This window comes from Camelus dromedarius, chromosome 5 (genome assembly GCF_036321535.1).
Source record: "Camelus dromedarius isolate mCamDro1 chromosome 5, mCamDro1.pat, whole genome shotgun sequence".
Taxonomy (NCBI): domain Eukaryota; kingdom Metazoa; phylum Chordata; class Mammalia; order Artiodactyla; family Camelidae; genus Camelus; species Camelus dromedarius.
Genome location: NC_087440.1, coordinates 45,667,431 through 45,811,609, shown reverse-complemented (window position 1 = coordinate 45,811,609; position 144,179 = coordinate 45,667,431).

Genomic DNA, 144,179 nt, shown 5'->3' with positions numbered 1-144,179 from the left:
TAAGTCCTGCCGTGTCAGGCCCAGATTCCTACCTAGCCTACAGAAGTTGTGAGTTAATAAATGTTTGTTATTTTAAGCTGCAATTCCGGGGGAAGGGGTAGTAAGGGGTTCTGTAGTAACAGATAACTAGAAGTAAAGTGTTGCCTTAACAAATATCTAAAAATGTAGGTAAAGGTAAGGATTCTGAGGAGCACTTAAGAGGGATCCTAAATTAATTTGAACAGACTGTTAGTAGAAATCTGGTTTTGGGGATGCTGTCTAGAAAGGAGGTAATAAAAATGACTAAAAAGGAAATAAGGAAAATGTCCATGGAGACAGGAAAAAAGTAGGGATCCCTTTGTTATGCACTGGCAAAGAGCTTAATGAAACTTGTCTGCAGTTCTGTGGAAGTTTAAATACGTCTAAGGAATTTGATGGTCTAGCTAAGCGGACTTCCAAGCAAAGCACTGGGATTACTGCTGGTTTCTTCCCCTTTGCCTAATGTAACATGCCCTTGAACAGCTACTTTAGAGCTGAATTATTTTACTTCTCCGGAATAGATGTGAAAATCTTTCAAAATCTACCCAACCACGACGTGTGGATGTAAGTATGCAATAAACCAGTTTCCTGATGCACTGCACTTCTCTAGCTTCTGCACCTATTATTTTCAATTGGCTATTAGAGCCTTTTAAAGACAGTATTTTATTTCAACAATCAATGAGCTCTGAGTGGTCATTATTTTTTGGTATGGGATGAAGAAACACAACCTAGGTAACAACAGCTGTGATGAGACAATAAACCTAAGACCAGTTTAGAGTAGAAAATCATATTCAACATATAAAGTAATAAAAAGAAAACAACTAGAACTAAAGTTTTCTTGTTAAATATACTGATTTCCAAGATTTGATTTTGAAGAAAGAGGAAGAAAAGCAATTATTAACCCAATTAAAATAAGTATTGTAAAATCGAAGTGCTAATAACCACTTTTTTCTTCAGCACACCTCCACCTTTCCTGCCTCAGATCAATCTCCATTGTTGTCCTAAGCAATTCACTTAACCTCCGTGAGCTTCTTTGTGTCCTGGGCAGTGATAACTGCTTCACAGCACTGTACTTAATCAACCTATTATTAGTGATCACGCTTTGCACTAAAACTTGGCAAACACTAGGATCTCAGTAAAGGTTAATTGACTCTGAATCTGTGTAACTGCCATGATATTGAGATGTGGCAATCTTACTTCTTCAGATGAGCATCAATTTGCATCGCTTTTCAACTGATCACTGACCTGAATTTCCTTCAGCAAAAAAAAAAAAAAAAAAAAAAAAAGATGCCAAACCTAGTAACTTCATTTTAAAATCCAACCTCTATTCTGAACCACTTTCCCCTTGATTCCCCTTACCTGGCTCTACTTTTTTTTTAATCTATAGATTTCCTTACCTTCTAATTTAAGCTTGCTTGTGTATTATGATTACTTGCTATTATCTAACCTCTTTTAGAAAGTAAATCCATTTGTACAAGTGCAGAATCTTCATTTATTTTGTTCACTAATGCAGTTCAAGGACCTAGAAATATACCTTGCATATAATTGATACTCCATAAGTAACTACCAAATGAATGAATAAAGAATTCTCCAATTATTCCCTAAGAGTTAATAATTGTTCAATATATGTTGCCTATGAACGTAAAGGAATTCAGTACTTCTCAATTGACTGGACCCCTCACCAATTACTGGTGTATATGCTAAATTCTGCTTCACAATTTATCTAGTCTCTAACAGAAATTCTTGGAAACAGTTAAGAAGTAGCCTACCTATACTGCGATTAGAAAAATATGGAATCTAAAAAAAAAGACAAGCTTATTTACAAAACAGACACAGACTCACAGACATAGAAAACAAACTTATAGTTACCAGGAGGGGGAGGAGGTGGGAAGGGATAAATTGGAAGTTTGAGGTTTGCAGACATATAATATATATATATTACACACACACACACACACACAAACACACACACACACACACACACATAAATATATATATAAAATAGATAAACAAGTTCATACTGTATAGCACAGGGAACTATATTCAATATCTTGTAGCAACTTACGGTGAAAAAGAATATGAAAATGAATCTATGTATGTTCGTGTATGACTGAAGCATTACACTGTACACCAGAAACTGACACAACATTGTAAACTGACTCTACTTCGATAAAAAATATATATATTATAGGTGAAATTTTAAAAAAGAATTTGACTCAAGCATTTCTTCAATGACTAATACTGATGCTACACAAGACAGTTAACAGTTTTAAATTCTAATATGGAAACATTCAATCAAAATGGTAACAAACTGCTTTACTTCTATTATGCTGATTGCAAACAAATATTTGTTTTTTGGAAAACCAACATCTTTGGATAACATGGAATCATGAATTCCTTTAACTGCCTAAATTCCCAGGGTGGGCTGATCTCTATAAAACCATTTTTGAAATTAGAAAGTATTTCCTTAGAGGAGAACCACGGCTGCAAGCCCCTCCTGGTTACACCACTGCAAATGCTGGCAGTTCTATTATAGCCAATCAACGTGGCTGGCAGGTGCTGTGTTGGTTGCCTTGGCAAAAAAACAAAAGCTTTGGACTTCTACCATCTAGCCATTCTTTGATAGTCTAACTCACTCAAACACACAGCATTACATTTCTCCTCCATCTGCTGCTCATTTTTTCTGATTACTATCTAGGAACAGATTTGCCCTCAGCATGTAAACTAACACATCGTGGCACTAAACAGCCAACTCTTGGTTTATTGCAAATAGTTCAGAAAAACATTAAGCTCTTTCAGTCTTTCTCCCGAAAATTCCAGAGTATAAATATTCCTTTGCCATGGCTAAATTCCAAAGTCCTTTTACCAGGAGAAAAAAAAATTATCTTTATATCAACTATGTAGTTAAATGTCTACCAAATATTTAGCAGTACTCTAAATATTAAAAGCATAATAATACAATTAGAAAAAATAGATATGGATGGGATGCATATTACATTCTTGTTATTCTTTTAGTTTTAAAATTATATGGGTCATCCTGCAAGAACTAAGTGAACATACAGCATAGTTCAGACCCTTCAGGAACATTTATGTAACTCAGACACTTCTATATAATGCTAAGGAAGTAGCAATGTGCAACTTTTGCTTTATATTCTTATTCAATCATGTTGGTTAAGTTTTTACCACTCAACTGAATGTTTCTTTAGTGACTAAAAATAATGTCTTCCTTTGTAAAAATAAATATTAGTTATTTGACTTAACAGGTATCAACATGGTTTTGAACACATGAATATTTTGCATTGCATTTGTTCAGTTTATATTTATTTAAAAATTATTCATATGTTTCCTATCCTCTTTTTGGTGGTAAATATTGTTAGTTTTTGAGTTTCTTTTCCCACCTAGCAGTCAACCTCCCAGTAGTCAATTAAGACAATCTCTTAATCTACAGGCCAAAATAAGTAACTCTTGGTTCATAAGAGCTCTGGTGTTCTTAAATAAGAATTTGTTATGACATTAATTTGCTATACAAAGGAGTAAGGACCGGTCAGTCTGTTGTGTTTGTATGATGTGTGTCTGTGTTTAACAAAAACTAATTCCTGAATGTTTATTGATTATGAGTCAATTTATATGAAAGTTTATTATCAGAATAACTGAAAATATTTTCAATAACATGCCTAGAGACCAACTGAACAGCTACTGTTTCTTTCAAAACAAGAATAAAATAGCCAAAAATAAATGTTTATATAAAAAACGACTTGTACCACTGCAAAACATGTACCACCAGCAAGTCAGCATTTTTAAGTTTGTGGAAAATATTAATCTTATCGGAAGTGACTGAAGGAAATATCAGCTAGTTCTTACCAAATTTTGATTGAGTCCATGCAGAGGGGGAAAAAAAGTTGGTGGAAAAGTTGTTGGTCCTTTCTAAACACGCAAAGTTCAAGTCAGAGCACGATGGCACTGAGCAAGGGCCACCATGGGACAGCAAGCAGGAAATCATCCAGATTTCAGGAACTGCTGGAGATCCTGCAAATGTAGTTGTGCTTTACTGAGTGATCCACCCTAATTCACACGCAATGAAGAGCAACTTAAGTGAATTGAAGATTTTGACCCAGCTAGAGATTTTACTGGTGAGGGAGCCAAAACAGAAATAAGGACAATTCCCCAACTAACTTCAGGAAAATAAAACATGTAGACTAAACATGAGTCAGCTTAGCACTAGATTTCTGTGATATGCTTGACTTCTCAGAAAACCCTTCCGTAGTTACTAGTGTCAGATGAGTGCCAAAGGGAGCCACGTGGGGCACCAGCAGCACTGCACTATGCTGTTTTCTTAATTTCCTGAATGGGTCTTTATTAATTTATCATGTTGAAAGTCTGAGGGAAGTCTTAATAAAACCACTCTTTTACATGCTCGTTTTGGGCTAATTGAACAGTGAGACTTAAATATACAGATGGAGATAAAAACCTCTTAAAATAGACATTTGTAAGTCAGGCTTAATCATAAGGTCAAGTGAGCTTCTGAGTATCATAATTAAGCAGTGAATATAGAACAGGTATTCATACTAGATCAGTACACACCTCCCTCTTAGGGAAGGCCAAATCTCTAAGCTCACCTCATTACCACGAGTAACTGAAAGAAAGCATGTTGTCCAGACATAACAGCTTCTCAAGAATAAGAGGGGTGGGTGATGCATTCTTGAGTCCTCTTGCAACCTGGTCAATAACATACATCACTCCAGCAAAGGTGAGGAAGATGCCTTTTTTCCCTTCAACATCTCATTTCTACCTTTGATAAAATCTCATTAAAATTCTTTGCAATTATTATTTATTTAATCTCTGTATCCTCAGTGTATAGACAATACACATAACCAAGCAGGTGTTTCAAACTGAGCAGGACCCTGCAAGGCCCTCCCGGGTACAAGTCCCTCCATATCCCCCATATCTTGTTTGCAGAAAAAGCTTTTGTCTCCTAGGCCTCCTCAGTTCCAAAGATCAGACTGATGCAGTGAACAATCAGAGAAGTGGAAAATGCAGAAACAAAGGAAAGCAGTCAACTAAGAAAAGTACTAATAACTTGAATAGCAGTCACAGAACTCCCACTTTTTCCTGAAGGGATACAGGAAACAATCTGAAGCACATCTCTGAGTTGTTCTGTAGAATCTAAGACTTCCACCCCACCCAAAGGAGGAAGCTGACTGCATGCTGACCACAAGCACACAGATTCCAGCCTGGCTAGAACCCAAAGGCTGATGATCAAGACTCCCAAAACATCACTCTGTTACCTCACCACCAACCAATCAGAAGAATGTCCATGAGCAGATTACGCACCTGCAACCCTCACCCCTAATGTTGCCTTTAAAACCCTTGCCTGAAAGCCACTAGGGATTTTGGGTCTTTTGAGCATTAGCTGCCTGTTCTCCTTGCTTGGCACCCTACAAATAAATTCTGCAGTTTCCTGCCTTCAGTTCGGTAACATGGTCAATATATTTATTTCATGTTAATGACTGATTATGAAATTTAATATTACATTAAGTTAAACTTAAGCATTTTATTTTGGTCTCCTAGGCTTGACAGTATTCTCCATAAACTTATTAGTGTGTTTGTTATTATACAACACCAAGTGGTTATTTTTCCTGAACAACAGGAAGCCAGAGCGAGCTGAGTCCATCGTTCATTTAATAAAACAATGATATCATAGCCTTAGGTTACCTTCTCTTTGATATTCCACTTATGTTGCAAAATGTCTGCAACACATCCAAGAATCATTTTCAGTGAATCAAATCACCTAAATGTAGAAATGGAGGGAGGGAGATTCTATTCTTGCATCACTTTTTATTATAAGAGAGCACAGATTTTTCCTAGATACACTAGGAATGACACTAGCACATTCGATTTGTTTACACAGGCCAGGATTTAATTACGTATCTATTATTCTACCTGCAAAGATAGCTTAGACAGTGAGTGCCTGGCATGTTCGCATCTATGCAGGGAAGCAGCCTTTTCCAGAAAGCAGGAAGGGTGGAAGGTGGGCTCTTTGTAAGCAAACGACAATACCTGCTACTGCATTTGCCTATTTTGTCTGTAAAGTAATTACCTACAAAGGTATTCTTGGCTCCTTAAGAAGTACCATAATATATATCTAACAAGCATACACATATATATACATTTGAAATATATCTAGTGATATATAAAACAAGAAAACAGATGATTTAATTCTGTCGTTATGCAGGATATGCTATGTCCTTAGAAGTACTACACAAAGAGAGGTATATTTAACTGAGAGGCAGAGCCAAGAAGAGGTTGTCTGAGAGATGCTTTTGGGAAAAGCCTTTATAAAAGTGGGAAAAACTGGTGGGAAGAAGAAGACAATGTGATAACAGGGAAAATAGCTAAAATTTCTTCTCTTCCATAAAGAAGCCTGGCAGCTTTCTGGTGTTCTGTGAGTGACACAGCCTGTAGGCCCCGGAAGGCAAGCACTGGTCTATTTTTCAGGGAAAAAGAGCCAGCAAAGGAATTACACAGCAAATATCAGATGTCCGAGGAGAGGTGTTAGAGATTTAAAAACATGAACACCAAAAAGATATAAATACCACATACTGAGACATTATGAATAAAATATTTGAGTTAATAATCTATAAGACCTTTCACCAAATATTTGTTTTTGATACTACAATAAATACATCTATTATATTTATTCCTGGGCTTTCTCTTCAGCCTATTGACAAATTAACTGTGCATCTAGCTTATACAGGCTTTGATCTACTCCTTTAGTTTCTAACTGTGTTAAAGTTCTCCCAGGCCACCCTCAGGCTTTCTGATTCACTAGGATGACTCATAGGACTTAGAAAAGCTGTTATACTCATGGTTATAGTTTCTTACAGCAGAAGGATACATGTATGCGCAGTACTGCTCACCAGAGCAGCTCATCTGAGCCTTAGTGCCCATGGTTTTGATTGGGGGGCACTCATATGGGCATGCAGTACCACAATGACTGAGCTCAGTTACTGAGACTGCAAGCCTTTGAACAAAAACAGGCAGTTACCATAAATCACACTGTTAGCACATATTATTTGAGTAAACTGTTAACATGTGGCTCAAGGCATCAAGTACTTTATAAAAACACTGTTATCAGGCAGAATATTCATAGACTGAGCGCTTAACTTTCAGGAGCCAGCCAAGGACCAGTCCTGAAGATAGGCCTTTCTAGGGGAATGTGCAGAATTTAAGCAACCCAGGTCTGCTGAATTAAACGTTTCCTTCACAGTCCACCCCTCTATCTCATGGCCAAGTTCTTTCACAGCAAAATAATCAAATTTTTCTAGGCATTTATACTTAGTGAAGCATCGATATTACAAACACAGCAAGAGTATCAGTAGGAATATGTCTAACATTTGGGGAAGCCAGTGTAGGGTAGGCATGGATTTAAAGAAACCACTAATCCATTCTATAAAGCCATTACATACATCTTTATATTTCTGTACTAATTTGATTATTTTCTTCCCTTCTTGATCTATAGTTACTTGTACCTTGAGATAAACTTGCATGGAAGTAGTAAGTATAGAAATCAATACTGGTTAGCTAAATCCAGTTTTTACTCAGACAAGTCATTTTCCACCAACAGAATATCCTAAGGGTATACTGACCTCCCAATACATTTGATCATTCATATCAGAATTATTATGAAAGTAATTTGCTTAGGTTCCTTGCTTAGGCACTTGAATCTTTCCAACAATGCAGTGTTACACCACACTGCAGTATCCTCATGGTGAATTTCTGAACAAAGCAGTAAGAATTATGAAGGTATTTGTTATGCCTTCCCAACAAAATTGAATTTTCTTCATATATCAGATATTATTATGGAAAGATGTCATTACAACTGGCCATGATTCACTTACTTTTGGGTTTTAGGTTAGCTGAGGACACTAGTCACCATTCCTTAGCTTACAGTTTGTACTAAGACTGGTTTCCTCTGTGTGCTATTGTGTAAACCACCTTTGCATTGCTGTGTCCCCTCTATGTCTTCTCATTTCACGACCCAGGTGGGCACCTCAGGGAAGTGCACGAGAATACCCACTGGGTTGTCCTAGATCTTCAAAATCCAAACAAGTCCATCAGGCACTGTGCTTCTTTCTTAGTGATGGAGGTGGGCAAAGACAGTAATTTATTTTTAGTTGCTTGTGAATGTCATGGATAGCTTCTGCCCAAATTATTCATAAGAATTTCCCTGTTTGAATGGCCCTTGAATCTTTGGTTAATCAACCACCATCTCTTAGTTACATACGTCACCATTGAATTTAAGTTAGTTCTAGCATCCTTTTCAGCTTCTGATATCACCATTACATCATCAATGTAAAATTTTATCCAACTGGGGATCAGCATCAGTCCCTTCTAACCAGATTCTTACTGAAAATTGGTAAATTCAAATATCTTTAGGGGCAATGGAGCAAATGTAAATTTTGATACTTTGCATGTGAAGGCACTCTGCAGTTTTTTCCTTCTCCAAGATTGAGACCATGATAAAGCATTTGCAAGAATAATCACTGAGTACTAGTCTTCTTTGGGTTTTTCTTTTTCTTTCCCCTGTTAAAACCATATCAGAAACTGTTGACAGTAGAGGTGGCAGTACTTTATTCAAGTCTTAATAATCTTCTGTTGGTCTCCATGAGTTATCCACATTTTTCATGGGTCACTTTGGGCTACTGTACAGAGAATTAGCTGGAACTAGCACTCCATATTCTAGTATGTCAGTAATCACAGGAATATCTTCTTATCCATCAGATATTGGATATTGTTATAAATTAAAAACCTGTATGGGCTTGGAAAATTCTATAGGTTCCTATTTAGCATGTCCAACTAATGCTGTGCAAAGAGCAAATTCATGCCTCTGCTTTATTATACACGACTACAGGAAATGTTCCCAAGTCAGACATAATATCTATTCCAATAATCTTGAGTATGAGACACAACTATTTTACATAAAGTCAGTCCAAGTATCCCACTTTTCATCCAAACCTTCACCTTAGTCCCATCAATCACTGCATCCCCATATACTACTAATCTAGTCTCTACTAAGACTTTACCAACAGGTTTTGGAATCACAGTACATTGGGATCTCATGGCAAGAAAACTCCAGAAAGTTTCTTTTTTGACCCCTGGCCATTTTACTCACACATGTACCTATGGCCTTAATTCCCCAGCCAAAGGTCAGGCCAGGAGACTGTGGCCTTTTCACCAATCCCCATTCTGATTAATTTTCCACACTATGACCACTGACATTTTGAGGTCAAATTTCTCATTATCCTCTTTGACTCCCAGCATCTTAAATTTCTTCAAACAAGAGTAAATAGAGTAGATGTGTTTAGAACCCTTCAATATTGGGGGATCAGCAGAGCCTGCCATCAATCCACCCAACAACTGATAGTACAGACTTAAGCCCCCAAGTCAACCCAATCAGTGTCCCCTATGTTCATCACATTCCTTGAAGACTTCCATCCTCCTAGTGTGAGTCTTTCGACAGCCCTATTGTCTCTACACAATGTCTTGTAGGTCACTCTAATTTCTATTAGGTGGATGAACATCCTGATCATTGTAAAGCCAATCCAGTATGGCTTACATACACAGCCGATCAGTCACTTCATCTGTGCAAGTCTACTTCTCATGGTAAATGAACTTCAAAGTGGCTTTTAGCCAGTCTACCAGGTTAGCTGTCCTCTCAGGAATAACCTGCTACGTATTTGGATCATCTACATCCATTTTTAATTGTTTAATAGTAAGCCCCGGGTCCTGCATCAACCCAAAACATGCTTCTACATTCCACAGTATGCCAGAATGAGGAAACCAACCCTAGGTTAGTCATTCTCATGACTCATTTTATTAAATATTAATCAGGAAGATGATGATAGTGTTTTATAGTAGAAATGTAATACATGTTTGCTGGGAAAAAAAAAAGTCTCTAATTCAATATAGCTTGCAAGTGATGGTGGACAAGAAAAATAGTATTTCCCTTTCCTTGCAATGTATGTTACCACATATGAAATCTGAATCATTTTATGGTTCTCTCTGTTCTCTCTCCCTATATCCAGAGATACACAGATGCTTACGACAGATTTAGAGATACAGAGATATAGATAAGAAATAGATATTAATGCCAAAAAAAGATAAGAAACAGATATTAAGAGATTGCAACTTCAGATTATTGGGGGTTTTTTTTATGGTGAAATATCTTTTTTTTTAACATTTTTTATTGATTTATAATCATTTTACAATGTTGTGTCAAATTCCAGAGTTCAGCACAATTTTTCAGTTATTCATGGACATATACAAACTCATTGTCACATTTTTTTCTCTGTGAGTTATCACAACATTTTGTGTATATTTTCCTGTGCTATACAGTGTAGTCTATTCTAATTGGGGTTTTAATGATTTCATTTGGGGGAATTGAAAGCAATTTCTGACCATATTTGAAAAATTGTTTTTTTTTAATGTGAAAGGGACATGTTTGTTTTTCATAATTATTCCATGAAAAGTTCCCCTTTATTTTCCCAGCTATAAATCTGGATTTAAAATGCTAAGTGTCAAAACACTATAGTTTCTCCTCCCATAAAGACATATGCATGAAATACTACTTGACTTGATTACATTGGAAAGCAACACTACAGCAAGAGAAACAGGAAGACTTGACCCTTCATTTATACTCCCCTGGAATTAAGATTAAGAGTCTTAGCCATACATTAGCACAAACCTGTCTAGTACCTTGTACTGTTATGTGCTTAACATGTCTGTTAAATGAATATATTAGTTGGCATCATGCAAGAGATCATCACACACAATGATTTTCACATCATTATATAGATAAATTTTTTGAAATATCATAATTTAAATATTTAATCATTCATTCATATAATATTGACATACTTCTTATAACTGTTCAAAAGAGTAAATAAATATTTTATAGCATAATGTCTTTCTCTAAATCTTTCTAAAAGTAAATCAACTAAAATAAACTGATTCTCTCTTCAATCTGTAAGATTATTAGCATCCAGAATATAAATAAAAATAAATTTGATATTAATTAGGATATAAATAAAGGAACCAGAAGAAATGGTTACATCTTTTAAGTTGCCATTAGTTTAAAAATAAAAATGTATTGAACATTAAGGTAAGGAAATTTTTTTGTTATGTACGTCATTAAAATATGATAAATTAAATATAGCATAAAGGCAAGAAACTAAGTCAATGTTCATCATGTTTAATATTTGTTCATTGTTTTCTTTCACTTATGGTTTTAATTTTTTCTAATGGTTATAGCTGCTACAAGTAAAACAAGGACACTGAAGGATGGTAATCATTTCTATCCTAGGAACATTACTGTAGCATGAGCTACAACTATTTGTTAAAAAAATCTAAGTTTTCCTTCTAAAATAACTGATAATAAACAGATAACAAATGATGCATGATACAGAGTATCAGGATTAAGAAAAAATGAAGGGAAATCTGTTTTCCATTCTTATATAGGGAAACAGAAACGTTGGATTACAACCCAGTGTGGTACCACTAAAATATATTCTGACCCAATTCCATAGAAGTTGGCTTTGTGAGAAAGCAGTGGCTCTGAGGATAAGGACAGTTGTAGAGTTATATTCTATTAAAAAATTAAAAGTATAGAAAAAAAATGGAGCACTATAAAAAACAAAAACAAAACACTTTGTTGTGTTTCAGTAGGAGCAGCAAAAATGGAAAATTAGCAAACAAAAACAGAACAGAGGTTAATCAACATACACAGTACAGGAACTTTGAAGCATGTTCATAGAACATACAACCCATCAGGTTTTCGAAGCAAGAAACTGAAACATTTGGTGGTCTTCAGGTCACAAAATTGTATTATTAAGTATGAGCTGGTAATTAAAGGTTACTTGACTTATTTTTTAAATTTTTACTTTTTTTGTTATATAAAATCCATGATAGTTGACCTCCAGTCTGATGTGGCTCAGGGGAGCCTTGCTTATACAACCAAACTTTTAGAGAGGCTTTTCAAAAATCATCTAGACATGCATGTTTACGAAGTGTAGACAGTAGAGAAACAGGTTAGTGGACTAGTTTAAAATGGAGGAGAAACATGACATGTTATTTGGATAAAAATTAAATTTTTTATTTTATAAATTGTGCCTTCAGAGTCACATGCATCAAATTTTTATCTGCTCAAATTCACAAAATTTTATAGTTTCCTTCCAGGAGTCTTCTAGAAATTTTATGGTCTTAGGATTCAAGTTTAGGTCTATAATGTGTTATTTAGCTTTTTAATACAGTATAAACTATGAATTGAAGATTACTTTTTGGGCATATAGATTCTAAATTATTCTGGTACCATTTATTGAAAAAACTAATCACTAAATTGCCTGTACATAATAATTACAATTAGATGTCCCTATTTATACAGTTCTATATTTGTACACTTTATGCTGAATCATTGAGTAATTTGTCTACTTTCTGGTCAGTTTCATACTATCTTGATTAGTGTAGCTTTATATACTTGAAATCAGTATCTGTTCTCAAAATTAATTTTTCTTTCTCAGAGTTGTTTTGGATCTTGTAGATGCTTTGCATTTTCATATGAACTTTAAGATCAACTTTTCAATTTTTACAAAAAATCTTGGTGGGATTTTGGCTGAGATTTTATTAAAACTATAAATCAATTAGGAAATAATCGTCCTCTTAACAATACTGAATCTTCCAACCCATAATGAAGATGTATCTTTCCATTATTTAGGTCAACTTTATTATCTCTCATTATTTTACAATATATAGCTCCTGCACATCTTTGGTTAGATTAATCCCTAAGTATATCATATTTTGATGTTCTGGTATCTTCAAATTCACTAATCTTCCCTTTTGCAATGTTTAATGTACTGTTAAATTTAACTGGTATATTTTTCATGTAATACATCATTGATTTTGTTTTGATTTGTGTCTTTTTGACATGCAACATTTCTATACATTTTGAACATGTAAAGTGTAATCAGAATAACAGTTTTAATGTCCTTTTACACTAGTTCTACCTCTTTGTCAGTCCTTTATCTTAACTGACTAAATTTGTTTTGTCACTTGTTTTTGCTTGTTTATATGTCTGGTAATGTTTTGTTGGTTGCTAGATACTGTGTATTTTACCTTTTTGGGGTGCTAGAAATTTTTCTATTACTATGAATGATTATTATTATTGTGAATAATGCTACAATGTGAAGTAGATTTTTATTATTATGAATAAAACATTGTGAATAATGCTGCAGTGAACACAAAGGCACAGATGTCTTTCTGAGATTCTGATTTCAATTATTTTGGAGATACATATGTGGGATTTAGTTATGTCAAAACTCTTCAAGACAGTAAGCAGGTACAATTGTTTGACTCACTTCATTTGTTTCCCATATTTCAAGGAACACTGTTCCTCACTGCCTGATGTCAGATGTCTTGTAAACTTTTATCCCAAATATTATGCTTTTTATTTGTCTTCATTTGTATTAAGTGAGGGGATAAATCTGATCTCTGTTGCTTCACACTGATTGGAAATGAAAGTTCTCTTTTTTAAAATTTTGTTTGTTTTTATGGACATGTTTTATTCCTATATTGCTGTTGTAACAAGCTAATACAAAATTATGGCTTGAACAATAAAAATTTATTACATTTCTGTCGGGTAAAAGTACAACACAGGTTTCTAAACTGAAGTGTAGTTAAGTCTGCATTCCCTTGTGGAGGCTGCAGGGAAAATTCCATTCCCCTGCCTTTTCCAGATTCCAGAGGCCACCAGCATCCCTGGGTTCATCGCCTTCTCTCTTCATGTTCAAATCATTCTCACATAGGCTCACTCTGAGGTTTTCATCTTTGTATCAGTTTCTCTGATTCTGACTCTCCTTTTGCCTCCCTCTTTCATGTTTAAGGATTCTTATGATTACATAGTGCCCACCTGGATATTCTAGGATAATCTTTCTATCTTCTGATTAGCAACTTTAATTCTATATGCAATTATGATTTCCCCTTGCTACTTAATATAACAAGATTACAAGTTCCAGGGATTTGGATGTAAACATCTCTGGGTGGTGGTAAGGGGGGCATTATTCTGCCTACCACCACAAGACAGAGTTAGGTTTTGTTCTTTTTAATGTTGAAATCTCCATCTTTAACTGAAGAGTCTGAATACTTGTTTAATGTAATTATTGCTATATGTTACTCTATAATCTTGCCATCTGTTTTCAATTTTCCATTCTGTTATTTTTTTTCACTTTTCTGAATTTTCAAATAAACTGTAATTTATTTAATTTCATCTTATCTCTTCCAGCGTGACACTGTATGTAGCTCTGATGTTGTTTCACTTTATTTATTTACTTACTTACTTTAGTTTTTGTATCTGTTACGTTCCCTAATTTCTCTCATTATCAGATACGTTTGGAATACTCATCTGTTGAATGCCTGGATTTTGTAATGTTTACTTAAAGTGTTTTAATTTCTGTTTAAACAGGAAGATTAGTTGCATATAGACCAGTATGGTATTTTCAAACTTCATCTTCTGACACGACTGGGAAGATTTTGTCCTTGAGCTGGTTTAGCTCAACTACCCAACTGTTTCAGTCACCTCACTCACGATTAGTCTGCTCAGAGCTCTTACTGCTTAATAATTCAGTCTCAGTTAGTTGTATGTTTCTAGGAGTTAACTTATTTATTCATGTTCTTTACTGATTTCATAGTTACTAAACAGGGTCTCTCCACTCTGGTTCGTCATCACTAGACAATCTCCCTGCCCTGCATGATGCAGGGAATTGTTCTGCTTAAAAGCTTTCAGCTGTTGCTCTAAAGTAGCTGTTCTTTGCTTAGCTTCATGCATTCTTACCCTGTGCATGAGCAGCTTAGTTCTCAGCAAAAAAAACAAACAAACAAACAAAAAAACAACAACAACAACAACAAAAACACCTCATGTATTGTCCTATGTATATTTCAGGAACTATATTTCTGTATAGTTTCCTCTCTGTGGGCCTTTGCTCCACAAATTCCAGTTACTTCCGACTCTCCAAACTTCAATCTCCCTCTCCTTAAATCAGCAAGAATGTCACAATCTGATTACTTTTCCATGTCTTGCACCTATGTTGTAGTCTAGAAAGTGCCTGCAGGCAGTAAGTGATATGACTATGAAGTTCACCTTGTTTGTTTCCATTCTTTCAGATTACTGTCTTGTTCTGTGTGTTGTCTAAGGTTAAAATAATGTTTTGTTTTTGTTTTTACAGTTCTTTTGCTGTTTTCTGAGGACAAATCCTGTAGCAGTTATGTCATTATGAACACAATCATCTTACAATCTAGTGTTTTTTGGCATATTAGTCAGTGAAGATTCTGTTTTTCTACTGTATTCCAATTATATTTTCACTAAAATGTAGTGTGTCACAGAATATTTACACATATTCCTTGAAAAATGTGTTGCTTGTGGATCCCAGGAATAAAAGCAGAATCATTCACATGCTTTACATGTCATGTGTTAACAGAATAAATATGAAGTCATTAGTGTTTTATAAATTCAATGTGTAATAGCCTATTTTAAAATTTCTCACTAATGTAAAAACATTGGGCTTTAAAACATGCTTTCATTTTATGCCTAACAGGCACATGATGCAAAAGCCTAAATTGTCATGACATTAATTAAATGTAAAATAGAATAGACAAGATTTTAGAGTGAATATGATAGCTTGGCAAAACAGACAACTACACTGTATTCATTTATTTAATAGTGATTTTTCAAGTGATCTTTTAATAGCACACTTCCAGCCATTACCAAGTCTCAGTTGACACTAATCTAATCTGATTATTCAGAAAGCAAGACTGATCTTACTTTTTAAGGAACAGAAGTAGTTAATCATTCTGCAGCAATGAAGCATAGATTTGGAAAGCATTTCCCATTTGGTTATTTTTCCCAAGAGAGTTTACAAATGCACCCAGATAGCAACAGTAAAATGCCTACTGAAATATTTATTGAAATAAATGTCAAGAATCAAAAATTATATCAGGAGGCAAATGACTGTAATTCAAGTAGTACCACTGATTATCTAATGAAATAGAACAACAGAAGGTCCCCAACTTACGATGGTTCAACTCATGAGTTTTCAACTTTACGCAGGTGCAAAAGCATATGTATTAATTAGAAACCGCTCTGAATTTTGATCTTTCCCAGGGTTAGTGACATGTACTATGATGCTCTCTTGTGATGTGGGGCAGCGATAGCAAGCCACAGCTCCCAGTCAGCCCTGTGATCTCGGGGTAAACAACTGACACACTTACAATCACTCCGTACCCACACAACAATGATGTCATGATGGCATGAGATTTTCAGTACTTTACTATAAAACAGGTTTTGTGTTAGATGATTTGCCCAATTGCAGGCTAATGTGAGTGCTCTGAGAACATTTAAGGTAGGCTAGGTTGAGCTACGATGTTCCACAGGTTAGATATATTAAAGCCATTTTCAATTTAAGGTATTTTCAATTTACCATGGGCTTAGACTTAACCCAATCATAAGTTGAGGAAGACCTGTGTTTAAAGATTTTCAAAACAAAACTATCCGAAGCATAGTCCTCTGATCTGTCAGTAGGGTTTACTCAACATCTTTGGAGAGTTTTTGCTACTATAGCAATACAAGTAAGAAAAAAAACTTTTAATCTCCCCCAAAGTTTCAGAAGTGAAAATGCAAATGAGAGCGCAAGAGTGAAGGCCTAGATGCTCGTTCCTAGCAAGGAAGTAAGTTGTTGGTTTATTAGACAGTTACATGTCATAATAAAAAAGGAAACAAGTATTAGGATTAAATTTCATAATGCCAAAGATAAATGCCAAAGAAATCCTAAAAAGTAATCTAAAATATGAGATACACAACAGGCTTCTTTCAACAATAGAGTAAGATGAACAATAAAAAATGGCAAATGAAAATTTATCGACACCTCTTCTAACACGTTCTTTGATTACTGGACATAGTAAGATTTTCTACTGCTTCTTTAACTTTCTTCACTTTTCTCCCTTTCAAATACATTTTTTAAAACAACACTTTAGATACAGAATTACTAGCTGAACAGAAAGTCGTGCCGGATCATTTCAGAAAGGGCTGTTTCTTTTATTTTTTTAGCTGCTTTACATCAAGTCCAGAGCTTTTGGGGGTTCACTGAAACGGACAGACTTTCCAGCCTTCTTCAGCAGAATGACATCATTCTTTAGAAACAGATGCTTCAGTTTTGTGCTCTTTGCCGTCACCTGCCCACACTGTGCCTTAGCAGAAGCGGCACTGCTGTCTAATAGCTTTTCATATGGAAGGAGGCACTTCTTCCTCTTAGTTAACCCAGATTTTTATTCTAATACAATCTCACAGTGGGCACATTTCTTGATGTCTAAGAACAGCTAACACGGAATACTGGTAGAATGGAGACTGACTCAGCAACTGCACAGTTTGTCTGTAGGAGGTCTCTGGTATCTTCCAGGTTGCAGATTATGCAAAGTTTAAAAAAAAAATATAGTGACAGGTTTGTAAACTGCAAACTGATTTTCTAACCTGTCTTCCAGGATGCATATCTTATCATACAAACTCCAAATGCCTTCTATCATTATTTTCTGTAAGTACGTCCTGCCAAATTACTACTAATCCCTGTGAGAGTTCTTAAAAAATTCTGTTATTGTTCTTTATTTTGGGACAAAAGGGCTTAACCACAAGAAACTGATATAAGCTGGCTGAATTTCAAAACTGGGACAAAGGTCGCTCTACAGCTCATCACCATCTTATTTTAATGCTGACATCTCTGCCTGGTGGTTCCCTGCATTTTCCCTGCTTCTGACCCAAACCCCGAAGGACAAGAAAAGGGCAGAAAAGAGGTGTGGGCCCCGTTTCAGGAAATTTCTACCCATTTCCATGATCTTAAGTGACAATGGTCTCTGCCCCACACCACCCCTTTGGCACTTTTTCCTATAAAAGCTCATCCTTGCCTACACTCGAAGGGAAGGGGCTTTCAGAGCATGAGCTCCCCTTCTCCATTCCTTGGCCAGCAAGTAAAGTTTCTGCTTGCTGCTGTAAAAAGAGGATGTTATTTTACCTTATTGATGGGGACAATAACCAGGTAGGAAAAGAGCCAAAGGAAAGGTTGGGGACACAAACTTCAGACCTTTTTAAAGAGACAGCTGAAACACATACACACACGTGCACACACTGTACCTTGTCTTTTTCTTTCCTTTGGTTTGGTTGCCTGGAACATAAATATACCAAGTCATGAAGCCTAGGCCACCTGTGGGACAATGGAGGACAGGCTGAAAGCTGTCTGGGTCCCTGAGGAAACTGGAAGTAAAGTCCCCATGACTGCTTGTAACATTTATGATATAAAATTATAACGTTAGGCAGTTAGATAAAAATGAGCACTGGGCAGGGGGGGGTGGGGAAGGGGAAAGGAGCACCCAGAAAATAACAGTATGCCTGCACTCAGGATAAGGGGCTCCAAAAACTGTTACTTTCTTTAAATGAGGGCCAGCAAAGAAGCCGTCTAGGATCCAACCCTGAGGCTGCATAGCAGAGAGAAGGACCCGGTGTAACTTTGACCCAATGCTCATTACAATGTAACTAACATTGCAGTTTGAGCCCCTCCTGTATGTAGGTTTCTCTGTGTGCATCATGGGTAAGAACATGCATATAAGAGGTGGGCATGGGTGTGCCTGAGCACAAGGAACCTGAGCTGTCAGGCTGAGCACTCAAAGAACCTGAGCCGTGAATCAACCAATCAATCACTAAAACACCCCCTAAGCCAGGATATAAAAACAGGAAAAACAAAGGAGCGGCGCCATTTTTTCCTCTCTTGGACTGGCCAGCTCCCAATTCTCAGGAGTGTACTATATTTTACTAACTTTTAACTTTACTAATAAAATCTTATTCATATCATGCTTTCTCTTGTTAAAAATTCATTTTGGGGGTGACTGAGGACCGAGGTAACTCTTATCCCCCTCCTTCCTGTAACTATAACATATTACTTTCATGTGAGCAATATGCTCTTGAGTAAATCACTATTATTTTTGGCATTTCTGCTTTTTGTAGCCAGATTTTTAAAAGCTTAGAAACAATTATTTTTGTTGGAATCACTCCAGTGTCTGTAAACAGGGCTGATTTCTACTGAAAGGTACAGAAAAATCTTTAAATAAATGTGAAAAATTCATACCTTTCCCCAAAGAAAAAAACAGTTGAATTCTTAGATCATTTTCATCATACATTAAAAAAACAAAGCCTCTGTTGAGTTTAATAATCATATGTTAACTATGGAAGTATTTTAGGATACATAACTAGTATAAACCTTTGGATTGGGGTTTTGCTTGTGGACAAATTTGCCTACTGATCAAACATGCCCATGAATACTGATGGGACAGAGGCACACTGGGACACCCACAAGAGAAGACAGCATAGGGCTGGCAAGCATTTAATTTGTTCAAAGTTAAAGTTCTGTACAACTTCTCCCTCCTATTTAAGAATATTTGGAATTGAAATCTCCAGATGTGGATAAAATTGTCCCCCAGAAAAAAAACACTAATCAATTTTCTTTCTGGAATATAATTCATCTTTGAATTACTTCTCAAGAAATTTTAAATTGCTGCATTTTACATTCCTATGGGATTTTGTTAAATTGAGGCTCTTACAAACTGTTCTTAATGCTTCAATATGTAGTTTGAGGCTTTTGAAGGGAAATTGAGCTTAGTGTTTACTAGAGATTTTTCTAAGTTTCTGAATAGCTGTGCCATTCATATTATTTTTATTATTCCTGTGGATCCTAAATAGTTATATCAGAAATATATAGGTAGCTAGTGTAAAATTCTAAGGAAATAAAGTATAGAAAGCTGTAAAATAATGGAACAGTGAAAAGCATACAGCGAAAGGCTTCTGGCTCTTTTTATACTTTTAAAGAGCCAACTTCAAGTGACAATGGCTCCAAGTTTATTTGTCCTAAGTCATTTATTTTCTCTCTTCAGAAACAGCTATTGAACCAAGACGGCAAACTAATCTGCAAGTTCTGGAGCTACAATTGTCCACAGCTATGATCAGAGAGATGGACTGCTTGTCTGTCTGTATATGGTATTTCATACCCATTGGCAAGTAAATAAAAACTTCTGCTTTGTGATATAAATGATGATGTACATAAACTAAATGAAATTTGTGATACTTCTAGGTAGGTAATTACTAACTTTAAAAAACTTCTTTAAAAGTATTTGAAATGTGTGAAATAAGTGGAAGGTGAACCTAATGTATAGACAAAAGCAGCTTAGAAAAGGTACATAAGATATGGATAAAACTGGAATTCAGAAAGATACATGCAGCCCAATGTTCACAGCAGACATGGAAGCAACCTAAACTCCCACTGACAGATGTGACAGAGATGAATGGATAAAGATGCATATGTGTTGTGTGTGTATATATATATGTGTATATATATACACACACACATATATATATATTTGTATATACAACTGAATATTACTCAGCCATAAAACCAATGAAAAAAATGCCATTTGCAGCAACATAGATGGACCTAGAGATCATCATACTTAGTGAAGTCAGACAGAGAAAGACAAGCATCATATATCATTTACATGTGGAATCTTAAGAAAATGAGACAAATGAACTTATTTACAAACCAGAAATAGACTCTCAGACATAGAAACCAAACTATGGTTATCAAAGGTGAAAGTGGTGAGGGGAAGCCATAAATTAGGAGTTTGGGAGTTTGGAATTAGTATAATACACAACTATATACAAAATGGACAAAGAACAAGGACCTACTGTATAGCACAGGGAACTATATTCAATATCTTATAATAACCTATAATGGAAAAGAATCTTAAACATATATATGTATGTATATACATATACATATGTATATAACTGAATCACTTTGGTGTACAACTGAAACGAACACAAAATTGTGAATCAACTTTACTTCAATTAAAAAAAACAGTAAAGTTTACATTTGGTACCCTTACTAATAAATCCCTTTGTTCTATGTATAGAAACAGTAAGAATGTAAGCACAAAGGCAATCAAAAATAACGTAATATAAATACTTAAATCACATTTGTGTAGAGTCAAGGAAATATGGATACAATCAGGATTTTTTATTTTTAATATTTATTAAATCTATGACAATCTTAATCAAATGCTCAGTGATTTGAAGTCTGTTCATTCACACACTTATGATAAATTACATAGTTTAATTTAATAAATGAACTTACGTATGTAGGAAAAAAACTGAGGTATATTCTAAAGAAAAATGAAATATACTCATTAAAAGGGATACAACCTTTGCAAATGCTACAATGCTAGGGGATGTGAAGTATTCCTGCCTAAACCCTTCAGTCCTTCTCATCAAATATAGCACTATAAAGAAATGCTGAGTCTACAACATCTGTCCCCAGTCATGAAGTTCACAGGAAAAAACTCTTCTATTCAGGAAATTATATTCTAACCCAAGTTCCAGAAATTGAAAGATGTTAGGTCGAGTTCATAATTCTTTAAGGGTCCCTAAATGTTGTATATAGAAAAGTGAAGACTATATTTATTTCCATACCAATTTCCAGGAGAGTTCATAACTCTTACTGTCACTTGGTATGCCTGCCTTCATTTTCTCTTGTGAAAAATAGAAAAAAAATTCTATTAACACACCTACTAAACCATTTCATAGATTTTAATATAAATCTAGATTTCAGCAATAGGAGTATTACATAAATTATTCAAATAAAGAGCATAAACTTGTAGTTTATTACTGTTGAAAAGTAATAAATCTGCTGCGCTATACAGGTTCACATGCTGAGCATAGCATTATTATTGTGGAGAAAGACGGCCATATATAATGTTATTTAAAATGCAGCTTCTTCTCCTGCTAAGCCTAGGGTATCTGCACCAGGATTGATAATGTATTAGGTGACTGAAAGAATAAAAATAGGAGATCGAAACTCAAAATTAACATGTAGAAAGAAGCTTTTCTAAGTTTCAGTTTCCTCATCTGTAATTGTGGAGATTGGACTAGATCTTCTCTATGGACATTTCTGCCTATTAATTATTATGATATATTTCAGTGTGTGGGAGAAAGACGTAGAAGGAGTCACTCAATTCTGTCATGAAGAAAGAATGGCTTTATTTAAACTAGATGGATGCTCTAATTATCATTACAAGTTTTCAGTGTAAGAAAAAGAAGCTTGTTCTACATGGAAACATAGTTTCATATCAACTGTAAAAATTATGTAGTTATGTACTTAAAACACAATCTTCCTTGCTGGTGAATCACTAAGGGACTATAAGGATAGATGTCCCTGTGACTCTTTGTTGTCAGATGTTAAGAAAAGGATATTCTGCTCAGACAGCTGTGTTTAGATGATATATTCTACATTTTTAAATTTTATTCTAGGTGTAACCCACACCAATATTTGGGCTTAGAAGACATAATATTAAAAGGAAAAAGAACTAAGAAAGGAAAAGCAACATTCTTGTCACCTCTGAATTTAATATCTGATTTAATTGCATGAATCCCCCTCTTTTCCCTCCTATCCATTTTGTAGTGCTTAACTTTCTAAAACACAGAAGAAAAAAAAATACTATTTTCCTTCTCAAACAATAGCAAGATGTCAAAAGCCAAACTCTTTCACATAAATGTAAGTTTCTATCTAATCTGGTCCTGATGCAACCTACCTATAATAATTTATTTCCATTTCCAGTCCATTCTCAGCCTCCGGAGATTAGCTTTCTCTTAGATTCAGTTCAAATGAATCACCCTTCAAGAAAGATTTCCCTAGTTTCCTCGGTTGCAAATAGTTGGTCTCTTTGTTCTTTTTCCCCAGTATACTACACCTATTTTTCTAATGATATTCACTTAAATTTTTCTTTCCTTATACCAGTGGATTTATACATCTGTTCCCCTTCCCTACCCTGCCAACTAGGTATTAAGTGCATTAAGGTTCTCACTGGTTATGTTTATGTTTGTTTGCTAGTCTCTGGAAACAAAGTACTCAATAATAGATGCACTGTTGAATAACTTGATCATCAAAAAAGTATATTTGGCTAAGTTGGGGGAAAAGGAGGCTGTATAAACATAGTTTCTGAATGGTAACTATATTAAAAAGAGCATCTGCTAAATTGTACATATATTCTGACTCAACTTGTGATTACATAAGAAAAAAAGGCACAAGCATGTGTTTTAAGATGGTAATAAGCATATTCAAAACCTTGATTACAACAAAAGCAATAATTCAGTCTAAATGAAGCAGTCACAGCTCCAGTAAGTTTCTTTATTGTGGCACTTACAAAATCCATAAATCTTGAGGATGAGCCAAGTAAAGACATCATGCAACAACTAGGTTTCCAAAGTTAAAATCCACACTGTTAATCAAAATGAAATTTTACAAGCTGGTCACACTCATACTGCTTATGCTCTAAACTGTGTTTTAAGAGTCTCCACTTGTGGCTGGGGGTGGAGTGGAATAGCAGAGAATCCTTTAAGGTGCGGGTCTGCATGGGTTTGCCTGAAGCACTATTAAAATCCAGCAGAAAAAGGTCTCTTAATTTAGGGAAGCCCTGGGGGAGAACGAATCCTGATGTAAGAGAGAACCAAGCTTAATGGAATTACTCACTTAACATACTCAATATAAAAGGAGAGGTAGTTTGGATTACAGAATCAAGACTCAATCAAATACCTATCTGGTCAAAATTCCTACATGGACGTCTGAAGTCTTCAGGGAAAAGGGCTGTAAGTAAATCTTAAAATCTCTTTTCTCCGAACTCTAAAAATTTTTAAAGCACACTTGCAGGATTGAATAGGAAAGAGAAATGATGTAACCTTCCTCTACAGAACTCTGTGCTTAAGTGACCAAAGCATTAGTAGTAGTCTTCCTGGAGCAGTAGCAGGTAAGACAGGACGGAAGGGGGCAGGGCACAGCCATTCAAGGAATGCTACAGCAATTAACATCAAAATCGTGAAAGAATCAACCCCCAGTAGGCCTTGAGGCTCAAGATGATGAGAGATTTAACTTCTAGCAGATCTTGAACTTCATTATACCTCCATTGTAATATATTAACATGGTGAATAACACACCCACAGGCACCATGGCAGTCCCAAGGCTAGCCACAAAAGGTCAAAAAGTGGGAAATGGCCAACTTTCTGGGAATCCCAGCCCCTTCCCTAGGCTACTTAGACTGGTCCTTCCACTTACTAGCATATGAAGCCACCAAGTCCATAAAAAAACAGCAACATGGTGCCTCAGGGCCACCCCTCTCTCTCCCTCTTCGGAGACAGCCTGCACTCTGTCTATGAAATGTGTACCTACTTTTAATCTGAGCACCGAACCCCCACAACTCATGGCCTTTCTCTTGCCTTTCAATATATCTCTCTGAATAAATCTGTGAAGGAGAGGCTGGGCTGGGCTAACAAGACAACTCACAAATCTAAGTATTGGAATACTGATCTGAGTTCTGCTAGACTAACTTGTAAATCTAAGTTAATTACGGTTGGTTTGCTGTTTATGTTTTTTGCTAGCCAGCTGGATTTTCAAAGATACATATCTGGCTTTGGAATGTTTTTTTGCTGCCTCCCCACCTCCACTTTTGTGATGATAATGCTGCTAAAGCTGTTCCATGCCTATTGGCCAATACCCCAAGCTTGTACTTTACCCTATAAAACCTCATGCGCACGTCTTGGAGGTGCTCAGAGCTTCGGAGCAGAAGCCCCTCTGAGCCCGCCGGCGTAATACATCTGAGTACTCCAACCCTCCGAGTGGTGCTTGTTTCTTGACTGGCCTGTCGTTTCCGTAACAAATCTACCTTCACTCAACTGTGGCTCGCTCTTGAATTCTTTCCTGCACGAAGCCAAGGACCCACACTTGATGGGGCACGTCTCAGGGGCTCAACCGAGACCTGGGACCTGGCCCTCCTCATGCCCCACATCTGTATTCCTGCATCACAGGCACCAGAGAGAAGGCTGACCCACGGGAAAGCTTCACTGCCTGGCTCCTTGATTAGGAAATGGTAAAGTAGCAGCTTTACCCAGAGAGATTCAGAGACAGGGAAGAATTTAATTCTTAACATGGATGGAGATCTTTTGAGTAGGGAAGGACAAGTATTAGGGGGGAAACGCTGATTCTATAAAATTCCCCACAGGTTTATTCAAAAGAATGACATTCATTTCAATATTCCATTTACATTAGAATCCTAGAAAGGCTAAAGGTGTAATATTGCAGAATTTAACATGAACACATACCCTTCCCACTTTTAGAACAATGAAATATTTCAGATTTACAAAAAATTATATAGAATATAATGAACCATATACTCACATTTATTAAAAGTGAATCAAGACAAATTAGGTGCTACAAACAGCCAAAGTCCAAATGCACTATCCACAAAGCTAACAAGGGCACAGGACCAAACCCAGTGGCAGTAACAACACTTTCCATCATTTCACACTTATTTTAACCCCTACATTTTACTTTTCACTATTTTTCAAGAATTCTGGCCAAAACATGTTCATTTGGGCTTCAGATTTATTCTCCTAAAATTAGGCACCCTTAATATAAGACTGCTCACAACATGAACATGACAGCTGTTTTTCATAGCATGGGGAGTCATTGGGGACAGAGAGACAGAGACAGTGAAGGGACGGTACAAATGAAAGCTTTAATGCTTGGTATACCTTAATAATCTTGAAAGTAACTTACTATCACCTCTGCACATTCAGTTGACCCGTCCCACAGATAAATCATGCAATATGTCAGGACAATATACAATGGTGTTAGTATCACATGACAGGGATCACTGCTCACCATTTTGAGGGTATCTACTGACAAAGATTTTTTGCTTGACCAAACTTTAGTCAAACTTCTGAATCTTCTCTAGGCTCATCTGTGCACTTCCTTATAAAATCTAGTTTTAGGGAGAAGCCTGTTAGGTCTGATTAACCTGAAGCCCCGACCCTCTATATCTGATCACCCTCAGTATCTGATCAGGTCTTTTCATCCTTCACCATCCCCTAGGTCATGTCTGATCACCGTAGTCTGTCTTCGGCAAGAATCATATTAGGTTAGCTTAGTCAGAATCCCTATTATCCTTGATGTTTCCTTTTAGTAATTTTTTATCCACTGACCCTTGTGAACGAAAAACTGCAAGCCATATCAGTAAATGAAGAATGTTGAAACCATCAAGTCATCAGCGGCTGCCGCCACCCCCCAGGGAAGACCAGCCTGCAGCCCAGCCTCTGCAGCTGCTCACAATGGTGCACCCTGAGGGGACTCAGAATAAGAAATGAATTCAATGAGCCCAAATGTTTGCTTCCTCCCATACATAGAAAAGCGCTAAATTCTTTAACTTGAGATGCCTGGTTTTCCTTAGTTAACAAGTAATCTTTTAATGTTCCAACTACTTGGTCTTTGTTGTAAAACTCCTATATATCCTAGCTCCTCCCTTACCTCTTTGGAGCAGTCCCTCAGAGCCATCTGAGAGGCTGTCACCCCGGGCTCAAAGGGGCTCAAGTCCTCAGAAATGTTCGCCAAATAAAGCATAACTCTCAACTTTTAGGCTGTGCATTTATTTCAGTCGACACCCTCCACCCTATTCCTTGGCTATTAATACATTCCCACATGCTGATGCTGTATTTGGGGTCGAACCCAATCTCCCTCATCTACTGTAAAAGTATATCCTACTTGCCCCTATACCTATGACAATAGTCCTGAATAATGTCTTGCCATCTTTTACAAGTGACACAATTTTTTCTGTAACACTACCTGTATCGCAGCAGACACTAACCACCCAGAGTGAGCACAGATGTTACAGGTTAAGGGCACAGAACCTACAAGACTACCATCACTTCAGACTATAGCTGCAAGCTCCCGGGTTCTGAGACCACCTGTTCTCTCTCTGGCCAACTGTGTGCAAATTTGGGAGTTCTCATTACCTCTTCAAGTTTGGTAATTTGTTTGAAGGATTTACAGAACTTAGGAAAGTACTATATTCATGATTACATTTTTATTCTAAAAGACACAAATCAGGACCAGTCAAATGAAAAGACATGTAGATCAAAGTCTGGAAGGACTGGTACTTATCACCCTCCCAGCACATCCATGTATGATTACCAATGAGCAAAAGCTCACTGATCTTAAGGTATGCAGTTATTTTACTGGAATCTCATCTTGTAGGCATGGCTGACTGAATCACTGGCCACTGAGTTGAACTCTATTTCCAGTCCCTCTCCCTTCTCCAGAGGTCTATCTGATATCACTCAAAGGCCTAACTACCTAATCATCACATAGTCTTTCTTTCATGACCAGCTCCCATCCTGGAACTATCTAGGTACCCAGCATGAGTAACTTCCTTAGCATAAACACAGGTGTGGTCTGAAGGTCCCACCATTAATAACAAAGATACCCATGTGGGAAAGTTCCAAGGATTTAGAGATTCTCTCCCAGGAGCTCAGAACAAAGGCCAGAAGAATTCTTATGCAATATTACCCAACCCTGCTTCTTTGTTTTCCTAAAGGAAATAAACTGCCAAAGAGTGAACATGCCATTATAGCACATGGAACTCTTTCAATATGAAAAAGATTAATAGTAGAGCAGAAAAAGTGTTCTTCCCAATTCAAATTGATCAGTTATCATAACTCAGAATGCATTTACACATAGTATGTTGAAATAATATCTTATTGCAATTTCTCTAAAGAAAATAATGCAGGTCACGATTTTTATTTTCATCTTAAGATGAAAAAATATTGTTTGAGATGCCAAGCAGCTACATAGTAGTAAGGACTCATAACTATTAAAATGGAGTATTGTAACATATGTTCAAATTAATCTCTAACCTAGAACTATTTAATTATTAATGTCTGGACTTAATCCAGCCCTTTTCTTCATCTGTGGTATACTATTATCAAAAGAGTATTTAAAGAAAGTAAAAAATTGGTCTAATAGTCTAAACCTAAATTGGCAAATCTTTTATTCATTCAAAAGAGCCAATGTGATTATCATTTTTCATTTTGTTGTTATATAAAGGTAAGTATGTCAATTGATTTGTATACCTACTCAGCTTTTATTCATACATATTTTATATAACTTATGGTTACTTGTTTGATTTGGGTTTCTCTAAAGCGAGTGGTATATATTTAATTCTCTTGATCATGTTTCAAGAAGAACTATATTCAGATTAAAAAAATTATTGTAAATGACATTACATGCTAAAAGCATTTTAAACTTACTAACTAGTTTATGTTTTTCCATTTTGAAGCATTAAATTCTACCATGTAAATATTATCTGTAAAATTCAAATGTTTTCAAAACAATCAGATGAGGTACAAAATTAGAGGTTTTAGTGACCAACAGAACTACGGTGTTTTGTCTTTTTTTTTTTTTTTAATCTCACACTTTTATCTTCCAGTGAACACTGTGGTATATCCTGAAGATTTCTGTTAATTTCCAAGAACTGAACTTTAATATATATGTAATATAAATTAAGCCCAAAGTTATTATATCTTTTTTTTTTCAAATTTTGAAATAGAACCTATTTGAGAAGGTTTGAATAACTGCAGTGACTTCCAATATAGTTAAGCAACTAGTTGGTTACCAGGTCATTGCTTTAGATGTACTATACTACTGAATAAAATTATAAAAGACAGTACATTATTATTTATCTGAAGGTAGTAACATGACGTTCTTATCTATACCATGATCCCTTTCAAGGGGAAGACTTCTTCAAATGTATAGTACAGACAATTGACATTTTTCTAGTTATTTCTGAATAACAAACAACAACTGTGTACTCTTCTAAGAGCCAGTTCTATTAATGAGCATTCCTATATACTGAGACATAGATACAAGAGATATTGACAAGTACTATTTAAAATATAGTTATTATTAAATGAAGGGTAAAAGAGCTATGACAGGAAACACTTGAAAAAATAGAGGTAAAATATGAGGGAATCATTATAGAAAAAATAGTAATTGATTAGATTTTTAAAAGGTAGGTGGACTTCTACTTCCAGGACATTGAGTAGAAGTACTTTTCCCTATTCCACCTGCTAACTACAACTAAAAACTATAGACATTACATACAAAATAAAAATAATACTCTGAAGAGTGTGTAGAAGAAAGCAAACTCAGTGGATTACTTCAGGACACAGATAAGGACATAATAGGGAGTTACTTGGGTTTTCTTTTTTTTTTTTTTTTTTTTTTCATATATCCCAGGCCGGGTATTAAAGAGACTGGTATTACAGAAATACCAAATAGACAAAAATAACTACAACCTAAGCCTATTCTCTCTAGCCAGAGTAGCAAGAAAGCTTTCTAAAAAGACAAAACAAACAAACACCTTTAGATAATAACTGCTCTACTCTATCTAAACATCACACACACACACACACACACACAGAGAAATATAATCCTCCATCTACATCCATGTAAGCAAAGGCAACGTAAGAAGCCTAGACTACCACCATAGTGAGGCTCCGTGAGGTAACTCTAACAGGTAATATTAGAAAAGACTAAATGGGGAGCTAGAATTCTCACCTCCACTGGAAGCAGATGGACCCTCTCTATTGTTGTTTCAGTAGACACCTCTTGGGCAGCCTGGATTTCCATCCCACATGCAGTAATGAGGTGCTCCTCCCTTTCTCTGCTAAAGAGATGTCAAAAAAGGCCTAGAGAAGAGCCATGCCTTTCACCATCTCCCTAGCAATAATGAGGCCACTGATGTTAATGGAGATCACTTGGGAACTCAATTCCCATCCCCATCCAGCAGTAATAAGAAGCACTCCCTCACCTTACTGGCTAATGGAGGCTCAGTGGGAAATCTGATGTTCTACCTCCATCTGGCAGTAACAAGGTGGTACCCTAACCATGCCAAAGGTTTTTTTTTTTTTTCTTTAATCAGAAAAAGCCAGCTAAAACAGAAGGTTTAATTAAGATCCAATATCATAACATAAAATTGAAAATGTCTAGGTTTCAATTTTAAAAAATAACTCATCATGCCAAGAACCAAGAATATCTCAAATTGAATGTAAAAAGGCAATGTATAAATGCTAACACTGAAAAAGGAGACATATTAGAATTATCTGACAAAGATTTTGGAACAGCCATGGTAAAAATGCCTCTATGAGCTATTACATACATGCTTGAAACAAATCCAAATAAACAAAGCTTCAGCAAAGAATTATAAAGTTTTAAGCAAAGAAATGAAAGACATAAGAACCAAATGGAAAAATACAGTAACTAAATGAAAAGCTCAGTAGAAGGGCTCAAGAGAAAAATGGAGAGGACAGAGGAAACAATCAGTAAACTTGGAGATCAAAACAAATTACCCAATATAAACAAAGGAGAGAAAATAGACTAGAAAAAAAAATCAAGAGAGCCTCAGGGACTTGTGGGACTATTCATAACAAATCTAATATTTGTGTCATTAGACTTTCGGAAGGAGAGGAAAGAGAGGGCAAGTCTGAAAAAATACTTAAGAAATAATGGCTGAAAATTTCCTCAAAGTGACAATGAACATAATCCTACAGTTTCAAAAAGCTGAACAAACTCTAAATAGAATAAATTTAAAGATCTCCAATCCAAGACATATCTTAGTCAAACTTTTAGAAGTTAAAGAAAACAAAAACAAAACCAAAAAACCTTTGAAGCAGCAAGAGAGAAATGAAACCTTATCTATAGAGAAAAAAACTTAAATGACAGTAGATTTCTCATCAGAAACTTTGTAAGCCATAAAGAGGTATCACAGTATTTTTCAAATATTTCAAAAAAACCTTCCAACTCAGAGTCATCTACCCACTGGAATGTCTTTTAGGAATGACAGGGAAACAAAGACATTCTTCAGGAAGGAAAAGCAAGAAAATTTGTCACTAGCAGGCCTAATATAAAGAATATAAGAATATATTAAAGGAAGTTTTCTAAACAGAGAGAAACCATGAAAGAAGAAATCTTGGAACATCAGGAACAAGAATAGAACATGATGAACACAAGTATACATAAATAAACAGACTCTTCTTCTCATGCACATTCTAAATTTTATTTGGTAGTTTAAACAGTAATTAGACCACTACCTGATTAGATTATAAATGTGTATACAGAAATTATGTAAGAAGATTGTACTACAAATACATATTATAGATACATATACAAACAGAGGAGGGTAAAGGGACTTAAAAAGAGAGTGAAGCAAACACTGATAGAATTCTAAGGAAAAGTAGATAAATCCACAATTATAATTTGAATCATAAATACCCTCTACCATCAATTAATTGAAAAGCTAGACAGAAAATAATGAAGGACGTGGAAAAACTCAACACCACTACCAACCAACAGTATATAATCAACTTAAAAAAATATATGACCCAATAACATCACAACATACCTTCTATTTAAGTGATCATAAAAATGTAGCAAGAAAGACTATATTCTGGACCACAAAGCACACACATAACACAAATTTAAAGCACACACATACACAAATTTAAAAGAATTGAAATCATACAAATTACCAATCTTAGCAAAGAGACAGAGGATGTTAGAACAGAAGGTGTGCAGACATCAAAAGCATAATAGGGGAATACTATGAATAAATATACACATATACATTTAACAATAGGTCAAATGATCCACTTCTTGAAAAATATGAACTACTACAACACATACAATGTGAAATCAAGAATTTGAACAGCTGTATAACAAGCAGGAAATTGAATTTGTGAATAAAAATATCCCCACAAAATTATTCAAAATTTCAGTAAATTACTCTAATTTTTAAGAAGAATTTACATCATTACTACACAACAAATAGAATTAGAATAGCAGGGGTCACTTTCCAATTCATTTTTTGAAGTTAGTATTATCCAGATACAAAAAATGAAATGCAAGGAAAAATACAGAAAATATCCTTCAGGAATATAGATGTAAAAATGCTAAACAAAATATTAATAACTAAAATTCTGTAATATTTTTAAAAAATACAAGCCATACCCTGGGATAAAAATGTGTGTAAACCACTATTTGATAGAGAACCAGTACCTAGAATATATAAGCAACACTCAAAATTCAACAGTATTTTGTCAAATGCTTTTTTTGCATCTAATCAGGTGGTAAGATTTTTATTTTTATTCTATTAATGTGGTGCATCATATTTCTTAATTTGCATATGTTGAACCATCCTTGCATCCCAGAGGCAAATCCCATTTGGTCATAGTGCATGATCCTTTTAATGTATTGTTGAATTTAGTTTGCTAATATTTTGTTGAGACTTGTATATCTACAGTTATACCTCATTTTATCATGTTTTGTTTTACTATGGTTTGCAGATGTTGCATTTTTTACAAATCAAATGTGTGTGGCAACTCTGCATTGTCAGATAATAGCATCTTTTATCAATAAAGTATTTTTAAACTAAATATGTACTTTATTCAGACATAATGGTATTGCACACTTCATAGACTACAGTATAGTGTAAACATAAGTTTCATATGCATTGGGAAATCAAAAAATATGTGTTACTCATTTTTTTGCCATATTTACTCTATTGTGGTGGTCTGAAATCAAACCAAGAATATCTCCAAGGCAGGCCATGTATATTCATTAGGGATATTTACCTATAGTTGTGTTGTGTGTGTGTTTTTTTCTTTTCTTTTTTTTTTCTTTTTGTCACTATTTGGCTTTGGTATCAAGGTAATGCTGGCCTCACAGACTGAATTTGAAACTGTTACATCATCTTCATTTTTTTAATAGCTTGAAGAGAACTGGCATTAATTCTTTAAATATTTAGTAGGATTCACCATCGAAGCCATCTGGTTCTGGGCTTTGATGCGTTGGGAGAGTTTTGATTATTGATCTGATACCCTTACTCATTACTGGTCTGTTCAGATGTTCTATTTCTTCCTGGATTCAGTCTTGGTAGCTGTATGTTTCTAGAAATTTATCCATTTTGTCTAGATTATCCAATTTGTTAGCATATAATTGTTCATAGTAGTCTTCTATGATCCTATGTATTTCTGTAGTATCAGTCATCACAACTCCTTTGTTTCTGATTTTATTTGTCTTCTTTCATTGTTCTCTTTTAATCTAACTTAAGATTTGTCAGTTTTATCTTTACAAAAATAACTTTAGTTTTGTTGATCTTTCCTATTGTTTTTCTAGTCTCTATTTCTACTCTACTCTTTGTTATTTCTTTCCTTCTGTTAACTTTGGGTTTAGTTTATTTTTTCTCCTTCTAGTTGTTTGAGATGAGTTAGGCTGTTTATTTGAGATCTATTTTCTTAAAATATTCATTCATCACTCTAAACTTCCCTCTCAAAAGTGCTTTTGCAGCATCTCATAGATTTGGTGTTATATTTTCATTTTCATTTGTTTATAGTTTCTGATTTCTCTTTTGATACTTTTTAAACTGTTTGCTTGTTAAAGAATGTGCTGTTTAATTTCCACATTGCTTGTAAAATTTCCAGATTTTCTCCTGTTACTGTTCTCTAGTTTTCATACCACTGTGGTTGGAAAAGACACTTGATATGATTTCAGTCTTCTTAAATTTTCTAAGACTTGTTTTGTGGTCTACCATATGATATACTATACAGAATGTTCTATGTGCACTTGAGAACATATCTGCTACTATTGGCAAATACAACACCCTTTCATGAAAAAACTCAACAAATTGGGTATAAAAGGAAAACACCTCAACATAATAAAGGCCATATACAAGAAACCCAATCTGCAGAATGAAAACCAGAAGACTTTGATGAAAGAAACTGAAGAAGACATTAACAAGTGGAAAGACACCCCATGCTCATAGGTCAGAAGAATTAACATTGTTAAAATGTCCATAGTATTCAAAGCCATCCATAGAGTCAGTGCAATCCCTATCAAAATTTCAATGTCATTTTTCACAGTAATAGAAAAAATAATCTGAAAACTTGTATGGAACCTCAGAAGAATTTGAATATGCAAATAAATCTTGAGAGAGCACAACAAAGCTGGAGGCATCACATTTCCTAATTTCAAACTATAGTATATAAATATAAACTATATTATGAAGTATAGTATTCAAAACAATATGCCATTAACATGTAAACACAGATTAGTGGAACAGTATAAAGAGCCCAGAAATAGTACCACTCACATATGTTCAATTCATTCTTGATAAAGGATCCAAAAGTATATACAATGGGGAAAGGACAATCTCTTCAGTAAATGGTGATAGGAAATTTGATAGCCCCCTACAAAAGAATGAAACTGGAGCTCGTACAGTATACACAAAATCAGCTCAAAATTTATTAAGTAATCAAATGTAACATCTAAAATTATAAAATTTCTAGAATAAAACATGGAGGTAATCACCTTGATATTGGTCTTGTCAATGAGTTCTTAGAATTTTACACTAAAATTAAAGGCAACAAAAGCAAAATTAAAATAAATGGTACCACATCAAACTAAAAAAAAAAATTGCACAGTAAAGGAAACAAGCAACAAAAAGCAAACGCAATATTTGGAATGAGAAAAATTATTTGCAAACCACATACCTGATAAGAGGCTGCTATCTAATATGTATAAATAACATACAATATTCTTTAAAAATCTAATTAAAAATGGGCAAAGAAAGTGAATAGACATTTTTTTTTTCCAAAAAGGAAAAACAAATGTCCAACAAGCAGGTGTTCAACATCACTAATCATCTGGGAAGTGTAAATCAAAACCACAATGAAATATCACCTCACATCTGTTAAAATGCTATCATCAAAAAGGCAAAGGATAAGAAGTACTATTAAACTGGTGCAGCCATCAGGGAAAACAATGTGGAGGTTTGTCAAAAAATTAAAAATAGGACCACCAAATAATCTAGCAATTTTTCTACTTGATATATATCCAAAGGAAATGAAAAAAGGATATTGAAATGATATCAGCACTCATATTTATTGCAGCATTAATCACAATAACCAAAATGTGGAAATACCTTTAATGTTCATCAACAGGTAAATGGATAGAGAAGATGCGGGGGAAAAATATACACATATACACACACACACACACACACACACACACACACACACACACAATGGAATATTATTCAGCAGTGAGAAATGACATTCTGCTGCTTGACACAACTTGGATGGACCTTCAGGGTGTTACGTTAAGTGGAATAAATCAGACAGAGAAAGTACTGCATACTCTCACTTATATGTGGAATTGAAAAAAAAGGTGAACTCACAAAAATAGAGACTAAAATGTTGGTTTTCAGGAGCAGGGGAATAGGGATTGGGGAGGCGAAATGGTGACCAAAGAGTACAAATTTCCAATTACAAGATAACTTCTGAGGATCTAATGTAGAGCATAGTGATTATAGTTAACAATATCTTATTATATACTTGAAATTTGCCAAGAAAGTGACTGTTAAATGTTTTCACCACAAAAAGAGAAATGATAATTATATGATGCGATGCAGATCTTAACTAATATGGTGGCAATAACTGTGCAATATATACGTGTATTAAATCAACACATTTCTACACTTTAAACTTACACAATGTTATATAACAATTATATCTCAATAAAGCTGGGAACAAATGAAAAAATGGAAGATAAAATCAATAATCTAAGCTTCTACCTTAGGAAACTAGAAATAGAAGAGCAAATTAAGTCCAAAATACACAGAAAAAAGGAAAAAATATACAGCAGAAATCAATAAAATCCAAGCAGAAAGTCTATAGGTAAAATCAACTAAATTAAGTTTGTTCTTTGAAAAGCTTCATAAAATTAAGAAGCCTCTAGCCATAAAGTTAAAAGAAGACCAAAAACATAACTTACTAATATCAGAAATGAAAAAGTAGACATCACAGACACCATGAACATTAAAGAATAATACAAGAATACTATGAGAAAAACTATGCTCACAAATTCGATAAGTAAAGTGTACCAATCCCTTAAAAGACAAAATTTCCTAAACTCACACAAGAAGAAACAGACAATCTGAATCGGCCTTTATCTATTTAAAAAATTAAATCACTAATTAATATCAGTTTATCTACAACCCCTTTAGAAAATAAAGCAGAGAAAGTATTTCCTAACTTATTCTGTGTTAGGGCAGGCATTGCCCTAATACCAAACCAGACAATGACATTACAAAAAAATTACAGACCAACATCTCTCATGATCAAAGATGCATAGTTCAAATTGTAAGAATCTGGATTAAGCATTTCTAACAATAAATGCAGAGCTTAAACCTGTACATATACTGTTAGTTATATAACAGGGATAGACATGGGGATTTCATTCATGCTATTTCTACTTCTCATAATACCTTAAAATTTTCATGCTAGTATATTTAAAAACTAACTTTCAATGTAAGTGTCTGATATACTCATAATGCTTTCCTAGTCACCCTAATCCTTAGGTTTGAATCCTAACTGTTATGTGTACCATATTCTCTTGAATAAAGTAATAAATAAATTAAATAAATAAAGAAATTAATAAAATTGCCAAAAAAGAAAATAGACATAAATTACAGCCTGAGAAGAACTGAACACAGGGAAAAAAACTCTTCTCCATTTATTTTGTGTTGGCTGTTTATTTTTATGATGAAAGCGTTAGTATCATAAAAATGGAAAATACCCCCATTCAATGGGAAAGAGGGTTTTTTGTTTGTTTGTTTGTTTGTTTGTTTGTTTTTTAAGATTTACCCCTGTGAAACCACCTCACCTGGGCCAGGCACAACTCATCAAAGTCCATACCCATTAAACATGAAATGGCAGGGCGGGCAATACATTCAGACATAAAATCCATCCTTTGCTCCTCCCTACCAACTTCCACTGGTCCTCATTCATTCCTGAAACTGGAGTGGAAGTCAGTTTAGGAACCCTTAGACCAGCTTGATTTCTCGTACTGCCTCTGTTTGTACATCTTGAAGGTGAATTTCATTCACACTAGCCTGAATCATTATCTTAGTCTTTCTAAATAGCTGAATTCATCAATGCCCAAACCTCATTTATGAGGAGATATACAATTTCTACCTGCTTGTGGTGAATTACTGATACTAATTGAATAAACACCCACGCACATATTTCCCAGCAGAAGACCTTCACATTTTTTCTCCATGAAGAATTTCATTATTTTAATAAGGTAAAATATCTTAGGTGGATAAATATTTTTAAAAGCTTAAGACAGGGTTTTGTAATTATGCATGGCCACCTGCTCTGAGTCATATATTTAGTTTAGAATGCTAAGCCTCCAGATTTACAATTTTTTCCATTTGGACTCTGAATCCTGGCCTGAATCTGTCACATAATTTCTAAGCAGTTTTATACACAGAACAGCCTGAACCACAGTCCAAATCACTAAAAGCAAGTCACCAGTTGCGATGAAGGCTGATGTGTGCAAGTCAGAGTGCTGTTACCTGCTATTTATATCAAAGCATGCGCAGTGGCTGAGTCAATATACTAGTGCACTTAAAGTGAAGTAGATAAATGTTTTACTTGTTAGTTAATGGTTTTCATATGTATACATTTATTTTCAACAACTGAATGAGGTGTCGTTATTCTGTTTCCCTTGCAAAATACAGAAATGAAGCTTGAGAAAAATGGGAACAGAGAAATCAATTACAGCTATACTGCTCTGTCTTTAGCCACTAATCAATCCTGAAATGCATTTATTTTCAAAATGAGTTATTAACTAGGAAATAAAATTTCAAACATATTGCATGCAGAAAATATGAGTGCAGAAAGGATAGTAAACATGTGAATACTTCTAGTTTTACAAGTTTGTGGTTATATGTGGAAATAGAAATGTTACCTTCTTTTAACAGTGAATAAACTCTTAAATTGCTATAATTAAAATAGTTCCCTTTCTTTGCAACATTTTACCCAGATCATTGGAGCTGGAATTCAAGAACACATCACCAGATTCAACCTGTTGAAGGTTGACGTTAATATTTCACTTTATCTTAAATGCTGGTTGAATGAAAAGATATTTTTAACTGAACATACAGGGAAGGTGAAGTGATGTGCTGATTTCTTTTTAGTTATGTGACAGAAAATAATAAAAGTATATACGATTCTCAATTCTTATGTAAACTGAGCCTCCCTTTTGTGGTCAAATACACTGATCTGATCTCCAAAAGTAGCAATAACAAGCCAGTTTCTAACTTAATACCACAAGAATAACCATAATCTTTTTATTTCAATGCACTCCGTGTTAAATCGTAATGCCATCTGTAACTTTTTTAAAAGTAAAAATGTCATTGTTATTTGTTCTCATTCAGCTCCCACCTGAAATGCAGCATTACCTGTAAGTGATGTTAATACGTGGTGTCCAGGATATTGTAGTTCGATGTGAACCCTGTAGCAAAGAGGTAATCATATTGATTTTTCACTACTGCTGCAAGTACTCTTATGTCCAACTGCTAAGCACTGGCAAAAAATAAATAAAACCACAACTATCAGATCTGCTGCTGAAGCAAGATTTCAAGTGCCTCCAAATCATCTGCTGCAAGGTCATTTCAGACAGTATTGTCCTCATAAGTGGGATGCACTGGATAATACTTGCCGCTCTCCAAGATCTCTGCTGACTGGTTATTTTGGGCTATTTTCTTCCTGACTATTTTTTATAAGTGTCAACACAAAACGTTAAGGAACAACTTTGTTTTATAAATCAAGACATAAGCAATATGTGGACTACTCTGAGTACTAGGGAAATAATTAGAGTTAATAAAGAAATGTGTTTCAGTTTCTTAAAATAACTAACAGTGTTTTTTGCAACATTAATAAAATATAACTTGGAAGGAAGGAAGAATTTTTTTCATGTTTTATGAAAGGCTTGTTTTAAGTGCAGTGAAGAAGTTTTTTATTTGTTGATTCTAAATGTTTATTTTGTTCTGTTCTATATTGTATTACTGGTATTTCTGTTCAAAAATATAGTAGATAAAATTATCTGATCTCTCTCTAACTGGGAATTATAAAGCATTTTAGCACTTACTGTATTTTTTGAATTAGTATATCTCCATTTGAGAAGAAACAGTTCTTTTAAATGGTATTAGTCTTTGTTCAGGCCAAAAATAGCGATATAAAATTACTAAAATTCTATTTTAAGGCCCTTGAAGTTATTATTAATTAATTCATTTCTTCATTCAATCATTGCCCTGTCCAAAATGTCCACATTGAGTACACAGGATTCTCCCCGCACTCAAGGAGCATCAGGTGTGGCAGAAACACAGATATGTAAAAGAATTAATGCAATACGTCAGCTGCAGAATAGAGACATGTCATGAGATGAAAGACTGTGTTGCTTCCCTGTTTAACACCTTCTAATGGCGTTCTGGTGCACTTACAGTCCACTGTTCATATTAGGGTCTATGTGGGTCTCCCTGATCTGGGCCCTTTTCTGTTACTGCTGCTATCACTATAATCCCACCACACTGACACTTCTTCTCTGTCTCCTCCTTGTCCTCATCCTGGATCGCTTCCTCTTCCTACCCTGCCCCCTTCTTCCTCTCCTCCTCCTCCTCCTCTGTCTCCTCCTTCTGCTGCTTTAATCAAAAATACATCTTTCACTTCTCAGTGATGAGTATCACATTCATCTTTACCTAGATGGATGGCGCCATCTCTGCATCTTCTTATGGTTAGTAATCAACCCAAATGTCACCTCCCAAAGAGGTTCTCTTAAGGACAGTCTTCTGTTCTCCATTCATTATCATATTACCCCTTTTTAATTTTGCCCATAACAGTTAAAAATCCTATGAGAGAATTCTCTCCCCTGCCTCCCTGCTCTCTCTCAAACTGTCAAGTATTATCTGTTCATCCATTGAAATGTACCCTATCTAGAATATGCACAACTACATTGCTTGATTCAGAGTAGGTCATCAATAAATCTTTGTTAAATGAAAAAATAGGCAACATTTAAAAACAATGCTTTGTGTTCCCAGTGCCAATTATAGCACTCTTTAATTATAGGTACCCAATAAACGTTTAGCAGACTACTGAACTCTACTTTTACAGTATACATGAAAAATAAGCCAGCATTTCAGGTTAGACAGGTATATGACAGGCAGATAAAAGGTAACCAAACATGACAGGACGATGAAACAACACACATAGAAATACAGAGACATAAATAATTTATGTCACTTGAAGCCATAATTAACTTTACATAGCTGGGACGAATAGTCCAATTTCAGGGTAAAACAGTGCTGGATAGGAACTATAATGTTAAAGAGTTAGAAAACATGAATATGGAGGTTCTAGTACACAAATGAAAGTAGATTTGGATTTTTTTTCTATTAAATGACAAGGATTCATAAATCAGTAAAGAACAGAGGAGAGTGATCAGAAGTTGTTATTTGTATGACTCTTGACTTTTTTTTTTTTTCTGATTAAGAGGATAAAAGGATCATCCTACTGGCAGTGCAGAGGGGAATGAGCCTAGGGGAAGTGAGGACAATTAGGAATCTACTACAGTAAAAAATGAAAAAAGACGGTCAAGGTCTGAAATAAGGTGTTGTCAGAGATGAGAACCTAAATTTGAGAGATGCTTCTAAGGTAATACTAATAGGATACAGAGGGACTATTGTGAAGTAACAGAGAAAAGAATTAAACATAGAGCCCACAAATTTAGGCTAAGTTACTGGGTATATAAGTTAGCAATGAAAGGAAAGTATGAATGAAAGATAATGTGTTCGATCTTGCCAACTTTGAGTCTGAGTATCTGTTGTTACTCCAAAATGAGAATGTCTAGGTAACCAGCAGGTACTGGACACATTAGGAAATAGATTCCACGTGAAGAAGAACGGTGTCTTCTTTGACTCAACATTATTGTCCCAGTGGCATGCATAGCTTCTGGAATCTGAGTTCAATAAGTATTTTTTAGGTGTAGTTAGTTAATAAATTTTGAAGTGGTAAATAAGTTCACTTCATCAGATCATATAGAGTGAAAAAGGAAGAAGCATGTAAACCTTGAAAATGTCTACAGCTATATTTAGGTTCACCACTGTCTCCTACCATTGATAATTGTTGATCACCATATCTGTCAAACATGAATCAAAGAATAATTCTATCAAGTTACTATATGAACGTACTTTCCTAGTAAAACACTTAAAATATTTTTTCTGGCTAAATTAAATATGTAAAATTTACTCATAGTAGTGAGTTCGCCCAATACCACCATTCAATACATAATTCATCATTTGGTTTTACATAGAAACACAAAAACACAGTTAATTAGATGCCCCTTAAAGCTGAATGTGTCTAGGTGTCTAGATTTGATATGGACAAAAGTGCATTCTAGTGAGAGAAAAGACACACCAACGCATAACCAAAATTGTTAGCAAAGAGGTGACTTTTTTAACTTTTTGTTTATATTTTTGAAGGGAATTATTGGCCAAAAGATGAGGCCAATGTGTGAGCTAGCCTTTTTTTGTTCCAATTATTTTCAACTGGCTCAAAACAGAAGCAGAATAAGCTATCACGTAAGTCTCTGAAGGAACACAAAAAATAAAAATACATGGAAATAATGCAAATGTGATATCAATACCATGCAAATTTGATGCTGTGAAAAGTAAAATATTTCCCTAAGAAGCTTTTGGTTAACTTCTGTGCCCCATGTCTACCAATCTAATACTGAAAGGCAGTTTTACTCATGCAAGTCTCCTGAAGAAATGTCAATGAAAAAAATAGGAGCTTTGTAATCCTTAGTCAGAAAAGAACTTTACAAACAGAAAACTACAAGGTAAATTTCAACTGATGACCCTGGGCTGTGTTCTTCTTCTGTTACACAAAATCAAGTAAAGTGTTGCTAAAAGTGCATCTAGTGTAAGAAAAAAATGACAAAAGGCTCAAGACAGTCTTGTTCACTGCAAAATCTAACTCCAAATACTAGTCTGTACAGTGAACAGTTGTTGGAAACTTATGATTGATTCAATTTCTATTATTTTAGCAGCAGTAATAGGTAAAGGATATTACACAGTGTCTTATTTTATTTCATACTCACCAACTTCAAATTTGCTTTCCATTCTATGCAGATGGAATGCAAGAGAACTATTACAGAGTTTTTAAAAATAAAAATACCAGAAAACTATACCAACTAGCTAAAAAGCAAAAACAGAGCATCATATTGTAGTGCAATTTAGTCATGTGTCCCATAATTGAATTTCAATGAGTTAAAGCACTCAGTCTACTCTCTTCTTGTGCTTTGTTGTATTTCAGCAGGATGGGAAGTAGCTTTGACAACATGGGCAGATAGAAACATTTGGTCTCAAAACTTTTGGAAGAAGGTATAGAAGGAGCCATTGCTGATTAAAATTATACCAGTATCAAATGCAAGGGTAGATTGTTAGACGCATTTATTTTGTACAAATAAAGAGTGAGCATACCCTATTGTGAACCATTTCACTCCGAAATACACCTTACAGAAATGAGTGTTAATGTGTACCAGAAAACATATACAAGAAAGAGCATAGGGTAAACTGTTCACTGACAGTAGACTGGGTAAGTAATGTGTGTTACAGCCACCAGTGGCATACTATGCAGCAATGATCATGAGTTAAACAGCTACACACAATGATTTTGATCATTTTTAGAGCATAAAGCTTAAAAAATAAGGCAGATATACAAAATGACATACACTATATGATTCTATTTATATAAAATTTACAAACTGAGACTACTTAGGAAAATTTAGGAATCAATAATTGGCTAGTACCTGCTACAGACTGAATGTTTATGTCTCCTCCAAATTATGAATGTTGAAACCTTAATGCCCAGTGTAACAGTATCAGGAGATAGGGTCTTCTGGAAGGTAATTAAATCATGGGAGTGGAGCCCTCATGATGGGATTGGTGACCTTGCAAGAAGAGACGGGAGAGTGCTTGCTTGCTCTCAATGCTCTCTTCCATGTAAGGATGCACTGAGCAGACAACTGTATGTAAACCAAGAAATGGGCCCTTACTAAGAACCAAATCTGGGGCACCTTGATTGTGGAACTCCCAGCCTCCAGAACTGTGAGAAACAAAAGTTTGTTGCTGAAGCCACTCAGTCTACGTTAATTTGTTATAGCAGCCTGAGCAAACTAATACAGTACCCTAAAATGAAAAACAAGAGGAATTTCAATCAAGTCAGTTAAGGGAGTTAATTTTAGAGGAGGGACTAATTATTAGGAAGAGGCACACTGGGGGAGAGATTTTTGGGTTGCTGACAATATTTTATTCCTTGATCTTATTTGGTTGAATACTTTTGGATAATTGGTTAAGTGATACACTTACGGTTTTACGTATTCTTCATTGTGTGTGTTGTACTTCACAATAAATTTGGTTAAAAACAGATCACAAAGGCAACAAGAAAATAAATAATTTTAAGATAATATTTAAAGGGAGAAAGCAAATTCAGAGACAGTTAGGCTAAAACATGATAAAGTAAAACTGAAAATGATCTGTATGTGTTTTTCCCTCTGTGGGGAGGTTTGTCTCGCCAGGTTGAACTCAGTCTATTGCTTTGCACATGAGCTAGTTAGCAGAAATATAATGCTTGCTACAACTACCAGGAAGCTAAATGCAGAGTCCTTGTAAAATACATAGCTGGCAAATGTAAAACAAATTAGTTACTTATATTAAATTAGTGAGAAAAAATTTAAAAAAACTAAAATAGGATGGTAAAGGAAATTAATCAGAAGAGAAAATGCCTGTTTAAAAAAAAAACAATAAAGTTGAGTCAAAACAAACTAATGCAGCTTACCTTTAAAATTAAGATAGTAAGTATAATTCCCTTAATTTACAATGTTTAAATATTTATGAGAACTTTCTAAGGATCTAATTATGTTTAAATACCATAATACATGTTTTTGCCAATATAGATTCTTAATACTACAGATATCACATGGGCAGCACTTCTCGTGTATCCAAATAGAGATGGAAAAATGTTGCCGGTTGATGTTTTACTAGTATGTTTTTTATTCCTTGTTATGACAGAAGTAATTTCTGGGTTTCTTAGTGTTCAGATTTACTTTTATTGTATGAGAGAATTTACCAAAATAATTCCTACAATGACTCTGAATAATGTGGCCTTGTAAACAATCTGCCTCCTTCTTTTATTATTTGTGCATTATTCAACTTACTGGTTAAATAATTGGAGCTTCTAAATAGTATGTATACATGAAACTGCTTAGTGACTTGCAACAGAAAATGTATGATTACGGAGAAAGCCAATGAGGTGTTTGCCTCCATAGCTGAAGTGAAGAGTTTAGGCAATCACTTGCTTAATTCAAGCATTAAAACTGTTTTTGCTTCAGTTGCCTAGATAATCAAAATCAAGCTGCTGGGAATTTTGCCTAAATTTCGTAAGCACTTCGTTTCATTTTTAAGTGGATTTGGCCATAGAAATGTAACTTCTGAATTTTGTAGTGTTATTATTTATTGGGAAGGTAGTGTAACTTGCTACTCTCATCACTCAAATACTGGGGTAACTCTGGATTAAATGCAAAAATGAAGGGTTTTCAAACTTTGTTTTGAATTACTCAAGTTAGCTTCTGTTCTTTGCCTCTACCACTTGCTCCTCCTTTGTTCTTTGTTTCTCGTCTCCTTTATTTCTAATACGCACATACACACACACGCATTTGCACACTACCTCTTTCAAAAAAAGTTAGGTTATTACTGTATGCATTATTTCATATTTGGAGGTATGCATAGCTTAGTGAAAAAGTGCAAGTTTAGTGAAAAATTCCCTGAAGAATCAAGAAATATTAGAATTAAGAGCTGGAGTTATTCAGGTTGGAGGAGGAAAAGCAACTTTCAGACAATGGATAGCGTATGTTCACGGGTGTCACGTAGGACTTTCACTGGAGACAGAATATAGTGATGACCGTAGCACAGGGGTTGACAGAATACACAGCAGAATGTCAAGAGATGACCACAGATCAAAGTAGAGGCTTGTGGATGAACTGTGTGGACCTTCCTGGTCTGTTCAGTTCATTACCACTGAAGTTCTTTATCTGGGAAAGAGACATAACCAGAGCTTTGAGAGGATCACAAAGGCATCAAGGCAAATGGACTAAAGCAGAGAGAAAAGAGTGACAGGGAAACCAATTAGAAGATGGTCCAAAAAAAGCCAAGGCTTGAAATGAAGCAATAACAATAGGTACAGAGCACAAAGTAAAGATTTTTAGCAAGAAGAGAAGAAGAGCAAGATAAAAATTCTTGGAACCAGAAAATTATAATGAGGCAACAATGATGGAAATACTAATGAAGTAAATAGAGAAGAAAATAAATAGAGAAGAGAACCATAGGGAAATTATATAGCTTTTGTCCCTGAATCTTTTCTTCAAAAGGTAGGCACAGTTTGAAGTATACTGTTCAGTAATAATTATTCCATTTTTTTTTAGCTTGCTTCAACTCAAACAGAACTATCAAATGAATGGGTCAAATATCTAAAGGTGCAATAAAACATAAAAAGGCAAAATTATCATCAGTTTTTAATATATGAAATAGATGGGAACATTTATTTCCTGTTCATGTTTACTGGAATTCCCTGGAAAAATAACCACAATTATTTTCTTTGAATTATAGAAAAGTTTTCGCAGTTTTTTGATTTGTTGTAATTTGATTAGATATTTACCCATTCTTTTGTACTTACATGCTTCCATTTTTATTTCTCTACTATTCTGCTCATTACATGGTAGTTATTATTCAACACATCATGGAATCCTTTGAAATTGGCAGTGTCTGGTGCTTATTTAATATATTGAATAGCTAAAATATTTTTTAAAAAATGTATTAAGAGTTTTGTCAGACTACTGATGAGTCTTAGATAGTATACTATCAAAAACTACCCAAGTTAAAAAAATAGTGCTATCACTACCCTTCCTAATAGTTTTTTAATATTATTTTGAATTTATGTCTTCAAATAATTTTTGAATATGTTTAATAATCAGAGTGAGAGTGGCAAGCCTGCCTAGTAACTCAGTAGTAACTAGGTCCTTAGAGGTCTTCACTATCCAAGTGACTCCTAGACTTAATATAGCTATTACCTCATAAACAGGAAGCACTCCCCTCTCTCCGCCATTATTATTTAATTCTTATGGTACCTGTACTGAAAGGGTTTCAATTATAAATAAAAGTTACTGCTGATCAGAGCACAAACAACTTTGCTGAGAAGAATTCAACAACAAATGAATGACCCAATTGCTAGCATAATTTCCCTATGGAGCAATCCTTTCCATGAAGCTGTCCAAAGAGCTCATGTCTTTTTCATGTTGCACCTATATTTCATAGAATACTGATTTTTACATTAACTCTCAGAGAGCCTGACCTCCTTATCACAGTGCATGTGTGTTTCCATCTGAAGTGCCACTGAGAGAGGCTGTGCACTTGAATCATTTTCTCTACTACCCCAGGCTCTCCTTTAGAACAAACACACATAAATATTTATGATGTGATTTCATTTATTTAGGAGTCAAAAATAGCTACGTAATAAAAGCAATGATGTGTTTTCAAATGAATAGCAAATCTCATGGTCCTTAGTATAGAAGCATGCTTGTAAACCTCAATCCCTAAACTTTTATGGAGGCAGCCTCTTCTTACCATCCTCAGCGGGTACGATGTATAACTTTATGCCTACTGACCTGGATTTAGGCACACAGGATATAAGAAGAAATGTTATATTGAGATTGTTCTATGATATATTCAGCTCTGAATTCTGCCATTTTTGTCTCTGACAGTTGTACATAGTTGCATAGTTTCAGGAAAGTATGGGAACTGAATCCACCATTTGCCAGAAATACGAACCTAATCATCTTTGTATTTAGGTCCCTTTCCTCCGTACTATGGCTCCTTGATTCTATATGACTACCTCTTCCTCCAGCAAGTATGCAATGACAACAAGCTCTCTCTCTGAATTCCCTTATCTCATTTAAGAGTTGTATAAATTTAATTTAGTTTGAAAATGAAGGGAAAGTCTTACACGATTTCCTCCACAAAGTTATTTCATCTTAATACAAGCAAACATTTACTATCAAAATAAACATGAATGGTTGAATCTCAGGCTTTGGGAGCATTTTTTTTTTCCTTATGGTGAGCTATTCTCATACAATTATACATATGTGGACATATACCCTAATTGCCCCACTTGATCCCATTATCTCTCAGAATATCCCTGACCTCAGAGAGGGCTCAGTGCTTCTTCTGAAGGCTTTTATCTGACTAGGTCAGGGCCAATAAACTTTTTTTTTCCCTTAACACAAAATTAACTGATTTAAGACTTTAATTGTATCTGCAAAACACCCCATCTTTGCCATAGTTTATTGGCTAGAAGCAAATTAACAGTCTTATCCACAATCAAGAGGAGGGCATTACACAGAGCATGGGCACCAGGAGATGGGGATCATGGGGGGTGATCTTAGATTAATGCCTACCACAGAGGCAGAGTCAACAGAAATTCCCAAAAGGTTAGATAAATGTACCAAGTAAAGTAGACAGTGAAGGACAACTAGGTTTTTGTCAGAACAAAAGGAGGGATAATGAGTGATGTCATTTACTGAGATGTGGTGACTAGAAGGAGATGCATCCAGAGGACAGGAGAAATAAAGTAAGTTGTTTTAGATATTAAGTTTAAAACATCAATTAGACATCAAATTGGGATACTGAGCAAATTATTCACTATGCAAATCTGGAACTCAGAGGAGCGTTCAAAAGAAGAGCTCTAAAATTAGGGGTTTTACAGTAAAGACAATAGTTAAAGCTAAGTATCTGGATGAGCTCCCTGAAGGAAGAAGAGAGAAAAGAAGTGAAGCCTGGGGACTGAGGCACTCCAAGGTAGAGAGGTGTGAAAGGGGGACGGATATGGCCAGTTAAGAAAAATGGGCCTGGGGCCTCCAGGGAGCTCTGAGGAAGATAATCACAATTTGATTTGAAGCCAAACATATGTGTTTTCCAGTGCAGAATGAGTGATCAATTGCTTCAACTGCCAAGTGATCACAAACAATGGGAATTTAATATTGCTATTGGATTTGGCAAACTCATGAATGACTGGTTATTGGAATTTGTGAAATGTAAGTGTGGTTGGACAGGATAAAACAGGGAATGTCTTAGCCACAGCCACCCTTTCTTTACTATGGATACATTTGTCTACAAGGAAAGCCTAGAGTTAATGATAAACTTTGGTGGAGATTTCAATTTATATTGTTTTATTTAAAAATAATTACTATAAAGCATTACAATGTAAGACCAAACCTAAAAATATGTCAAAATGATAGATTAAGCATACACAGAGTGAAATATATGTGCTTATTGCATTTTCATAATCCTTTTTCAAATATTACATCCCAGAGTAACTGTAACTCTAAATGTGTTAATAACTTTATCCTTTACTTAGAACTTAGTAAAAAATGTTGTCAGCTTCATTATAAACCATATGGACAGTAACTTTCATATTTACTATTTCATATGTATTTCTTTCCATACGTTATTGTTCTTTTATCTTGTTTATTTCATTTGATTTTAAGACTTAAAATAATATGTTTAGATGCATATTTAAACACTAAGATTATGAAATCACTGTATTTGATTTGGATGATTTATTATTCTAGCTGAATAAATTCTTCCTTTTTAATTATTTCCTGAGAACCAATAACATGATAGATGAAAATGAGAGGAAAAAAAGTTATGTTTGCCTTTTCAGAGAAATAATTTCTGTAACCAAGCTTTCTCTACATTTTATGTAATTAAAATGTTCATGCTTAGAGAGCAAATTGAATCTTATTATTAAATTAAGCATTCTGATGATGTAGAATTGAAAGAGAAGTGTGTACTGCCAGTGGGCATTTCAAATTGCTAAGCTTTGATGACATTCCAGATAATAAAAAATCCAAAGTTAGAGCTATGTGGAAACAACATATTTTTGGCAAGTGAGATCCAAATTAATGTGTTCATTTGCAAATGCTAAATAAACATATTTTATCATAATTTTATTTTTTGTGCACAACTGATGTTGTATTCAAACAGCAGTCTAGTCAAAACCCAATGAAGAGCCTACTCTGAAATTTCCAGTGAATTGAATGGCTTAGAAAGTCAATCTCTGAACAGATATGGAAGCCATGTGGCAATCACATAAGGAAGCGTCAATGTTAAAGGATAAGCATGACTCTACTAAAATTGCCCAGGATATTCGGCTCTGTGTGTACGTGACTATCTGAAACTACCCTAATCTTTTCTAAAGATTTTCATATTTCAGTCAGTAGATTGGCCCGAGACAGAAATCGACAAAGTAATGTCTCTACCTTTTCTGAGCTTCAAAGGAGCAGGAGAGAAGGGAAAACTTTAGTGATTTTTAAATACATTCTTTAACCTCAAATTGAGAGTCTTTGGGAGTGCAATCATATTCCTAGCTCCTTTCTACCCACACAGATTATAATGCATTTTATGTGTGCCATAACTCACAAATTATACTTTTCTTCATCTCTTTTACCTCCCAAAATAAAATTTCCAAACTATTCATTTTTCCATATAACTGTGGCTAATACAAAGTATAGAATCTTTTTCTCTTTTATTACTAAACATTCTGTATGGTAAAAGAAATTTAATATTTTTTCTAACGCCTTCTTATACCAAATATTTCTTAGTGCCAGCGTTTTGAGAAGTGTGTAATTAAATACTGCTAAGTTCATCAGCCTGGAAGAAAAAAAAAAATCAAGTATGCTGTTGTCACTTAATTTAGAATTATTTATATATTTTTTTCTTTGTAAACAGCCACAATAGTTTAATGCATTTTACTTATTTGTTTAGGTCAGTAGTTTGCTGCTTGCCTATGATAAGTATCTAATCTCTTCAGCTTCCCACATGTAGTTAAAAACATCAGTGTTGTTAAGATTAGCGTGAAATTGAGATATAAATAAATAGAGATGAAATCCCCTGAAGAGTGATAGCACTGCAACAATGGGGCTCTAATCGTCTAAATAGTGTAGCTTTATGCTTTCTAGAATCTATGTAACATACTGATGTCCATATGGCTTCATCACTAAAGGGCAGCCACTTTTCTGATAAAAAAGAATCATTTTTTAAAAGTCCTTATTGCAAAATTTTAAAGTATAGCAATATCAGTTTCTGTGGACAAAATCATTATGGAATGAAACTTCTTCCTGTCATTACTGCCCTAGTGACTGAGGAAAACCTAAAATGCCACTTACTATTTTAATGCTCATAAAAAATTCCATGCGTGCTTTAAAAAATTAAATAGTTCCTCTTACATTTAAACTTTCCACACAAATCTATACATCATGACTATCTGGGGCCATTATAATTAAGACAGTGTGTTAATTTTGAAATTCTATATGGGCTAATGATGAATGGCCCCTTTCCATAATATTCTTTTTGTGAAAATACTAAACTGTCTTCACTCAATCATGTTGTTTTACTTTCAAACATGCCCTGGTGACAAGGCCACGTCTGCATCCATCAGTACATTCCTTGTCTCCACTATTTTTTAATCACACACCAGTGAATTTTTCTTCCTATCTTCCCACTGATACTTTGGACAGATCTCATAGCTTTCCAGATGCTTTCTGCAAAACAAACTCTCCTATCTTTAGCTCTTAAAAACCGAAGACAAGCCTGAGTTCACATTCGAATTTTGCATATACTAATTTAAATGTCTGCAGTCTGCCTAATTCAACTCTGACCCACATGTCTAGAGGCTACAAGGGGAGGAGAAATAAAAGGAGGGAAATAGAGTCTTTTTTTTTTTTTTAATTTACCGTGGTGATTTAAATTTTATCAGATTACACTTTCTGCATCTCCCAGCCCTCTGCCTTAACTCCTTTCCCTTATTTCCTTCTTGTTCCAGGCAAGTCCTACATCCCTTGTCATAGTTAAAAACATTTTCATTGCCCTTTCTCCAGTTTCTACTGGCTCTCTTGACAAGAGATGAGTACAAGCAGAAGGGGAAGGTTTCTTCGCCACAGATGAGAGTGTTGGTGGGTTTGGGTACGGTCAGGTGCTTTTCTCCAGCATTTGTCTGTTTAACCAACAAATATCTAAAATTTAATATACTCTTCTTATTAAGTATGAATTTATTTTATAAAATCATTTTTCTATAATAGTTTTTATTTTAGCTACTAATAATATTGAAACAATTTTTTCACAATGTGATGATAAGCAAGCATTTTACCTCTTCCTTCCCTGAATTATATTGCAAAGTATCCAAGTAACTGAGAAGTAATGGTTCAGTGTTCCAACTACTTCTAATTCTCGGCTCTCCCTAACCAGAGAGAAGTTTGTATCTCCCCGTTATATTTGTGAATCAGGCAGCCAAAATAGTTTCAGGGACCCTATAGGAAACAATAATTTTTTTTCAGCAAACAATGCTAGAATAATTGGATAAAGCCACTGCAGCTTTCTTGCACTGCTTGTAGAAACATAAAATAGTACAATTACATTTTACCTCTGCACAAAGAAATGAAAGTATATGTCTGTACTAAGACTTACACATAAATGTTTATAGCAAGTTTGGGGATTAAATAACAGAAAACTAAAAAAAAAAAAATACTGAAAGTTCATCAAAAGATGAATAGATTAACAATGAAATAACAGCTTAAAAGAACAAATAATGAAAAACTGTCATAAATGAATCTTACACCTATGTCAGATGAATGATGCCTGTCAAAAAAAACCCCGGAACCCTACATATTATTTGATTCCATTTATACAAAACCCTAGAAATTATAAGCTAATCTACTGTGACACAAAGAGACTAGTGGTCATCCAGGATGGGGGAAGTGTATGGATTACAAAAGGGCATAAAGAAACTCTTGGGGATAATGATTGTATTTATTATCTTCATTGTGGTGATCATTTCCCAGGTTTATACACATATCAAACTCCTCAAAATACATACCTCGTACAGTTTATTTTATATCAGTTATTCCTGTAAAAAGTGGAAAAAATAAAACTTACACCAAAATCACTCTCTTCTAAACAATCAGTACAAGGGAGATTGTAGCTTTAAAATGAAAGGGAAAATCATTCAGCTTCTCAAAGAGAGTATCTTTATAACCTCTGTGTAGAAAAATATTTCTTAAACAGGACACAAAAATGGCTTACCATAAATGAAAATACTAATAAACTGACCAGCATGTCCAAAGACACCATTAAGACAATGAAGTCAATTCAGAGCATAGGGAAAGACATCTGCTTAATATTTGACCAACAAAAAGCTATTACCAAGTTTAATAGACCCCAAAGTATCAATAAGAAAAAGACAGATAACCCAACAGTACATAATAGGGGAAAATTTTGAACAAGCACTTACTTCAAAGAACAGAATATTTAAACAACTAATCAAGTTATGAGAAGACACTCAAACCAGTAAAATCATGCTATGAAACTACTCTTTACGTACCACTAAACATGCAGCAAATGGTCCAAGAAAATGTCTGAAGGTCAAGATTTTGGTCAAGGCAACAAAAACTCAAACACTCCTGATCAGAGTGTAAACTGCTGCAAGTATCATGGAAAATTATTTGGCATTTTCCACTGAATTAAAAACTATGCATATCTTGTTACCTAATAATTGTATTCCTGGAGATACATTCAACAGAATTGCAGACACATACATATCAAAGGACATATATAGTCTTCATAATGACAATCCTCATAATAATTAAGAACTGATAAAAACCCAAATATCCATCAATAGTAGGAGAGAGACATATATATATACACACACACACATATATATATAAAAAGATATTATCATACAATTGAATATCATGTATCTATAGTAAGGACTACTATCTATGCAAAACATATGTAGATCTAATCAACACATTTTTGTGCAAACGAAGTCAGACACAAAGAATACAAACTATATACGATTCTATGCATATAGAGACAATCCTGACAAAACTAATCCACAGTAACAGACGCTAAGATTATTAATGTTATGGTTATATACATATATATTCACATATGTATATAAGAATTTCTATATAGTATATGTGTGTGTATATATACATGCTATAATGCTTTATTATATTTATTATAATTTATTTTTATATTTATTTGTATTTATTTATATTTATAGAAGAACGGTTAATGATGGAGAGGGGCCATATCAGGAGACTGGCATTTCATTTCTTGTCTTAGTTTCTAGTTAGCTTTGTGATGAGTCATTGTGCTGTACATTTACGTTTTGTGCATTTTTCTGTATGTGCATTATATTCAACAAGTTAAACAAACAAACCCAAAACAAAAAACTACAAAAGAGGGATATAACATTTTCAAGAGGTATGCTAATTTGGGAGAGATCAGGACTAGAACACACTACAAAGCTGTACCTGTTTTATTTTACTTCATTTTATTTTTTGAGAACATAGAAAGAAATCAGGGCAACAAGAGATGAAAGTGGTTCCCACAGTGAGAGCAGCCGATCTCCTGAGTCAGTAAGACATAAAACAATCCGTAGGGAAATAAACTTGAGAATATTATGAGCCAAAGTACCCCGTGGACCTGAGATGAGTTGCTTAGTCTTCTGTGGGAACATTTCTCACTCCCATTTGCAAGGAGAAGAACAGAAATTTCAGTATCAAAAGTATTTGCACTCTGAGCACAAGGGCAAGATACCTGAAACTTTAGTATTTATTTTCTCTTTCCTCCTCTCCCAAATATTTCCCAACTCCCTCCCTACACTTTTTAAAAACTAGTTATACTGAATTATGTCCTTCATGAGGACATATAGCATGTCCTTAATGCTATACATTGAGCCCTTTGCTTAAATTGTTATGGATTGAGTTGTACCATTACACCAGGCTCAATTTATTCTTTATTCCAGATACGCTTACTTGCCAACCTGGGAAGCTTTCACCAATTGCCTTATTTCTCGCCCAAAATAATCCCTCCACTGGTTCATGCCACCCCAGTAATTGAAACACCACAGCTGCTTTCTGTGTTGCTGCAGCCACCACAGAACTAGAAGCCCTCGCACGTGGTGCCGGCTGACAAAAGGGACAGCTGTGCTTTCTCTCTGATCAGACTGGCTGCTCTGCAGCTCTGGCTTCCCCGACGTGTGCCTGGAAAGGCTGTGCCACAGCACACAGAAGTGCCAGGGAAGTAACGCCTCTCGGGATGACTCTGAGCAAGTGGAAGGCAATCTAGTGCCATCCAGAAACTCAATGGTTCCATAACCCATCTCTGGAGACCTGGTACTCGACTGAGAAAGCAGATGTATTGATGGGGAAGCTGTAGCCAGCTGGTTAACACACCACATTATCTTTGCTCTCTCCTTTTCTTTTCAATTTTTCAGTCCATTTTCCTTGAGATTTGCATCCCTCCAATAAAGCATTATCAGCTAAGCTTTGGCTTCAGAGCCTGTGTTTTCTTCCGGGAGCCCATTTTAAGTCAGTCATGCATGCCATTTTCCTGTAGCCTCTCTTCCAAGCAATGACAACAGGGTTAATAGGTAGTGGTTGTTATATTAAAATGGAGATTTCCTGTTTTAGAGGTTAATCTGTATAGTGATAGAAATGTGACCCTTTTGTTCATAATCACACTAATCATTTGTGTTAGGTGAGTAAGCTAAATGATTCAGCCAGTTATGAATAAAATGATAAAAAATAAGGTAATGGGAAGGAAAAAAATTCCTAGTGCTTGGTAAACAACTATGGAAAGAAATGCATGAATAATGAATGCTGTATCTTTGTTTCCTGCTTGTTACATGTTTCCTGTAGTGTAACATTATTGTTAACCCTAGATTATCGTACAAACATAATGCATTACATAATATGAGCACATTTTGCTGGACAAACTTGGGTTAAGGTCTTAAGTGCATGATCTTCATTATACTGTCTTTCAAGTTTCTTAGAGCATTAAGAAAATGTGCTGACTCAGGCAGGGGCAGATGACATAGGATCAGTGGCAGCAAACTGGCATTAAGTCATTTATCAAATGCTGACAAATTATTGATAATCTGTATTGATTCAGTAGCCGGGCTTAGCGAACTGAAAAGCCTAAACCAAATAAACACTGAACTGGAATCGGAAACTTGACTGCTTTCATCAAATCAAAGTCAAGTTAAGCTGAAACTTTGCCTTATTTCTGTATATTCAACTCTGCATTTTCTACTAAATTGAACAGAACACTTGGCACAATTGCTGCAGATACAAGTAAGTTTCTGTTCTTAGGAATCAAAACTTTAAGCATTTTATGAAGTTGCAGAGGCTCCAAGTTTGCATTTTGAAATGGAATCTTTCTACCATGGTCAAAGTTTAATTGCTTGACACTAGCAAAATTTCACTTGCTTAAGCATAATTTCAGAATACATTTCTTAAATTTCTTGTTGCTTTTTAATGCAAGCTATGAAGTGATATATTACACAATACACAAAAAAAGCTCACATTTTACCAGTAATCTATTATTTCCATATGTATGCCATAAGAATATACCTTTATTTTATATACTGGATCATGTGTTATAAATACATATTCTTGAATTCAGTAGCTACAACACAAACCTACAGGGATTCTCTTCACATTTTAGGGGAGAGCTAAGTTCATAAATCAGTTTTATTTCTTAAACAAAAATAAAACAAAAAATTTATTTCTAGATTTCCACCAAAACTTGCCCTTTTCATCTTTACTAATAAAAAAAATTAAGTATATACTATAATGCATATTACAATATTTGTATTTATTCACTATGTATGGACTTTTCTGGAGATATATCTGAAAACATACTTTATGTCTGACATGCATTAATTTTTTTTAGTATGAATTACTTTTTATGACAATGAAATAACACGTGTAATTTGACTTTCTATTTTCTAATAAATAAATACATTGCCACAGCATTCTTCATCTAGGTTCTCAAGCACACTGACAAAAATCCAGAAATAGAAAACTCAGTAATTTAGTATACAGTGAGGATTTATCATGCACCTAAGAACAGCTCAAGAACTGTTGAAGCCCAACAGCATGATGTTACAGGATGGCATATAAACTGGAAATGAGCTAGCTGCTTAACTTTTACCTTGACTGGTTATTAGAATGGGGGTTTCCAGACAGCAGGGGATTGGTTAAAAGTGATGATCTCATTCCATTTTAGGAAGATGACTTCAGATTCTTTTCTGATTATTAGAAGCATTTACAAGAAACAACCACTTACATTCATGAAATAGCTAGATGTGGTTTTGCTCACATGCCTTAAATGGTTTTGTCTGCTTGCAGGGTTCTCAAGCTTGATTTCTACTTTGTTTTATTTTAATAATATGAAAATGGTGCTTGTTAAAACATTAGTTTTGAATAAGTGAAAATTATTCAAAATTATTAACTGAAGAAACACAATGTCTTCTATTTATTAATCACTCTTTAAAGGTATTAAACATCATCAATTCAGAATAGAAATTCTTTAAAAAGTCACAATATGCTAATTTTGGCATGTTGAAAGAGTCACAAAATACTCCAGCTGGCCTTAATCTTTCTAAAATTGCATGTAAAGATGTGATGTTGTTGTTTGCTTTATTGGCCCAAAGTGTCTAAAATATAAGGTAGTGTTTCCTTTAAAAATATGCACATAGACATAGGTCAGATAGAACTCAGTGTCATTTGACTCCCTTAGGTAGGGTTTACGCTCTCGATAGCCACACTTGGTCAGGTTTTAACATTGGCATCACTTGCATGGACTCTTAGTTCTGCTACGAGTATTGTTTAATTTTAAGGGTAATTTGTGAGGTGTGTCTAGTACTATCTTTTTACAAATGGTAAAAATGGCTGCTATCCTCTCAAGTTATTTGTGTACTTGAAATATTTATGGAAATATGTCTAGAAAATGCCCTCTTAAGAAGTGAAATTTCAACAACAGAGATCTTCTCTTTCTGTGGTTTTAGCTTCATAAAAAATTTAGATTATATATTACTAAATTTGTCCACATTTTAAAATTCTTATTTACCTTGGAAACAGAAACTTTCTTTAAAAAGGGTAATGTTTATAAAATTAAGAAAAAATATGTATTTTCATGGATAGGTAGGTCTCTTTAGGGCTACTATCTGTCACACAGGATTTTGGCTTGGGCTAAGGAACAAGCTTTTTTGGAAAAAGGATAAAAACACAAGATGAGTTTAACAGCATGAAGATATCTTCTATTTCCTCTACCAATTTATGCAGAGGGAAGCCAGGGTCATGTTGCCCATCAGAAATGGTATGGGTTTCATCAAGTGGGGAAGACCCTTTCCTACTGTGAACTCCCTCTTAATATGGTAATCGAGGGAATGCTTCTTTACTATTTAGAGTATACACTGGCAGTACTGATCTGGGTGGCAGCTGTTTATAGGGACTGCTATGAAAGCCAGCTGATCTCTACCTGGGACTGTGGAGCAGTCAGACTACTGGAGCCTGTCTGTGGTTACAAATATTCCTGCAGAGTTAAAGCAGCAAAGAGTGCTGAGGGAAACTGAGCTTGGGCACCAACCCTGCTGTCGGGAGAAGTGGAGTCCTCCTGTTAGCTTATGGTCTCAGCCATCTAGGGTCCTCACTTAAGGTCATTTTTCAGGAAATTATGTTCCTTGCAAAACATATTTTATCTTATTTAATAAATACACAGGCATTTAAAAAAAGCTAAACATACAAAACCAAGCTCTGGGGAGATTTATTAAGTACATTTTAATTAATTTTGTCTTGACCTTTACGAAATAGCTGATGACTCAAAACAAGATTAAAAAAGAGAGAGAGAGTACATCTTGAGGTGTAGTAAGCTTAGCTAGTTGCTTTAGAAATAATTCGGAAAAATAAGGGAAAAACAATACTTATTATGGAATTATTCACTAATTTTATTGATTTTGTGATAAATGATACTATTTTGCAAAAAAAATTTTAAAAGAAGATTGTTACACAAACATGTAGGAAATTTTGAACTTTTAGAAAAAAATTTCGGTGACTTTTGCATTTAGCTTAAAATATCCCAAAGGCATTAATATTTTCACTTATTACTGGGATGTAAGATATAAAGAAGAAATAGCTGTGGCATTATCAGATTAAAATACCACTCATCAAATCAGGATTTATGTCTTTACCACATACCCCCTTAAAATAAAATATGTAAATCCATACAGTTATCTGTTTCCCTGGTATATGGTGCTCAAGGTCATTAAGGTCATTGTACTCCTAAGTTTACAGAATTATCATTCAGAACCATGGCAAAATGCTGAATTATCTTCATATTCCAATTCTTTACATTTTCAACAGTTCTCTTTGAATTCCAGAGTTCAAATATTTATCTTTGAAATCAAAGGGTATAAAAGATGTTCTATACCTTAGCAATTTAGTAGCTTATGGTTTGATTTTGCAACTAACTCTTGCTTTGATTTATAGGCAGGTTTGCAATAAACAATCCAAGTGGCATTAAAACAAAGACAGAGAGAATAAACTATTGCAATGTAATCTCCTAGTCCACTTCATAGGGAATTGCTACTTATGTACTTTAATCTGATGAACCAAACACTTGAATTATAAATTCATCTATTGATAAAAGAGATATTCTCTTTGAAATAGGTTTTGTTTTGTTCTGTTTGTCTTTCTAACATGCCATGCCTCAAGCTGCATCCATCCCCTGCAAAACAACAGCTGTTTTACTCATGGGCTTCTATACAAAATCCATGAGAAATGGAAGAGGCCTGGCATTTGGGCAGAGTTCACTCCAAATATATTTACATGACAAGGACTCTTACTTTCTGTTTCTGTTGACACCAAGCATGCAGAAGCACAATTCGGTCACACTCCCTTAAATAGAGCATTCCTGTTCATAGAATATCACAGTCGGAGCATTTCCATGAACTGAGGCCACATGTCCTACAACCTGCTGCTTATGTAACTGCCAGTATTTTGCAATGAGCAGAATGTTCCAGGTACAAACTGGTTCATGTTTATGTTACACTGCTAATTCTGTATCAACCAGATGGAAAAGAATCCAAAATTCTAAAACCCATCAAAGAGTGAAAAAAATCTTGAAACATCTAACTTCTGGAAACCTCATGACTACAGCCTGAAAATCAGACATCCAAAATAGTCCAGGTAATGGATTTTAAGCACAGTCCTAGAGCAAACGACCCACACAATTCTGTTTGTGATGAGTATTATAAAACTTGCAAAGCACTTTCTCATTATCTAATAAAATTACTGTGGTAATACTATGATATAGGTATAATTAATTAATAGATTCAAAAAAAAATGTTCAGAGAGGCTAAATTTCTAAGGTCACAAAGCCAGTTAGTAATAAAAAGGATACTAAACCTCAAATTTTAACTCAGAGCCCTTTTCTCTGCTTCTTTTTCTTTTCTTTTTTCACTTTCAGCCCTTACTTCTGAGTACTTCCCAGGCAAGATCCACAAGTTAATTTCTTTAATTTATTTAAAGATACATTATCTCTACTTGAATTCAAATACAATAATTCTATTTTTTTCTAACTTTTTTTTTCTTGAATTCAGATGCTGGAAACTTTGGTCTACTCCCATTTCACGCCTTTTAAAGTCACAGATTTCTAAACTCTATGCTGTCGATGTCTAAGGAGCTGGTTTGTGAAGAATATCTAGATAAGGATGATGCAATTGGCTTTTCCCGTCTGGCCCTCTCAGGGCACTACTTCTTTGACCCATATTGCTATTTCTGTCTTTGATATCGTTACTCAGTTACATTACAAATGTCTTTCAGAAAGCCATAAAATACTATTTCCAGAGACTCGTGATAAACTAAACAGGAAGAATGTTAGTGTTCTCCTTTATAACCATTTAACTGTCAGTAATACTTGTTAATTAATTGTTTGGGAAGACACTAAAAATAATTATAGAAAGATGGGAAAGCCGAGTTTGGTTGAAAAGATTGTCAGTTACTTAAACAAATCGCTATGAACTGCTTCCATGTTCCCAAGCTACGTACAGAAGACCGATTATCGTACAGATAAGATTTCAGAAAACTCTAAGGCTCTTGGGCTTATTTGCCTTATTGATGTCAGAGCACCTGTGTTCTGACTCGAGTCAGCTCTTCCCGTAGAAGACTTTAAAAGTGGAGTCCCTTCTTGTTCCCTAGAGCATTGGACTTCAAATACACCTCGTTGTCTCAAAGTCCTGTATGACCTTCTCATATACTTTATTCTTTCTTTCTTTCACGTGACTCTATATCATGATGTATTTCTAACATTTTAAAGTAGTTTATTTTTCGGTGTGTGATTGAAATGTGATCTTTTTCTTCTTTTTCCCGTAAAGACTATGCTAGAAACACATACAGCTTTTAGTGATGTCAAAGACCATTAACTTTATTTTGGCTCTGCCTTGATTTTAAAATGTTTACTGTTATCTTTCTCAACCTCTCCATCTATTCCTGACTCCCTCCCTCCCTGCATTCCTCTCTTCTTCACACTCTCGCTGTTCTCCAATGTGTCTAAATCTGCTGTAGGAAAATAGCCTAATAAGAAATAGACTCTAATTCTGATTCTGCCATAGGTTCTTACTTGGCCTTTAACAAATCACTTCACCGCTGGATATCACATTTCTTCACATCTCTATTAAGAAAGTATTATCACTTTATTTTAAAGAGGTTTTTCAAAGAATGACTATAAATTATGCCTACAAAGCAGAAGGAAAGTTGTATATAATAATTACATTTGTGAGCTACAGATCTGAAATATACAGGTTATATTTTCAAAATCAAAGCATGACCATTCTATACAACTATTTCACTATACTGATGAATAAAATTAATCATAAGAATCTCATATTAAAACAAGCAAAATCTCAATATTTTCTTAAGTAATATGTTGTCTATTGGCTTGCGGGGCTCTACAGTGAAGTGAAAGAAAACGAAGGCTTTGGAATTAAAATTATTTTCCAATTCCAGTGGCCATTTTCTGTTTGACCTTAGAGACATGACTTTACTTCTAAGTTACAGATTCTTCACCTTTAAAACAAGAGTACTGCTTAATATAAAAGAAAATATGTAAATCATTTCTGATCACTTCTAACAATGTATGCCCATAATATCATGTCATAAAGTTTGCAGGAAAAATAAACACCTCTGATTTCTTAAAAATAAATGCTCCTTATATTGGACTACAACTATTCATCTTGAAATATATTATTTTTTATAGATAACACTACTTGATTCTTGGAACTCTTGGTAAAAATTAAGAAGGTATATGTGTATAGTCCATAAAATTTAGATTGTTTTAGTCCTTATTATTCAAAAGCTACATTTTTAAGGGAGAATCACAAGAGATTTTGCTTTCATACAGTTATATGCCAGAGTGGTAAATGAAGCCTGGCAGGTTTATAAATAGCCTCATCTGTCTAGTCAAGGGTTAGTCCTACTTTTTTTAAATACCTATGTTGGCAGCTTAACAACCGCCACAGCTTGACGGAGTATATGCAGCAAATATAAATACTTCACAATTTAAACTGTCTCTTATTTAAAAACACAGTTAAAAAGTAATCTATGGAAGAGATGAAATGGGAAGTTAACAGAATAAATTTGGAGAGCTGAAGCTACTTTTAGTAACCATTCAAATGTAAGATAAGTTCAAAAATAAAAAAACTGTAACATTGAACTAAATATAAAAGGATATTATATTACTAACATACCATATCCAAAGCATCTAATGTGAATTTTTTAAAATGCCTTTTTTAAAAAAGTCAATTTTCTTAGAACATTCTTTATGTGCTAGAATGATTCTAAGTCATGTGTCTGCATTGCTCACTGAATCTTCATGTAGCTTATTTTTAGATCAGAAAACTTAGGTAGAAGTAAGTAAAGTGACCCAGGCTACTATCCTGTGTTACAGAGCTGGTCAGGGGAAGGGCCAGGATTTCAACTCAGGTCCATCTGAATCCATTACCTGTGTTACATGCATCCTCTGTGGATCAAGGTAATTGCAGAATTTGCTTTCAACGACCTCCCTATTGCACCTCTGCCTATTCTAGGCTAACAAGATTTCTGTGGTGTTACAATTTCTGTAGTTTTTATAGTGTGAATAATATCTTTGTATAATTTATATTTTAGAAGATTATTGTAAGATTCAAAAACCTTTTCCAAATTACATCTTCTTCCTTCACAGCACGCCCTTTTGAAAAGCACTGTGTGCCAATTTGAGTGGTGAGAATTATCACAGACTGTTTCATTTAATCCTTAAGTTGAATTTAACTACGATTAAACTAAGAATTTTGGATTCAATTTCCTCCTTATTTTATAAAGAAATTTTAAACCATACCCATTGTGCGCCGTATCTCTAAAATTTTTACAATTGTAAAGACAATCATTAAAGTAATCTTTATTGAAAAAATAAACTAGAATATTATCTGTAAACATTTGAAGCATGCATTTAGCACAACTCTTACTAACTTCTGAATAAAGTATTCATTAGCTAAAAGTCATATGGAAAAGTCAAAGTATCATTGACTTTATTTTTTCTTATTATAAAACGTAACTCTATAGACACACAATAGCAATATTTATCATATTCATCTCACTGTAATATTGTCATTTTTTTCAGGAAAGAAAGGATTATAATACACAACTTTGAACTCAGTGGCCCTTTGAGTAAGTAGTTTAATAAACAGTTTGATATACTTAGTCAAAAAACATAGAGGGTCACCTATCAACAGATAGTAATAGTTCAAATTGACAATGAGACAAGCAAATACTGTCATTTGTGTCATAATCCCAATTTTTTTCTTTTTTTGCTGTTCCGCTGGGGATGAAGAGTACAGAGTGTATACAACTGACATTGTTCCACTAATCCAGCTGCAAGTCTTGTGAAGAATTACAAACAGGCTCTACTCCTTGAATTTCCATGACAACAAACAAATTTTGCATGAAGTTAACATTTGAATTCTTCTGTCAAAGCTGCATATATGTGTTCCTTGGCCCTAACATTATTATTATGTTTAGGAATAAAACATTATGACTCGTGATATAGATTTTCTGAATCCAGATGCCTCTCTGCCTTCATAAATTAATAAAAATTACCATGAGGAAGTACGTGGAACTGTGTTAACATCTTATTTGTTTCATGTTCGACTATAATTAGAAAAATTTCCATTTGTCTATTTATAAATAATTGTCTAGTGCCATAAATAAGCCATTTTTGCTCATATTCTGCTTTTTAAGAGCATCCCTGCTTAAAGCACTCAAGAAAACAATCTAATGAAACTGTCTCAAGTCTAAAAGCTGTGAAAACTTTTAAAATTTAAAGGGATCAAAAAGTTACCTTTTGAAAATTGAGAGTGTAAAGGCACGCTATATTACCTTTTTCACTAGAAGATTGCTATATAGGAGAATTATTTCCTCATATTGATTTTACTTGTGCATAAAGAAGCTATATTTGCTTTCAAATACATACAAGAGATTCATATTTGTATCTCATGCCCTGTACAGGAAACACAAAATAATCTAGAATACTGAGCACGATAATTTAAAAAGATTATACATACTGACAATTAGGTAAAAACATACCTTTGTATTGTCTTCCTAAGGATCACTGTCTTTGATAGGTGTTTTTAGATGCATTTAGAAACCTGAGCTAAGAAAATGGTGACTGATGGTCACAGGTAAATGTCAGATGATCTCCTCTTTTGGCTTCACTTGCTCCATTTCTAACAGAACCTTCCCAATAGCATTATCATACTATTTTTCTCTATATTTAAAAATGAGAAATTCCAACTTGATTCCAGCCTTACCCCCGAGAACTCTGCTACCTTCGCCTAACCTTTCTGTACCTTTCCATTCCACTGAGCCTGCTTTCTTTGAGTACAATATGGAGAAGGAAGAAAAGGAGAAATTATGGATGTTATTGCTGTTTCCTGCTTCTAGTAGATGTGTAATGTATGTATGCATATACATGAATATATACATTTGTTATCTATATCAATTATTTAAATTAATTGCATTCAAAGTCTCTAAAGTCCATTTTTCTTGGCTTTTCGTTTTTTCCAAGGTTTTAAGCACTAGTTGGAAATATCAGGGTTGTAACCTTTTGTTTCAAACTCTTTTTCTAATTTCTTGTATCAAGAGGAAGAGAAAAATCATTATTCATAGTAATTTGGCACTGTCTGAACAATTGTTCCTTCTTCTCTCTCTTCCTTAAACATTTATTGAATGCCCTCTGTGAACTACATGTTGAGAATGCAGAGCAAAATCTTTCATGTTTCTTGCTGTCAAGAAGTTTTATTAACTGTTTAAGAAAACCATTTAAAGTTTCAAGCTAGAGAATCACTTATTATTTTAGAAAGATTCTTCTGACAACGTTGTAGAGGATAGAGGGAGCCCTGGATTCAGGGTGGCCAGTTTATTGACTACTGAAATAATTTAGGAGAATTTAATGCAGGAGGGATAGGGACTATAATAAAAAAAAATGTTACAATGGAAAGAAAAAGAAAAGAGGAAAGTGGACAGGACTAACACAGACAGCTAAAAGTGGGCAGAGAGGGAAACAACTTCTGATAGACTTACATGTAATGCTTAGAGACGTAGGAAGGGGAACATGATCCAGAGGTATCCTAGAAGCCAACAGAGAGGTGTCAAGAGAAGCTGGACCTACAGTGTTAATTTAAGGTTGGGTGAGTAAGGTGAGACAAGCACCAAAATACTCAGTTCAGTTTTTAAATTAGGGCTTATTGTTGACTTTTGCAGAAGGACTCGTGGTCGTTGATGTTTTAAGCCTGGTGACAGTATTTTGAAGAGTCAGCAGACAGTGAGAAAGTGAAGGCAATGTAGCATGTGTGGAGGATAAGTCAGTAGAGAAGTTAAAATAGCACCCCTTTCTTGAAGGAGATGAGAAAAGCGAACTGTTTATAAAACTAATTTTAAACATCAGCAAATGTTAATAACTATCCTATAAAGAGAGTATTAAATGAGCTGTCATTCATTCACCATCTCTTTATTTAGGTCCTATGCTGGGTCCCGGTCTGTTCTACTTGCTGGGAGTAACTTTCATAGAGCCATGAACAAGAGGAGAAGGTTATTGTTTTCATTAGGGTAATGAGGAATGAGAGTTAACGCACTGGATAATTTCAGAAACTGGTTAAGTGCTGTGAGAAAAATGTGGCAGAGCTTGATCGGGGAGTAGGAGGGTAGTTCAGTGGGCGATCTATGTTGGGCTTAATGAGGAGATGAAATGTGAGCTGATGCCTAAACGAGTAGGAGGCAGTCACGCGAAGGTCCCTTGTGGGGCATTCTGGACAGCAGCAACAGCCAATGCAGGAGCAAGCTTGGCACATTTGAGGAACATATGAAAGTCAGTTTTAAAGTAATAAGACCTAAGTTTTGAGAGATGCACAGAAATCCCTCATTTTCATAGTTTTTAGTATAACTTTACAAAACTTATTCACCAAGGTCTTTCTACCTGTCAATCTGGAACTCCGCACACATCGACAAACAGAGTGATAGTTTCTGCTATTTGCTCAGCTATTTACTGGCTTAATGACAAAAAAATGTGTTAACACTTTCCAGTGAAAACACTTTCTGTTTCACTAAAAGGCCTTTCACCATTGAAGAGTCACTGTGGTAGAAACCATCATTCAATACAAAGGATATTCAATCCCCTAATTCAGTGAAAGAATTTCTGACCCCCAAAATGATGTAACTCTTAGGAGGAAATGTAGTTTCCCCATTGTTTACAGTCTAGATCTAGTGTCCTTGTCTGACAAAACCCACTAGCTCTTCATTCCTGATTTTCTTCCAAAGATAATGAAACCCAAGAACTATTTACTGATTCATCTGTTTCTTTAGATGAAGTGGGGAGATTTGCTGCAACCAAATTATCTTTCTTCTGAAAGACACTTTTTTTTTCTATTAATTTAAGTTGCTTGTGAAATTTTTCAGATGTTCTGGAACATTTCTATGCTTCCAATGGCTCTACCATCACCTAATTTCTCAGTTTCAATACATGAAACTCAGTTTGAATAAACTTCCTTTTAATACTTCAAAGAAGCATATAAGCTTGAAGTCTCCATTCCCTACCTCATACTTTTTTTCTCAGATCAGGTTGAAAATCACTTATGAAGGCTGCGAAAGACTTACATCTCATTACTCTGGATAGTTAATTACCTGTTTTTAATCTCATACGATTACAGACCATAATTTATCATAGTTGGTCACTCTTACTTCATGGAAACTGGCAGCTTCAGAGATGTGCCACTCTGACACCCTTGCAAGAAAGGAATGATTACCCAGCAATAAGGAAGGAAAGGGGCTGAATTTAGCTCCTTTAGTTCATGCTCTTCTTAAAGGACCCCTGGCCAATAACCGAGAAAGACAAAGGTACAGAGCTAAGCCATTTCTTCCCAAGACAAGACTCTGTTAATAGGCCATCTTTGCTCCAGAGCTCACCAATGAATGGGCTGGCTGTGACTGTGTCAGCACCATTTCACAGCCTGACAATTCTGTTTCCTCCACTTTTTCTTCCAATAAATATTACACCCCCACTCCAAAGCCTCCTGTATTCCTGACTTTATCTCAATGTCTGTTTCCTAGAGAATTCAACCTGTCTCAGTTATTCACTTGCCTTCTGCCCACTAGTGTGCTAGTTGGCTTGAAATGGCTCATCAGAGCTGATTTTGAAATTTCCCTGTATTTTGTGAGCCTTACATCAAACACAGCCACTATTATAAGAACTAAATTATATAAACTCAGAATAAATATTAAAAATGGTAATAAAAATAATATGAAAAGGAATAGACATACCTATATGGGTGACTGAAACATTATGCTGTATACCAGAAATTGACACATGTAAACTGACTATCCTTCAATAAAAAGATATTAAAAACTAAAGTAATGAATACTCAAAAGTTATTAGTCCTAACCTCATTATTTTACCACGTCTTACTATTACTATGTTCCCGAGGTTATTTAGATCTATTGCAGACGCATGGAGGTCATGCTTTGTAATATCGTACCGCACATCTCTTCCCAACTCTGTTTTCAGCGTCCGCACTTGGGTCGGTTGAAAGAGGAGATAACAGGAGTGCTGACACCACAGGAATTGACACACACTACAAAGTTGCTCCCCCTGCCCTTCTGCAAGTCACTGGAAAAACATTCACCAGCACATCACTGCTCCTGTCTCTCTAATTACTCCTCGTTTTTTAAGCTTATCTCTTCTATCAGACTTCTTAATGTAGTCATAAAACTCTGGCTTCTGTCCTCCTCCCTATCTTTGCTACCTTGTGAGAGCTTTGATCTAGCTTTATGATTGATAGAGAGATATAGATACAGAGATATAATTGACTTTCTCAAGAAAATCTCTCAGCAATCCCCAGCAGCTAGGGGAATGCTTTTGTCCTGGGAGGGGAGACCCTCAGAGACCCGTCACAGCAACCACTTGAAAGTTCCTTGAATGTGCCACGTGTCTTACCATATCAGGGCCTTTACATTTACTTTTCTTTCTTTAGGAAAGCTTTTCTCTAGATGTTTATGTGGCTACTTCCTTCCCATATTTCATGTCCCATCTCAAATATCCCTCATAAAAGATGTCATACATCTATAGAACTTCCTAGCTAAATTAGCACCAGCTGTTCTTCATCCTATTTTCATTTCATTTCACTTGTATACAGTGTCAAATCATAGAAATCAGTGGGGATGCTTATTTGCTGGTGCATTTCTTCCTACAGAATACAAAAACTTTAATAGGACCCATAACTTGTTTACTGTATTTCCTGAGTGCCTCGGTGAATTCCTGGCAAAATGTTAAGAATGTCCAAACAATGTATTATATAACTAATATATCAGAATGTAATAGAAGTATCTGCCTAATAATTCTATCGATAGAATAGATATCAGCCTACAGTTTTTGGAAAAGAAAATTAAGTACATTGTCACTATCCTAAGAACCAAAGTAGATGTTGTAACATTATCAAATTCTTAATATTTTTATAATAATAGTAGTATCACTGCTCTAGATTTTTTCAATACATATATGCAAACCCAACAATTATGCTTACACAAGATTATGCATTGGGATTTTACAGAAATGAAAAAAAGCTCATAGTTAAGAAATTCTTTATCTTTAAAGATTATTTGCTGCCATTCTCTTTGATTTTCTGATGAAATTAATGTGTTTAGGCAGTTGAACTGGATTCCTGAGACAACCCACAAGAATTCATCTGGTTAAATTTAGAGAACAATTTCTCAGTATTTCATAGCTTTTCTTTGCCAGTTAGCTACACATGTCACATGAAGTAATGGGAACTGTTTCATAGTATTGGAGATTACTTTAATCATGTAATGGTTATAGATTTGCACTAACAGAAATACAGTTAATGTTTGAATAGTCGGATATGTTCTAACTGCTATAATTGCCTTGAAACTAGCATAGCTTGAAATGGTTATCAGCCCGTCAAATTGTTTCATTTGTTGTTTGTCATGCTCCATTAGGTATCCTACTACAAGGGTACATATTGTCAACTTGTAAATATGCCATTTACGTGTTCAAGGAAGGAAATGACCTTCTATGAAGGTTATCTCTAGGGAGAGAAAAGTAGTTAGAGCACCATAAATCAATAAACATGGAGTCTCTATAATAAAATACTGATTACATATGCAACTATTTTGACCATGTGATTTTTTTCATTGTAACAGAGGGTCATTTATTTGCTTATAAAAACAAGGTAAATACCTTGGCATGCCATATTGATATATATATAAAACACCTTAATATGTATTTTAAAGACAGAATACAATTAAAAGACAAAATGTAGAATGGAGAGATGTTTACTAGTGTTCAATTCCTCATACAGCCTGTTCAGTGTAGGGCAGTCCTATCAACAATGTATTGGATTTTGCTCTAAGATTTTTGAATAATTTTAAATATCATTCTGTACATCATACATACTATCACCTTGTTTATGGCATTGTGAACAATGGAAAGCTCACTACAAATTCATAATTCTACAGGCCAGAAGTCATGTTAATGTGGATACATTTTAGAATACATTAAAATAATGAATTACTGAAAATAAAAAAATTACTCATAATTAGCAAAATCTTATGGACTTGCAGCTTTTTTCTAAGGCTGCAATGTAAGAAAAAAAATCCTTCATAAGATTCTTTAATATTCATAAACATTTACTATTTATGTTCTAAATACTTAAAGAATCCTAGTCTCATTTAAAGATGTAAGAATGTAAGTATGTCCATATAGCTAACCAATAAATAAACTCCAGAGATATTCAATCTTTATATTACTGTGAGAATTAATTCTGCACATTTATCTGGGGAAATTTTTTTGCTTATGGCTTCTTTTATTTGGATTTAGGAATGCTTTTGTTCTCCAGTAGCCCTAACGGTCTGCATCAATACCTGGAGATGTGAAACAGCACTGTGAGGACTGACCTTTGAAGCTACCACCATTTTCCTTCAGCAAATACTACCTCTGTCATTTTTCCATGCTCCATCAAAATGAGGCTATTTAAAAGAAACACAGTTATATCAGGTCTTCCCCCTGAGTTTTCAGTTCATGAGCTATAAAGACATAACTTTTCACTTTTCTGAGTGTTACAAAACAGCAGTGTGTATCTGTTTTTGTTTTTGCTTTTTTTTTTTTACAGGAGAAGAAAAAGTCTTTTTTTTTTTCTCACTAGAATACTTTCTTAATGGTTATTACTAGAATATAAGAAAGCCACTCATTTTTGTGTCAATGTATAAAGGATATTTTCTTAAAATTTTTGTGTGGTTCTCTAACCTTTGAAGTGATCGAATGTAAAACAGGTATTGGCCTCCGTAGCAGGCTTTTATAACTCCGGAAAACAGCATTTATACTTTCTAAACTATTAAAAAATAGAAGCAAAGGCCACATTGGTCTGTCCTAAAAGTGAAAAGTCATTATTTTCAATCCATAATGGAATTGAGATAATTGGTACTGGTCTCCTCATTCTGACTAAAGCCATGTTTTTATTTCTCTTGCCAAATATTATCTCCCTAAATAATATAAAATAGTTGGGCCAATGTAGGATTAATTCCAGTTGAGACCACCCACACACACATAAACACTAACAATTTCTCTAATATCTGAGCCTTCCAGGATAGGGTTAACTGAAGAGCTGCTTCTGCAATATTAAATTAGATAAGGAAATGTAAGAGCCGTTCTATTCAACTCTTTGTTATTTTTAATCTAGTCTTTTTAAAAAAATAACCTTATACACATTCTCTCTCTCCCTCTTCCAGCCATTACTTTCCACCCTTCCCTATTTCTTTCCCTCTCTCTCTTCCACTCTCTCTCTCTCTCACACACACGCACACACTATATAAGATTTCAACATACTTCTCAGAATGTTACCTATTGAGTGAACAAAAAGAAGTATCTAAAAGACAGACTATCCTAATGTACATAATAATCAAATGCACCTTTTTCTTTTCATTTTTTCCCTCTCTTTCCTTTTTTTTTTTTTTTTTTTTAACTCTCTGCTACCAACACACTATTGCTTGGCTTATTCTCTCTTTCTGCTCCCAATTCCATTCACATTTCTCAGTTTTCCAAACACTCAACCATTGGTAATAAGCTTGTATTTACTCCACAGCATTTTTTTCTCCTGGACTTACATGATTTTATTCAGAGAAAGGGTTTTCATAAGCTGTCTTTTTGTAAACAAAACAAGATTTGTCTTTTTATAATCCACATTATTACTCAGAAACTCCACAAAGAGATTTGCCAGTTATTTAATTTTGTCATAATACACTGTGCTGTAGATGCAACACAGCACAGCCAGCCCTTTGATGGGCATGTATTTTGCTTTAAATTTTTCTTGGGCATATTTAATAAATATTATTGCATACATGTCTATACAGCTTGATGCCTTTATTTTTCATTGAGAGACTCCAAGACTTGGCATAAACTCGCTCACAGACCATCTATATTTTTTATTTTGATTATAGTTTTCATAAATGTTGCCTGATTGATTTTACAACAATGAGTGTACCTGATACATCTGAGAATACGCCTCTACTCGTGTCTCTGGAAGCCATAAATAATTTTTAATTGTTTCATTTTCCTGTTCTAATATATTGAAAGAGCTATCAGTTTACAGTAATTTACTTATCTCATACTACTAAGAATTTGCACATCTTTCCACAAGTTATTATAGTACACTTTTGCTACCATCCATATCAAAAATCTGTATTTTCCCATATCTGCCATTTCTCTGCTGAATTTTTATGGAATCTTTGCCATTCATAAGTGATTTTATAGATACAGATGTAGGTGTAGGCATAGATACAGGGATAGACATATGGCACACTCATTTTTTTAAGGATTTTTTACTGGACTGAAGCCTTTGGCTTACATAACATACTAAAGATCCTTTGTGAGTAAATCAAGCTACTAAATCCCACCTAAGAGCTCATCAGTATTAAATGAGTAATTAAGGGGTAATGGAAAATTTGCTTTTAAGAAACACAATTACTAGAATTGTATCTTAGTTTTAAAAATACATGAAAAATTAGCTCAAAATCCTAAAAACATCAAAATTAATAACTATCTGTGCAGAGGTAACCAACTATATTTTAGATTCTCATCTTCAATGCTATTACAAGAAATTAAGTGATGACAAAAATTCCCAATATTCCATTATTCAATAATATTGACCAAATAAGTGAATACAACCACTTTCAAAATTATATCTATTCAGTAGGTTTGCAGCCTGATACATAATTCCCCAGTTTCAGTAACAAAATATCTACAATGAATACACTGCTTTGGAGTAACACTTAACTAGAAATAAATTACTTAGATGAATTTTATACTATATGCTCCTACTATAACAGTTGGTAAATGTAAAACAAATCCCCAAGGAAACTGATATTTACACTTTTTTCTACAGAAAAAGAAGTCTTGAGTGAAAAGGACTTTAATATTCCTGAAACACATTTTAGTTGACAAGACTGGAAGACAGTGAGGTTGATTTTTTAAATGAAATATATTAAAACAGTTGTCAATTTCATAAAAATAAGCCACTGTAGTTAGGAAAATTCATAATTAAAGCTACAGATTAATTTTGATTATAATAGATTATTTGGAATTTCTTTTATCCAAGTGATTTAGATTCTGCTAATATCAGGACTTGTCATAAGTAACATTTATTCATATTACAACCAGCTATAATCAATTCTAATTCCTGCCTCTGTAGGCATATTAAAAAATTATTCTATCACAATCATTCTCTATGCCTACATCAAAAAATTAATACATAAGAATAATGATGGACAATTATATTTTCAGACATCACAATATTCTATAGTGTTGTTATAAATAAATTATTGTGTTTTATAGTACATGAGATAAATAGGTCAAAGTAGCAATAGAAATCCATATTTATTCTCATATATATGGTTATATTTCACATATGGGGAGAAGGTTGTGGAACAATTTTCTTGCCCATTTCCTGGTTATTATGTATACTCTCTTAAAGTTACTTTCCTTTATTTTCTCAACTATGATTTAATATGATTTTATTAGGACTGTTTATTTGAAGGTTACAAAAAAATCAACTGAAAATGGGAAGGAAGGAATGACGGAATGGAAGAAGGGAGGAAGGAAGGGAGAGAAAGAGAGGGAAAAAGAAAAAAGGAAGAAAAGGAGGGAAGGTAGGGAAGGAAGGATGGGGTGATTGGCTCTTAACACCTGTAAATCTCTGGAATATGGTTTTTAGGTACCTCTTAGAACACACATTTATGGCATCTATTACCCAGACTTGAGTAATGTCTGGTTCATAGTAGGTGTATTTGTTCCTTAGGATATTTTTTCCTGTATACATGGTGCTTGCAATCATTAAGCAGCATCACTTTTGAATATATTGTCACAAATCCTCCAAACAACCATTTGAGGGACCCTTTTGACAAATGAAGCAACAAAGGCAATGGGTGCTCTTGAGAATTGAAACAAATTTCAAAAGTTCACACAGGTAGAAGTTAGTGGAACTTAGATTTGAATGCGTGGCTTTCTCACACAAAACTTGTTATTAAAACTAAACAGCTATATTGCTTGTTCAGTTAAGGAGAGTGGTATAAAAATTCTTGTGTCTGTGTGAAGTGGCTGGTTAGCGTGACAAATAAGAAATGCGACTATAACAAAGAGGCATATAAAGCTCCAAGACAAATTAAGTCCTTCCTCATTTACCAGTTGATGACATTAGTGTAAGGAGGTACCTTTGAATGAAATGTTTCTGGGAAAGAAAGTACTCTTACTATTATTAGACTATCAATCCTGAGAGTAAAAGAACAACTTAAGGGTGATAGATGGGGCCAAGAAAGATGGTTTGAGACAGGTGGACAAATCAGACATGCTCAAGGCAGAATAAAAGAAGAAATCAAAGGGGCATGGGTTTAAATTTCAAAACTGTCCATATTCTGGTCACTTACAGATTTTATAATTTATAAAGAGTAGATACATTTATGAGTATCCCAAGTCTCTAAATTGAAAATCCAAATTGAGGAAAAAAGTGACCTCAAGGAGTCTTTAGTTGATTACAAGAGTTTTTATAAGCAGGGTTGCAGGTATGAAGTAGTTCACCGAAAATCAGTTTTAATCCTTCATCCAACTATCCACTTACTCCAATTTCTCCAAAGGGTAGTAGTACTCCCTTACTTATCAAGCCCCCTTTGGAAGCTGTACCCAACAGGTGGCAATTACCAAATGTTATTAAGCCATTAACTCATAATATTAAAGTTGTAGGGTGATGGCTATAAAACATAGAGCCATATTTTAACACTGTAACTTTGATGTTTCCAGAGCAATATACTTGTCATTAGTGACACTCTACTTAAAAATGTACTTTATATGTAAATCCTCATCTTTTTTTGTTGATAGCCAAAGGCATTTTGATTTATAAAATGTTTTAATTATTTTCATAGGCATTGTTTTCATTAACTCAGCCATGGAAACAAACAGTATACCCTCTATTGCTTCTTTCTGTCAAATGCATTATCAACATTTCATAGGGAAAAATCTAAAGAGGAGTGCACTGATTTTTAAGTGATAAATGACAGAACATATATTTCTATTATGTACCAACAACACAAGGTGAAGTCTGATAATTTACCTAAGATGCTTTTCTGGTTTTAAACGCAACAATATACAGAATAATTTAAAGAATAAAAATGAAAATAAATTTGGGCTTATTAGTCAGTAACCTAATATAACAATACCAGAAGCAAATAGTGAGTATCGTTAAATTCAGGTCTAAGAATACTTGACTCTGTCTGAAAGCAAAAAACTATAAGAAAAATGTCTGTCTCCAATGAACACAATGTTTAGAGTTTTAAAAATTATACCAATTTACACTTCTTTTGCTGCATTTTATTAGAATGTTGGCAAGTTACATGCAGTAGTGACTAAGAAGCTATAATAATCATCTCAACTTTGAAGAGATTATCATAAAATAAATGATTCTTCTAAAATACATACTTATACTTATTAAAATTTTACAGAAAAAAGGATAAATTATTAAAGCACTTAACACTAAGGTCTAGAAGACCAGAGAAAATGAATTGCTAGTTTAGGTAGAATATCCCTTGTTATACAATATATTTTGCCAGTTTGAAGTTGAAGGAGATATAAAAAATGTATTTGAAAATATTCCCTGTGCTCTCTGAAAAAGATGAGGCATAAAATTGTATAGGAACATCAAAAGTGAGATGAGAAGAAACTTGGGGATGCCAGTGGCATGCTCAGAAATGGAAAGAGAGCAAAAAGCTTATTGAAGTGTTTAAGGATATAGGAATAAAATGAGATCTAACAGGGAAGGGCAAAGAATTGTACTGAAAGATGTTCCCAGCTGGAAAAAATCATTTTCAGGTGATTTTTATTTTCATCAAATCAAGTCAGGACATGAAACTGGAGTTAGCATTCCGTTAAAAAAAAAAAAAAAAAAAAAAAAAAAAAAGGTTTCCACAAGTTAAGAGGTTTGGTTTATGGATGCTGACAAGCAGTTAAGGGTTATTTGTTACCTGGTGATAAAAAGTGAGAAGTAAATTTGATTCATTGGTTTTGGAAGTAAATGGAATAAATCTACTATTCTAAATATTGTTCTTAAAATATATTGTTAGTTTATAATGTGCATCTTTAAATATGTACTATAAGTCATGCTATACTTAATTTCTTAATTTGATTAAAATTATAACCCTTTCGGCTGTTCTCACTGTATTTTTAAGTAAACATATCCACTATTGTAATATAGTAAGGTTTTTCTTTTTCACTTTCAATTTGAATAAGTAAATGTTATTGAACCCTAAGCTATAAAATAAGCATCTGATTATGATTCATAATCTTTTTACTATGCTCCATTTATTGAGCAGTATTGAACACCTGCTTGCTATTCATAACACTGGATGGCACTTGATAATATCTTGATAACACTTGATAATATCTTGAGGATATTGCAGCAAAAAAAAAAAAAAAAAAAAAAAACCATGATAGCTTGCTCTCATAAAATTTACCATCTAACAAGGAAGACAGATCATCAGAGCTAAGGGCTGCCCACATTTAGTACCACAAATACCTATTTTCCTGAGTTTAAGGGTCAATCCCCGTAAGCACCTATCCTTCACCTTGAAACACTGAGACAGGATTGATCATGTCCAATTGCAAGCTTCAATGCCACTTGAAAATATTTAACATAGATTTCTTTACAGCACTTACAATTCTATAACATTGTACTCATTTACATATTTTTCTTTATGATTGACCTCACGTTATTTAGACTAGGCCCCATATTTGAATTACTTGTGTATTTCTAGCATAGTGTAGTACCCAAAACATAACAGTTACCAACACATATGTGTTATTTAGGCCTGAGTAAAGCTGGTATAGAGGAGCACTAAAGTTACTCTGTGTAATGATAATAAATATGTTTAGTATACCATAGTTTACAACAGAACCGTTCTTCCTAAGAATCATAATGTTTTTGAAATGTGACAGAACAGATTCAAATGTAACATATCAGAGAAATTCAATGTATGGTCCAAAAGTAATGAGTCAAATTTAGAAACAAGATGCCCCAGCTCCAAATTATGTGTTTTACACATTTCATCTGTTAAGAAAAATAATATCCAGATTTAAAGATAGGTCAATGGAATTGTCCATTGTTCTTTCAATTCTGTGCTGGGTGCCATGTAGCAAGTCCAACTGAGGATCATCTCAGTCTATAGGGGTGTGTACCTTAGTCTATTTTTCTATCCCTTGATATTATTTGTGGCAAAGCAACTGATTTATGCCCAATAGTAATAAATGTATTATTTTCTAGTAGAAAAAGTAACAGTAAAGGTTATGGTTTATAATACTATGCTACATCAACTGTAAATTTCTTTATAAAAACCCCACATTATTTCTGCATGCCATTTTAATGTACTTATCTGGATCTCAGCTCTTCAAATGATATCTGAGCCAGTTTTACCATGTTACTAGTGTCCTCATTAATGAGTTTACTTACTAAATGGTTGACATGTTCAGTTTTTGTCCATATCATGCATACTTCTTACTTTCTGCAGTTTATAGTTCAGTATCACATTTAGAGTTGATTTTGCTGTACAGGAACTCATCCCTCCCTTCTTTCAGTAACTGTTCCTTCCCACCCAATCATGTGAATGGGGTGGGGCTGCTTTCCTAGTATACTTCTTTCCCGGCCATGAGTTTGAGAACATGTTGCAGGACATTCCAGTTACAGAACCACGTTTTACTGCCTAACAAAGCATTTGTTAAATTAAGACAGATCTTTATTCTTCCCCAGATATATATTTCTTTTATCTTAGGAGTTTAAGGGAAGGCAGATTTGGATAACAGAGCTAGCTGAATGATAATCAGGGGTTATCAACCACGTTTTTCTCACCACTTTGAGAAGCAGAGGAGAAAAAGGAAAAAAATTGAGAATGGATTTTGATGATGTCCCAAAGTACCTGCATCAAATTTTGCTTGAAGCCACATTATTTCTAGTTCTCCCTAGTGAGACAGAAAAAAATCATGTTTTTGCTTAAGGGAGTTTGATTTGTTTCTGTTTCTTATAACCAAAGAATCCTAACTACAGGGTTAAGCAATGGAAATACTGAAATATGGATTTAGGAAACAAACATAGTAAATATGGACATATTTTACATGAAATAATGAAGGCCTAAATTAAAGTAAATATTCAAAATTCATATATTTTAAACATCATTGATTTTTAACTGGAATCTCTTCAGTCGAAAAATAAAACCACAGATGATGAGAAAGCAATATTATTAACAATTCAGACGTACTACTAGAAAATTTTACTGAGAATGATAAAACATAATTGCAATAACAAATCAAAACAACAGGTGCTGTAATAATCAACAGCTCAGGAATTTTTATGTTTGCTGAATATCTTAATATAACATTGAAAGTTAAATAGATAAATTGACATTTTGGATGAAATTATATCCAGTCATGAAGAACATCATTTTTAACCACATTCTAAAAATTGGGTATGTAGGGAACTTTTTGAAGCTATGGTAATACAGATTTATTTTAAAAATATTTGCTAGTAGATTGTCAAAAGTTTTAAATATAACTGTTTAAAATCATCATGAAGGCGCATTTTGTGCTTTTAAGGGACCATTTTCCTTTTATTACAAATCATAGGAGGGAATAACTGATGCTTGTATAAAATTATTTATAGTACACTTTCTTTTATCTGAAAAAAAGAAATGGCAAATTTTACCTGAGAAAGGGATCCAGTAAGTAAGCTTTGTCTTTAAAATACATTGAAAATACTAGAACCTTCAAAACTGCCTTCTACACTCTCTTACTTGGGGCACAGATGACTCACCTTTCACTAGTTACATCAATTCGGACATTCTGGAAATGTCATCTTTGCCTTCAATTTGTGCCTAACTTTTATCACATGCAATCTCATGTAGACTTTCCTACCAAAAAGTAGAGAAGGAAGTGGAGGGTGAAGGGAAAATTTCAATCACTGAAATCTTTATCTATGTTCGTTGCTCTTTTTCTCATTATCCTGAATCATCTGCAGACAGTCAATTTGAGTGCACTCTTCGAGGACCTCGGCATAAGTACCTATTAAAACACTGTATTATTACAGTGATTGCTTCGTATGGATAGCTTTCATTACCTGATTTCTGGAAAACAGAGACAAGATATTCATCACTTTTATCCATAGGACCAAGCCCTGTGTTATTAAAAAGTGAGATCCATTATCTATTTATATTTAATTAATTAATATGACAGTTCCTAAATTCACTTTTCTAAGAGATGGTGAGTTCTAAATACATACATTTGATCCCATATAATACTCCCTGTCATGTTTAACTCTTCCTCAGTTATCCTGTTCTGTTGACAGACTGTATAGATGGTATTGCATAATTTAAAAGAAGAGGTAATTTTACTACCTGTTAGGAATTTATACATATTTAATTCATTGCCACTCTGATAGACTTTCGAGAGGGTTTTCACAGTGATGAGAAGGTGGGTATATTCATCATTTGGCCTTGGAGACACTCTAAAAGCTCATGATTATTAAACTTGTTTAATGGGGGCATTAAGTTTTCTTAAGTTTCTGACAATGTTTAACATCTTCTATTATCCACAAAAGATATGCATCCTAAGAATTTTACCTATTTTAATAATTTTATCTTTTATCTATTTTAAAAAATTTTGCCTGTTTTTTTCTTTCTCAGAGGTTAAAATTTTAGCTTTCTATTGGATGTTAGTGTATATTGTTTACTTAAAAATACTCATTATAGAATGAAATACATTATCAAATGAGAAAAATATATGGCTAATCACTATAAAAATGTAAGTATTTTATCATTATATATTACATGTATCTATTTTATGGCAGCACCTATATTTTCACAAATGCAAAGCATTATATATCTTTTATAATTCATACACTTCTACATGTTATTATGCAAAACATATTGCAACCAATCATACACATTAGCTACTTTCTGGATTTGTAAGTAGTTTTCTTTCTTGCTGCATTCATTGTGTCAGCAGTGACAATATTTAATGAATAACGCATGGGTAGGCTCTTCTCCTATGCAATGATGGAAGTTACTTATATAAATGTACTTTTTTTCCAACAATAACCACAGCAGATGTTAGAGTTCCACTCCTGTCATATTTTCAAACTGGCCACACTTTTACACTTCAGAAAAAAAAAAGTACGGAAATCAAATATTTCATATAAGATTGCATTTCAAAAAATAAGCAGTTATTCCTTCTGAGTGCAGGTACATTGGAGAATTTAAAGACAGTGAGTGAGATCTTGCTTTAAACACAGTGCCTCCAGCACACAGGACTTTATATAGGTGCCGAGGGACTGAGGTCCATGACGATTCCACATATCCACCTGCTCTTTATTGCAAATAAAACAACAGTTAAACATTGAGTAGATCTGGCATTACATATAGGCAAGCCAGGTATCTCCTTCAAGTGAAAGTAATTTACTTAGGTTTGTCTAGGGCTTTATTAAAAGCTGTCACTCAAAAAAAAAAAAATTAGACCATTTTAGAAGCCTTAGAGCAACGAACATATTGCTGTAGAGTAAGCAGTTGGAGTCAGACGTGTTCTGCCACTAGGTGTCACTTAACCTCCTGGAACAGTTTTCTTCTTCTAAATTAAACACCTATATTTGATCTCTGTGATTCTCTTCAGCACCAATATTTATGATTATGTGTAGAGATAAGAAACAGAAAATGTGTCTGAATGTTCATTTTATTGGATGGATAAGTAACCTTCTCCAGGAATCTTACTCTTCTCAAGGGACCTGCTCCGCACAAACTGTTCTGCTTGTTCTTTCTGCCTGGATGTCCTCCCCTCAGAGTAGCCTCCTGGCTAGCTTTCTCACTTTTATTAAGTCTTTGCTTATTCATCACCACCTAAATGAGGTATTCCTGATGATTCCACATAAAATAGTAACCTTCCCTCCATCTCTCTACACCAATATTCTCTATGCCCTCTTATCCTTACTCTACCTTTTCTTTTATTCATTGCACTTTTCTCCTTCTCCCACATTAATGAAGCATCCATATTCTTCCAGCTGGAATATGATGTCTCTGAGGGCAGGAGGCTTTGTTTCAATCACTGGAGTGTGTACAACACCCAGAACAGTGCCTGCACTTAGTGATCATTAAAAAAAAAATTTGTGCAATGAATGAAGTACTCAGAGACCCATGCTGACATATTAAACATGTAACATTTTAAAATAATCTGAAGACAAAATATGCCTCTTCAAAGTAACAAATCCTCACTTCCTCAAACTAAAAGAGACTGAGAATGTATATATGTTGGTTTGAATAATTAAAAAAGGAGAAATGTACCTAATGCATACTTTCAATCGAAATGTTGAAAATAGAATCTTCTTTTTCACTCAAAGGAATCCCAGAGTAAAAACTAAGGGCAGGAAAGGAAAAGACAACAAAATAAGGGGAGTTTGAAAAAAGAAAAAAGATGCTATCTCTTTAGGTGGTGTGAGGGGAAGGCAAATCTCACCCCTTCATCACCTCTCCTCCATCGTATCCTACAATTCAACGGAGCCCTCATCATTCCTGGGGGAAAAAAAAAACAAACCTAGGATGCTAAGAAACTTTGAAAAACATCATCTTAAGGAGGGAATACTTACTAAGGCTAGAACCAAACTTGTCTAAAATATAATGATGAAATATTTATCCTAAGTCAGATTTTGATGGGTCTTGCGGGCCTGGTTCAGTGGATTATGTCTTTATCTTATAAGAAGAGGGAATCAAAGGAGTGATTTAATCAAATACAGCAATCCAAGTGTTTGCGTATTCTAGAAACATACAAAGCATTTTAAAAGGTTGACTAAATTAATGAGATGTTCATATAATTTAGGTAACTTAGTTTACAAAGAGATCATGTATTGTGTCCTTCTAATTTGCTAAGACGAGGCATACAGGGAGGGAACCACTTTTCCTCACTTAGACTGCCACTAACCACGTCCATTGCATGGCTCTCTATCAGGGCACAATAAGAAAACAGAAGCAACAGACTTAAAACTTGACTTTAATTCTTGAGTCCCAGTGTTATCAAATAAGCCTTTGTACCCTCCAAATCACTTCCAACTAAACTGACATACAGATGAGTCCTATACACTTGCAGTGATCATTTTAGTCCCTGACATTTCTACTAGTGGTTGCTTAGCATAAACACACACAAATGAGCTATAACTCTGCTAATCTACTCCATTTAGCTATCTTAGTGATCTATCTGGACCACCAAGTGATAATGTTTCAAAACATTTGTACAGATTGAGTGGAGTGACCAACATGAGCCTAACTACCTACTGTGGCATCCAACTGAAATGGCTCTGATGGTTCAATGCCAGGTTAGGCAAATTGTGTCACGATGGTATATTTTCATAGAAATATCGAACCATTATTCTTACAGATAGCCCTGTTAATACAGTGTGGTGCCAATTGTGTCTATGTTCATTCAACTCATAAAATTCAGTGTGAAGAAGCACCTGACTTTATGCTGAAACAAAAAATGTTAATCATTAACAGTCGCATCAGATTCTCCTCTAATCTATGTTCAAGTGACTGCAAAATGGAATACTGATGAGCGGAATTCCCTTGTTCAAAAAGTCTATCGACTTCACACTCACACTCCCTCAGTGGTTTATAGAAAACTCAAAACTCTGTTTCTTGTGTAGCTCAAGGGCATACTACTGACACATACAGCATTTCAATTAAACTTGAATATATATAATAAATATATTCTACTTGGAGCATCCTTATTTATTAATGTTAGTTGATAGTACAATATGTTTGCATATTGCTAATAGTAAAATTATTTTTATGTACATGTTGCTTAAATTCATAATGGCCAAAACCTGAACAGAAATAACCCTACAATGTTTAGAAGAGGAATCGATAAGCAAATTGTGGTGTGAGCACAGAATGGAGATATACTTTACATTTAAAAGTTAATAAGCTACTAATAACGTATGACAACCTGGATGAATCTCAATACCTGGGCAAAAGAAGCCAGACAAAAAGAACACGTACAGCATAGCTGCAGTGAAATGAAATTGACAAAAAGCAAACTTAACCTACAGGAAGTAGATTACATTTTGTTTTGGTTGATGTGTGTCTTGGAAGCCAGGGCTATGGGGACTATCAGGACTATAGGATTTACTGTAAAGTTAGTTGAAAATCGTTTTGAGTGATCAGTGGAAACACTCTATGTCTTGATTTTGGTTGTCTATTCCTGGGTTTATAAATTTGTCACAACTATGCTTTTAAACTCTTTATAAATGTTAGTAGGTATCAATGAAACCTGAAAAAATGATAAATATAAAAATAAACTTTGGTAACATTGCACTGAAGGTCTCCTCTGGATTCTGAGGAATATACAGAGAATAAGGAACAGCAAATATTGCCAAAAAGCCTTTTTATTTGTCCCCAAAGTTCCACTCTTTCTCATAGTTCCCCAAATCACTCATCTGTTCTAAATTTTCTTTAAAAAAAACAAACGAATTGATCAATAGATGTGTGTCTCTTTATTCCTCCAACCCCAGCATCAACCTGTCTCAGGAGCTCAACTTTTCATTATCTAAAGTAAATTAGTGCTTCCCGGTTTTATTCCAGTTGTCAAGAGGCAGGAAAAAAAAATGAAGATTAAAAAAGGGAGGGAAGAGGGAGAGGGAAGGAAAGACCAGAAGAGAAAGGAGCTTACAGCTTGGTTGTTTTAAAATAAATATCATTGCGTTATTTTTTTTACTGATACTCTTAACTAAAATGTAGGATGTATTCATTCTCTATTAGTGAAATATAAACTGATGAGATAAGAAACATGGCAAGGGAATCATTCATGGTCACAACTCTGCTATATTTTTTCTTTCCCTTTGTTCTGCAAACCTGGGATTTTCTTAAGGGGGGAGAGTCATTCTGTTTATCTTTTTTCTCACCAAACCTTATTACCAATAAATAAATACTAAGTATTTGTTGCCCTGAGAATTCTTTCAAGAAACTGTCATTATCCTCTCCTCACCCTCCTGCCTCTAACACACTGCTAGAATAATTCCACTTAATATATAATGTATATTACAACTCTACTATGCCACTAATCAGAGGCTGTCTGATTAAGGTGACCACCTTCTCAATGGATACACTGGAGTAGTTGAAATCAACGTATCATGTTTCCTAGTTTCGCTGAAGGTAAGACTTAATTATTGGCACAAATCTGGTCACACACTCTGATTTGCATGGGCAAAAGGAAAGAGTCTTACTCTACTTTTGTTGATGACTCAAATATATACAATTGAGACAGCTGAATGCAATGGAAACTGACGTCTTCAAGGGAAAGAGGATTGCAAGGAGAGATAATAGGATTCATTAAAGAAAAAAAAATCACTCAACTCGGGAACTCTGGTATGGCTCAGAAGACTTAGCGGAAGTACATTAGAGAAGAGACTGTTACAGATTTCTGTCAGCATACGTCCTAGTGCACCCTCATATCCTTTCTCCTAGCACACACTTTTTACACGTATGCTATAAATCCCACATGGTTATTTTTGCCTTAAATAGATAATTATCCTTCAAGGGGATTAAAATATGAAGATGTATTTTATATTTACTCACGTATTTCCACCTCTGGGGCTCTGTTTCTTTGCACAGATCCATGATTCCATTTAATATTATTTTTCTTTGAGCTAAATAACTTCTTTTGACATTTCTAATAGTTCGGATCTAGTGATCATAGTGGATCCTGTCAACTTATGTTAATTTGATATTTCATTATTTTATTTTGAAACGCACTTTTTCATATAAAAATCTATATTGACTTTTTTGTCCTTTATTTCTGTGTGCCTCACTTTTAAAAAACCCTTTATTATAATAACTAATAATTACAGATTCAAAGGAAGTAATGAATAAATAGAGAGGCTACATGCACCCTTCATTCAGGTTCTTCTGATGTTAACATCTTGTGTATCTATAGTACATCAAAGGCACAACTGGGGGAATCCGCAGAGTATATTCAGATTTCACCAGTTATATAGTCATTCATTTGTATGTGTTCCTCTGTGTGTGTTTGTAAATCTGCAACTTTACTACATGTGTGGCATCGTGTAATTACCACCACAATTAAGATATGAAACTATCATCATCAAAAGCTCCCTACTAAAATTCCTTTCTTCCTATTCTTTTTCCTATTTCTTATAGGGATCCCCCCATCTCTAACCACTATCAACCACAAATATGTTTTCCTTCTATATAATAATGCTATATTATGAATATTAGATAAATAGAATCATACAGTATGTATTCATTTGAAATTCTTTTTTTATTCACCATAATTTCCTTAAAGTTCATCTAAGTTGTTCCATCTATTAATAGTTAGTTTCTTTTAATTGCTGAGTAGTATTTCATATTATGATTGTACCATTGTTTTTCAAACCATAGAATTCAGTAAAAGTTTTACTTTCTCTTTAATCTTTGAGCACCTCAAATATATCATTCTTTTGTCTTCTGGGTACAGTAGCATTGATTCTGATAAGAATATCTTGTTTTCTTAACCTGTGATTTTCTGTATATTATGTGTCTTTAAATTTTCTCTTTGACCTTGTTACAAAAATATTCTCTTTATCAACAGTTTTCTGGAAATAATTTATGATTTGAGGTGGGGTGTGTATGTTTATTTTTTTAAATTTTATTCAGCTTGAAATTCACAGACTAAATTAGAACTCTGGGCTTATAGTTTTCATCCAATTTGGAAACTTTTTGGCTATTATTTTTGCAAATATGTTTTCATCCTCCTACCCATCCTTTCCCTCTGGATTCCAGTAATACATGTATTACAACATTTAATATTGTCTTACAAGTCACTAATGCCATTAATTATGTTTTCAGCATAATTACAGGGCAAGCAATCAGTAGTTTTTTCTCTATGATTAATATAGATAATTTCTATTGATGTATCTTCAAATTCACTAATATTTAACTCCACTGTGTCCACTCTGCTAATAAAACATCCAGGAAAGTTTTATTGTAGACATTTGAGTTTTTTAATATCTTTCTCTCCTTGTTATAGTCATTGTTTTCTTTATATCATTGAGCACATTCACAGTCTTTATGAATTTATGATCACAATACTATTGGCTATTTTTCTCATTTTATAAGTAATATTTTCTTGCTTATTTTTCTGATTAGTAATTTTCATGTTTGGATAGTATTTCTAATTTTGTTTTCAAAAACCAAATTAAAAAAAATTAAAGTGTTATTTTCATTCTGGCAGGCAGTTATCTACAGATCAACTGAACATTTTGAAACTTATTTATACACTTTTTTTTAGGACACTACTGGAATAAAGCCTACAGCCTACTACTAAGCAGTACCTTTCCGATGTCTAGAGAATACTCCATATATTCATAAAGTTGTTCTGCAATGGCTGGTGTGAACTTGAATGATTCACAAGCCTCTGAGTTCTAGGAATTGTTTGGTTCATGGTTTTCCTGCAATTATTCTTTCCTGGAATTTTTTCTTTGCTTGAATTCATGACATTTTACTCTGTGGATATACAGCTTGATATGCAGTCAGCGTCTCAAGAGGATGCTTTACTGGTTTCTATGCCTCTTTCTCTAAATATCTCTCCTTCCCAGCACTGGCCCTGAGAATTCTTGTTGAGTCTGCCTGCTTGAACTCTGTTCTTTGTCTCTTCAACTCAACAAGACAGCTGGGCTCTGTTTACTTTCCCTTCCCAGCTTTACAGTCTGGAGAGTGTCTCCAGGCAGAAAGACCAGTTTTCCTAGGTCTCCCCTCATTTGCCTTTCTTCCCTCAGTGATAGAGCAGTTCTTTGCTGATTGCTGTCCAGTGTTTGAAAACGGTCATCTAACAGTTGCCCAGTTTTCCAGATTTTTATAATATGAGGTTGGACATTATTTTTACCCATACTTTAAAAATCAGATTTGTGTTTCATTTGAGGGGATTTCTTTACTGCAATGGTTGCAAACCTAAAGGTAATTAAATGTATCTAGCTTATAATTAGTAGTAACAGACTAATAATTAGTAACATAATAATTACTAAATAATAATATATATTAGTACATAATAATAACAATAATAATTAGTGACAAAATAATAATCAGTAATAACTGCTACCAATGTAACCACCAGTCACTCTACATTAAATCCTTGGGGAATTATACTTAATCTTCTCAACAATATTATGATTATTTTAATACTACAGTCTTTTCAAGGATGAAGATTTTGAGGCTCAAACTACTGAGAAAAATGTGATGTCACATGTCTAAAAATTAGCAGCACTGCGATTCATTCATTCTTTCATTCAACAATTATTCTTGAGTGCCTAGTGTGCTAGGCGTGGGGAATAAAGCGATAAAAAGCAAAAGCTCATGCAGCTTACACTGCAGTGGCAATATACTGAAAGTATCAATATTATTAAGTATGATATATAATAGTATAGATGCTGATAAGCCCTAAAAATATAAAGCAGGGAAACAGCACAGGGACTATTTGAGGGTAATTACAATTTAGATAGTGTACCTAGGGGATGCTCTGGGAAATAGTGTCCTTTGAGTTAAGATCTGAAGTAGGTGAGGGGCCTGAGGGAGACTTAGGAAAAAGTAGTAAGGGATGAGATCAAAAAGTTAGGAGTTTGGGGTGGAGAGATACAGTTTGTAGAATCTTATAAACCATTCTAGGAATTTTGACATTTATGTGAGTGAGAAGGATTCCCCACTGCACTGTTTTCTTCAAAGGAGAAAAAAAGATCTACTTTGTTTTAAAGAATCATTCTGGATGCAGTGTTTAAAATGAACCTAGGGGACAGGTGCTAAAGTAGGAAGAGCTGTAAGAGGCTATTGTAATAATCCAGGGTTGAGATGACTGGGCTTTGTATCATAGCAATAAATGGGCAGGCAGTGAAAAGCACTCAAACTATGTATCTATAAACCTTATATTCAAACCTGGGCCTGCCTTGCTCCGAACTCTATGTGCCTTTCAATTTTCTCCTTTACGTTAAAATCTCCTTTTCATTATTTAACATAGTTAGCATACAAGTACTTATTAATGTATAACAAATTATACATAATTTGTTGAATTAGTTAATAATGAATGGTGAATTTCAAAATTCTCCATATAGAAACAACAAGCTTTGTCAGCACCTCCCCACACACCTGTGTGTACGTATACTTGTCAATAATTAAAGTCAAAGGGCAGAATCAAGATGGCAGAGTAGAATGATCCTAAGCCCACCTCCTTCCACACACACACCAAAAATAAACCCACATATAGAACAACGCTCTCAGAATGCCCTAAAGACTAGCAGAACACCTCTTTTACAATTAAGGGTATAAAGAAAAAAACACACTGAGATGAGGAGGGACAGAGATGCCACCTAGTCAGAACCCACAATTTCAGCTGGCAACCCACAAGCAAAAGCTGTACTGCAAACTCAGAAATCCTTTATAAGGAGAAAGGTATTTGAGCCCCACAATTTATTTGGCACCCCAGCCTTGGGGAACAGCATTGAGGACAAACCTCCTAAACTGATTTGTTAATATTTTTTTGAGGATTTTTTCATCTATATTCATCAGGGATATCAGTCTGTAATTTTCTTTTGTTTTGTAGTGTCTTTGTCTGGTTTTGGTATCAGGGCAATGCTAGCTTCACAGAATGAGTTTGGTTTCCTAGTCACAGCAATCAGGCAAAAAAAGAATAAAAGGCACCCAGATTGAAGAAGAGGAAGTAAAGCTGTCACTATTTGCAGATGACATGATAGTATATAAAAAACCCTATAGACTCCTCAAGAAAATACCAGAACCACTAAATGAATTCAGTGAAGTTGCAGGAGACAATACACAGAAAACTATTGCATTTCTATACCTAACAATGAACTATCAGAAAGAGAAATCAAGAAAACAAGCCCACTTACAATCACATCAAATGAATAAAATATCTAGCAATAAATTTAACCAGGAGGTAAAGGAGCTGTGCTCTGAAAACTATAAGAAATTGTATGAAAGAAATTGAAGGTGACACAAATAAATGGAAAGATCTACCCTGCTCGTGGATCAGAAGAAATAATGCAGTTGACCCTTGTGCTACATCGGAGTTAGTGGCACCAACCACACATGCAGTCAACATAACTTTATAGTTGTCTTTGGGCCCACGGTTCCATATCCACAGATTCAACCAATTGCTGATTGTGTAGTACTGCAGTATTTACTATTGAGACAATTCTGTGTGTAAGTAGACCCTCACAGTTCAAACCCATGTTGTTCAAGGATAAACCATATTGTTAAATGTCCATACTACCCAAAGCCATCTACAGATTTAGCACAATCTCTATCAAAATACCCATAGCATTTTTCATAGAACCAGAACAAATGATCCTAAAATTTACATGGAACCACAATGGACTCCAAATAGCTAAAGCAACTTGAGAAAAAAGAACAAAGCTGGAGGCAGTATACTCCCTGACTTCAAACTATAGTATGAAGTTATAGTAGTCAAACAAGTATGATACTGGCACATAAACAGACATATAGATTAATGGAACAAACAGAGAGGCCAGAAATAAACCCACACTGATATGGCCAATTAATCTGCCAGAAAAGAGGCAATATAATACAATAAGGAAAAGACAGTTTTCAGTAAGTGGTGATGAGAAAACTGGACAGCTACATGTGAAAGAATGAAACTAGACTATTTTCTCACACCATGTACAAAAATAAACTCAAAATGGATTAAAGACATAAATGTGAGACCTGACACCATAACACTCCTAGAAGGAAACACAGGCATTAAACTCCTTGATATTATCAATATATATCTGGATATGTCTCCTCAGATGTGGGCAACAAAGCAAAAATTAACAAATAGAAACTAAAGTTTTTGCATGGCAAAGAAAACCATCAACAATCAAAAGGCAACCTACTGAAAGATGAAAAATATTTGAAAATTACATTTCCAATAAAGGTTTTATATCGAAATATATAAAGAACACATATAACTCAGTATCAATAAAATAAACAATCCAATTAAACAATAGGCAGAGGACCTGAATAGGCACTTTCCAAACAAGATATACAGATGGTCAACAGGCACATGAAAACATGCTTAACATCGCTAATCAGCAGGGAATGCAAATCAAAACCACAATGAGATAATCACCTCGCACCTGTCAGGATGGCTATCACCAAAAATGACAATAAACCATAAGTGTTGGTGAGTATGTAGAGAAAAGGAAAATCTTGTGAATTATTGATAGGAATGCAAATTGATGCAGCCACTATGGCAAACATTATGGAGATTACTCAAAAAAAACTAAAAATAGGACTACCGTATGATCCAGCGATTTCACTTCTGCGTATTTTATCTGAAGTAAACAAAAACATTAATTCAAAAAGGTATGTGCACCCAGTGTTCATCACAGCATTATTTACAAAGGCCAGGATATAGAAGCAGCCTAAGTGTCCCTTGATATATATAGACGACCACTCAGTCATTTAAAAAAATAATTTTCACTGTTTATGATAACATGAATGGACTCAGAGTTCATTAGGCTAAGTAAAATAAGTCAGACAAGAAAAGACAAATACCACATGTTTCCCCTTACATGTAGAAACTAAAAAACAAAACAAATGCACAAACAAAAAAGAAACATGACTCAGTGTACTTGTAATTGCCAGAGCAGAGGCAGGTGGAGGGATGAGCAACATAGGTGAAAGGGGGTTAAGAAGAACAGCTACCAGTCGTTAAGTAAGTAAGTCACAGGAATGTAATGCACAGCTCAGGGAATACAGTCAATAATACTGTAATAGCATTTTACGGTGCATAGTGCATACAAATATTGAATCACTATGTTGTACACCTGAAACTAATATTTGAGTCAACTATACTGCAATAAATCACAAAATCAAAGGTCATCATGCTTTAAAAATTGTAGTGCAAACAATGCTAGGCAAATGAGAAAGCAGACTACTTGGAGACAACCAGTGGAAGTGGGTTAGGGAAGCAGAGCTGGGCTGACAGAGTGCATAACTATTAAAATATTGAAGAAGAAGTTAAGTGTTGAGAACCTAGAGACAAAGAATAATAAATATATATGGCAGAACGCCATAACAGGTGACATAATAAAGTGTTAAAGTGGTTGCCGAAAAGAAGAAGATGCCATTCTGTTTATGTTTGGTTTACTTTCTACAGCCTATCTGCCATTATTTGTAACATAGTCAATAAAGACTTGACCCAGATGATGAACAGGGGAATTGTGTTGTTTCTCTTCTTCCTCTGGAAAAAGAGGAAAAGACTGGTTAAGTTTTAAGAGTAAGCTAGTTTTTAATAATAAAAAGACTCATTCACCATGATCACTGAGATCCTGAAATTATATGTGCAGAGCAGAGGTATACACAAAAACTGAGACACAGAAATTATTATGTGACTGGTTTATTTCTCCTGTCTGTTATCTTCCTTTTCTGGCAACAAGATTTCCGTCCAAATGGCTTCCAATTAATTAGATTAATTATTAATTACTTTTTTTCTAATTATCTTCATTGGTGCATCAAAATCCTCTACAAAAACTCAGCCAATATTTTATGGAGTCACTCTTCCTGTTCTCTCACAGAAGATGAGGTGATAGATCATGCTGTTAGCACGGTCAGAACTAAAATATATGAAAAGTATGATTTGTTCTCATCAAGTCAGGTCTTGCAAATTTGATACATAATTCTGTGATTATCTAATATAAAATAACATATATTACATATTTACATGAGAAAACAGTATTTCACTAGTAAAGCGTTCAGTGGTAGAGTTATTCAGTCCATTATTTGGGATATTCTTTGTATTACATAACTGTAAATTTGCATTTGTAAAATTCATACTTCTTATTCCTAGACTGCATCTACTACTGTGATTCCAGCAAAATTGTTGCTAGCAGGATAATGTAACTCAGTAATCATCAACCCTATTTTTCAGTAAGTATATGTAAATAATTAAAGGGAGTCTTCATGTCAAATCACATTAGTGAAGTAATATATCAAACATCTCTTACAGCAAATCCACAAAACTCATGGATTAACTGTTTATGATCCCAACTTGAGAAATCTGGCAGCATGTAGTGTCGATAAGTTATATTAACTATTGCTTATTTTGTGGCAATCAATATATATTTTATGCAGCAACCCATTTAATTCACTTAATTCACCTGTGATGGTTAATTTAATGTGTCAACTTGATTGGGCCAAGGGATGCCCAGATAGCTGAAAAACGTTATTTCTGAATGTGTCTGTGAGAGTGTTTGAATCTGTACACTGAGTAAAGATCACCCTCACCAATGTGACTGGGCAGCATTCAATCCACTGAAGGTCTTAAAAGAATGAAAAAGTGGAGGAAGAGTGAATTTACTTTCTTTGCTTGAGCTGGGACACACATATCCTGCCCTTTGACATCAGTGCTCCTGATTCTGGGTCTCCAAACATAGACAGGATTACATCACTGGCTTTCCTGGTTCCCTAGCTTGCAGACGTCAGAGTATGGAATTTCTTGGTCTCTATATATTGGTTCTTATAATAAATCTCTTCTTACATCTATCTGTTTATCTACCTATCTACCTATCCATCCATCTATCCATTCATCCTTCCATCCACCTACCCACCCACCCATCTACCCACTCTATTGGTTCTGTTTCTCTGGATAATCTTAATATACTTCCCCACAATCCCATAATAAATGTACTTTTATTTATTTTGTTTTTAATAAAACTGGAAAAAAACATTTGAATAAATTATCTTATATTACCTGGCTGTTAAGTAGTCAAGCTAAGTAAACCTCTGTCAAAGCATAGGTTTTGATAGATACAGACATGGTCTTCTACAAATGAATCTTTTACATGAGTCTACACTTATAAAATAGATTAACGCTTTATTTTATAAAAAATTAGCTTTCACATTTTAATAGCAATTTTCATATGAATTATATGCTTACTTGTATTACATTTCTCAGGGATATACCATACTATTACTATGTATAATTTTTCAAGTTCTTTTTTATGTGCATATTTGGAAAATCTATTGTAATAGATGGTACTGTACAATGCTTTGTAATTTGGGCTTGGAATCAAAATATCCAAAATTATATCAGAGCTCATAAATTTATTAATGGTGTAAATTTGGCAAATGTCATACCCATTTAAGCCTGGAAAATAGAGATAATAATACTTAACACAAAACTTTGCTGATGAAATTAAATATAACATCTCAACTACATAAGATAATTATTGGCTCAGGATAAATGCATAGTAAATTATAATAATTTTCTTTTATTTCTATAGATAGCTTTATGTTTAAAAACATAAACTGTCATACATTCTATGTAGAGATGGTTCTAAATTTAACCAAGGAAATTTGAGTCTTGAATTTAGTGTTCTCATAGCTTATAATGTCCCTATTTAACCAAAATGCAGTAATGCCTTTTACCACACACATGAATAAATGTTTCATGCTACATGCAAATGTGAAATGTAAGGATTCTACTGATCACTTCGTGAAGTGATCAGTTTTATTATTTCAATTTAGAAATTCAGCTGCAAAATATAAGCCTCTGTGCTACTGTGGTAGCACATTACACCACTCCAATTATGCAGTATATGCTTAGTTCCTGGAGAAATGTAAATTAGCAGCTTTTCCATATTTATAATCAGTATATTCAATAAGGGATTTAAAATGTACTTTAAACTTTAATTTCTTGTAACTACTCTTTTGCTTGAATTCCAGAAAGACCTCTGAAAGACTTTTACTTTAATTTATAAATTCCATTAATTTTTACACATTGGAAGAATGAACATTTATATATGAGCTGATTATCTTTCTTAGAATTACTGGGAATTACTGGTGACTAAACCATGCTTTAGAGCCCAAATTAAATCTTAGTTTTTTTCATAATCCAACAGGAACATTATTTTTCTTCATCACTTTAAAGGCATCAATTGCAAGCAAAAATGTGACAGAATGGAGAGTTTCCCTCTCAAAGTATGTATCATTAGTATATTTTCTATTAATTAAAATCATTAAGGACAATAAAGACCACTATGCTCTACACAATCTCCACAAAGTTGACATCTTAGATAAAATCAACCAATTCTGTGAAAGACTCATGCTACCAAAAATCATGCAAGGAAAAATATACAATCTTAATAGGCCTATATCTATTGAATAAATGTATTTAATAACTAATAAGCCCTCCAAAAAGAAATAATCAGGTTCAGATTGTTTTATAGATGATTTACAGAACATTTAAGAAAAAAATGAGACCAATTCTCTATAATTTTTTCTAGACTATAGAAACAAGGGGAGCACTTCCTAACTCATAATACAAGGTAAGCAAGAATCCAATTATACAACAAATGTATGGATCAATTTAACAGAACTGGGGAGGAAAAAAAAAAAAGCTACTGATCTAAGTTTGGAAATGAGTGGAGTTTGTAAAATTAAAAATAATTTGTTTTTAATTTTACTGTATGTAAGCAATATACTCTAGTTGATAAAGTTAAACCCTGAGGGTATAGGTTAACAGTTCTGATACTGTTAGAGCAGGCAGATAGCTAGATATGAACAAAGGAAGGGGACACAGACCAAATGGCAGGAATTGGGCAGAAAGGAGGGGCACAAGCCAAATGCAGGAAACCATACATCATGTAAGCACCAGGGGTCCCTGGGCAGAGAAAGAAAAGCAGGAACCTTCGGCTGACAAAGGGTCACACCTTTTGGGCTGATGAGTGGTCTGGAGATGGACAAAGAAAGATGAAAAAGGCAGGAATTTCCAGTGTTCAACTGTAACCTTTTGCTTATTATGCCTTCATTTCAATAAAATTAGCCTTGCAGATTAGAAGTGCCCATCATGCACCAACACCATGACACTTCCAATCCAGACTAAATAAGGACAAAAATCCCTCCTCCCTTTGGGAACATGGAGTTGGGATGATAATTAGGGAATATGACCTCAAACCCTTCCCTCCGCAACTAATATTCTGCCCATTAATGTTTACACCCTATGTAACTAACTTGCCAAAGAAACACAGGGCAGGCACTCACCTGAGCCTGACCTCTCTCCTCTTGAAAGTGTACTATCCATCCTTCAATAAATTCTCACTTTACTTTTTTTCACCACTATGTCTTGCCTCTGAATTCTTTCTGGGATGGGACAAGAACCTGGAACATTGGTTGCATCCACCGGCAATAATACTACTATAAATACACACTGGAACTGAACAATTAGGTAAATAGATGGCAGGCAACTGAAGATTTCTAACATCATTTCTGAATTAAAAAAAAAAACAAAACCCATGATCCTCAGAGAAATGACTGATTATAGGAAATATACAACATAAGACTGGAGAACTAGTAATATCAGAAAGTAAGGAAGCACGCAAAATGAAAAAAAAAAAAAAAAAACACCCACAATGATTGTAGTATGCTAAAGGACACAGGAGACAACTGAAAAACCTCCCAATGGCTAAAGCTAGTCAGTAATTTGAAAAGCAAAATAAAGTTACATTTAATTATAACCCAAAATGTAAAATAAGGACACATGTGTTTATACCAATATGAATAAATAACTTGAATAAAAATGAGGGCAAATCTACAAATCTACAAATTTCTACAAATCTATGTAGAAAAATTCACATAGATGCACTGTCTTCAAGGAGGCAGAACATAATTCCCTACTCCTTACCTGTAGGCTGAGCATAGTAACTTCCTTCCAAGGAGCACAGCATGAGAAGGTATAGAGAAGAGTCTCTTTACAATAAAAAAGCTTAATCAACACCATGTCACTGAAATGTTCAAGGTCATCATCAGCTGCGAAAAGTCATGTTGATAGTATGTGCCTTTGATATCATGTGATGAAAATGGCACTTTACCTCTATATTCTTCCTCCCAGAAGCTATATCCTTAGATTCACAGTAACAAAAACATCAGATAAATCTCAGTAAAAGGGAATTCTATGAAATACCTGGCCAATGCTCTTCAAAGATGTCAAGGTCATCAAAAACAAGGAACATCTACGAAACTTTCACAGTCAAGAGTATCTGAAAGAGAAATGATAAATGAATTTGAATGATGAAATAGTGAATGATTAAAAAATGATGAATAATGTGGTATTCTGGATGGGATCCTGGAAGTAAAAATTGACAGGTAAAATAGAAATCTGAACAAAGTATGTTTATTTAATAATAATGTATCAATATCCATCCATTATTTGTAACAAATGTACCATATAAATGTAATGATGTTAATAATAGCTAAAATTGTGTATGGGTATGTGAGAACTCTCTTTACTATTTTTACAATCTTTTATAAAATTAAAACTCTTCTAAGGAGTAAAGTTTATTTAAAATAAAACAAAAATACTCTACATAATTATTTATACAGTAGCAAAGTATATAATGAATGGATTTCCCATAATTTATGTAAACACTCTGCTGATATGAAACATATAGGTCTATTTCAAGTATTACAATCCATGCATCCATTCAACAAATATGTGTTACAATTTTTATGTCAGATGCTATAGTAAAATTTGAGATTCAACACAGAAAACAACAGAAATAGCCCTCTAATGGCATGCTAATAACCAGTGAGGGAGACAGGAATAAGACAAGCAAGATAAAACTGAAGAAAAGGCAATCAAATTAAAAAAAAAAAAGCTGTTATATAGTTGAGGGTGCGCTTTTTTTAAAAAATAGTTCCACAGCTCCATCATTTGTAGCCTCTCCCTCAGATTGCTGTGTGGACAAAAGAATATAGGAGTAAGAGAAGGAAGATTCCTTAGATTATTATTGCATTGGCCAGGGAAAGAAAGTTAGGTGGCTATGAGCATAGATTAGGGTGGTAGCAGGAGATACAGTAATGAAGGACTGTTATCTCAATGTAATTCAAGGTAAAGCCAGAAGAATTCTCTCATGATTTGAATGTGAGTATGAGGGAAACAGATAAATCAAGATTATTCTTTTTTATTAATAAAGGCATTATTGCTATAAATGTCCCTCTAAGAACAGCTTTTGCTGCATCCCATACATTTTGGAATGTTATGTTTCTATTTTCATTTGTTTCAAGATATTTTGGGATTTCTCTTTTGATTTTTTGACTCACTAGTTTTTCAGGAGCATGTTGTTTAATCTTCACATTTTTGAGTATTTTCCAATTTTCTTCTCATAATTGGTCTACTTTCATATCACTGTGATAAGAAAGTATGCTTGATATAATTTCAACATTCTTAAACTTAAGATTTGTTTTGTGGCCTAACATATGATCTATCTTGGAGAATGTTCCACATGCATTTGGGAAGAATATGTATTCAGCTGCTGTTGAATGAAATGTTCTGTAAATGTCTGTTAAATCCATCTGGTAATAATGTGTATAACGGTCCTGCTAAAAAATGGGCAGAGGTACTGAACCAATGTTTTTCCAAAGATATACAAATCAAAAAGTATATGAAAAAGTGCTCAACATCACTACTCACTAGGGAACTGTGAATCAAAACCACAATGAGATATTACCTCATACCTGTGAGAACAGATAACACCAAGAAGGCAAGAGATACCAATATTGGTGAGAAAAGGGAACCCTGTTGCACTGTTGGTAGAAATGTAAATTTTTGCAGCCACTATGGAAAACAGTATGGAAGTTCCTCAAAAAATTAAAAAGAAAACTACCATATGATCCAACAATTCCACTTTTGTGTATATATAAAAAAATGAAAACAGGATATTGAAGAGATATCTGCATTCCCATGTTTATTGCTGCATTATTTCCAATACCTAAGACATGGAAACAACCTAAGTGCCAGTCAATGGATAAATGGTTGAAGAAGATGTGGTATATACATATATATATATATATATATATATATATATGTATATACTTAGCCATGTGAAAGAAGGACATCCTTTCATTTGCAACTACATCAGGGGACCCTGACTTGAGGTCACCATGCTAAGTGAAATAAGTGAGACAGAGAAAGCCAAATTCTGTATAATATCACTTATTTATGAAATCTAAAAGGTCAACCTTATAGAAACAGACTAGAATGGTGGTTGCCAGGGGTTAAGAATGGGTGAATAGTGGAGATGCTGGTCAAAGCATACAAACTTTCAGCTAAAAGATGAGTAAGTTCTGGGGATCTAATGTACAGCACAATGATTATATTTAAGTAGGTAAAAGAGTAGATCTTAAATATTCTGACCACAAAAAAGGAAATGGTAATTATATGTTGTGATGCAGGTATTAACAAACACTATAATGGTAATCATTTTGCAATAAATAAGTATCAAATCAACATGTACACCTGAAAGAATGAACAATGTTATAGGTAACCTTAATAAACCTGGAGAAAAATGTCCATAGGCTAAGAAGTGAAAGAGAAAAGAGCCCTTGTATTTTGCAGAAAGGTACTTAAAATGCACAACTTTTAAGTATTTTAATACATTTGAGTAGTTGTCCCTAAATGCAGAAATAAAAATCCCCACCATTCATATTGTTTAATCTATTTCCTCAGAATCAGTGCACGCATTTGAATTAGGCAGCTGCATAAAACAAAAATCCTAAAATAAAAGTGAAATTAATACAATAAATGTTTATTTTATATACAAAATAAGTCCAGAAGTAGGTAGTACAAGGCTTCCTTAGCCCCTACATAATTATCAGAGATTCAGGCTCTTTCTATCTTATTGCAGCAGCATTTTAGGATTAATTGACTTAAAACCTCAAGTATAAGAAGGCTGTGCTCAGGACATATACGGGCCCCAATTTGCAGGAAAAAACAAGGAAGAAAAGAAGGGTAAAAAGAGAGGACCTTCTAGGGAATTTTGCTAGTACATTATCTTCAACAGCTTTACCTGAAATATCATCACCACAATCACCCTCATATATCATTTGCTAGAACTATATCACATGACCAAAACTAGATGCAACCTACTTTACAACACAGTTATGTAGTTAACAATATAGTATTGTGCACTTTAAGACAAACTTACATTAAGTGTTCTTACCATACACATACACACAACAGAAGGAAGTTTTTGGAGGTGATGGTTATGTTTAGTATCTTAATTGTGGTGATGGTATCACCAGTGTGTGCATATGTCCAAACTTGGCAAGATGTATACATTAAATGCATGCAATTTTTTATGTCAATTATACATCACTGAGGTTAAAATATATATAAAGGTTTCCTATTTAGATGCATTGTTTTCCATAAAAAATTCAGAAAAAAATTTTACCAAGGAGGAACAGAAGTATCTTCAGTAGACATTTTTCAGTATATACACCGTTAAGTAACAATGCAAATACAGTTGAACCTTGAGCAATATAAGGGTTAAGGGTGCCAACCCTCCAGACAAGTATAACTTACAGTTGGCCCTCTGTATTCAAGGTTCATCCATATACATGGTTCCTCCTTCCCTGAGGTTCTGCATCCTCAGATTCAACCAATCAGGGTATAGTGTAGTGCTACAGCATTTATTAAATATTTTAAATGTCCTATATCTGCTATTGTTTTATTTCCTAATTAGTATGAAGTTTAATACTTAGTTGCATGTTTAACGGTCATTTGTGTTTTTGCATGTCTGTACTTACAAGAAGGTATAACTTATGAGAAAATCTTGAGGGACAAACCAAGGTCTAAGAAAGACAAAACAACTGCTATTCAACTCACAATATTTGAATGGTAAGAGGAAATTTGCTAAGTGGTTAGAAAAGAGCCAACTGTAAACACAGAATAATTGTTCATTATGGGACACATTTTTTGAAGAACAAAAATATTTCATGACCCACTGAAAAGTAGGAACCGTAAATTCCCCGTCACTGTCATTCTTGGATGTGAACCACTATATCTCCAGAACGGCTCTGTTCAAAAGTAATTATATTATCAGAGAAAGAAAATTAGTAACAAATTTGCATAAATTATTGTTTAAATAGCTGTTATGGAAAATGATGGGACTCTCAGGGTTTGTACAAAGATAAATCATGACAGAGGAAAAGGGAACAAAGCATGGGAAACTGCTTCAAAAGTAATTTATATCAGGGTCTTTCTCTGTTATCTATACTAGGCTAAATTTCATCAGAGATTTATGTGCTTAAAGAGAGTGGGGTCCCAAGGATACAGAGATTCTGAAGATTAACCTTCAAACTTTATTAAGATCATCCTTGAACAGAATATATGATAAATTCTTATCACTTTAACTTTTGATATGTTGACTTAAAAACACTTAAGCATACATGTACTGGTAAAGTAAAGCTTTACAGAAAAAAAAAAGCCATTCAGCTTTTTCTGTAAGAACTAGGAAACACAAAAAAATGATGCTGAGTATGTCTTCTTATTCTTTTTCATCAAAATACAATTCTGATTAAGCACACAGGGGACATGCAAATATCAAGATAAAAAAAATACTCTAACAAGTTTGGTTTTATTCATAATACTAATGTCCTTAAAACCACTTTCTCTCTTCCCTCATGGTTGTAGGCCCAATCATTTCCTGGGACAATAAAGTTTATTCCCTTCTCCCACCTCTTAGTCATACTAGTTAAGGTGGGAAAATCAACTAAAGAGGGTCAAACAGCTGTGAGGATTTTTTTTTTTTTCACTAACTTACTAAAAAATTTAAAAAATGGTTTTTGAGCACTGTTCTATCTCCATGACAGGATGAATTTAAACAGATATAAATCAGGACACCATAGCCAAGAAATAATGACAATCAAATGTTGTTACGAGTTCATGTCTAGTTAAGAATCATGCAATGTGATCCAGAACTAAGTCAACAAACAAACAAAAGTAAGTGAAACAAAAGCAACCAGCCTACAAGAAATCAGGTCTGAAAACAAATACTGGAAATGAGTACACACACACAAAAAGCCTAGTCCAAATAGAAATAGGTCTAAAATATTTGAGAGAGAGAAAGCAAGGCCATGCTAACGCCAAAGTTAGGAAATGACCAATGATCATTTCATTTAATCAAATTTAATACTGAGGTCAAAAGAAGGAGATGGATGTTTTGGGAATTTAACACACTAATGTATCCACCTTGTAACCAGCTGTATGCTCTGTATGCTAAAATACAAATATCTAAATGGCTGTTGGTTCCACCATTGGTAGGGCTCAGAAGTATCCTCAAATTCTATTTTTGTACTTTTTAGAGGATCACTTCCCTTCAAAGAAAAAAGCAAAAATATCAAAAACAAGAGCAACAATAAAAACCTTAATAATTTCTCTTTTCTTTAATTTGGTAGAAGTCCATTAATTTAGTAATTTGTATAAAGTTCCTCATTATCATTTATTTTTATTATTCAATATAGTCTTTAAGGAAAGTTTCAAATACAGAAGGAATTTATAAGACTGATTTTTCCCATGGGAAATAGGAGAGCCTAAAATAATACATTTTCAAAATAGGTCTACTTAATGTTCCAGTTTCTATCCCGATGACTAGCAAACAACCAAAAAAGATTATTTCTTCCCATAGGCAGCTGCATTCAGCAACCAGATTTTCTTACTAAAGTGTATGGACCACAAAGAAGTGAAGGAGGTAGATTAAGAAGCCTTTTTGTCAGTTTTGGAGGAAGTTATTCCAAAGTGCAAAAATTAAATATACCAGTAGATGACAGGGAGTGTAGAAGGTTCACCGAATATCTTAATTATCAGCTTATTATTAAATTGCTTTTTGTGAATAAAAAATACCATCATTAGACTGTAAATTACTAACAAAAGTTTAAAAAATCATACAGATTAGTTTTTAGGGGCACCACATTGTAGCTTGGGTCAGCTGGTCAGACTGGAACAGTAATAACCTCAAAAAGTATCAATAGTGATGAGACACAATGTATAGCCTTGAGCTGAGGTCAAAGGCCTGATATAGTCAGTCTGCAGATGTGGAACACACAGGGGAAACACCTAATGCAATGAGATCTCCTCCACTGGGAGACAACCCGGTAAATTTTTGGCAGGAGTCACAAGTCTATCATACAATGGTAGCTCAGTTTATAGCAGTGGATGTGTTGCCATGTCCAGTGCAAGGACTCATCTAGGCAGTCATGGTAGCCAGCTGAGGAGTGCAGGCTTGATCAGCAGCTTGATCCTAGTCGGTTGCATTGGAGAATGATCTTTTACTGTGGACATCCAACATGAGTTACTCAGGTATTTTTGTAAGTAGCCATTATTTGTTTCTACGTCTCATAGTCATATACAACAAACCAACAGCTAACATACACTCAATGGAGAAAAACTGAAAGCTTTTCTCTAAGATCAAGAGCAAGGCAAGGAGGCCCACTCTCACCACTCTTCTTCAATACAGTACCGGAAGTCCTAGCTGGAGCAATTAGGCCAGACAAAGAAACAAAAGGCACCTGAAAGAGTGAAAGTGAAATGGAAAGAAAAAAGTAAAACTGTCACTATTTGCTGATACAATTTTATATATAGAAAATCCCAAAGAGCCCATAAAAATTTGGTTGTATTAATCAATGATGTCAGTAAAGTTGCAGGATAGAAGATCATTCAGAAATCATTTATATTTCTATACACTGAAAAATAAAGAAAACTATCTCATTCACAATGGCATCAAAACAATAAAATACTTAGGGATAAATTCAATTAAGAATTCAAAGAACCATACAATGAAAACTATAAGGCTTTACTGAAAGAAATCAAAAATGATACAAATGAAAAGACATCCCATGTTTATGCACTAGAAAAATTAATATTGTTAAAAAGTCCATATTAATCAATGCCACATACAAATTCAATATAATCCCCATCAAAATACCAGAGGCATTCTCCACATAAATAGAAGAAACAATCCTAAAATTTGTGTGAAACCAGAAAAGACCTTGACTAGCTTAAGAAATTATGAGAAGAGAAAAAAAAAAAAAGCAGGAGGTATCACACTTTTGGATTTCAAACTGTACTACAAAGCCACAGTAATGAAAACAGCATACTAGTGGCACAAAAATAGACGTATATATCAATGGAATAGAATTAAAAGCCCAGAATTAAATCCCAGCATATATGGTCAACTAATATCCAATAAGGGAGTCAAGATCATCCAATAAGAAATATATATTCTCTTCAACAAATGGTGCTGGGAAAACTGGAGAAACACATGCCTAACTATGAAATTAGGCCCCCCATATCACAATGCTCGCAAAAATTAACTCGAAGTAGAGAAAAGACTTAAACATAAGTCTTTGCCAGATAACATAAAACTCCCAGAAGAAAACAAGGAAAAAGCTAATTAATATTGGTCTTGGTAAACATTTTTTGAGCATGATGCCAAAAGCACAAACAAAACCAAAAATCAATAAATGGGTCTACAGCAAACATCAAACTGAAAAGTTTCTGCACAACAACAGAAACAATCAAATGAAAAGACAATATAAAGAATGGGGGAAAATTTTTGCAAACCACATGTTGAATGAGGAGTCAATATATATAACAAGATTATACATACATTTCATATTACACTACACCACATAAAACAAGAAAATATATAAAGAACTTATAGTTTATAAAACTATATATAAAATACAGTAAAATATATAGAGAACTTATAGAACTCACTAACAACAACAACAAAAGCCCCAAACAATCCAATTAAAAAATGGGCAGAATAACTAAACAGTATTTTTCCAAAGAGAGTATCAGGATGGCTAAAAGGCATATGAAAATCTGCCCAACATCACTGATCATCAGGGAAATGAAAATCAAAACCACTATGAATTATCACCTCACACCAGCTGGAATGGTTTTCATCAAGAAAAGAGATAATGGGTGCTGGCAAGGATGCTGTGAAAAGGGAACTCTTAAACACTATTAGTGGGAAAGCAAATTGGCCCAACCACTATGGAAAACAGTAATGAAGTTCCTCAAAAAATTAAAAATAATCTACCATATGTGATCCAGCAATTCCAATTCTGAGTATTTACCCAAAGAAAATGAAAACAGAATTTCAGGTAGAGGGGTGTGTGTGTGTGTGTGTGTATGTGTGTGTGTGTGTGTTCCCATGTTTATTGTAGCATTATTCACAACAGCCAATAAAGGCCTGAAGATGTGGCCTATATACACAAAGGAATGTTATTCACAAACAAGAAAGGAGGATAATCCTGCTATTTGTGACAACATGGATTGGATGTGAGCACATCATGGCTAAATTAGATAAGCCAGAGAAAAATGAGTGTTATACGATATCAGTACTATGTGGAACCTAATTAAGTCAAACATTAAAAAAAAGAGAGTAAAAAATGGTGGTTATCAGTGAATGGGGCGTGCTGGTTAAAGAATGGTGTTGTTCAAGGGTACAAATTTGTAAGAAGTAGTAAATAAGTCATCAAGATCTAATGCAGAGTATGATGAGTATAAACAACAATATTTTACTATAATTATGTAATGTGATAAATATTGCTACAATTACAATCATATTACAAAATGTAAATGTAGCAAAGTAACATGTTGTATGCCTTAAATTTACATGATGTTATGTCAAATTTATTCAATTTAAAAAAAAAGTAGGATTGACCCTTGAATAAGGGTTTGAACCGTGCAGGTCCACTTATATGCAGATTTTTCAGTAGTAAATACTACAATACTATACAATCTGTGGTTGGTTGAATCCACGAACGTGGAACCTCGGATACAGAGGAACAAAGGGTATGGAAAGAATGCACATATGGAGGGCTGGCTATAAGTTACATGTGGATTTTCAACTTCATGGAGGATCCTTACCCCAACTCCTGCAATGTTCAAGGGTCAATGATATTTGAATCCTTCTTCTTTTTATTCTCTAAAAATACCTGCATAATTTGACATGATTTCTTCCTCAAATATTTGCCAAAATAATGGGTAATATTATTTTGTCATTGTGTTTTATTTGTAGAAAGATTTTTAAGTATAGATTTAATGTCTCACGGTATCAAGCTATTCAAGATTTCTATTTTCTCTTGTGTGAGTTTTGGATGTTGCATAATTCAAGGAATATGATAAACTCTAAAATTTTCAAACTTGTTGACATTAAGTTTTCTCTTTTTAATATCTGTAGCATTTATAATACTCTCCCCTATTATCTTATGTTGGGTATTTTTTGTCTTCTCTCTTGTCTTTCTTGAGTTGTCTTAGAAAACGGATACACATTTTATTAATCTTTCCAAAGAACACTTTGTTTTGTTGATTCTCTATATTGTATTATTTATTTCATTAATTTCTACTTCATCTTTATTATTCCTGTTGTTCTAATTTCTTCATGTTTAGTTTGCATATCATTTTCTTGAATGCATATTGATATAAAGTCATTAGACTTTAATTTTTAGCATATGGATTTAAGCTATTCATTGCCCTTTAAAATTGCTCTAGTTGGATCTATAAATTTTGTTTAATAATTTTTTTAGGTAAATATATTTTCAAATATCCATCGTAACTTTTTAAAACAATATTTAAGAGTACATTGAGCAACTGCCAGATATGTGAAATTTTCTATCTGAATCAAAGATAATATGCCTTAAGATTTTAGTCCTCTGAAATGTATTTCTGTGGCTGACCATATGGTCAATTTTAAAAACTGTTCCATGTATTCTAAAAAACAATTATAGTGCAAGTGTTAGCACAGTTTTTTAGATGTGACTACCAGATTTTGTTTACTCATTGAATTGGTTAAACTTTCATGTTTGCTGTTTTGTATGATTCATATACCAGTTACTGAGAGTGGTATATTAAAATCTTGCATTATAGATTACTTTATTTCTCTTTGTAGTTACATCTTTCTGATGAGTGTACCATTAATCATTATCAAATTGCCCTCTACTTAGTAATGCTTTTCTGTTACTGTCTCTTTTGTCTGGTATTATTCTGGCTTGAAATTTTGCCAGGATCTTTGACTATATACTTAGTGTTTTTCTTTAGCCTTTCTTTACAACTGTAATTTTTTGAGATAATATATGCACTATTTACACTGCAAGAGTAATTTTAATGAATGTGACAATCTAAAATATTACACAAATATAATGTAAATATCTTTCCCAAATATATAATATTACCTATTTATATTTAGTTATGTTTATATGCCAATGTCTTCCAAAGATTAACCTTTCCTGCACTGAACTATCTACAAGTTAATTGGTAAAATACACTCCATAAATTTATAAAATATTAATACTTATTGCTATTTTGCATTGATTGACAGCTGTGTAGAAAAGAGAAACTGAGTTAACAACTGAATTTTTGAAGGTCATGTTAATAGAATCTTGACTAGATGAGGAAACAAACAAAGGTAGATGGAGTCCATTGTCAGTGAGTTGGTGAGAGAGATGATGTTATAATGTGGTTAAGAAGAGCTAATTGAGGCAAAGTAATCCTAATACTTGGAGGGTAAGATAATCAAGAGAGGAATTTCACCAAAATCTTGGGTAGGCTAAAATACTAAGCATTGATGATACTTCCATTGTTGCCTTCCTACAAGGAAATAAAATGGAACTGAAAGTTACAAAAATTAAAGGTTTCAAGGAACTGAGCACCAGATGTTAAGAGAAAAAAGCAGATGTTGAATTTTCCAAGAATAATATCCTGACAAATTAAAAGCAAAGTAATGTGGCCTAAAATCATTACTGAAGACGTGTATCTTAGAGCACAGCAGGTAAGAGCATGGCAAGAGTAAAAAGAGAGATGGCTCACTTGCATTTTAAGAGGGAAGAGCCTTTTAAAAAGGCAGAAGAAAAACGCTGAAGTACAATGCTTCCTTGTTTAATACAAGACGCAGGCTGTATTATTCACAAAATTATGTATGTAATTTCCCTTCAGTTTTGTGGAGGTGCAAATAGGAAGAGTCTTTGAAAGAACTGCCATGTGATTTGTTCTGAGAAAAACTGCATTCCATTTGGAGAGAAGACAAGAAATACTACTGGAAGTTAAGAACAAGGAGATATTTTTTTTTTCTCCCAAAATAGTTACATGGCCCACAAACACAACTAAAGAGTTTAGGAGACAAATGACAGCACTGTGAAGAAAAGACAGAATGAATTGTACTGAAATAAATTCATAGGGTGGTGTTATGAAAGAATGAAATGGACATGAATATGGCTGGAGTTAGGAATAACCAAGTGGGAAAAGTAAAGGAATGTGCTTAGTTGGCTGAAATAACTGGCTCTTAACTTTTAATCACATCTTATACTTCAGTTACTGGACCAGGAACAAAAATTAGTTCCTGGTGGTAGAGAAGACAATATTTATTACATTTCAAAATGTCCGTAAAGAAGGCAAACGCAAAATACAATGTTAAATTTATTTCTGGGACAAAAAGTATTTCTCTGCATATAAATGTCCATACTCCTTTTGTCATCAATGATTACTATTTAGACCAGAATATTTCCTCTTTTAACTTAGTCAGCAGGAAATAGAGTGTGAAAATATATATCCATTTGTAAAGAAGCTTTGGCTCATATTCCCAGAAATACTTATTGCTTCTAAGACTTTCAAAGCATATCTTTATTTTGCTTTTATTCTTTGCTATCCAATTTACCTTATGTTATTTTCTGTTGCATAAAAATCCCTCTTGAAACGCAGAGTATAGATTCAACAAATGGCTTTCCAACAAGCTATTTAATAGTTTGATAGTTTTTTCCTTCTTCCCTCTCTTCTCAACTTCTACAATATACACATACTTTTAAAAATCAATACTTTTTATGTCTATTCCTTTACCATACAGTTTATGCAGTTTCTTCTTGTTCAGTAAAATTAAATGTTTATGTATACATACCTGCTAAAAGTCCCAGTCTGCCAACTGATTCTGAGGACAGCAGAACAGACACAGACAGGATATAATTCAGTGCTGGCAAAGCTATAAGCAGAAGGCAGAGTTGCACAGACATTTCTGAGCTTTAGTTTCAACCCTCTAGCAACTGAAGAGACCTCAAAGTGGGCTCAAGAAATGAACTGGGCAAATGAGACAGTGGAAATCTGTTTCGTCTGCCAAGGTTTAGCTTTCAGATTCACAGATCATGTATAAATTACTTACAAAAAGAATAATGCTGCACCAACATCTTAACTCACTAAAGTGAAGAAACAGTATTGTCAATCCCAGCCACATTCTTGGTCTAGTCACCTACTCAGCTATTCCCCTGTTTGAACTCAAATTTACAAACTATTGATGAATAAAAATAATCTAGAAAATATTTTTAGGAAAGGTATCCAGAACTTATCCATATTAGGAATCCTAGTAGAAATATTGTTCAATAGAGGAAGAAAAGGAGAATTTTCTGAAATTACTCCATGATTACTAAAAGCTTCAGAATCCATTATCCTATAGACAATCTGTGGGTATGAAGTAATCCAACAGTGCCTATTTTAGGGAGAATGCTGAACATTTTGCAAAACATGTTGACTTTTCCATAAAGGGCATCAAACATAACAAAAGCCATTAAATGAGGATTAAAAAAGTAAATCAAAGAGAAATTAATAATTATGATTTTTATAAATCCTATGTTTAATCAATCCTACATTCTTTCCACAAATTCTAAGCAATTTCCATATATATTTTATTTTTTTCATATCCTTGTAATTGCTTCAATATATACAATTTTCACATTAAAAGTGAGAAAAAAGTTTACACGGAAATCTTTAATAGTTTCCATTGATATACACAAAGAAATCACTCTGTAACTAGATCTACATTTTTCTGTACAAATTTCTCATGAACTTCCCAGCATTGAATATATTTTTAAGAATCTTACATTGGACATGAAAATGTATCTATGTTTATATTTGAATATTTCTGCACACACACACACTTCTCTTTAGAAACAGAAATATATTTTAAGCTCTTTCTTCTTTTTTTTTTTTTAATGAGGCTGTGGTAATTGGGTTTATTCATTTATTTCTATTTGGAGGAGGTGCTGGGGATTGAACCTGGGACCTCGCGCATGTCAAGCATGCGCTCTGCCTCTTGAGCTATACCTTCCTCCTCTTTATATTTTAAAGAGAATAAAACTTTTAGCATCTGTTTCTGATAAGATTTACCTTTTTATTTTTATAGGTATTCTGGGATATAGAAGAGAAGACAGTGCACACTGTTCAGACACATAAAGTTCTTATCATTTATCAGCTTTGTATACTTTTATAAAGGTATTTATTACATTGACCAACATAGTGAAGTTATTTTTTTCTCATTGTATTAAGCAAGATATGACATCTCCTTATCTGTGGCTTAAAAAATATTATTTTTCAGCCTTCCAGTGAAGAAAGATATTCCTGCTTTGTTGCTTATCAGGCCATTATCCAATGTAAGCTTTACAAACATGGCCAGAAACAAGTCCTTATAATACAGTGTAAAATAGTATACATTTCCTTAAGTGTTTTTAACAGGTGCTTTAGGAAGGAATATTCAATGTTTAGTTAACATGTTATAGAAAAAAAATAGAAAATTATTTGTGGTAACAAAACAAAAGAAATTAAATCAATGCTTATACACAGGAGAATGGCTGAATAAATTATAGGACATTCACATAATGGAATAATAATAATTAAAATTAATTAGCTGTAACTGTACCATGAGTCTTGGGGGAGTATTTCAAAAGAAAAATAAATAAGGCATATTTCTTCCTTTTGAAATAGGTCTTCAAGTCATATAGGAGAGCTATAACTAATTACTTTTAACAGTTATTATTCCATACTGTGAATATACCATTATTTATAAACATACACATTTATGTACGTTTTGTATGTTGATATATTATCTATATAGTTATAGAAGCATGTAAGTACAGAGAATATTATATGACACATATTAGTACCTATTAGGTGGTTGATATTTATTGCATTGAATGAGGAGTTATTATATAGAGGGAAATAACTGTAATAAGAATAGGTATATAAAAGATTAATGCATTTATGCATTTACATAAATATATCTATGTATGTACATGTATAAAGTTAAATAAAGTTATTTGAAAAGAAATAAGAGAAAAGTATTCTTTTTTTTATTATAGTATTCTTGAATGCTTTCTGATTCTTACCCAAAATGCCTCTTTTGTGTAAAACTGAGTTATAGAAAGAATGGTGGGAAATTGTTGTTCTTGTTGATGTTCTTGTGTTATTATTATTGTTTCACAAAGGTTTTTATAAATAAGATTCCATATTATTTGAGATTTTTTTGAAACTGGGAAAAAACAAATCGATGCATTATTTTTCTCAAATAACAAATCTACAATCTGTACGGTGTTTGCTTTAATTTATTCAGCATTTCAATCTCTTATGCAAATAAGACTAAAATTTAATTCAGCCAGGTATTCACATCTTCAGAATCTAAAGGAGCTGTACATCTGCCTGGTCTCTTCAGCTACTGGACCCTCAGATCATCAAAACATAAGCAACATTTGGCTATATTCTTCCCTCATTTTTTTCTCCACTTTAGAACAACATCTTTCCAGGTTTCTGCTTATTTAAACAATACGTAACTTGTTTCTTTTTAATTCACCCAAGGCGATCTACAGGTTTAATGCAATGCCTATCAAATTACCCAGGACATTTTTCACATAATTAGAACAAATAATCTTAAAATTTATACAGAATCGCAAAAGACCCAGAATTGCCAAAGCAATACTGAAGAAAAAGAACAAATCTGGAGGAATAACCCTCCTAGACTTCAGATATTACCAAGAGGTACGGTAATCAAAACAGGATGGTATTGGCACAAAAACAGACATATGGATCAATGGAACAGAATAGAGAGTTCAGAAATAAACCCATAGATCTATGGTCAATCTTCGACAAAGGATGCAAGAATATATAATGTAGAAAAGACAGTCTCTTCAACAAGTGGTGTTAGGAAAACTGGACAGCAGCATGCAAATCAATAAAGTAAGAGCACTCCCTCACACCACACACAAAAATAAAATGGCTTAAAGACTTAAGTATCAGACAAGACATTATAAACTTTCTAGAAGAAAACATAGGTGAAACATTATCTGACATAAATCTTAGCAATGTTCTCCTAGGACAGTCTACCCAGACAATAGAAATGAAAGCAAAAATAAACAAATGGGACCTAATTAAACTTACAAGCTTTTGCACAGCAAAGGACGCCATAAGCAAAACAAAATGACAACCTATAGAATGGGAGAAAATATTTACAAATGGCACAACTGACAAAGGTTTAATCTCCAAAATATATAAACAGATCATACAACTCAATAAGAAAAAAAACAAAAAACCCAATCCAAAAATGGGCAGAAGTCTTAAACAAGCAGTTCTCCAATGAAGACATATAAATGGCCAACAGGCACATGAAAAAATGCTCAATATCACTAATTATCAGAGAAATGCAAATCAAAACTACTATGAGGTATCACCTTACACCAGTCAGAATGGCCATCATTCAGAAGTCCACAAATGATAAATGCTAGAGAGAGTGTAAAGAAAAGGGAACCCTCCTACACTGCTGATGGGAATGTAGTTTGGTGCAGCCATTATGGAAAATAGTATGGAGATTTCTCAAAAAACTAAAAATAGACTTACAATATGATCCACTAATCCCACACCTGGGCTTATATCTGGAGGGAACTCTAATTTGAAAAGATACATGTATCTCAATGTTCATAGCAGTACTATATACAATAGCCAAGACACGGAAGCAACTTAAATGTCCATCAATAGAAGACTGGATGAAGAAGTTGTAATATTTATACAATGGAATACTACTTCGCCATAAAAAAGAATAAAGTAATACCATCTGTAGCAATATGAATGTACCTGGAGATTGTCATCCTAAGTGAAGTAAGTCAGAAAGGGAAAGAAAAATATCATATGCTATCATGTGTATGTGGAACAAAGAAAAGAAAAGAAAAGAAAAGAAAAGGAAAGAAAAAAGAAAAGAAAAGAAAGGAAGAAAAAGGATGACACTAATGAACTTATCTACAAAACAGAAACAGACTCACAGACACAGTAAACAATCTTATGGTTACCGGGGGAAAAGGGGTGGGAAGGAATAAATTTGGGAATTTGAGATTTGCAAATGATAAGCACTATATATAAAAATCAATTAAATAAACAGATTTCTTTTGTATAGCACAGGGAATTATATTTAATATCTTTTAGTAACCTTTAATGAAAAAGAATACAGAAACAAACATATGTGTATTTATGCATGACTGGGACATTATGCTGTACACCAGAAACTGACACATTGTAATTGACTATAATTCAATTTAAAAGAGGAGTAAATGTGATGGCAGGCTTTAAGGAGAATATGCATTGCAGAGTAGAATATTGTTAATTATACCTTAGGAACAACTACAGAGTTGGGGACAGAACAGTTCTGTACTTTGTAAATTGATTTTTATTTCCTCTTTTTCCTTCTAATTTTATTTTGAAGAGTATTGGTGATAGTTACATTTTAACTTAAGTTTCATATGGGAATATGACTGAATAGAATAATACTTTAACAAATGGGAAGTTAAGAGATTTTATATTTCCTCTGATTTATTTTTTTCACACACACACACACACACACACACACACAGATAAGTAGGTAGACATGATAGATTTAATGGCCAAGGCAAAGAATCATATTGATTATTTTTTATCCCTGGCATTGCCAGAATTCCTTCTTTGCCCTGGAGGCTAATCCCTAAGGGCTCCTTTGTTATCAGGTGTCTTCAGGTTGGGTAAGGCCCAAAGAAGACACTGCCATGACACCTGAGAGCAGCCTTACTGAAACGTCAGGTGTGTCTTGTACACCCTCCCAGCCTCACTGAGGTTCTGGCAGTGGCTGTCTCTTTCATTGTTGCCACCTTCACTCTGGGCTCTGAACTCATTGTCCTCTCCCACTGGCCATTCAATTCTGAATAATAAAACTTGTAGCTGTTACTCATGTTTGAGTGGTTTACTGTTGCTGTTACTTTCCTACTCTGTTCACTCTTGAATAAACTGTCTCTTCATTAAACTCTTCTCAGTTTTAGCCCATTAGGAGAAACACCATAAATATGTTAGGTTAAAAATATCTGTATCCAAGAACTCTCTCAAAGCTAAGAGGAAAAGAAGAGCTAGATGAATATATTTGGGAATTAGCTTATTATTTGATTTTACAGTTCCAGAAGACCTCACTAGGGACACTGTACAACACAGATAATAGTGAACAAGACAGAGATAGAAAGATGGAAAGACTGATGATGTTAGGCAACTGGGAAGCTAAGGGCCAGGAAAATAGGTTAAAGGCATGGGTAGAATACAGTTTTGAACACTTCTTTATTATTTTTGTAATTCATTCTAATTCCTTAAATGGTTAATCAGCTTCTTTCAACACTGAAGAAATTTTCAGCGACTATCCTTTCAAATATTACTTCTTCCCATTTCTATTATTTCCTTTATGAATTCTGATTAGACGATATTACACTTCCCCTGAATGCCATGTCTCTTAATCATCCAGCTTCCTTAGGTTTAAATAGTATCTAGAGACACCCTTCCAGTTCCTTAATTCTCTCTTCAGTTATGGATAATCTCTGTGCACACACACACACATATATTCCAGTTACTCTTAGTTTTTTATCACACTACACATTAATTTTATTTTCTGTATCTGATAACTCATGGATTTGAATTACTTGTAGGTTTATTTCTGCTGTTTCTGTTTGCTATTGGTTCTCACATATATCTGCCTGTGGAAGAATTACCACTTTACTTTTAATTCCTCTTTTGACATTTTTCAAGTAGAATTCTGGAACTGCATAAGGGCTGGCTTGTAGCAGTGAATTCAAGTTTTTTCCCTCCACCTAACACTAAGGCTGACAAGTTACCTTCTTATCCATTTCCATGAAGTGGAGTTTATTTCTCATTCATCCATGCATATAAAATATAGCTTTTAAAGTCCCCAATTTATGCAGAGATTTCTAATTACAATTTTACTGACCTTGAATTTATATCTTATAATGTAACTCATTTCATTATTACAAAAAAGAAAAACAAAAACAAAAAACTCAAGTCTTCCAGGTTTCAGCAAAAACCCATGGTTAAAATCAGCTTTCATGTTTAATTCCAGGGATCCTGTTTTGACATTTTGGACATTACGACTTCCATACCTTTGTGTTGCCCCCCGTAACATGAAAAAAGACAGATGAGAGATACAATTCTTATAGTATCCTCCTCCTCCCCCTCCCCCTCCTCCTCCTCCTCCTACTCCTACTACTACTACTTTATTATTAATTGGGCAGTTATAAGTAACTCTGGGAGACCAAAGTTATTAAGCAAAAGAGAATGCTTTAGGATTGGAAAGAAAATGTTGAATTTGAAGTAAGTTCTTCCAGGTGTACTAGTTGAAAACTCCATTATTTTATGAATGGTTAAAAGTGGATTCTTGCTGGTATTACCGATGAAAATGTTGGGTGGACTTTCAGGAGCTACTGTTCACCTGGAATTATTGTCTCTATCCTGCTAGTACTTTATTTACATTTTAGGAAAAAGCTGCAGGAGAGGTGACCATGGAAGTCAGCCTCCCTGGAGTTCTCACATGTGGAACAGACTGAGGTTATTTGAAGATCTCATTCCAATAGTGAGGTACAGTATTTGACTCAGTCTGGAATTTATCTTTTAAACTTTTAATTGCTTTAAATTTTTAAGATTGTATAACACTTTTTCTTGGTAATTTCTGCCACAAGAATCCTTGTTGATTTCTTCCTTCACATAGCAGCACAATGTTTACAATACGAACAGAACTCATTTTTCTATCTTTAAAATTCTCTTGTTTTTAGTAAAAATATATATTTGTATTTAAATTTTTACTATTTGTAAAAGATTTTAGCCTCCACCTGTCTATCGAAAATATATTTTTATTTATTTAAGGTTAACCATTCAGCTAATGTCTTACTGTGGTAAACTTTTCAAAGCAATATGTTACTATGTTTAAATATATCTTGGTTTTCCTAAGTATGTATAAGCTAAAGGCACATCTAGGGCACGTTGTTGAAAGCATCTTTTACACTCATGCCACTTGAAACCACTGTTTACTATTCTGTCCAAGTTGCTTACTTCCTTTTCCTTTAATACAGTAGGACAAAAGGTCCTGTGAAGTTCTTATTTGTCTGTATTAGAGCAGCATAATTTAACAATTGTGAAACGCAGCAATAATTCAGAAACACTGATGACATGTTTCTTGTTCACCATCTAGAAATTGGCTATTTTATGTGTAATTTAACATATACTGCACGTCAATACATACCATTAACACAAAGACGTGATGAGGGAAATGTCTTTAAAAGTAAAAAATAAACATTAGAAATGACCAGCCCATATTTTATTACTTTACAGTAATTACTTTTTATAAACAAGAATTCCCTGGAAAATGATGGTACTTTAAAAAATCCTGTAATTGCAACAGACTACAACTGTAAAGAGCATATTTTAGAGAAGACAAGTAGTGAATGTCTGTACTTCAAGCTTATAGGTAAATCATCTCATAAGCTTTTCCTTAAAATTATGTTTAAATTTTTTGAATGGATAAAGACACTGGAGTTTCATTCAAAGTTATGTATTTTCACAAAACGTTGTCTCCATTACACATGATAAAAACTAAGTATCATTGATGCAAATGTCAAAATAACATACTCTGTTTCTGTAAATTTGGCTAAATTACACTACTAGTTCAAGCCAAACTGCCTGCCTTTATCCAAAACAACAACAACAACAACAAACCCCGAAAAACCAAAAAATAAAACCCAGTACTTTAAAATCAATTTTTGGTGTTTGAGGGTGGAAGGTTTCTTATAAAATAACTTGAAGGTAGTAAGTGAGAACAGTTATATTATAAAAGATGAAGGGAAGAAGGCAAAGCTATCTTTTTCCCCCCATTTTTAAACTGAAGTGTATATATATATATATGTGTGTGTGTGTGTGTATACACACACACACACACACACACACATAACATACACATACATACATATATACATACACACAAAGTACACACACACATATATATACTTCAGTTTAAAAAGTACACACACACACGTATGTGTGTATGTATATCCTGTTCTGTACGTATTCTGTATATAGTAGTTTGTATTTGCCAATCCCAAACTCCCAACTTCTTCCTCCCCCCCTTTTCCCTCTGGTAACCATAAGTATGTTTTCTATGCCTGTGAGTCTCTTTCTGTTTTGTAAATAAGTTCATGTGTGTCATTTTTTAAGATACCACATATAAGTGATATTATATGATATTTGTCTTTCTCTGACTGCATTTCACTTAGTGCTATAACCTCTAGGTCCATCCATGTTGCTGTCAGTGACATTATTTCATTCCTTTTTATTGCTGAATAGTATTCCATTGCATATACATATACCACATTTTCTTTATCCATTCATCTGTCGATAGACATCCAGGTTGCTTCCACATCTTGGCTATTGTAAAAAGTGCTGCTGTGAGCATTGGGGTAAACAATGAAACCAACAGGGGATTAATTTCCAACATATACAAGTAGCTCATGCAGCTCACTATCAAAAACACAAACAACCCAATCAAAAAATGGGCAGAACTAAACAGACATATCTCCAAAGAAGACATCCTGATGGCCAAAAGGCATAAGAAAAGATGCTCAACATAACTAATTATTCAATAAATGCAAATCAAAACTACACTGAGGTATCACCTCACACCAATCAGAGTGGCCATCATCAAAAAGTCTACATATAATAAATACTGGAGAGGGTGTGGAGAAAAGGGGACCCTCCTACACTGCTGGTGGGAATGTAAACTGGTGCAGCCAATATGAAGAGCAAACAGTATGTAGGTTCCTTAAAAAACTAAAAATAGAGTTATCATACAATCTAGAAATCCTACTGCTGGGCATATATCCAGAGAAAACTCTAATGCAAATGTCTTAAATTCAAAACATAATAATGTGGCCACATAGATCACATGTTTTTGACTATGTTTTGGAATAAAATATTTCAGGAGGCATGATTTGCTTACCCTCCCTTCAGGACTAAGAAGCATTTCTAGATCTTAACACTCAGGTTTACTGAATGAAGGTGTCTTCAGAGGCTCTCTCCAGATTACTATTCCACTGTATTAGAATCCCTACCTCATAATCTTGTTATCCAGGAAAACTTCTTGAAGTTCTCCAAATCATATACATTCTAATCTATTGGTGGAGACAAAACATGCATTTCTGCAGTCTTAGCTATTTTCATCGGAGATGGTATTGAAAATTAAAGAGCAAATAAACTAATCTGTATCTGTTCAATAGGCCACTGCCAAAACACTTCCTTCATAATCAGAAAGAGAACAGCAGAGCAGATGACTTGGTTTAAAGTTACATTCAAAAGATATGCATATCTAGACAGGGTCACACACAAGACAACAGCTGCAAAGCATAAGGAAACTATCAACAAAATGAAAAGCAATATATTAAGTGGGGGAAGATATCTCATCTGATAAATGATATATCTAATAAGGGGTTGATATCCAAAATATATGAAGAACTCATACAACTCAATAGCTAAACTAAGCAATTTTATTTAAAAATGGATAGAATATCTGAATAGACATTTTTTTCAAAGATGACATATAGATGGCCAACAGGCACATGAAAAGATGCTCAATATCAGTAATCATCAGGGTTATACAAGTCAGAATCACACTGAGATATCCCCTCACATCTGTCAGAATGGCTATTATCAAAACCACAAAAACTAGCAAGTGTTGGCAAGGATGTGAAGGAAAGGAAACCCTTGTGCACTGTTGGTAGAAATATAAGTTGTTGCAACCACTATAGGAAACAGTATAAAAGGTTTCTCAAAAAACTAAAAATAAAACTACCATATGTTGCAGCAATTTCACTTCTGGGTATTTATCCAAAGTAAGTAAAATCACTAACTTGAAAAGATTATGCACCCCCATGTTCTTTCCAGCATTACTGACAATAGCCAAGGTATGGAAACAACCTAAGTGTCCACTAGTGGATGACTAGATAAATTGTGGCATATATACACACAACAGAATATTACTCAGCCCCAAATAGTGAAATCTTGCCATTTACAAAATCATGGATGGAACTTTAAGTAATATACTAAGTGAAGTCAGACAGAAAGACAAATACCATACGGTTTCACTTCTATGTGTAATATCAAAGAAACAACAACAGAACAAAACAAAAATCAAAGTGCATAGATACAGAGAACAGAAGGTGGTTGCCAGAAGTCAGGGATGGAGGGTTGGAGAAATGCGTGAAGAGTCAAAAGTATAAGCATCCAATTACAAAATAAGTAAGTCATGGGGTATAATGTACAGCATGGTGACTACAGTTAATAATACTGTCCTGAATATTTACAAGTTGCTGAGAGTAGATCTTTAAAGTTTTCATCACAAGAAAAAATTTTCTAACTACGTAAAGTATTAGACTTATTGTGGTGATCATTTCTCATCGTATACGTATTGAAACACTGTTATATACCTGAAACGAATACAATGTTATGTCAATTATACTTCAATAAAAAATAAGTTAAAAATTAAAAGGCCAACAGGCCTAAATGGAGTCACTTATGCTACACCCCACTCACCAAACCAAGATTTGATTACAGTCTCAGTTCTCCCAAAAATGGAATCTTAAACCAGTCAATCAGGAATCACCCAATCAGCACAAGTTAATCTGCCTGATGGACTCCCTCCAGCCCCTAAACGAAAGTAACTTTGCAGTAACTGTTCTGCTTTTTTGCCTTATGTGAATTCCTTGTTCCTCCTCTCTTCTGCCTGTAAATGTCTTTCATTTTGAATAGCTCTTTGGAACTCCCTTGTATCTGTTAGACTGTATGCTGCCCAATTTATGAATCACTGAAGATTCATAAGATCTTTAAAATTTACTCAACTGAAAAACAAATTTAACAATGAAAATTGAAGAGTATGATCCAATATGAATGGCTGAAATATATATAATATATTGTATTACATTAGTAAATATGTTTATTCATTTTGTTTTATTTTTAAATGCTGAATTAATCCTTTTCTACACATCATTTTAATATCACTATTTGGACTTCCATATCTTAAATTTAATAAAACACATTTTACTCAAAGACATGGTCTGTTCTTTTTAAGTCACTCCATTCAATGTATTATTTTTAAAATGTAGTCTTTTTCTATACTACGATCTTAAATCTGTTGATTCAAACACATATAATGGAATTGAAATGTTCCTCAAAAAGCAATTTTTGAGCATTTATCAGATGCATGGCATAGTATTAAGCACCGTGGAAAGTTAATCATGCATGAATCCTTTATAAATTGAGACTTAGAGTATAAAAGAGGAAATAATACATTTTCCGAAGTAGTCAAGAAGAGTAGAAGATGACTATAATAATAATAATAATAAAGTTGATATGTTTATAAGAAATTGTCATAGAAATTTTTAAAGGAAGAAATTGCTTCCGAACAGAGGCTTCAGTGAACAGGAGACTTGTGAGTTGGTCTTTCAAGATCATGCAAGATTTGCCTGAGGAGACAGGAGAAAGAAGCTGAGAATAATGTTTACAAAAAGTAAGATGTGAAAGCACTAGTGTTATTCAGAAAACAGCAGTTTGTTTAGCATAATAATCATACATGTAAGTTGAAATATTAGAAGAGAGATTTAGAAAGGCTGGATAATGTACAATTTCAGCTTAAGGTGTTAACCCTTAACTCCAGATAATGTGGCACTAACATTGTAATATGCCTGAGGAGGAGGTAACACAATTGGAATGATACTTTAAAAACAGTCTGATAAAAAATATAGTTATATTAAGTATTTAACTTACAAAAATTATTTGTAATATATAAAGCAAAATAATCATGTTATAGTTTCATCATATCATATTAGAGATATGAAGGTATGAAGACTGAGATCTGATAAGAGTGAATGAAATATAATTTTTAAAAAAACAGCTTGGAATTTTTAATCTCAATAAACTCAACGAAACAAAGCACAGAAATGAAACAATAGAGAAAGGAAGATGAGTGTTTGATTTGAGGTATATTAAATGTTGAGACTGGATTTAAAAAGGAGTCACTTGGAAACAGCACTCTAAGGAGGGAATTCAGTTCTGCCTTCTTCTAAGAAATATGATAAACCTACACAACCACATGTGCTAGCTGAAAGTATGAAATCAGTAAGAAGAGGACAGATTCAGAGGGAGAGTGAAGGACAAAAAATTAAGTAAGGATGCTGAATGGGAATAAACAGAACTATGAGTCAAGGCGAAAACAAGTTTCTTATGTAAGAAAATCAGTGAGATAGTAGTATAATCATGCCAAAAACTAGAAGTTTTAAAACTGTGAAGGTAGCTCATAATGTCAAGACAAGAGACAGGAGATGGAGCAAAACATTTAATACTCTATCTACAACTGTAAAAAAACAGATACAAACAATGGCATTATTAAAAACAATAGCATAAATTTGCTGAATTCTGATCATATACCAGGCACAGTGCAGAGACCTAGACATGTAAACACGAACTGTCACCATAATCAATTGACATTTGACATAGCACTACCTTCTATAATATATAATGGGAAATATCAAGCTGAGAATCCAATCCCAAGATTCTCTAACCTAAGACTTGTATGGTATTTCGAAGTATGAAACTACTTACCTTCTGAGTAAAGAATGAGGCATTTGTAAATGTGTAACCATGCATGTGTGCAGGCAAGATTTCCCACTGTCTAGTATATGTATATAACCAGATATACCCACTTTCTCAAGTAACCTGGTAAGCAAACCTTTGTTGAATCATCTCTACAGGTCTACCTCGTTTCACTGTTGCTATACTGTGCTTTACAGATACTATATTCTTTTCTACAAGTTAAAGATTTGTGGCAATTCTATGCTGTCAGATGGTTATTATTTTTAGCAATGAAGTATTTTTAAATTAAGGTATACACAGTGTTTTTTGAGACATAGTGCTCTTGTACACTTAAAAGACTACAGTTTAGTGTAAACATAACTTTTATAACATATAAAACATAACTTTTATATACACTGGGAAACCAAAAAGTTCATGTGACTTGCTTTACTGTGATATTCCCTTTATTGCGGCAGTCTGGAACCAAACCTGCTATCTTCAAGATATGCCTGTATTATTCTTTCTGCTAGTTACTGCAGCAAAGATTCACAAGCCAGCATTAACATCCTGTGTATTCTAGCTTGTCTCATTGTGTAAGAGCATCATTCTTAGAATTGAGACCTCATGCTATTAAAAATAACCATGTAAGGTTAGATAAGCTACTAAATCTGTCACTGAAATAGGTTCCTCTTTCTATTAAAGAAGTTTGCTTTCATTTGTTAAAATCTATAGTTTTATGAGTTAACATTTGTGAGTTAAAGTTTTTTTGTTATATTATGTCTAAAACTCAACTCAGTAATTTCTTTAGAAAGAATTAAAATCTACTGTCACAGAGGCCACACCACATGTAACCAAATATGCTCTTGTATTTTCTAACAAAGAAACCTGGGGGACATCTATTTTAATTTTACCCCATGCATAATTCCCAGGTGTATAAACACATACATATACACATATAGAGTAATAATATAATTCATACTCTGCATTCAGTTAGCTTTTTAGAAATTTCAAATGGCTTTATTTAAAAACCTGATAAATATTAAATCATTGAAAAATTACTTTAGAGTGAGAAAATGAGCTTAAATAACTTAATGCACATTTTCAGAGTTCATTACATTATTAGGCAACTTTTGTGACACTGAAATGGTAACTCTAAGTTTAATTGTAAAATCTATTTAAACCATTTTAAAGTGTTCTGGATATCATATTAAACGGTTAAGCAAATTAAAGTTTGGTAATTTAATTTGTCTATGAAAATAAGCTTGCTAAATTAATTCACAGATAACATAATTCAAATACATAGAAACAGGTTATAAGTTTTAATATAATCAGCATAATGAAAGTTCATGTAATAAAAAGCTCCATCAGCATAATACTGGATTTATTACCCCCAAACAGACAAGCATCTCAATTTTCTCTTAATCCCTGATACAGGTAAGTCTTTTTACATGTAACAGGCCTTCAAACCAAAACCCTGAGTCTGAATCTAGAAAGAAGTCTTAGGATTGCTCTAGTTTATTTTTATTTGCTAAATTTAAAACTGCTCTCTGCACAATCTCGTCAGCAGAATCTAGAGGCCAGCACATTTGGGACTGGAATTCAAATCAGTCAAATCTGCTTGTTGTCGTCAGTATTTTATACATTAATGAAAGGCAGAAGCAATAATTATAATTAACTTGAAGGCTTACGGAAAAACCTTTTAAACTATCTGTGCCTCCTTCCTCATTAGGAAAATATAAAATATTTTAAAATGTCTAGCCAATAAATTAAGCCTCACTGCAAAGAAATAATACATGCACATTAAATTTAAGGAAGAGACTCTTATAAGTATCTCATCCTAATGGAGACCAAGAGTTAGCATCTTACAGTTCTATTTTCCTTGATTATGAAATCTGCAGAACAAATTTAAGTCTTGATCTTCTGGACAGTAGGACAAATACATTACAGAAAATATCCATAATAACATGCCCAAACTCCCTTGAACAACTTCCTCCATGGTTCAGTTATCTTTCCACACAGCAGAATAATTTTTTCAACTAAAACATTTTTCTAAAGAAAAATTCAATCCAATTACGCATGGCTTTGTGACTCACTGAGAAGAAATGTAAAGAAAAGAGACAGGAGTATTATGTAAATCTATGTAATATAGTTTGCAAAATTAATTTAGAGTTGCATTCAATAATTCATACCTAAAGTAAAATGATTTTGTATACCCCTTAGGAGAACTAGTTAAAATCTATCTATCCAGCTTTTTTTCTGATCAAAACAGCATCAACCCCACACATATAACATCTAGGATCAAAATAACCAATTGCTATGTGGATAATAGAAAATGAGAACAAATGAAACAAAACTCTACTCTTTTGTGTATGGCCTCCCAGTTTTTGGTTTATGCACCATGAATAAGTCTGAGGAGCTTACAGAATCATGCTTTGCAATGCGTTAGTAAGGGGAGGTGTTCTATCACAGGGTGAAGCACCACTGCTCAGCAACCCAAATGCCTGGTGTGAATTTCAGCTCTGTTTTGTCACCTGAGCAATCACCTCAACTTTTCTGTGACTCAGTTTCTCCATATGAAAATAAAGATAATAATTATTTCTATTGTACAAGGCGTTACAAGGCTTCTATGAGTCAGTGCATATAAATCGTTTAGAAGAGTGTCTACCATACAGGAAACATAAAATAAGACTAGTCTTTATCATTAATTTGTATAAGTGAATTAATAAGAACTATAAGCATGAGTTTGACCTTAGCGTAATCTCTATTTCGTTGGTAATGAGAAAATATCTACTCTCATTTGAGAGAAAATTAAATTATAAATTACAATTAAGTTTGGTGATATTCACATAATTTCCTGTAATGTTGAGAAGGATTGAACTTGCTTATTAAAAACAGGGACTGTGTAAAGCATAACTATTTCAACAATGTTTGGATTCCACAGAAGACAAGCTGGAGATCAGTGACAGGATACTCGAGGAGAAACATTTACTGGAGAGTAGAACTGGATATTTGGGGATAAAAACCAGTTACAATGTGGCTGTGGGGACCCAAGTCTGTTTCTTGAGATACTAACGCAAAGATTCTAATCTTTAAAGAGGCGGCATCAAGGCCTTTGGTGACTTTGGTAAATCTGTAACAAGCATTAGATACTTAGTTTCTATGGATTTTGTCATCACTGCATTCTTTTTAGTATAATTTAGACTGCTGTTTTCTAGAGAAATCAAGGAATACTTAGTTTTTAAAATTCATTCATTCAACTCTGTTGAGAAGATAACAAACTATCTCTGCCAGAAACCCTGTCAAATTTATATCAACTTTGTCTCCATCCAAAGAGTGCACTTTGCTATGATTCTTTAAGTTTCAAATGGAAACATGTTTTTCACATTCTGATTGTGTGAACATTCCTGAATTATCTATATGAGTGCAGAGGTTTTGTTGTTAGGTAATTTTATTTTAGCACCAATTAGGCAGCAGTACATGAGAATTATAGAAATCTGCATTTAAGATTATCTCATTCATCCAATAAAAGTTTACTTCTCACATCAATACTAATGACCAGAAGTGAAGCAAATGATTATTTTTTTATGTCAGCTAAAACTGAGAAATAAAACTTAAACATTTCTAAATCTCTAAACTTATATCTACATGAGTTTTAAGGTTTTAAACTGTTCCTTAAAGTGTCTTTCTCCAGTCCCAGTTATGCACCAAAGATCGAGCATTTCAGAATGCTTTAGAATAAAAAATGTTGTTTGACACCATAGTGAAAAATAATGAAATTGTATCATTACACTTGTGAAAGGTGTCATTGGATTTTAGCCACTATGGTTAATTCCTTGTTCAAAACATATGGTCCTGATTTTCTTTCATTCATTGTTAAACATATGGTCTTGATTTTATTCAGAGAGAAAGTGTCTATCAAATGTCCACAGCTTGAATCAGAGAGTAGGGACAATATTTCTGTGTAAACTGCGAAGTCACAATTCTTGAAGGTACAATCCGATGGTGTTTTAAAAGGATCTCTCTAGACAATAAATAGGTAGGGATCCATTTATCACTGAAAACAAGAACTATTACTTAATAAACTGTTTACTTTACAGCTGGCAGATTGGTAGAATTTTTTGAGAATTTTTTTTTCCATATAGTGTATTTATTTACTTGATGAAAACTTTTACTCATATAATTTTAGTGAAATTTAATTTTTAAATAAAATTAAATGAAAGTTTACTCATTTAATATACATTTATTCAAAATGTTTTTTATAATTTTAAAATGTTTGTATTTCAATTAAAATATAGATGCAAAGGAAAGGTAAAATGTACTTCTAGACAAAAATCAAACTCTTGAATGACATATAATCAGAGAACACTTGGAAGAAAGAGAAAAATTTTTGGAGAATAAAGAACAGTGAAACATAAGAGACTCATTATGTAGAAATACTGGATGTGAATAATCAACAGAAATCCAAATAGGGAATATGTGTTACAAATGTTAGCACAGCAATATGAGTTATAGGGGAAAAAATTAAGCTGTTAGCATGATTAAATATATTAACACTTTCCATCACAGAAAGGTTTAACACAGCTTGCAGTTTGAGATACCAACTCTATAATGAGAGATGCTTACACATTCCACAGAACATCACAGAAGCTAGTATGATGTGAAAATCAGCAATGGAGTTTGTATCAGTGGCGACCAAGAGAACTTCCTGCTAAAAGTCTATAACCATTCTTGAATATATGGCCAGAATTTTTCAAATGTGCCAATAGTGTTATTAATACTTTTTAAAAGCTTTTAGAAAAAAAGCATTGATTATGACAAGACTAGCTAGTTAGATAACTATGCAATAATACAGAAAAAAATGTGTATTTTTGTAAGATTACCAGTATTCAATGCCTCTGCCATTTCTAGTTTTAAAACCACAGGTATGAATTTCTTGAGCATGTATTTTCACCTGTAAAATAAAATTTATATTATATATCCCTATGTAGATGGACAGGTTTAATTCAGGTAACTACCTACAGGTTTAATTCAACTACCTAAAGTTGTTACCATGTTGCTCGTTTCATAGAAAGCCAGCTATTATTATGAAGTACAACAGGCAATTTAGTGTAAAATATTCACAAAATAAAGTAAGACATGGACTTGGGTCTTGTCTTATCTTTTAATAAGTATCTTAATTATCTATCCTTATTATGTAGACATAACCTTTATGTATAAAAGGCAAATATGCAAACACTGGACTTTGTCTTAAAGAGTCTTTGATTAATATCACTAAGTATTAATTTGGAAGAAGAAACTGTCATGCTCCAAAGAGCTAACAATATGATGAAAATAAAAAGCCCTTCTGACTCAAACTCTTCAACAAATCATCTCCAATAAACAATACTGCAAAATTTTGCCATAATAAAGTTATATGAACGCTCAGTTAGATTTCACTTTAGATTACTTATTTCCCTAAGCCATTTCAATGTTGCACTCAGTTTTTTAAATCTGAAAAATAAATATAATGTCCCTGCTGTTATTTATGATACAACATGCAAAAAACCTGACTTTCAAAAAGTCAGTTTTTCAAAAATTAGAAGTCTGTATCGATAATTTATGTATTTTTAAGCAGTATCACAGAAATGTTCCTTTACAAGATTTCTTTACTTAAAGGACAGCCCTATAGATTCAGATTTATCAAGATAAAATATTCCAGTAACTTTTAAAACGTTTAAATATAAATAAACCTTTTAAAATACATATATAAATATATATATATATATGTAATCTAAATACAAAAATATAAAAAATAACTGAAATATAAAAGTTCTTTAAATATAAAGTTCCTTGTATTTTACAGATATTTATAATAATATATAATAAATATATGCATTTTCAATAAAATAAAACATTACTAATACAAAAAAATCTACTTGCTGGTTTGACAAGTTTTATAGCTGACTTCTTTGTGGTATATTACAATATTATACAAAAAATCATTTTAAAATGATGGCGCAAAAGTAGGTAAAAACAAATAAGCATGTATACTTACATTTGTATCACATCTACATCAAAATCATTTGACTATCCCTTATGTTTCTATTCTCTTCATTTAGATTGCAAATCTATTATTTCACATTTCAAAAATTTTCCAGCATGTGCTTTTTTTTTATCTTCATCATCATTACTCTTGTCTGCTAACTGAAAACTTCATGTCTTATTTATTCCAATAATAAGAGATTTTTTCAGTCTCTCACTTTTCAAATGCTAATTCACCTCAAATACAGATTCAAAACAAGTATTTCTATTTTCTCTCTCTAGTTATATTATTCCCTCATTTAAGATTCACTGACTCCTAACTATATCTATTCATAATTTTGGGGGTCTAATTCTCAAGGGCCTCCATAAAATGGTCTCTATCTACCCTAACAAGTATACATCTATCTATATTTTTAGTTATCTAAATATATGTGCTTGGATGTTCAGAAGTGTGTGTGTGTCTACCATATACAATTAAGTGTATAAGTATGATTTGTATATTATAAAAACACACATATACCTGCATGTATACATATGTTTAAAGCAAATAAAGTGTCTCATGGTCATGAACTTTGCTTTTCCTACATATATTTTGATCATTCTTTAACTTATTTTCACACTCTGAGTACCGAATCAGTCAAAACTTTTGGGATGCAGTGAAATGAGTGTTTTGAAGGAAATTTATAGCACTGAATGTGTATATTAGAAAGGAAGAAATATTTAAAATAAGTTAGCTAAATTACCACCTTAAGAAAGAGAAAGAATGGCAAATTAAATCTAAAGCCAGTGGATGAGGCCCCAGGTATCTCCCCTAATGCTAAGGTGCATGTGACAAGTTGAGATTCTTATGTCCTGACAGGCAAAAGATACAGGGTAGCTATGAGATAAATGGCTATTTCGAGGATCACACTTTCCTGGAAGACACAGAAGTTCTAAACATAAAGAAGGAAAAATTTTTGCAGAATAACCTTCGTATTCAATTAAGACACCATAAAGATCACAATATAGGGATGTTTCTACACTAACCTTAAATTAAAGACTACTGTAGATATATCTTATGAAAGCAAAAAATAAGCCTCAAATACTTAAATGATATTTCATTTACATATGTAACCTTGCTTTATGCTTATAATAATCTCATGAGTCAGGCACCTTTATTAACTCAAATTTCACATGTGAGAAAACCAAATCTCAAAAATGTTAAATGACAAACCAGGGTCATCTGGCTCATTTGACCAGGCAGTTCAAACACTTAGGTTGGTGTGACTGCAACCAGTCTTTATATCAACATTCGTAGTTTTTAATACTAATAAGCCATTTCTCAATAATGATTAAAATATTATTCACATGTTACTTCAAATGATGAGATTTCTTAAATCCTAATAGAAAGTCTAAGGAATCACTTACCTGTAACTACAAAAGGATAAAAAAATTACCTCTGTCTAAAATTAACTGGTATCAAGCAGTAAACTTAGAAATTCTAATATATACCTAAAAAGGAATTAATAGCACATTTTGATGACAGATATGCATTACTGAATTCAAACATTCGGTCAGAAGAAGAAAAAAAACTTCTTAGTAGTGTCTAGCAGTTATTAATTTTTCTTCACTCATTCATTTAACAGGTATGTGCTGGAAGACTACTATGTGTTAGATGCTATGAGAGGATATATTCATGTTTCACAAGCCACTCAGGTATTCCTAACAGGATCCACCACTTTAACAACTAACTCTAAAATGGGAATATAAATAGCACGACCTTCATTACTGGCAATTAAATGATACAAGATGACTGAAACAAGATACATTTGAGAACATGAGTTGAAAGATAACCGGAAAAACCCAAAATACATGGAGTTTAAAGAACATACTTCTAATTAACACAAGGGTCAAAAAAAAAATCTCAAGACAAATTAAAAAATATTTTCAGCTAAATTAAATTGAAAACACATCATGAAAACACGTGGGATGCAGTGCTTAAAGAGAAAGTTATAGCACTAAAAGCACATATTAGAAAAGAAAGATCTAAAATGAATAATCTGTTTCTACCTTAGGAAACTGGAAAAAGAAAGTCACATTAAATTTAAAGTAAACAGAAGAAAACTACTAAGAACTGGGGCAGAAATCGATGGAATTGAAAAGGAAAATCAATAGAGAAAATCAATAAAACCAAAAGCTGATTCTTTGAAAAGGTCAATAAAATCAGTAAGTCTCTCTCCAGGCAAACTAAGAGAAAAAGAGAAGTCATAAATTACTAATATCAGAAATGAAAGGAGGGATAGTACTACAGACCTGATGGACATTAAAAGGTTAATAAAGGAATACTAGGAACAATTCTTTACCCACGTAGATTTGATAACATAGAGGAGTTAAAAACTCATGTCCACACAAAAACCTGTAAATGAATGTTTATAGCAGCATTATTCATAGTTGCAAAAACTTGGAAGCAACCAAGATGTCCTTCAGTAGATAAATGGAAAAATAAACTATGATGAATCTAGTTCATGTAATATTACCCAGTGCTAAAAAGAAATGAACAATTAAACCATGAAAAGACATGCAGGAGCCCTAAATGTATATTACTAAGTGAAAGACGCAAATGTGACAAGACTACCTACTGTATGATTCCAACTATATGACATACGGGCAAAGAGAAAACTATGAAAATACTAAAAAGAACAGTGTTTGCCAGGGGATGCAGGGGTAGGGGGTGAAAGTGCAGGTGGAGAGGATGAACAGACAGACACAGGATTTTTACAGCAGTGAAAATATTCTGTGTAATATCATAATGATGGATACACGTCATTACACATTTGTCCAAACCTATAGAATGTACACCACCAAAAGTGAGCTGTACTGTAAACCATGCACTCTGGCTGATAATGTGTCAATGCAATTTCATCAACTGCAACAAATTTACCACTCTGGTGAAGCATATTCCAAATAGGGGAGGCTATGCATGTATGGGGACAGGAGGTATATGGAAATCTGTCTTCCCCTCAATTCTGCCTTATAAAAGCAAAGACCTAAAAATAAATTAATTTTATAAAAAATAATACACTATCCTTCTGAGTAAGATACACATTTTCAGAGGCTATCAGAATATATCCTATTACATTTTATTACTGATCACTTCTGTTACTTCATAATGGAACATCTAGTAGGCAGAAGACAAAGGTGTAGATGTCATCTGCATTATTTTGACCCAATATGCCTTGCATATACTATGGTTCTGACGTGTGAAAATTAAGTCAATTCTTACTATGGATATTCATTTCTATGGCTGGTACATTAATACACAAAACATATTCTCTCTGCATGTTTTAAAATGTCCTCTTTACTCAGGCTTACCAGACATAGGAGGAGGGCTTTGGGTGGGGGGTAAGGATGGGAGTGGGGTCAGGGGAATGTACTGTTACAGGAAGCCTAAAGTGGAAAGCATCCCCACCTCCTTCACACTCTTTAAAAATGCATGAGGGAGAAAATACTTTGAAGAACATGTCAATTATCTGGAAATACAAAATGAGTAACACTTGCTTTCCCCTCAAGACAAAATGATAGAATAGCTAAACTAATAATAATCCGACCCACTTCTCTCCTTTAGAAGTACAGATAATAAACTATGTATTTGCCTGAAACTCTCTTTTGTTTTATAATTACAAAGAATATTTAAGTTACAAAGATTAGCACAAAACAGTTTCACAAAACAAATATGTTTAGTTTATATCTGTAATCATAAAATAAATACTCCCTTTAAGCAATACCCAGATTTAGAAACCAAAATTGTCAGCCTGACATGCCCCCCTTGTCTTTCCCCATTCACATTCCTCACTATCCCTCATAGAGGTCACTGGCATCATGATGATTGGGGTAACACTTCTTTTGCTTTTCTTTATAGTTTTGCCATTTTAAACTTTATATTATACATATATGTATATACTTTCTCTGTTTTTTTGCTTTGTTTTGTTTCTAATGATAATGGCAAACCACCAAAGGACATGATACCAATTCTTCCTCATGGCCTTAAGAAGGAATCAACCTTGCCAACACCTAATCTCAGGCTTTTTGCCACCAGAACTGTGAGACAATAATTTTGTTTGTTTGTTTGAGCCACTCAGTTTACGATGGCTTAACCATAAAGTAACTCACTTCATGGTAGTTTGACATTTAGCAGCAGCCCTAATACACAAACACAACCTAGCAACTCTATTCCTAGGTATATACTAAAAAGAATTGTAAACAGGGTCTCAAAGGGGTACTGTACTGCAATGTCCACTGCAGCACTATTCAAAATAGCCAAAAGGTAGAAACAACCCAAATGCTCACCAACAAATGAATATATAAACAAAATATGGTATATACATGAAATGAAGAATTATTCAGCCATAAGAAATGACTTCCTGATACATGCTACAACATACATGAGCCTTGAAAACATGATGTTAAGGGAAATAAGCCAGACACAAAAGGACAAATATATTATTTCATTTATATGAACTTTCTAGAAGAGGCAAATTCATGGAGGAAAAAAGATGAGAAGCTACCAGGGGCTGATGTTGGGGGCGAATGCAAAGGGTATCTATTACATAAAAGTAACAGAGTTTCTGTTTGGATTGATAAAGTACTGGGACTAGATTGTGTTGTGGTTGCACAATATTGTGCATATAATTAATGCCACTGAATTTTACACTTAAAATAGCTATATACATGCATGTGTATGTGTGTATATTTACCACCATAATTTCTTTTTACAGAGAATGAATTATAATGTTTTATGAAAGAAATTCAAATATACTTTCTATAACCTACCTAAATTTATCTCAAAATATTACTCTGGAAATGATCTGTACTATTTATGCTGTTGATCTATTTAGGTTATACTGTGAGACTTCCTATATCTTTCCCCATGTGTTTTGTCAAATCTGCAACTGGAACAATTTTAAGTTGCTTGTAGTATATAAAGGATGCCATATTAGGTCTAATTTTTTTTAATTCAAGTATAGTTGGTTTACAATGTTGTGTCATTTTCTGGTGTACAGCATAACAGTTCAGTCATACATATATATACATATATCATTTTCATTTTTTTAATCATTAAAAGGGAACAAAACTTTTCATCCTTAAATCAGAGATAATTCTTAAAGTGCTATTTTTGATAGTTAAAGAATTGTCTTAAAGTATAAAAAAAGATATTGATGGCTCATGGTCAACAATTTTCTTGAAGCTAACTCTGGTAGTTTTCAGAAATATGAACAAATATTCTATTCCTTCTCATTCTAGGTACGCTGAATTATTCTAGCTTTTTCTCTTTCCTTATTAGTAACTTCTTTCTCTGTCAACAAGAAATATGGCTCTAATTAGTTACACCATATTTGCTTATTTTACAAACACTTCTATACACCTTAAGTAGTTTCAGAATTGCCAATCTTGTGAAAAATATGTTAAATAAAAGTATCTCAGAAAATCCAATAATAGCTTTGCAAATATTTTGTATGATGTCCATCTCAATTTTTAAAAATCTGTAGTCAATGGAGATATAATTGATGGGATAAAAATGACTCATTAAATTTATTATTTGTACTTCTCGTCCAGAGAACTCATCCAATTTTATTATGGCTTATATCACTCTCCTACATTGCTCATTAAGTAATATAATGATCAGTCTTTTTAGATATTGGAGATAAAATATCTACCTTAACATGTGCTAACATTTCAGATTAAGAGATGCATTATCCATAACACTTTGTTACTGTTCCATAACATATAATAGTGCAAAGGAATACTTTGACACTACACTCATAAAGCCAGTATTATTAGCAAAAAAATCATGCTTCCTGTATCTCAGCTTACACAGTATGTGAATTGCTTTGTACGGTCACTGTATTTTAGTAAAATGATTTCCCTCTTCCTTTTAGTATGTACACCTAAGTCTGGCATGTTATTATTTCTATTAACAACTCTGTTCTTTTATTTGACTTATTATGTCACTTCTCTTATCCAAACTTACTTGTTATAAGTAGGTGCAAGTCTCTAATTTATGTGTCTGCTAATATAATTGTGCTTAAGCATGTGTATATTATATGGTCAAAACATATATTGACCACATAGTTTAAAGAAAATGATTTCCTCTTCTTACTCCATCTTATAGAAGCAGGACTTTTACTGACATTTTGGCAAGGAGAGTATGTTAGTAGAAATATCTTATTTCAATGAGTTTCAATGCAGAACACTATAGGTTTACAGTATATTAATTGGAATAAAGAACAAGTGGGTCTTCCTACTGGCTATGATGGAACTTGCATAGTTAACCAGAAAACTGGACAAAATATATGAAATAATTTTAAAAGACAGGACAATAGGAAACATGGAACATTTTAAACACTGAAAGAAGGGACACAAAATAAGTGAATCTTATGGTCATGCAATGTATCTGCCTGGAGGCAATGGGTAGACTGGAAAAGGAACAAAAACAGGACAGTAGCACTGAAGAGTATAGAAGAGATTAGAATATATGGATCAGTGATCTGGAGAAGTAAAAGCTATGCAAAATCAAAAGTCCTGAAATCTCCTGAGTTAACTGCTGGACACTAAGCCAAACATACTTAGGATAAAATTTTGTGAGGTCAAAAGAATGCCAGATGGAACAAGGTAAATTAAATAATTCCCAGAGCAAATAACTGAGAGATATTTGAGCTCTGAACAGCCAGAGTAGAAGCACATGAACACCAACAACTTTAGTAGAGATCTCAGAAGGATCAAGTTAAACTAGTAAAGATAAACCCAGGGTTAAGGCTACCTTAAACCTTCCCTAAGAGATAATTAAAAATAAGCCTCAAAATAACAAAGCTGATCTTCAAGAAACTTAACTTGCTGTAAGAAAAAGATCAAAACTATTTAAATAACAGAAATCAATTCCATCACTGAATAATAAAAAGTTGCAATGTCTAGTATCCAGTTAGAAATTGTCACAGATGAGAATATATGGGAAAATGTGACTAAATGTAAATAAGAAAGACTAATTGTCAATAGAAAAAAAATAAATGACAGATATGATATATAAGGGATCTAAACCAGTATTAGAAATATGTGAGATATGGTCAATGATTCAAAAGAAAAGAACAAAATGAAGACAGAGAGGAAGTACTCAAAGGAAAAATTTTAGAAATGGAAAATAAAGCATCTAAAATGAAGATATAAGGGTGTCAAGTTAAGAACAGATGTATATATAGAATAGATACACAAGTTTATACTGTATAGCACAGGGTAATATATACAAGATCTTGTGGTAGCTCACAGGGAAAAAGAATGTGAAAATGAATATATGTATATTCATGTATGATTGAACAATTGTGCTGTATACCAGAAATTGACACAGCATTCTAAACTGACTATAACTTAATAAAAAAAAAAGGAATAGATGAGAATCTGCAAAAGACCAGAAAACTTAGAAACCCAGCAACCAGAAATTATGCAAACTGAAGCACTGAAAGGAAAAGGGCTGAAAAAAATGGAGTTTCAGTGACTAGTGGGACAATTCAAGTAGTTTAGCATGTGTGTAATTAAAGTCCTATGAAAGTTTGAGGAAGACAGAAAAATATATTACATAAAATAGTGTAAGAAATTTAAAACTTGGTGAAGTGCCTAAACCCATCCAAGATACTCAGAAATCACTAGGCAGAATAAATACAAAAACAATCAAAGCTAGAAAACATAATACACTCATGGAAACCAATAATAATGACAAAATAATAAAAGAAGTTAGAGAAAAATGTTACATCACATGCTGCAGAACACAAACTTCTCATCAAAAACTGTGAAAAATGATAACAATGAAATGATGCCTTTCAACTATCAACTTAAAATTCTATATCCACTAAATATATTAGTAAAAAATAAGGCAAAATAAAGATCAATTTTCAATCAAGCAAAAGCTGGAAAAAATTGTCAGCAGCAGACTTGTAATACAGGAAATAAATCAGACAATTCTTGAGGCTGAAGAAATATGCTACAAGATGAAATTTTTCAAAAAAGGTATAAAGAATGTCAGAAATGAAGATCAATGAATCAAAACAGCCCAGAAATAAGTCCAAGAACTTACAGTCAATTAATCTAAAACAAAGGAGACAAGAATGTACAATGGGAAAAAGACAATAATTTCTCTTCAGTAAGTGCTGCTGGGAAAACTGGATAGCTACAAATAAAAGAATGAAATCAGAACATTTTCTCACACCATCTAGAAAAATAAACTAAAAATGAATTAAAGACCTAAGTGTAAGACCTAAAACCATAAAATAAAACTCCTAAAAGAAAACATAGGCAGTATAATCTTTGACACAGGTGTTAACAATTTTTTGGATTTCTCTCCTCAGGCAAGGGAAACACGAAAAGAAATAAACAAATGAGATCTAATCAAATTTAAAAGCTTTTGCAAAGTGAAGGAAAACATTAACAGAATGAAAACACAACCTGCTGAATAAGAGAAGATACTTGCAAATGATACATCTAATAAGTTAATATATAAAGAATTCATATAACTCAATATAAAAAAAAGATTAAAAAATGAGGCATTTTTCCAAAGAAGACATACAGATGGCCAACAAGCACACGGAAAGATGCTCAACATCACTATTTATCAGGGAAATGCAAATCAAAACCACAATGAGTTATTGCCTCACACTTGTCATGATGGCTATTACCAAAAAGACCAGAAATAAGAAATGCTGGTGAGGATGTGGATAAAATGGAACCCTACTACACTGCTGGTACAAATGTAAATTAGTACAGCCACTTTGGAAAACAGAATGGAGGTTCCTCAAAAAATTAAAAATAGAACTACCATACGACTCAGCAATTCCACTACTGGGTACATATCTGAAGAAAACAAAAACATTATTTAAAAAATATACATACTCCAATTACTATAATTGCCAAGACATGGAAACAACCTAAGTGCCCATCAACAGATAAATGGATAAAGATGATGTGAGATGTCAGCCATTAAAAAAAAATTTTTCCATTTGCAACAGCTTGGGTGGACATGGAAGGTATTATGCTTAATGAAATAAATCAGACAAGAGAAAGACAAATACTATATCTTTTCCCTTTTATGTGGAATCTAAAATATAAAATGAATGAATAAACATAATAAAACACACAGACTCATAGATGCAGTGAACTAGAGGGGATTAAGAGATAAACTACTAGCAGTAAAATAAGATACAAGGGTATAGTGTACAGCACAGGGAATATAGCCAGTATTTTATAATAAGTTTATGTGGAGTATAATCTATACAAATATTGAATCACTATGTTGTATACCTGAAATTACAGATTATTATTATTGAAGTCAAATATACTTCAACTAAAGTATAAAAAGAAACCAATTTCCATGGAACCCCAATCATGACAAATGTTACTATATAAATACAACCATAAAACTATATTTAACCACCTTATGCATTTAGATCTTGCACATTCAAAATCCTAAGATAAATTTATGAATTAAGTACAAAAGATAAAGCCAAATAAGTTCACATTAAAAAAAAAAAAGAATGTCAGAAATGTTAAACAGATGGTAAATATAAAAGATAACTTTTATTTAATGTATTTAAGAGATAATCATTATTTAAATAAAAATTTAAATTTTTAAAATTTAATTGAAATTTTGGATCAGTGGACTTTGAGAGGTCATTATGCTGAATGAAATAAATCAGAGAAAGACAAATACTGCATTATCTCACTTGTATATGGAAGGTTTTTTTTCTTAATTTTTTTTAACATTTTTTATTGAGTTATAGTCATTTTACAATGTTGTGTCAAATTCCAGTGTAGAGCACAATTTTTCAGTTATACATGAACATATGTATTTTCATTGTCACATTTTTTTTTTTTGCTGTGAGCTACCACAAGATCTTGTATATATTTGCCCGTGCTATACAGTATAATCTTGTTTATCTATTCTACATTTTAAAATCCCATTCGGTCCCTTCCCACCCCCCACCTCCTTGGCAACCACAAGTGGAAGTTTTTGTTTTTGTTTTTGTTTTTGTTTTAAAGCCAAACTCACAGAAATAAAGAATAGAACCAGAAGTTGGGGAGAAGGGGATATTGTAAGATGTTCGTCAACGGATACAAGCTTTCAGTTGCAAGATGAATAAGCTTTAGGGATCTAATATGGAGGAAGGCTGACCTAGTTAACACCACTGTATCATACACTTGAAAGTTGCTAAGGGAGTAGAGCTTGAATGTTTTCACAAGGAAAAAAAATTATAATGCTGTGATGTGATAGATATGTTAAACTTATTGTTACAATCATTTTATAGTATCTACTTATTTCAAATGATTATACTGTACACCTTAAACTTACACAATTTTATGTCATTATTTCTCAATAAAATTAGAAAAAGTGAAAATGAAAAGAAATTATTCACAGTATGTTATTTGTAAAGAAGACTATCAAATTAGTATTTAGCAACGGAAACATTGCTGGAAAATCCCGACTTATTTGAAAATTGAACATACTACTAAATCACTCATGATAAAGAGAAAAAAATATAGAGATTATGAAATATTTTGAAATGAAAACATAATCAAATGTCAATATGTGTATAAAGCAGAGGAAGTTCCTCAAAAACTATTACTTCTGAGTGTTCTACAAAAAAAACCAGTAAGGCAGATTTTGGAAAGTAAGCTGTAAGTAGAGGAAATGACTAGCAGAAATGAATTTTCCATTTTTTGTTGCTTTGATCTGGGGCAGAGTGAATCATAGTTGTATTTTTGTGAGGTGGCTAAAGCTATGAGAGAAACCCGACCATCTTTCTGGATGTAACAACGAGAGAAAGCAGCCCAGGGCAACAAGAATCCTTTGAGAGCGAGAAGAATCACTGGGTAAAAACAGCTGAAAAGTAAAATATCAGATTTTGTATACAAACTGCCCAAGTCTCTTTCAGATCATGTACCACTCACATCTGAGGAGATTAAAGTCACTCTATACTGGAATTTGAACAAGTCCTCTGCACAGGTGTAATGAAATTTATATCTGACTCTATGTTAATTGCCTGTAAATAACATTTTTCTTTTTTTACAATAACCAAGATTCAATCTACAAAAACTTGACATACTAAATATGACAAGACTTTTGAGGAAAAAAATGTCAATAGATGTCAACCCAGATATTACTCAGATGTTGAAATGATCAAACAAAAGCTTTAAAGCCCGTATTATAAACTGTGATCAATGAGGTAAAGAAAAACAAACATAATAAAATGATAGAAAATTTAGCAAAAAAAATTTTTTTTAATTTAAATTTTTAGAATTGAAATTTTCAATGACTAAAATAAAAAAAAACCTGAATATATTTAAAAACAGAATAGAAAAGACAGAATAAATTAAAGACAGATGGATTTTAAAATATCCAATCAAAAGAAGAGGTAAGCAGAGATTTAAAAATAAATAAAACCTAATTATCTGTGGGACAATGTCAAAATATGTATGTACTTTGAATACGAGAGAATAAGAGACCGAAAGGTGCAGAAAAATAGTTATTATGGCTAAAACTACCCAAAATTTGTAAATGGAAAGAAGATTACAGATTCAAGGTTAGTGAAGCCCAAACAAGGTAAGTATCAATGAATTTATAAGTAGACAAATTATAGTCAAGCTGCAGAAAACCAAAGATAAAAAGAAAAATCTTGAAAGCAGCTAGAGGAAAATGACATATACAGAGAGAAATAATTCAAATAAATATGGACTTCTCATCATAAACCATGGTGGACCAAAAAACAAAGGAACATCATTAAAGTGCTTAAGGAAAAAATAGAAAATTCATCATTGTTTATCCATTGAAAATATATATCAAGGATGAAGGCAAAACGTAAGAATTTCAGGGAAAAGACAAAAGATACTCTTCTCAATGGACCCCTAAGGAATGCAAAAGGGAGTACTTCTGACTGAAAAGAACTAATACCAACAGGAAGCAAGAGCTTAAATACATTAAAATCTTTAGAGATATTTATTATATATAAAGCTTACCTCATTAATGTAATCTTAAAAACTGAGTGTAAAGGAGTGCTTAAAGAGAAATCACAGTCTGACATATAATGTCAAAAGGAAAAACTCTTACGAGTTTAAAGTACATCTGTTAAAATTGCCAATTTAATTTCTCAACAGAATTTAGAGAGGAAATGAAAACAAAGTGTTTAAAATTTTTTCTGTGTACCAAGTAGATTTACGTCCCTTAATACTACTTGGCATTAGCACTACAATTTAATGATATTTTAGATAATGTGTTAGTCGTCATACAGATGGTGTGTACATTACAGCCTGAGTGAATAGGCTCAATTTTCTCCAAGTTCAATTTCCTTTTAACAGACTTATAAAGCAAGAATGTAATGACTCCAGCATGGACACAAAAAACTGTACCCCAATAGGCTAGCAAAACATATTTTTGTAAGAAACATGATACCATAGGAGAATACTCACTTTTTCTGCAAAAAGTGTCTTCATTATTACAAGATATAGATTATATAGTGGTATTTGGAAATTTATTAACCACTTTCTCCATGATTTTATTCATTGAATCTTTGTGGTAACTGATTTATTAATAGTCTTCAATAGGCTTTATCTTTACAGCAACGCTATTGAATAACCTAGTCTTCAGCATTCTCAAAAGTTTTGTGTCAACCAATTTCTTTATCTTCATGATTTCTAATTAATTCTATTGTAATACATGCCCTCTGCCTTATCTATTAAGTAGCTGAAGTAGAATTCAAAGTTTTATGTGTTTCTAACTTTTACCCCAAATAGTGTACTTGACTCCAGTTACCACTACTGGTTATAGTATGCTATATTTAAATATCTGAAAGACTGCTAAAGGAAGAAAGATTAGATTTCTTTTGTTTATAGTGGAATAACTTTCTAACTCTTAGGAATATACAAAGATGGAATGGACTGCTTAGAAAGATGCTGAAGTTACTATCATTATGTATTATTTAACACAGTCTTGAAAACAACTGGAAAGATGATAGCGCATACTAAATAAAAAATTTGAAACTATTGGAGCACTGATTTAAAGTCATTTTTTACTCTAATAATCTATGGTGGTACGACATTGCATTTGACATATTTAATATCATAAAATTAGGGTCTTGACTTGAAAGATATGCGTGATTTATACTTTATATTCATATATAACAATTCAAAGCAAAAGCAATTAAGATATCTGATACTACATCAAATTCTTTTCAATTACCTTTTCACTTCCTCTTTTACTCTATTGCTTTACTTTTTGTTCTAGCATTTAATATGTTTCCTTGTTATATCCTCCCCTTCTTCTAAGTATCTCCCATTTTTTTATTCTCACCTTAACATACTAAAAAACTCCTACAAACTTCTTTGTCAGTATAACTCATCTGTAAGGTCCTCTTTGAGCCTAGTTGTTGGCAAGTAGGTAACTATTAAACATGAAAATTTCAGCCTTAAGGAATTTCACAATGGCTCTCATTCCAGTTAGTTCCCCAAAGACTATCATATAGTGCAGTGGGAATCAGATTAGGTCCCACAGTAAATAATGATTTATTGGAATGCAGACATGCCCATTCATTTTCATATTGTCTATGGCTGCTATTTTGCTTCAGTGGCAGAGTTGAATAGTTGCAACCAAGATATATGGCACCCAAAGACTAAATATTTCTATCTGGATCATTATAAAAAAAAAGTTTGCCAACTCTTTCTCAAAATTTACTAATGGCATCTATTCCTTTAAACCAATGGGCAATTTTTTTTCCAGTTGTGTTTTTTTTGTTTGTTTGTTTGTTTGTTTTGTTTTGTTTTGTTTTTACCTTTCTTTTGAGTCTATGTGGTCAGGAAGCAGTCCTTGTAGTTAAGTATTCTGCTTCTAGAATTCTGCATCAGGGTGATATTCCAAACTCTGACACTCACTAGTTAAGTCTTGTTGCCCCTTACCTGTTTAAAATTTGTAGTTAATACATAAAGTGGATAATAGCAACATTGACGTAGATGGTTTTGAGTACTTGATGAGATGATACATATTAAACTCAATGGTTTGGTATACAGTAGAATCTCAGGGCATATTATCTTCATGTTAAACAATGTGTTGAAGGTTCACTGAGTTTAGATGACTTATCAGAGATTACATGATTAGATACAGCAGGACAGACTAGATCCTGGGCCTTAAGCCTTTCAAGCCAATACAAAATCTAATGTAATTCCATTCTTTCTAGACCTAACTGCAAATTTGGGGGAAATCTCACATTGAAAATATGGATATAAAATTTAGAGAAATCATCCTCTCATCCTTCAGTTCAACCACCACATACGTACCTTTTGTTCTTTCCTGAACTCTCCACCCTTCCCTAATCTCTTACCTACTGCACTCACTTATAGTTCACTTAAAGATATTTGAAGAATCTTACCACCTAAATTCTACAAATTCACAGGTATTCATGCAAATATTGTGCACGTTTAACACTATTAATATGGTTTGTTCATCCCCTCTCCTAGAACTCTGTATCCATTTCCTACCATCAACACAAAGATGCTAATCCAGCAATTAATATCCTCTCCACTGCATTATTCTTTCCTTTACTTGAATCATTCCTCTGAGCAAAGAAACATGCTGAGATATGTCCCAGTAAAAAGAAAAACAAATTTCTTAATTCCCTGTATCTCTTCATTATAACTCATATTCTTCATAGCCCTTTATATCAAAATTCCTCTAATTTTTATACACTCACCAGCTTCAATTCTTTAGTTCCTATTTTCTCTTACACTTACTCTAGTAGAACATGTGTGTCCAATTGCACTGATACATTTTTTTTAATCATCCACAATGACTTCTATGTCAGGAAATCTAATACTTTCTAGTCCTTATCGTATTCAGCTGTGTAGCATTTGCTATAGTTGATTATTTCTGCCTTATTAATATGTTTTACTTGATTCTATATAGCACCATAGCCTCGTTTCCTCCTGCCTTCATTATGTGTTTCTTATTTATTTTGCTGGATTATTTACTTTCTAACTAGTAAATGATAGAATTTCCCAAGACTAAGTGTTCAAGACCTCTTCTTTATAAAAATTTTCTGGCTATTTAGTCTAACCAAGTTTCACGGCTTGCTTTAAATACTAACTTTAAACTGAGATTTTGTCAAAAGCTTTTATTACAGAGGGCAATAATTAAGATGCTGCTTTAACAAAAACAAAATAACTGAGATGAATGATGGGAAGAGAAATTGTCACAAATCTATGCCACTTCTGCCAAATTCATCTTCATTGTGATATTAATAAGCAAATCTAACCTGTACCATCTCTAATATTTTCTAGCTCAGTAAATAATAGCATTCACTCATTACTCAGACCCCAAAATGCCAAAAAGAATTATCCTTGAATTGTCTCTCTCTCATAGTCTACATCTCTCTGCCCACTTAGCAAGTCTTATAGTTCCACCTGTAAACTATATCCCAAATATTGTCACTTCTCTATAAACTTCATGCTATTTATATTTGACTAAACCAACATCAGCTTCCATAATCATTTAAGAAATTTATTTTACTTTACTAACTTAAAATCAGATGATGTTACTTCTCATTACTCTGAGAATAGTGTATAAGAACCTATGTAATTTGCCCCTGATGAACACTCTAAAATTATTTTCTATTTTTTGGCTGTGTTCATAGGGTTTATTACTTTCTAATAGGATATTTTATATTAATTCAGTGACTTTTTTCCTTTGGCCATCTTCCTCTCAGAATATGAAGTAATATTCTACTTATTCACTGCCGTATCAGCAATACTTGGAACAAGCACATAACAGCTTTTTGGTTTAAAAAATGATTCAATGAATAAAAACTCATTTTCCTTATGAAAAGAGATTTCACAAGTTATGGTGAGAATTCTGATCACATTGTAATTAATGTTATATAGAATATCTGAATCATACTTTTTCAAAAACTTGAGTTTTAAGAAGAGAAAAACTCATTTAGCAGAGAGTCTGATTATTAGTAACACAAAAATGCGAAAAATTTTTGTCTATTGCAGAATAGAATATGATGTATTTCACAAAATCACTATTGACAATTTTGTAAGACAAATAGTTTTGTTGCAAATAATTGTATTTGCTTTATCTTAGCATTAATAACACATTAATAGCACTTCTTCAGAATGATTATATTACTCATTTGCATTGACAAAGGAAATTGAAAAGAAGCCACATTCTTTATATGATATAAATCCTTTGCCCTGAATATTCTATTGCTTTCAATTGTCTTCGTACATAATTATTCAAAATGAATCTTCTTGTGAGATACATTCCTTTATTGGGTTGACATGTTCTTCCTTTAATACCCCTGATTCATCATAGTTATTTTCCTTTTTAATGTTTTATCTACTTATAGGAAACAACATGTCAAGGTACGAAATCCCCATAAGCTTTCTTCTGCAGAATCCATCATGCATGATATTACTGCCAAAAAAGACTATATAAAATAATACTTGAATTACCAGAATCAGAAAAATAATCTTGTTTTTTAAGACCTCTCAAAAGAAAAATAATTCACTATATTTTCATTAACTTAAGAAAAAAATTAGTTTGATCTACTGGGCTAGAGAAAAATAAGGGTTTTTACAGATATATGATAATTCACATCCTCCAAATTCACTTATACAACTTCTAATAAATGACTAATTAAAATAAAGCTATACTTAGGTATGTTCAAATAGAATTATGCAATTGTATATAATTCATCTATTCCTTAGGCTACTAAAAACAATTCTACAAGTGCTAGTTTCACATTTCCAACTCCTTACTAAAATACATTCTTGCACGATCTGCTGTACCCTCCAGTTCAACATGTTTCAATTAGACTTATATTGAATCTCCATGGCTAGAATCTCTGACCTTCCTTCTTTATAAAATTATTACGTCTCTAATCAGACTCGAAATTATGAATCATGTTCAAACTCTTTATCTTAATAGTTAATATTTTTCCATGTAATAATTGAGGTGGGAAGCCCCATGAAAAATACCAGCAGGACCCCCAGGCAGGGCCACTACTCTCCTGCCAGCAACACTAGGTTCCCTGGCCCGATGGCATTTTCTTGCTTTTTGCCTCTGAAACAGCTTGCTTCAAAAAAAGTGAAACTTACCCCTAAGACTCTATCGGTTCCCTGAGCTATTCCTGATTAGTCCATTTGTAGCACCTCATTTGCATGGAGCTCACTCCTGGTTGGTCCATTTTTATCACTCCTGTTTGGTCCATTTTTACCACTCCTGATTGGTCCATTTCTACAAAGCTCGTTCCTAATTAGTCAACTTTGTTATACCTTATTTACATATGATGTTACAAAATATAGACTGGCAGTCTATAAAAGCCTGTGTAAACCTACAGACTCCAGAGCTTGGAGTGTCAACTCTTCTGGGCCCGCTGGGTTCTCCAACCCTCCAAGTGCTGCTTAGTCTCTCGCCCAGATCCAGGTTGCTGTCACAACTGAGCTGTAACACTGAGCTGTAACACACTTTGCTGCAACAATATAAAATATTTGATTTTATATATATATACACATATATATGTGTGAGTGTGTATATATATATATTTTATATTATATATAAATATATATTATATTTTGTTTTGTTTCCTATTCCCTTGGCTAATTTTTCAATCTTAGCTCTTATTTTCTTATTTCTAGAACTAATGCCAGTCTCTAATTGTTTCCTTGCATCTAGCTTTCCTCCAGTCTTCTCTGTACATTACTAAAAAAAAATTAATATTTCTAAAGGGCAGGTTTTTATTCCATACTTTCTCACTTAAAAGCATATAAGTACATAAACAAGGTTCAGACTTCAGTCTGAGATTAAACTGCCTTTATATTTTTAATTATTTTCTTCAAAGTTTTGTCACCAGTTCCCTTTCATCAGTGATGCTACCCAGTCCAACATACTCTAAGCATCTTAATGCTAATCAAAAACCACCTATGTTTAGAATCATTTTTTTCAGTGATTATTAGAATATAACACTAAAATAAACCTCAGAAAAATATATTCATATTATTCACTCAGATTTAACATCCTTAACACTTAGAAATTCATTATGTTTCATAGTTTTGCACAATCATCTATCAGAGTCCCCTGAGCACATTTGGAAATCAAAATTTTGTTAGGTGATGCAAAATGATGTATCAGTGATATTGGAATTTGCTTTTGAATATTTTAAGACGTTTCAATATTTAACCAAATAAGTATCAAGTAAAATTATGTACACTGTGGATTTGCCAAATTAGATGAAAAAATTATATATTGTAATATAGTAAAGCAATATTAAATTTTTTCTTTAGTGTGTCCATATTAAAGTATGAAAACAGAAGCTGTACTGTTAAAATTAGAATTTTTTAATAAGCAAAAAAAGCTGAAGTTTTGGACCTTATATAGTACCACATCTCAATCATGTATTTTTATATCCTGGTAAATTACTATTTCTAAACATCATTTATGTACATGTGATTTTGGAGAAAATGTAGTATTGTATAAAAAAAACCACATAAATGGA